General features: G+C 38.5%; 4 protein-coding genes across 7 annotated transcripts; 1 reads left to right on the top strand and 3 right to left on the bottom strand.

Moving 5' to 3' along the window:
* Positions 1-2,722: 2,722 nt before the first annotated feature.
* Positions 2,723-11,214, bottom strand: LOC131997723 (uncharacterized). Of its 2 annotated transcripts, XM_059369137.1 has the most exons (3): positions 10,720-11,214; positions 3,317-4,262; positions 2,723-2,902 (listed from the first exon to the last, which is right to left on the bottom strand). In XM_059369137.1, the coding sequence occupies exon 2, from the start codon at positions 4,257-4,259 to the stop codon at positions 3,321-3,323; it is 939 nt and encodes a 312-aa protein (XP_059225120.1). In that variant the 5' UTR covers positions 4,260-4,262; positions 10,720-11,214; the 3' UTR covers positions 2,723-2,902; positions 3,317-3,320. The 2 variants fall into 2 exon arrangements, with proteins under 2 accessions (XP_059225120.1, XP_059225119.1); XM_059369136.1 differs by lacking the exon at positions 10,720-11,214 and having other exon boundaries at positions 3,317-4,713.
* A 5,473-nt stretch (positions 11,215-16,687) lies between these two features.
* Positions 16,688-19,805, top strand: LOC106082418 (location of vulva defective 1). 2 transcript variants are annotated; one of them, XM_013244915.2, is made up of 3 exons: positions 16,688-16,855; positions 16,926-19,339; positions 19,408-19,497. In XM_013244915.2, the coding sequence occupies exons 1-3, from the start codon at positions 16,828-16,830 to the stop codon at positions 19,411-19,413; spliced, it is 2,448 nt and encodes an 815-aa protein (XP_013100369.2). In that variant the 5' UTR covers positions 16,688-16,827; the 3' UTR covers positions 19,414-19,497. The 2 variants fall into 2 exon arrangements, with proteins under 2 accessions (XP_013100369.2, XP_059225118.1); XM_059369135.1 differs by having other exon boundaries at positions 16,926-19,805.
* A 4,228-nt stretch (positions 19,806-24,033) lies between these two features.
* On the bottom strand, positions 24,034-136,968 carry LOC106082416 (synaptic vesicular amine transporter). 2 transcript variants are annotated; one of them, XM_059369546.1, is made up of 8 exons: positions 136,860-136,968; positions 89,164-89,800; positions 28,806-28,973; positions 28,537-28,675; positions 28,414-28,472; positions 27,956-28,324; positions 24,718-24,944; positions 24,034-24,658 (listed from the first exon to the last, which is right to left on the bottom strand). In XM_059369546.1, exons 2-8 carry the CDS (start codon positions 89,780-89,782, stop codon positions 24,239-24,241), a joined length of 2,001 nt encoding a protein of 666 aa, XP_059225529.1. In that variant the 5' UTR covers positions 89,783-89,800; positions 136,860-136,968; the 3' UTR covers positions 24,034-24,238. The 2 variants fall into 2 exon arrangements, with proteins under 2 accessions (XP_059225529.1, XP_013100367.2); XM_013244913.2 differs by lacking the exon at positions 136,860-136,968 and adding an exon at positions 116,344-116,731.
* LOC106082417 (uncharacterized) lies at positions 56,175-56,860 on the bottom strand. The gene has a single exon (XM_013244914.2). It carries the CDS (start codon positions 56,649-56,651, stop codon positions 56,337-56,339), a length of 315 nt encoding a protein of 104 aa, XP_013100368.2. The 5' UTR covers positions 56,652-56,860; the 3' UTR covers positions 56,175-56,336.
* Positions 136,969-144,179: the final 7,211 nt, after the last annotated feature.

The following is a 144,179-nucleotide window of genomic DNA, read 5'->3' as shown; positions in this document are numbered from 1 at the left end:
AAAAGTTTTTTTTAGCCCATATTGTAGAAAAAGGATCTTCATCCTAACAGGCAATAAAACTTGAAAAGAAAAATCTTTTGTGAAAAAATCGCAACTACGAAAAACTTTTATATTAAAAGCTATAGTTTCAAAGCATTTTTATGTGAAAAGCTTGGTAATGAAGAGCTTTTGTATCAAGTGAAAAGCTTTTTACATCAAAAAGCTTGTTACGAAAAGTTTCATATCAAAAGAGGTAAAATCAAAAGCTTTTTTATATCAAAACTTTGTATTAAAAAGCTTTAAGTATCAAAAATTTCATATTAAAAAGCCTTTTTTCACCAAAATATGAAAAGCTCTTATAAAGAAAAACATTTGAAATGAACAGTTATTAATATCATATGAATATATATACCAAATGAAAAGCTTTTTATGTCAAAAACTTTATAACGAAAATCGTTTTATATTAAAAGATGTGTAATGAAAAGCCTTTTTATCCTTTTTACATCAAAAACATTGTATAGCTTTTAGTAAACATTTTGTAAGCTTTTAGTATTAAACATTTTTTATTAAAAAGCTTTTTTTTCATCAAAATATTAAAAGCTTTTTAAAAAAAAGTTTGAAATGAAAAGTTGCTAATATCAAAAGCTATGTAACGAAAATCTTAAAAAAGGTTTTTCTATAAATGCTTTTTACATCAAAAACATTGTATTAAAAAGCTTTTAGTATCAAACATTTTTTATCAAAAAGCTTTTTATGAAAATATTAAAAGCTTTTTATAAAAATATGTTTGAAATGAAAAGTTGTTAATATCAAAAGCTTTGTAACGAAAATCTTAAAAAAAGTTTTTCTATAAATGCTTTTTACATCAAAAGCTTTGTTATAAAAAGCTTTTACTATCAAACATTTTGTATTAAAAAGCTTTTTTTCATCAATATGAAATATGAAAAGCTTTTTATGAAAAAACATTTGAAATGAAAAGTTGTTAATATCAAAAGCTTTGTAGTGAAACCTTTTGTTTATCAACAGCTTTGCCATGAAAATCTTAGGTACGAAAAGTTTTTCTATTAAAAAGTATAGTTTCAAAGCATTTTTTATGAATAGCTTCTATACCAAATGAAAAGCTTTTTATGTCACAAACTTTATAAAGAAAAACGTTTTTTTTAAAAGATGTTTACTGAAAAGCATTTTTTTATCAAAAACTTTGTACTGAAATGCTTTTTAAATCAAAAACTTTGATATGAAAAGCTTTTTATAAAAAATGAGATGAACAGAGGTTAATACTAAAAACATGGTAGTGAAAACCATTTTTTTATCAAAAGCTTTAAGAAAAGCTTTCCATATCGAAAGCTTAGCGAAGAAAAGCTTTTAAATCAAAGCTTTAGATTTACGTTAAAACCTTTAATATTATAAAGGTTTTCTTTAAAAGTTTTATGTAAAAAAGTTAATGAATTTTTTTAATACTGTCCTATAAAGCCTTTATGAAAACAATTTTTTTTTATTAAAACCTTAAACATGGAAAGCTTTAACATACCAAAGATTTTTCAAAAAATGCTCTTATTTGGACAACAAAAGCTAATGGATTTTTGTAATACCGTCGTTAACAGCTTTTATAAAAATTGGTTATAGATTTAAAAGGTTTTCACAGCAGCTTTTATATTAAGATCTTTTATTCAAAAAGCTTTTGTATCGATATCTTTTAAAAGCCTTTCTTTAAAAGCTACTATATCAAAGGATTTAAAGGTTTTCATTTAAAGCTTTGTTTGCAAAAACTTTAGATTTTTTTCAATACTGTCCTATAAAGCTTTTATGAAAACAAAGCTTTCATACAAACAGCTTTAATATAAACAAGTTTTAATATCAAAGCGCTTATAGTTTTTCTGTTAATTCTAAGTTTCATGATTTTTATAATTTTTTTCACTTTTTTGAAGAAAAAAAATCTTTTAAGAATGTGTAAAAGGCTCCCATTTTCTTCGCTACGAGCAAAATTTTTAAAAGGTCTTGATTTTTAAAGCTTTTTGTAGTAACATCATTTAAAACGAAAGGATGAATAACAAAAGCTTTAGTACAAAATATTTTATAAAAAAAAGTTTTTCATTCAAAAGCTTTTAAATTGAAATATCTCGCACCAAAATGCATTTTGTGCAGAGCTTCTGCATTCCAAAGCTTTTATACAATAAAGTTTATTATACTATATAATATTAAAACAAAAATTATATAATAAAATTAAAATGTTAAATTGCAATTCACAGCCTTTGAAATAATAAAATTTATTATATTATATAATTAAATTAAAAAAAATAATAATATTTAATGTTATAAAAATGGTATGTTTCTTACACGGAATAGGTAGTGTTTGGGGTCAGACTAAGGGTTTTGCCTTTCGGAATAAAAAGAGGGAGAATTAAGTGTTTAAATTCATCGTTGTTGTAATTGTTTATTGTAATTGTTATTTTTCAGTGCTTTTAGATTTCATTAGATATAAGTAGCCAATTGAGTTGAATAATTGATTATAGTTAGCATTAGTTAGAGAATTTTAGAATTAATTATTTGCTTTTAATTAGGGTAAGTAGAGCAATTCATTTTTAGTTTAAGTAGCAAATATTACACTTAGTTTTAGATAGCAAAATTTGTATTGGGAACAAACGATGGAATTAGTTTAGGTTTCACTTAGGGTTTGATTAATAAATTTCATATGTAGATTTAAGTAGACAAATTTAAATCTTAATAGGAAAAGATGCAGCTTTATTTTAATGTTAGGGAATTGTGCAATATAAAGTTATAGTTTTAATTGTGGCCCGAACTTTTGGTTGTGGTTGGTGTTGTTAGTGTCCCGCACTTTTGATTGTTGTTTATTTCTGTACTGAGATTGTGGGTCGCTTTTAGAATTTGGTGCTTGAGTCTGTTGTTGTTGTGTCACTTGTGTCTAAAATGTTAAATATATTAGTTCACTGTTTCAAAGTTTATTGTTGCAATGTTCACTCTAGTTATATATGTTTGTATGTATGTTCACTGTTGGTTCACTTGTTGTTCACTTCGAGGGGGGAAAGAGCACGGTTCGCGGGTTTAAGGTTTCAATCGAGACTGATCTTTTTCTGGTTGTTGCTTGTCACTTGGACCCCGCGAAAACGGTCAACTTTCCAAGCTACAAGCAACAATTCCAGGTAAACAAATATGAAATCAAGGCGGAATCAGCGATTAAGAACTTACTTCAATGTACCGTTATGCACAGTGGGTCATGTGCATACGTGAACGCATGTCTGCACATGGGTGCACATGACTTCATGTTCAAACGTACCTTGAACATTCTCCCCCTCCAAGTGACGAAGTGACATCTTACCTTTTTAATTTTGGTTTCTTGCCTGTGAGGTGACTGGGCCGACGAACACGTATCCCCAATCTGTCTCCTGGGCGAAGACGGCTCCCAATCCGGGTTGCACAACACCACTCCTCCGGAGGTGGGCGTAGGCATCGGCCCCTACCTCTACATCGATTGGTTCGTTGCCCCTAGGGTCAGCATCTGCCAAAGGAAGGGATCTTAGGCTGCTTGTGGGGTCGGGAATGATGGGATCTGAATAGGGTCGTCGCGGCAAATCCCGGGTCACCACTGCCTGGATGGTATACATGGTCCTCCTCGACGCATGCCTTGACCGAAGTCTTATTGTTGCCAGACGGTGCCCTCTGCGCTCTCTCGTTGGTATCCCCAGGCGAGTTACTGTGGCTGCCGCGATTCGGGTGATGGTCGATGCCTGGCACAAAAGTACCCGTACCCCAGCCCACTCGTCCTGCTCCTCGGGTGCCAATTCCACCATCGCCGTGGGTACAAAAACAGTGGCCCGGCTGTAAGGTATCTCGACCGGGGGAGGGCCTTGGACGATGGGCATCTGGTTGGCTGGTTCGATTGCAAGTTGCCGTGGGTTGGCAATCTCCATTGGGGGCGGGCTGTAGCTGCCGTATGTCTCCCTAAGCTGTGGGGCTCCATGCAGCATTGTGTGATGGCGGTAGTCGCATGTCCGGCAGGCAGTGACCACGGGGCAGTCTGGGGCCAGATGGCTGCGCGCCAGACAGTTCCGACAGTAACTCCGTCTCTCAACTGTCTCGTATCTCTGATACGGTGTCATTTGCCGGAACCGCGGGCATGACCGTATGGCGTGGTCCTCCTGGCAGAGGCCACAGGCATACTGCCAAGATGCGGGGCGATACCTGGGTTCCCGTGGGTCGAAGCGAGGGCGTGTGGGTCTGGCGGGTCGTGGGGACTCTGGGCGAGGTAAATATCCGGCCATTATCTGTAACCAAAATCTCGTGAGTACCGTGTTTTGATGTGATTATGAATTGCTAGGGGTGTCTGAGAATAATTTGACAATCTTAGTTATGGGTCGACTGACTATGCCATTGGAAGTTCGAATATCTACAACTCGAGTGTTCTGATCAACACCGGGGTATGTTTTAAAAACTCGTCCTAACTTCCACTCGGTGGGATATCTCTCATCCCTGATGACAACTAAATCATTGACCTGTATGTTATCTTGCTGATACTTCCATTTGTATCTACGGTGAAGCTCATTTAAGTACTCTGACTTCCACCTCTGACAAAAGTTTTGGGATATAATCTTTAATCTCTTCCACCGATTTGCAAGCGTTATGTCCTCCTCTGAGATGTCGGGTTCTGCCGGGGTCAAAAGGGAAGAGCCTATAAGGAAGTGAGCTGGGGTCAAGGGTGCTAAATCGTTAGGGTCTTCAGAAGCTGGACTAAGGGGTCGTGAATTGAGGCAGGCCTCGATACGTGCCAATATGGTTGACAGTTCTTCGAACGTGAAGTTCATTTTGGGCATAGACTTCTTAAGGTGTATCTTGAATGATTTAACTCCTGCCTCCCACAATCCCCCCATATGGGGAGCTCCTGGAGGAATAAATTTCCACTCTAAATTCTGATGAGCATGTTGCTGAATGGCGCTGCTCTGTAAACTTTTCATAAACTCTTTCTGATCTTTCTTGAGCATTTCTGCTGCGCCTATAAAATTCTTTCCATTGTCGGAATATATCTTTTCTGGGCACCCTCTCCTTCCTATGAAACGAGCTAATGCCGCCAGAAATGATTGAGTCGATAAATCACTTGTTGCTTCTAAGTGGATGGCTTTTGTCGCAAAACAAACAAATATGCAGATATAACCCTTGGTTATTAAACACGCTCGTGCTGTTAAGCTTTTGATTCCGAAGGGTCCTGCAAAATCTACCCCTGTATTCGTAAAGGGTCTGGATAAAGTAGTACGCTCGGGTGGAAGAGATGACATAATTTGGGTCTGAGTCTTTAATCGATATAGGGTACAAACTCTGCAATTGTGTATAACTTTCTTGATCAACTGTTTCAATCTGAATATCCAAAACTCCGTACGGATGAGCCGGGTCATAAGTTGATTGCCTCCGTGCATTGAGACTTTATGAACAAATTCCACTAGAAGGAGTGCAAATCGCGAATCATATGGGATTAAGATTGGATGACGTTCGCTGTACGTCAAAGCTGGCGATTGAACTAAACGACCATTGGATCTAATTACTCCTTTTCTATCTATGAAGGGGTTGAATGGTAAAAGACTACTTCTAGGTGAAAGCCTTTTCTTTTGGGTCAAAGAACTGTATTCCTCAACGAAGTAATGTTTCTGAGTTGCCACTATAAGACGCATCTTTGTGTCTATGAGCTCTGGGCTGGTTATTTCTTGCGATGAAATTTTAAGTGAGGATCTAGTTGAACCTGTGTTACGCCAGAACCTAACGGCGTAAGACAAAACACGATATGCTCTAGCTAAAGACGAAAATCGAGTCAAAGGGTCATCAAAAGTGCCTGTTGCGAATACTTTAACTTGTTTTGCTTCAAGATTAGTGTCTGTATTAACTCGGTCTTGCGGCCACTGATCATGCGGCAATTTGAGCCACTGGGGTCCCGTCCACCATAAATTATGAGCTATTAAGTCGTCAGGAGAACAGCCACGACTTGCTACATCTGCAGGATTATATTCTGAGTCAACATGTTTCCAATTCTCACCGCCGACGTTCTCTAATATCTCTGAAACCCTGTTACCAACGAAAGCGCTCCATGAGCATGGTGGCTTTTGTAGCCAGGCTAGAACGATTGTAGAGTCGGTCCAGAAATGGGTCGTAAACTTTGATAATTGAAGCTTAGGCACAATGGCATTTGTTAACTTTGACAACATAACTGCACCGCATAATTCTAACCTTGGCAGAGAGATTTTCTTAACTGGGGCTACTCGGGTCTTGGCTGCTAGAAGAAAAGTGTCTACAGTTTTATCGATGTGTTCAACGCGTATATAAATTGTGGCTGCATATGCGCTTTCTGACGCGTCGCAGAATCCATGTATTTCCACAATACTAGCAGGTGTAAACCGAACCCATCTTGGTATCGATACAGTGTCTATAGAATGGCTACCTCTCACAAAGTTATTCCAGTTCATTTGAGTCACTGGCTTCAACGAGTCGTCCCATTCTACCTTATCTAGCCAAACCTGTTGCATGATTAACTTGGCTACAACTATTACTGGCGCTAACCATCCACATGGGTCGAAAAACTTTGCTATCGTTGATAATACTTCTCGCTTGGTGCTCATTTGCCTTTCTTCAACTGTAGGGGCCGTAAAAGTGAAATTATCACCTGATATATTCCAACGAATTCCTAGGGTCTTTGTCGAAGAAGCTTCGGAAATATTTAACCAATCTATTGGAAGAAGCATGTCTTCATTTAAATCCTTTAACAAACGTGTGTCATTTGACGCCCATTTTCTTAGCTCGAAACCAGCTGATTCTAATGCGGAGGCTAATTCCTTCCTAGCTGCTGTAGCTTCTTCTATGGAGTGTCCGCCCGCTAATACATCATCGACATATAAATTTTCTTTAATAATTCTTGATCCTAACGGATGAGAATCTTTCACGTCTTCTGCTAACTGGAGAAGGGTCCTAATCGCTAAAAATGGGGCGCAATTTATGCCGAAGGTAACAGTTAAGAGTTCGTAATCCTCAATTGGGTGGTTTTCTGATTTACGAAAGAGAATTCTTTGAAAAGCTGTTTGATTGGGGTCTACTAAGATCTGACGATACATTTTTGTCACGTCTGCATTGAAGACGTACTTAAAAAATCTCCATTTCAACACTTGTAGCACAAGGTCTTGCTGAAGTATGGGTCCTGTATGTAAGATATCGTTAAGACTTTTCTTGTTTGATGTTGGGCTAGATGCGTTAAAAACCACTCTAAGTTTTGTGGTAACCCTATCTGGTTTGATAACTGCATGGTGAGGTAAGTAGTAGTGAGGGGTCTTGTATACGCTGTTTGGGTCTACCTTCCTCATGTGTCCTAATTCCAAATACTCTAATATGGCTGCATCATAATGTGCTTTAATATCTGGGGTCTTAGACAACTTTTTCTCCATTCTATGAAACTGTGCCAATGCGATGTTCCTAGATGAACCGATCTCTGAACAGCTTTTAAAAGGTAAAGTTACGATATATCTCCCCGCCTCATTACGTCGTGTTGTATTTTTGTAATTATTTTCGCAATAAATATCTTCTGCTGACCTCAAAACCTTTTTTGGGGTCTCTTCCACCTCCCAAAAGCGAGTGATTATCTTTTCTAATGATGATGCACTATAAAGTGTGATTTGTCTGTCGGATTTAGGGTCTTCCGTAATGGGTCCTCCTATGATCCACCCAAAAACGGTGTCCTGCGCTAAAAGTGATCCACAGGATTTCATAGTACCGCCTTTTGTGTATATAAGGGGTCCAATATCTAATCCGATTAACATGTCCACGGGTCGACTTTCAAAGAATCGAGGGTCCGCGAGACTAAGGTGTGCAAAATCTCCAAATTGATTTTGCCTTAAATTGTGTGTTGGTAAATGAGAAGGTAGGGTCTTTAAGACTGGTGCCCAAACCTCCAGCTCAAAACTAGGATTTACTCGTGAGCAAAGATTGAAGACGCAAGCTTTTGTCGATGTTTCAGAAACTGCGTCGCTTAAACCTGTGACATGAATTAAATTCTTAACTGTTGGAAGTTGTAGTTTGTTTCTAATTTTCTCTGAAATGAAAGTTGATTGTGACCCAGGATCGATGATTGCCCTGGCATCATATCTATGTCCTCTAGATTTGATTTGAACTATTGCTGTGAACAAAAGTGTCTCTTTGGGTTGCGGAGTGGGTCTGATTTCCTGAAGTGTCAAAGTCGTTGAACAAGGTGCTTCTAAACAAGGTGTGGACTGTATATTTGGCGATACCGATGGTTGTAATAGGGTGGTTAAAGCGTCAGCACTGGTACTAGGGCGTGCGTATTCGCTAACCGGTTGAGCTAGGGTGGTAGGATCAGTAGCACTGGTGCTAGGTCGTGCTTCCTGTCTACCGGGTTGAACTAAAGTGTTGAGAGCGGCAGCACTGGTGCTAGGTCGTGCTCCGCCTCGTTGGTGTGTGCCTGTTGTAGGGTACTGGCTCTGGTTGCCTTTATGTATCAAACTGTGGTGTCGTTGACTACATTCCCTACAACTAAAACGACTTTTACACTCCCTGACTCCATGATCCGAAGAAAGGCAGTTATAGCAAAGATGACTGGTCTTAACAATGTTTATTCGATCGTTGATTGACCTTTCTAGAAATTGAGGACATTCTCGCAAAGAATGATTGGATTTACAAAGTTGACAAACCGGTTTGTTATTCTGAGCATTATAGTGTGATTGTGTGTTGTTGCTGGGTCTTGAGCCCGTGTTCTTGAAATTGGGATTTACATTTGTTTGAAAACTATTAACTCGCTTTTCCCGCTTATCGTACTCCGATCTGGGTTGATTATATCTCGAATATTGTGGCTTGATATTGCCGACTGATTCTAGGGTCTTGAATTTATGGGTCAAAAATACATCTAATTGATTCCACGATGGAAGAGACGAACAATCTGCTAGGCTGCTTTCGAATTCTTCTAAAAATATTCTTGGTAGTTTGGTTGACACAAGATAAACTAAGATTGGGTCCCATCCCCCCGTTTCTACTTCAAGGGTCTGTAAAGTTTGGGTACAACTACCTATAGTGCGCTGTAATTTCTGGATTGTTGACGCGTTATCAACGGAAACCGAAGGTAAATTAAAAAGAGCTCGCAATTGCTCATTTACCTGCATGCGTTTATTTTCGTACCTATGAACGAGATTTCTCCACGCTATGTCGAAACCCTCATGGGTCAGTGGAACATTGGAAATTATTTCGCGGGCTTCTCCTGCTGTTTTTTGGGTCAAGTGAAACAACTTCTCGACTTTACTTAATTTTGAATTGTTAATGTAAATTGCTGAAAATAAGTCCCTAAAGGTGGGCCATTCGCGATATCCCCCTTTAAAGACATCTGTGTCACAGGGCGGCAATCTTAGAGCTGGTGAAAAATCATTATTGTCTCGCTGTTGGGTCATCGATATTCTCTCCTGTTTTTCTTGATCTTGTTGCTCGTTAAGGGCCAAAATTTCTCCGTTAAGAGAGCTTAAACACCGTTTATAAGTTTCTAGTGCCTGTTTGTAATTATTTCGAAGTTTAGTTTTATCTATAGGTGTCTCATCCTTTTCCGGAATGCGGTCCCTACAATCTAAGTATGCCTTCTTGATTTGATCCCATAAAGAATTGAGTTCTACCCGCGTGATTTCTAACGAATGTATATTATCATCTGACTTAGCCGCGGAGTAAACGCTTTCAAAATCTACTAAATCATTCACACAGTTTACAAATCTTTCGCGTAAATTCTTATCCATTTTGTAATTGGCTTGTATATGTTTTAAATAGGTTCAAAAACTATAAAACCAAGGAAAAATCTACAACAAAATGTCCAAAAAACCTGGTTATTTGTAGAAATCAAATCTATTTCTAAAAAACCTAATGCGAAAAAAAAATGTGTGTCTTGATGATGGGTCAAATATCTAAGGGTCAAACCTGAAACCTTTTACAAAATTCGTAATAAATGTCCTATCTGGGTCACTAGGAAAAAAAAAAACAGGTTAATATTTCTGATGATATCGATTATACAATAGCCGCAAAAAATTTTAAAAAAAATTTCTTTCAAATCGCAATACACCAGCAATTTAATTCCGCTCGAATTAAAGTTGCAAAAAAAAAAAATTTATTTTTCTCCAAAAAAAAATTAAACTTTCACTTTTCAAAATTTGGCATACAGAACTAGATGATTCTTTACAATAATACTGCTTTGACTCGCTGGGTCAATTTGCTTTCTGTATAAAAAACAACAAAGGATTGCACAAACAACCACAGTCCTTTCCGACCGTTTCCACTTAAATTTGTGCAATAGAATGAAGTTTTTAAAATTTCGAAGACAAATGAGGCCAGCACGCAATATTATTTTCGTTATTCCTCACACAAAAACAATTCTTGATAAAAAAAACTTCTTCTTTTCTAAAAGCACTTCAATTTTTACTAAGACACTTTTTTTTTTCTTTACAAAAATACCACGGTTGTCTGTCCCAAAAATCCTACACACTGCCTTGAAAGTAGGGTCTGCTATATCGGGGTCAAATTCACTTTGGATTAAATTAATTTGGGTCAAAATTTATCAGACAACCGAATTAGCGATTCATAATCAAAAACGATCAAAAACAATATTAAAGTACGCTGGGTTAATGTATGAACTTTTCCTTTTTGAAAAAAAAGGTTATGTATGACGTAATACCCAAGCGCACTTTAATAGAAAAACAAAATGGTACTCACTTTGATTGATGTATGTGTGTATGTATGGGTCTATATTGGTGATGCTGTGTTGCTGTTGTGCTGTTTGCGCGCCTTTTTTGAAGCGTCTATTTTTATTGTTCGCTTTTTGTAGGTTTGTGGATTTTTGTTGTTGGGTTTTTTTGAATTTTGTAGCTTGGAAAATGACCGTTGTAGCGGTTGTTTCGATTGGTCAAGGTCCAAGCGTACAGTTTTTTAAAAAGTTTTTGTTGTATTTTTTATTTGCGCGACCGTCCCGAATTGATTTTTTAAGGCAAAAACAGAAAAATAAAATTATTAATTTTGGGTCAAATTTAACAAATTTGGCGTGCAACTACTGATTTTATTACGCTTTTTATGGGATTTTGCTTTGGAAATGCGTTATTTAACAATTTTGCTAGAAAAATTATCAAAACACACAAACAAAATTTGTGAACAATTTCGGTAGTTGGACGACAAATCGTTGAATTTTTAAATTTTTATGTAATTTTTCCTTTATTTAGAACAAAAACACTTTTGTATATGAATTTAACACTTTTTAAAACTTTTTAAAGTTTTTAATTTTTTTTTTTTTTTTTTTACTTTTTGCCACTTTTGTCCCACTGTGCGGGTCACTTTCAAGTTTTTGGGTCTTTTGCACACTTCTTTTTTGATTTACCACAACTTCTAATGATTTTGGGGTCAATTTTTTGCACATTAAAATTTAATTAATTATTTTTATTTTTACACGGGTCACCCTGTTAATTTAATTAGTTTTTGTTTTATTTGAGTCTTTATGTACTTTAATTGTCACTTTGCAATTTGGTTATTATTTTCTTTTGTTATTTCGTTTTGATCTTCATTTGGTTGGAATATTTTATCAAATTTTCAATAAAATAAATGCCACAACCAAACGAAGAACACTGAGAGCCGCTATATATTTTTGTGATTTGTGATGAATTTGTGATTTGTGTATTATTTTGTGTTTTTAATAAATGGCCAAAACTGATCTTTTATGTGTTTTGATATTTTTGTGTTGGCCGTCCGTCCATACGTGTATGTATGTACGGTTGTGTGTAACCAACCCTTTTTTCGCACTTTTCTCTATTTCTTTTGCTTTTAATTGTTGGGTCACTGCACTTTTGTTGTTGCGAATTTTTTGTGTTTCGGTCACTGGGTCTTTTGAAATGAAAATGAATTATTTTTGGGCAGAAAACAGAAAATTTTTTTGATTTTTGGTTTTTTAATTATTTAAAAAAACCACTTATCCGGTTCGTAATGGACCAAATGTTTGGGGTCAGACTAAGGGTTTTGCCTTTCGGAATAAAAAGAGGGAGAATTAAGTGTTTAAATTCATCGTTGTTGTAATTGTTTATTGTAATTGTTATTTTTCAGTGCTTTTAGATTTCATTAGATATAAGTAGCCAATTGAGTTGAATAATTGATTATAGTTAGCATTAGTTAGAGAATTTTAGAATTAATTATTTGCTTTTAATTAGGGTAAGTAGAGCAATTCATTTTTAGTTTAAGTAGCAAATATTACACTTAGTTTTAGATAGCAAAATTTGTATTGGGAACAAACGATGGAATTAGTTTAGGTTTCACTTAGGGTTTGATTAATAAATTTCATATGTAGATTTAAGTAGACAAATTTAAATCTTAATAGGAAAAGATGCAGCTTTATTTTAATGTTAGGGAATTGTGCAATATAAAGTTATAGTTTTAATTGTGGCCCGAACTTTTGGTTGTGGTTGGTGTTGTTAGTGTCCCGCACTTTTGATTGTTGTTTATTTCTGTACTGAGATTGTGGGTCGCTTTTAGAATTTGGTGCTTGAGTCTGTTGTTGTTGTGTCACTTGTGTCTAAAATGTTAAATATATTAGTTCACTGTTTCAAAGTTTATTGTTGCAATGTTCACTCTAGTTATATATGTTTGTATGTATGTTCACTGTTGGTTCACTTGTTGTTCACTTCGAGGGGGGAAAGAGCACGGTTCGCGGGTTTAAGGTTTCAATCGAGACTGATCTTTTTCTGGTTGTTGCTTGTCACTTGGACCCCGCGAAAACGGTCAACTTTCCAAGCTACAAGCAACAATTCCAGGTAAACAAATATGAAATCAAGGCGGAATCAGCGATTAAGAACTTACTTCAATGTACCGTTATGCACAGTGGGTCATGTGCATACGTGAACGCATGTCTGCACATGGGTGCACATGACTTCATGTTCAAACGTACCTTGAACAGGTAGAAAACCTTTGTTGTTAGAACCTGGTAATATTTTAAATATATAAAATATTTATCTTGCAATTTTTATAAATCAATTTTTAGCCATAAAATTGACTTATAAAAACGTCAAAGAGCATTAGGGAATATCTCTAAAAAAAACTTAAAAAACATAAAAAATATCTTTTTTTTAACTTTTTCAAAACCCATGAAATTTCCCTTCAAAAAGGATTTCACTATATCAGCCAAGAAATGAAGTCTCATTGGAAAGAAAGTTTATGGATTATAAACAAGTTCTTGAATTTATAATAAGAAATAAATTTAAACCAGGGAAAAAACTTTGCTTTTTTATACTGCTCTTAACTAAAGCAAAAATGGAATGAGAAATAACTAAAAGTTTATGATATAATGTTTAGCTCTTATCTTTAATAAAACTGTAAGTAGTCAAACAATACTTAAACTGAAAAGTAAATCTTAACTGTGATATTGCGGTGACACGATTTCTAATTTTAAACAACTCCTAGGAGTAGAATTTGCTTTATACTAAACTTTAAAACGAAATAGAGCTGGTGGTTTTGAACATCTCTGAGCTGTGACAGAATTGTAAGCTGAACACCATATCTGAGATGTAAAACAACCATAAGGTGTCTAATATGTGACAACTCTGAGTTGTGTAACATCTCTGAGCTGTTCGACAATACTGAGCTATTTAATATCCCTGAATTGTGTAACAATTCTGAGATTTGTGACAACGCTGAACTGTAAAACAACTCTGTGCTGTGACACATCTCTGAGCTGTCTTACGACTCTGAGCTGTGTAACCACTCTGAGCTGTCTAACAACTCTGAGCTTTGTAACAACTCTGAGCTGTCTAACAATTGTAAGCTGTCTAACAACTCTGAGCTTTGTAACAACTCTGAGCTATGGAACCACTCTGAGCAGTGTAACAACTCTGAGCTTTGTAACAACTCTGAGCTGTGTAACCACTCTGAGTTGTTTAACATCATTGAATTGTGTAACAATTAACAATGGTTAAAATATTAAAAGAAATTTCTGTTCTATACATTAAAAAAAATTTTTGGCAAGAATTTTGTCTGTGATTTATATTTAAATTTTGGTTTTTTATCCACAAAAACTTTGCAGCCATTCAAAATTTTTGCTTTAAAACCCCATATATAGAAAAATCATTGATGAAAACTTTATAAATATCCTCACACATAACTTCATTTTGATTTTTCTAGTCATTTATGCCTTAAACACTAAACTATTTTATTCCCTTTGTGTGTCAGATAACTTGTGCTGTAATTTTACATAGAGTTTTTTTTTTTGATTTTAATAATTAAGCTTAATTTTATATAGTTTTTCTATACCATAATATATTAGTTTTTGTTTAAGTAAATTTGTAACTATTTAACATTATAATATTTTCGATAAGTTTTGTCTAAGAAAACCGATAATAGAGTATAAGTATCAGTTTTCATGATATAAAATTGATTTGGTTAAAGAAGATTTTTATCGGGGGGTTTTCTCGGAAAATACAAACAAACCCCCTTTGCCATTAGTGCTCCATTCGAATTTGTAAACATAACTCAATAAGTTTCTAGATAAAATGGTTTCGCAATACAGGATTTTTTTACAGACCAAGAAGTATTTCTCAAGACCCTGGTTTTTTTTGGGTTATTAGGGGGTGGAATAATCAAAAACGGTTTGGCACTAAAACCAATAACGGTCTGGTTCTAAAACCAACAACAGATTGGTATTAAACCCAATACCAGTTCGGCAATAAGGCTAGTACCAAACGCTACTAATCATTAAATGTATCATCCATACCATCCGGTATTGTTTTTGTACCATACGGTGTTGCTTTACTATAAATATGAGCACGTTTGGTATCAACTTTTCTCTGGATGTATATTATATTGTAGTGGAGTAAAAGATAAAATGGAATTGATTAAAGAAAATCGGTATTAGCATTTATGACATACAACACTGATTAGAATATTGAAGCAGCATGCAAGCCACAACCTCTGTTAACTCCTCTTTTTTGCAAGCAGCCATCATCAAGTTCACATCATCTCTTGGAAACAAACCCTTCTATGAGTCATAACGTCCTGACTTTCTATTTTGATATTGGGTACGTAAATAAACTTAGATGGGGATATTCTCTGGAAGTAGACCTTAGTTTAGCATATCCATCTCATACTAAGGGAGCCTGATTTCCTAGTTGTAATGTATTCATCACAATATTCACATTATAAGCTGTCATTGTAGGAAGGATGCGAAGTATCTTGGCATAATCCTCGATTCACAGCTTTCCTGGAAGAGGAATACGAAGGAAAGGAGTTGTAAGGCACTGTGCGCTTTTTACTTTTACTGCAGGAGGTTGTAGGGTAGGAAATGGAGAAAATGCTCCTTTGTGGGCTCCATATTAAAATTGACGCCAAACAAACAAATGTAAACAAAATTTCGCGCACTTTTTTTCTAAAGCAAGCTAAAAGTACCAGCTGATAACTGACAGAAGAAAGAATGCAATTACAGAGTCACAAGCCGTTGAAAAAATTTGTCAACGTCGACTATATGAAAAATCCGCAATTACTTTTTGGGCAATCCAAAATATTGCATGACCAGTACTGTGAGACCAGTACTGAGGCACAGGTGTGGTAGAGAACCGTGAATAAGAAGTCTCTTTCGAGAAGGTCCAGAGTTTGGAGTCATAGGGGCACTGAGATTCGCACCGCAGACAGGTCTGGGGGCAATACTGGATATGCAGCCAATTGGTGGTTCTATACGAAACTGCGCCACCAGAGTCGCGATTAAGCTTAATGAGCTCGGCATGTTGAAAAAAAACAGAGAACAGGTGCAGCCATAGTTGCATCATGGCTCCGATACCGATTGGAATAAAACCACGTTTACACTGCTCTTTAAATTCGGATTTAATGGTTCGATCACCTGTTTTCCATTTATAAAATCAGCTGACGAGAGCCTTAAATCCGGTTTTAATCAGCAATGTAAACGGGATTTAATTCGAATTGGTACCGGGCAATGATGTATCCATGTCTCATGCGAACAGCTGTTAACAGCCGGCCAGATATGAAGGTGTTAAGATGACAGATTTTTGTTTGCATTCTCTATGTTGTCATCTTCTTACTCGCATATTCTCCTCTATAAACATTATTCATAATTTCGGAAGAACGTCCATCCCCGCGGTGCATAAATCAATCTTCTGGAAGATTTGTACGCAATTGCTCTTCCGTATGAATCGCGAAACACTTTGCTTAGATGTCATTTGGTAATCCAATGCGTGTGCGGACGTTTTAGCAACTCTTCGTTACGATTATTTTACAACTCATTGTGCTATAATCGCCCGTATTATTCGTCGTGAAGCACTCTTCTAGGTTATCATTGGACAATCTATGGCGTGTGCTGAAGTTTTAGCAACTCTTCGCTACAATTTTCTTACACTTCATTGCGTTATAATCGTCCGTATGAGTCGTAAAACACTCTTCTAGGACATTATGGGGCAAACCCATTGCGTGTGCGGAAGTTCTAGCAACTATTCACAGATTATTTTTATATTGTATTGTATTGTTGTAAAAATGAGCCAAATTTCAAATAATTCAGCCATGGGGGAGGTTTTGAAGACGCGGATCATGTTATGCAGCCATGTTCATTGTGCTTTTGCTTTGGAAGCATGAACATTTTTTTTATTGGGTAGCAATATTCTACTCAACACTTGACAACACCTGAGCTATTTTTGTGGCATATGTTTTACACAGTTTGACAATTGTGAAGTTTTGAAATCTAAATTTTGTTTGATTTTGTGTCAAAAAGTTTGGATTATTGAAATTCTAATACTTTGTAAAGATCTTTATTTATATATTTTCTAAGCATCTAACAAAATTCACAGGACAATGAGTTCAAATAAGGGACGCAGTATTTGTAAGATTTCTTTCAAGAAAAAAAAAAAAAAAAGATTTTAGGACTTGTCTTAATTTTTTTTTTTTTGCAGTTACTTTGGGTGACCCTCCTAGGACCTCCGCTGTAAGCAAGCTAAAGGAACATAAAAAATCGGATCCATTTGCAAAAGATCCCTTCAAAATACAATCCTTCAATTTTCATTATGCCGAGAGACCTCAATTTCCCATGACAACAATGAAACCAAAAACTTCAGAGGCTGCTCAAAAGTCATGTGACTCCTTTTATTACAATCAAAACTTTGCAAAGTCTTCAAATGATGTACGAAGGAGCCATAATCTGGAAAAACCACTATCAAATTTAGCAAAATTCCATCAATATCGTAGAAGGAAATATTTGCAGAATAACTCTGCACAGAGTCAAAGCAGTTTGAGAAGTGAACAAACAGATGTCTTAGCTTCAAGAGATGCATTTTTCTATGGCCGTCCCGCATCTTCTTATAGTCAGATTTTGGCAAGACCATCATCAAATGTTCAAACTTCCCTCCTTAAAAGATCTAATACTGACTATTTTAGGCAAAGTGAGAGCCGTTATGGATTTGAATCCAAAACATCACCTTCTCTGGCCAATGACTCCCTTAGAGTACAAATCTCTATTGACCACTTGAAGCAAGGCAATTCCCTTAATACTCGGAGAAGGTCTTTGCCTGAGAATATACTGGCAGCCAAGAAAAGCTCATTTCATATACCAACAGAGCATGAAAAAAGGGCTAGGGAAGCCATGACTAATTATGAGAAGAAGAAAAAACTTGCAGTATCTTCCAATTGTTCCGGAAGTTTTTGTAACCAAACTTCTTTGAGAAATGGTCCTTCGACTTGCTGGAGCAACACAAATGCGCATTATACAACTAAGGCTTCTGATCTTCGAACTCATGCCCTTTCAATGCAGGGAAGATCTAAAACTCAAACTTCTTTGGGACATGGTACATTAAATTTTCAAGAATCACAAGCCGCCAAAACTCAAGGGCTACCTATGTTGGGAACCTTGGGTAGGTCTAATACTTTTTCTTTGAAAAATGGTTCCTCGACTTCTAAGACAAATGATACCATCTCAATAACTAAAAAGGCATCACAAGCCTCCAATTTCAAAACTAATCTACTAACTAAGCCTGAAACCCTAGGATGGTATGATAATCAATCTTCGTTGAAAAATGGTACTTTTCTAACAAAGTCCAATCCTATAACGCATCTTGAATCCTTCAAAACTCAATCCAACTTGAATGCAACAAATGACTCCCAATCATCTAAGCTCAAAACCCATATGTTATCTAAGGCAGCAACCTTAGAAAGTTCTAACATTCCATCTACATTGAAAAATGGTCCTTCGAGTTGGTGGATAACAAAAACCACTCCCTTAATCCAACCTCAACCTTCATTCGGCAATTTTGAAGCTCACGCTCTTCCAAAGCCAGAAACCCTGGAAAATCTTAAAACCCTATCAACATTGAAAAATGACCCTTTGACTAACTGGACAACCGAGAGCAACCCTATAACCCATGTTCAATCTCCATCATCCAATCTCCAAACCCTTGCGTTATCCAAGCCACAAACCCTAACCAGTTCTTATACTCAAACTTTATTAAATAATGGTCCTTCTACTATCTGGACATCTAAGAGCAACCCTATTACCCATGTTCAATCACCATCATCTAAATTCCAAACCCTTGCTCTATCCAAGCCACAAACCTTAACCAGGTCCAATACTCAAACTTTGTTGAAAAATGGTCCTTCGACTTCTTCTATATGCTCCAAAAAGAAACGTTCTGGCTGTGAAATTAACATAAACATCAAAAGTTTGGATGATGATGCCATATCGGATAATGTTACCATACAAATTCAAAAAGAGCCTTCAATAAATGATTTGAATAGTCCCCATAAAAATCCTTCCAGACATTCGAAAATGTCCTCCAACATAAAATTAAATATAAATTCTTCAACAAAGTCTTTGGAAATTAAAAGAAAACTATCAAATGAGAATAATATGGACGAAAAAGGATTATTCTCTCAGAATTTTAGCCCAACAAAGGGTACGACAATATCTGGCAACAAAGAGCGGAAAAAGCTTTGCTCTTTGACAAGTTCTAATGTTTTTCTGGGGAAAACTTCCAACTACAATTTTCATCAGAGAGATTCTTTAGAGAGTAATTGTAACTGGAAGGATATAAGAAGAGAACGCTTAAACACTCTTAACTCCATTTATGCTCCAACTCAATCCATAGCTGCTGTCAAAAAGAAATCTCCAAGGCCTATAAAAACTTCAAAAGACAAATTGCCTTCTTTTCTAACTTGGAGTGAGGGCAATAACTCACAAGCAAAACAGAGATCAACAAATGAAAGATTATCACCCACTACTACAAATTCCGCACCAACACCTGTTGGCAAAGATCTTAGAACATCTCCTTCTTATTCCATTGAAAATACTTCCAGCTCGCCTCCTAATGGCTCATGGGTAAATACGGTCTTGAATTCTAAACCCAAATTGTCTGTTAAACATTTGATTTTAAAAAAATTTCGTAGTTCTAAACAAGGTTTGAGGCAGAGAAAAGAACACAAAATTCACTTCGAAAAATTATATAAAAAATCAACCTTTCCCCTTCCACCCTACCATCATGGCAAAAATTCTAAAAAACATTATGGAAATTTTAAAAAGCTACCTTTTAAAATCAACATCAATATTTTGGCGGAAAAAGTGCGTTTGCTGCAAGCAGAAGAATGAATTTTAGAGAACTTGTTAAGGATTAAAACAAAAAATATTTCAACAATTTTAAATTAAAATTTTTTTAATATTTTTTAAACAAAAAAGTATTAAATAATTTTTAATTTAATATTTTTTTATATATTTTGTAAATCAAAATAAATTAACATTTGTTAGTTAAAAAATGTTTTTTAATTAAAAAATAAAATAATAAAAAAAATAAATATTTTTCATATTTTTTCATAAAAAACATGTTTTGTAATCAAAAAAAAAATGTTTTTAATATAAAAAAATTACAATAAAAAATATTTTTTTAATATACAAAAGTAAAAAAACTAAATATTTTTTGTTGAAAAAAATTAATTTTTTTCAATAAAAAAAATTTTAATCTTTATTTTAGAATATTTAACATTTTTTATCAAAAAAAGCCAAAGAAGGCTTTAAATTAAAAAAAAATTAAATGTTTTTACTTAAAAAAAAATTATTGATTTTAATTAAAAAAAAAAATCAAATGTTTTTTATTTAAAAATGTTTTCACTTTAAAAAAGTAAAAGTAAGTTTTCACTTTAAAAAAGTAAGTTTTCACTTTAAAAAAGTAACAATATATATTTTTCAAATATTTTTCATTTTTTTTATTTAAAAATTATAATTATAAAAATCATGTTTTTATGTAGGATCCGAGAATCATATTAGCGTGACAACTTGAGGAAAGCTTTTGAATTATTCAGAAAACATATCAAAACGTCGATTTGTAGAAAAATTAAAGCAATTTGATAACTGCAACACCTTTCTCTCTGTTGTTATTATGAAATAATCCATAAGCTTTTCTCTAGATATTGTCTAATTTTTTCTGCTCTTAAGGCGACACCTATGAAAAAGCTTTTGCGTCATTTTCGAAGGATTTAAATTAAAATGACCACAAAATAGATTGATCTGTCGTTATATCTTTGACTTATCTTAAGTCTGAAAATAGTCAACAGTATTTTCAATAATTTCTCCCAATATATTTAATCTTAAGAGGCGACATCTAGAGGCAAGCTTCTAAATTATTACGAAACCTTTTGAATGACTCTTTTTAGAAAAAATGTGTGAGAGTATCTCTAAAGAGTAGTATTAGAGATACTCTCACCCATTTTTTTGTGAAGTAAACCAATTTTGCATAGTCTTGAGGCGACCTCTATAGGCAAGCTTTTGAGTTATATAGATTGATCTGTCGTTATACCTTTCGACTTATCTTAAGTCTATAATAAGTCAACAGTATTTTCAATGATTTCTCCCCATATATATAAAATCTTAAGAGGCAACATCTAGAGGAAAGCTTTTTTTAATTATTTAGAAAACTTTTGAAGGAGTCTTTTAAGGAAAATTGTGTTTATACCACTCTTTAGAGATACTCTCTTTGAACAGTAAAGCAATTTTGCATGGTCTTGAGGCGACATCTATGGGCGAGGTTTGGAATTATATAGATTGATCTGTCGTTATACCTTTCGATTTATCTTAAATCTTAAATTAGTCATCAGAACTTTCAATGATTTTTCTCTCTATACATAAAATCTTAAGAGGCGACATCTAGAGGAAAGCTTTTATCAATTATTTAGAAAACTCTTGAAGGAGTGTTTTTATGAAAATTGTATTTATACGACTCTTTAGAGATACTCTAACTCATTTTTTGCGAGGTAAGCCAATTTTGCATGGTCATGAGGTGACATGTATGGGCAAGCTTTTACTTTTACTTTTTAGGAGATTCTAATAAAGATGATCATAAAATAGAGGTTATATGGTTATATACTGCCTTACTTTTACGGGTTTCCTGGATGCCACCGTAGCTTAGAAGTTAACATGTCCGCCTATGACGCTGAACGCCTGGGTTCGAATCCTGGCGAGAACATCAGAAAAAAACAAAATTTCTGTGGTGGTTATCCCTTCCTAAAGCTGACGACATTTGTAAGGTGCTATGCCAAGATAAAACTTCTCCCGCGATATGTGAGAAGTTTGCCCCAGATCCTTAGTGGAATGTTCTAGAGCAAATTTGCAATAATAAATCTTAAGAGGCGACACCTAGAGGAAAGTTTCTAAATTATTAGGAAACTCTTGAAGGAGTCTTTTCAGGACAATTGATTTTATACGACTGTTTAGAGATATTCTCACTCATTAGTTTGTGAACCAATTTTGCATGGTCTTGAGGCTATGGGCGAGCTTTTGAGTTACTTTTTAGTAGATTCTAACGAATGTGATCATAAAATAGAATGATCTGTGGTTATACTGCCTTACTTTCACGGGTTTCCTAGAAATCTTTCCCAACACGAGCTGTATGACGATGATAGCAAATACAACGGTTGCGTCGGCTAGGTCATGTTGTCGGAATGGATGAAGAAGCTCCAGCAAAGAAGTCTTTTGGAGGCAAACACGGTGGTACACGCAAGTGGTGGGAGACACCTCGAAACTTGGCGTCAGAGATTTTAGAATGAGCGCAGAAGATCGAGGCGCTTTTCTACGCTATTCTACGATCGGCTAGTGGAACAAATATTCTGCCATAGCCAATTAAAGTAAGAAATTAAAGTTTCCCAACATATTAGATCTTGGAAGGCGACATCTGGAGGAAAGCTTTTATATTTTTTAGCACACATTTAAAGTAGTGTAATGTTTGCAAAAGATTGATTTTTTCATTGGTGTTTGGATGCACTTTTTTCAAATGTTTTATAAAAGAATTTAAAAGCTTTCATATAGATGTCGACCACTTTTGCATGATCTGGAAACGACATCTATGGGAAAACTTGTTGATGGATTCCAAAAAAGGTGTCCATAAGATAGATTTATCTATGGTAATACCCTAAGACTTATCTAATGCATGAAATTATTCATGTAGTTTTGAGAAAAATTGGTTTCAAAACCATATTTACAGCCATTCACTTGACTGGCAGTAGGAATTTCCTTAAAGGAAATTCCATTTATTAACTCAAAGACCTTAGAGTGGCAAAATTGGGAGATGCAGTTGTGACAAACAAAAAACAGTTCTGATAAACGAAAAACAGTTCTAAGGATCGGAAACTTATTTAGAGACTATGAAGGTTTCAGGGAATTTCTAGAAGAAAGGACTTTTTGGGAGCCCGAAAATAGTTCTGACAAACAGAAAATAGTTTTGACAACTAAAAAATAGTTCTGACAAATATAACATAGTTCCGGGGATCTGGAAGGTTTTTCAATAGTTTCTGCTCTTTTAAAGAAACGCAATTGTCTTGCGAATGGTTGTGAGAAAAAAAGGTTCTGAGCAACACGAATTGGTTGTAAGAAACAAAAAAAACCTTTATGAGAAACATTTTTTTTAATCTAAAATAAAAATAGGCACAAAAAAAATTTGATTTTCATCATTTCTTTCATTCCTTGTACTATCGAAACAAAAATATTTAGAATCTCATTGATTTATCTCAATTCCAATGGTTACACTGACAGCCATCTTCTTTACTGGGAGTAGGAATTTCCCTTTTGAAGGAAATTCCGTTAATGAACTCAAAAACCTTAGAGCAGCAAGGTAAGGAGTTCCCAAAAATGTTTGTGTTTTTTTTTAGTTTCTAGTGCATAACGTGTAACAAGGTGCTTATAGTTTGGTTATTCATTTTAAGGATTTTTTTTTAAATATTTTCCTAGGAAATAAAATCGAAATTTTATTTGCCTTCATAACACCCGCTTATACGAACATATTTCTTTTATGTTTTTTAATGTGATTATTACATTTTTTTTTTGGTTTGTGTTTTTTTGTATTTTTGTGGCTTTTTTCCTTGGGCCAATTGCTATGTTGTATTTTTTCGATTTTTTTTCTTTGATTTCCTTTCAAAATTTTTTGTAACAAACAACAATAAAAATTTTCTTTAAATATTTTCTTGAATAAATATTTGGTATTGTGTAAATTTTCTTTTTGTATATAAACATTCAAAGCTTTTGAACCAAATTTCGATTTGTTTTCATTTTTGTAAATTTTTTCATATGATATTTCTGATATTGTTGGTTGTTGTATTTTTTTTTATTTGTTTTTTTTTTTTTTTTGTAAAGTTTTCATTTCAAAGTGTTTTTTTTTTGGGAAGTTTTTTTTTTAGCTTTATAGTTTCGTATTCGTTATCGTAGTCATTTTTCCAGAGGGTTTTAGGGGTCCATGATTTTATTCATCATCTTCGTAGTTTTGATATGTGACATAGCGCACCGCAGAACGTTCACCAACAATAAGGGACTGTAATGATAAGGGTTTTTAAAAAATAGAAACAAAATTTTGTATAAATAAAATGTGAGTTGACAATATACAATGTTGCATTAAAGTTGGATTGAAAGCATACATGTCGTCTGAACATGTAACACAACGCCATCTATAGGAGTTTTTTTTTTGTAAATAATTAAAAATAATAACAAAATGATTTTTTTTTAAATATTTACCTTTAAAAATAAAAAAAAAAATAAAAAACATATTTTAAAAGCATTTATTTTCAAAACAAAAAATTCATACATCAAATAAAGATTAAAAGCTTAGCTTTCTATAAAAACTTAAGAAAAAACTGAAAAAAAATAATACAAAATATTATATCATTTACTTAAAGCTTAAAAATACTTGCTTTAAAAAAAAAAAACTTAAAAAATAACTCAAACTTCAAATAAAATCCTCAGTTATCACAGTCTTTCACTTTCAATGAAAGCTGTATTGGTTACACCCTCATTCATAATGGCAGGACTATTAGCTTGTACAGTGGTTACCACCTCTTCAACACCCACCTTCTTCTCTTCACGTGTGGGTGGATTCTTGAGCAGTGTCAGCAATGGGGCATACAGGAAGCATAAAATCGCAATGCCAAACAACATCCATTCGAAACCGATGGTCTTGACCAGGGTACCGCTAAGGGCAGGACCCACAGCAAAACCCAAACAGAAGGCCACATCACCCAAAGCATAAACGCTGCCATAGACCGCTGAATGGCGAATATCCACCAAATAACCCAATTCAGGCATCATCGAAGAGTCCACCATGCCAATGGCAAAGCCCAAACCGGCATTGGGTATAATCAGATGAGTTATGGAGGTAGCCATGGGAATCTAAGGAAACATAGATAATAAAATGAAGGGGATAACTTTGTTGAAGCCAAGTGCCTTACCATTATCAAACAACCACCAATGATGATCAAACCCAAACAGGCAGCAAACCATCTACCAATCTTATGACCCAAAGGGCCAAATAGATTGGTGCCAATTAAGTAACTGATGGATGCAGGTAAAAATGCAACACCTTGTTCCCAGCGACTTGAGCCCATGTTGTCCAACATCCAGAGGGGCAAAGAGGGTTCCAACATGGCAATGCCCATATTGGCAAAGGTAATGGAGCCTTTAAGAAAACAAATAATAAGAATGAAAGTTTATAATTAAGTAAAAATTTTTTGAAATTTTAAATGCTAGAGAAATTTTCTTGGAAAATTTTATCAAAGTTTTTATTTCTAGGGAAATTTTGTTAAATTTTTTATTTCTATGGAAATTTTGCTAAAATTTCATGTTTCTCTCACATCAATGATAAGGGGCCTTTTTTATGCCGAGTCCGAACGGCATGCCGCATAGCAACACCACTTGGTAGAGAAGATTTAATATGGCGGGTTACCTCACAAACGTAGCCAGCCATTAGTAAGGGGATAACCACCGCTGAAATTTTTTCTGATGTTCACGCCGGGATTTGAACCCAGGCGTTCAGTGTCATAGGCAGATATGCTAGGTTAGGTTGACTAGCTAGTTAGGTAGCCCATTCCACTATGGACATACACCTAAGCCATTTAAACGGCTTGTTGTGCGCTCTAAAAAACTATAAAGTAACCTCTAAAAAGAAAATTTTAAGTTAGGAATTCCGTGCTACTCACAAAATCCTTAATTGTTTTCAATACCACTCCCCCAAAGTTTGGTTCATATCTGGTATTGTGTCCCTACCTAAGTGCCGGTATCTGTTTGACGCGAAAGCCGGGCAATGACAAAGGAAATGCTCCAAGGTCTCGATGCGGATTTTGCCATCCTCGGAGAAGGCGTTAATCTCCTTCTTACATTGCAAGACTGTTCGTGACCTTACCGTCCTGGTTGTTATTGCCCTTTTGGCAATTTTACTGTCCGTAAAGAAGCTCAAACTCGACGTTCTCACGTTAGCACCACACCGCATTCCGTGATCGCCCTCACCCTTGATCTGTAACCCTTGATCTGTAATCCTAGTGGGCATGGTCCTCATCACTCCACCTATGCCAGGACAACATGTTCTCTGAACCTGTTGTATGGTCCTTATGTTGGACTTTTTCTCCAATGCATTCCACCAAATTACTGGTATTGGTCTAATCACGCTCCTGTAGAGCCAGTGGACTATCTTCGTACACAGGCCCCCTTTCGAGCCCGTATATATAGTGTCCAACATATGTGTGCCTTCTCAGTACGCCCCTGAATGTGACACTTCCAATTTAGTTTCCTGTTCAAGATCACACCTAGGTATTTGACCTTGTCAGATATCAAAATCGTCTTATTGAGGAAAGGGGGTGCGTTAAATTCGCCCACCTTCGTCTTTCTCGTGAACAGGCATATTTCAGTCTTCTCTGGGTTAACATTGAGACTTCTGGGTCTAGCCCAGTCATATGCCATATGCAAGACCCTTTCGACCCTTCTGCATAGCTCGTTCGGATCTTTTTCCCTTAGAAGTATTATAACATCGTCTGTGTAGCAGACGGATTCAAATCCCTCCTCAGTCAGCATCCGTAATAGGTCATTTATGGCTGTCGCCCATAGGAGTGGCGATGAAATGCCCCCCTGTGTCGCACCTTGTGCCACTTTTTCTCTGATATTTATGTCATGGAACACACAATTTATCTACCTCTTCCTTAGCATATGGTTTATCCAGTCTCTAAGGACCCGGTCCACCCGGTACTGGTCTAAGGATTGGATCAGTGTGTCGGTCTGCACATTGTAAAAGCCCCCTCGATGTCAATGCATACCGCCAGGGTGAACATTTTCGTTGGATGTCCTACCCTTTATCACAGTGTCCACAATACGTTCCATGGTTTTGAGTAGAAAGGACTTAAGGCTTATGGGTCTGTAGGCCTTTGGTGTCGCATAACTTGCCTTGCCAAACTTGGGTATAAACACCACCCTTGCCTCCTGTCAGGCTTTCGGAGTATTTGCAATTCCTACGCACGCTGTGAAAATATTTGCCTGTTGAGGCTCCAGAAAGTCTGCCTCTTTCCGGGTTACTTAAATAGTTTGAAGCTTCTCAAAGATTCCTTCACCATAAATTCCGTAATCATAAACCTTCGATCCACGTCATTATTCCAAGATTGCGGTGTCTCCGTGAGTCCCATATTGCAATGGTCGCTAAACGTGAACCGTTTGGAGGGTGTTTTGGGGCCTGGGGCGGGCACGTTACCCTTAAAATAGTTATCAAATTCGTGCTCAACTCCCAACCTACCATTACACCCGATCTACCATTACTTGAACCTAATTTTATATGACATATTCTAATCTACTCCCGAATACCTATCATTTAAGTCCCATAATGACATGAACGTGCAATATTTTTGTTTAGGGATTTTTGGGGTTGGGGCGCCCGCTGGGTACTTAGACTCATATTTTAATACCATATTCGTATTCTACTCCTCAATACCTTTCATTTGATACCCATATTGTTCCCATCGGTCCACTTTTGATTTTGGCTGGTGTTTTTGGGGTAGGGAGGAGGGTGCGCTTTCCTTCCGATATCGAAAAATTATAAAGCATATGTTTCCTTCCAGATCAACCTACACAATCTGTGAAAATTTTTAAGGTAATCGGTTCAGTCGTTTTTGAGTCTGCATTGTAGGAGTTACGTTTGCATTGTAGGAGTTACCAATGCATCCGGAAAAAGTCGCAGTTTGGCGCGGTTTATGGGCAGGTGGCATCATTGGACCGTACTTCTTCAATGATGATGCGAATTGTATCGTAACTGTGAATGGTGAGCCCTATCGTGAGATGATATCCATCTTTTTTTTGCCAAAATGCAAGAGCTTGACTTGCATGACATTTGGTTTCAACAAGATGGTGCCACATGCCACACAGCACGCTTAACAATGGACTTATTGAGAGGCGAGTTCTGTGAACATTCAGTTTTACGTTCGAGACCGGTCACATGGCCGCCTAAATGGTACGATTTAACGCCGTTAGACTATTCTTTGTGGGGCTATGTTAAAGCTCATGTCTATATAGACATGCCCGCTTTAGCCCCCTTCATAAGATTTTGTCAACTTTTCTTTTTCCTTAGAAATTTTGCCAAAATTTCCATTTCATCGTGAATTTCGATTTGTGTTGATATTTTTAATTATTTTTCTAATAAAAATAACCACTTACCCGCTGCTATTAAAATGTATGGATCCGATATCAAAGCCTTCAGGGTGGGAGGTTCCGTTTCCGCCTTCTCAATGGAAGGTTGCAACATAAACAACTGCAGCAAACCATCGCCCAAAGCCAAGACAGATAAAACCAAGAAAGGAGCAGATTTGCCAACAAATTCATACATAATGCCACCAAAGGGAGGACCAATGAGGACCCCCAAAGCTAAACCGCCCAAGGCAACACCCATGGCATTGCCACGTTCTTTGTCATCGGTGAAACGATCGGCCAACATGCCCATGCCGGAAACAGAACTGCAAGAAGATCCAATGCCTTGAAGAGCGCGAGCTATAAAGAGAACCAAATAGGAACGGCCAAAGGCAAAGACTAAGAAAGAAAAGGGGAGACACGAAAAAGAGTTTAAAACAAATTTAAAAAGAGTAGCAGTGTTGCGTTTTGGTTTGGCAAGGACTTACTTAAGGTCGATACAAACATAATGACAAAACCAGCAAACATGGGTATGCTATAACCAATTCTAGAGGGAAACATTTGAGAATTTTTTATTAAAAATCTTTTTTTTTTAATTCTTGCTTACTCACCTATGAGTCAGAGGCCCCACAATTGGATTAACCAACAGCTGCACAAAGGCCTTGGAGGCAAACAGCAAACCCACTTCCACTGTTTCGCCCACCAATTCATTGTGTCTCTCTTCCAGGCCACGATATAGAGTTTCATTTTCTAAATCATATTAAAAAAGCCATTTAAAATCATCACACTTCTTGGCAGGGAATAAAAGCGCTTTTTTCGCTACTCCTTTCTAAAAGGAGTCTCCAATTTACGGGCTGTTAATTGTCTATTAAATACTTACCCTCTGGACTTAATGTTGAGATCTCAAGGACTTGGTCGTCGCCATCCTTGCTGCATGGTCCTGGCGTCGGTGTGGGTGGCACATAAATACTTAGCGGAGTGCGAGGAAAGCTGTCCAAAGGAGCGTCTGGATGGCGTATGTCGTACAGGAACTCAGGTATAATAGGAACTGCAAGTAGCAAAAAAAAGGAAGCAACACGAATAAGGTAACGTGCAAAACATGAAAAACAAATTGCGGCAATTAAGTTATTTTTCCAAGAGGTTTTGGGAATATTAAACAACAACTCTTTATAACAATTGGCTTTTAAATTGAATGGAAATGGCTGCATAGTAGAAAATATTTGTCAGAAGCGTGGTAAGTTAGAGGGAATCTAAAAAAATTAAGGAAAATTTTAAAAAAATTAAAAAGTTTTAAAAAAATTGAAAAATTGTGAAAAAAGTTCCTTTCAAGTCAAAAACTCAGAAAGTATTTAAGTGGATAGCTTTAGCTTTGTGATAAGTCTCCGTCTCCTTTCTGTAAGTGGTGTAATGTAGGCGATTTCCACTTTCCAGCCATTTAAATCGGCCAGACCGAATGGCATCGGCACTAGTTCAGGAATCCCTTCAAATTGCCCTGCCATGGCTGGTAAGGATTTAAAGGTCAAGCTTGATATGGTTCTTTATCCCCATAGATTGGCCTGCGTCGCAATCACTAGCGTTGGGATTAACACTAATGCTGATAAAGAGTTGCTGCTTATGCAGCCTAGTGAGGTCCTTATTCAGAACTTTGCCACCAAGGTTGTGCTCAGGCTGTGGAAACTGGACATCCTAATGGGCTAGTATGGCTACAGATCCATTCTGGTTTATATAAATGAGAAAGGTCTTAGACTTGTAGGCGGGTCTGGTCTGAGTCTATCAATATCGGAATGTTTCTGAGACTGCCGGACGAGTATGGTCTTTCAGGCAGAGATTTGTGTCACGAAAGCTTTCTGCGATGAGTACTTTGACAGGGGTCATAACCGGATACTGCGTCATTGGCCGCATGGCGGCGCGCATGGGGATACCGCACAATGACTTCTGTAGGTGTTGCCTCGATGAGGATAAGGAGGAGACTATTGAGCACTTGCTGTGTTCCTGTCCGAGTCTACAGAGACGGAGGCTCTCCTTTGTGGGGAGCCGTTTCTCCAGTGATCTGGGTGAACTTGCAAACGTATCTATAGTATCTCTCCTGAGGTTTGTTAGGGGAACAGGATGGTTCCGATAGGGGGGTGCCACAAACTCCGGCGTACGCAGATCCGTGCTTGCCTAGGGATGGGCGGTTCTTCACCCCCCGCTCGGGTTTCTCCACTCCTCCTGTATTTTACTTTTTTTTGTATAACCTCTAGTACGATGTCTCACATTTTCTTTTTCTTCCCTTTCTCTCTCTAGGGTACCACAATGGGCCCAACTGGCCTGCGAGTGAACTCACCTTTGGTGGGCAACCCATTCAACCTAAACTAACCTTCTGCAAATGCAAATTTTCTTATTAACATGCCATTAAGATACAGGGGAAAAATTCTCACATATCAATGAGTGATGTCCGATTCATGTTTTAGCTCAATGATAAGGGAGCTACTTTTCATAGCCGAGTCCGAACAGCGTACCGCAGTGCGACACCTTTAGGGAGTAGTTTTTATATGGCTGCCATACCAAATGGTACAGTACCTCACAAATGTCGCCTGTATTTTTCTGATGTTCTCGCAAGGATTCGAACTCAACCGTTAAGCGTCATAGGCGGATATGCTACACTCTACGCTACGGTGGCCTTTAGGAATGGAGCTTATTGCATTCGAAACTCAGGATTTATGGGGACTTTGGATTCAAGATGCGTGGTCGAATAGCGATTAGCGTATAGCATCCATAATTGACCACACTTGTTATCGAAAACTGTTATCGCAAAGTATGAATAACTGTTTTAATATGATATTGATAGCTTTTACTGCATGATATTGAAAACATCGTTTATTCTGCAAATCTGTACATTAATTTGCATAATATCGATAACTATTATTTCATTACATCGATAGCTACTTTGTGCTTTTATATAGATATATATCTTTTTTTTTATTATATTGATAGCAATTATTTATTGGAAATTTGCATAATTGCTTGCATTTTTTCCATAACGATCACATGCTATCGATAACATTGGAAATGTATTTTGCATGGTTTCTATTACAATGGCCATATGCAATCGTCAATTTTTATCGGATGACATAATTTGCATAATATCGATAACTGTTATTTCATTATATCGATAGCAACTTTGTAAAGGAAATATTTGCAATAGCCGTCATAATATCCATAATAATCACATGATATCGATAATAACTTTGCAATAAAAATCTATCTTGTACACCATATGATATCGATAATTGGTATCTGTTGATTATTAACAACTAAATAAAAAAAGATAATTGGTATCTATAATTATTGTCACATTCAATCGATAATTGCTATCGATAATATCTATAATTATTGTTATCGTTTGATATCGATGCTAACTATGCGTTGAAAATTTCTAGAGTTATCGCATGGCATTCATAACTGTTATTGCATTATATCGATAACTACCATTGCAAAATATAGATAACAGTTATCCCATAATAGCGATAAGAACTTTTAGAGGAAAACCATCGAGTAAATAGAATGGAATCGGTAACTATGTATTATCTTATATTGTCGATATCTGTTATCGCATGATATCGTTAACAGTTTTTCGCAATTTGCATTGAAATTTTACTTCAGTCATTGGATTCTAGGTGCGAATATCGATTAACTTCTATAATTGTTATCGCGTGATATCGAAAACAGTTATCGTAAAATATGAATAACGGTTTTCACATGATAGCTTTTACTGCGTGATGTGGATAATAGCTTTGCCCTGAAAATCTTTACAGTAATTAGTATAATATCGATAGCAATTTTTTGCTGAAAATGTTTACAATAGTTGCATATATCCAAAACGATCACATCATGTCGATAAGATCGTTGTACTGGAAATCCATCATTTACATCCCATGATATCGATATTTGGTATTGCATGATATCTATAATTATGGTCACATGTTAACAATTACTGTTATCACACGATACTTAATCTAAAATTATTTCCACATGATATAGAAAATTTTTATTTTATTATATCGATAACTAATCTCGCCTGGTACCAACGCCAACACTGGAAATCTCTCAAGTCACCGCATGGGATCGATAACTGCTTTACCGGCACGGGATATTTGTTGCACCTGAAACTTTGAGGTCCGATCTGTGTGGGTTTGATTGTTGTCACGATAAGCTAAGCTGCGAGCAACGGGGCACGTTCACAGGTTTCGGATAGTGGAATGCTCTAAGAAGTAGCTGCAACGGTAGTCGCTGACAATCAGTGGTATTGAGCGGAGAGTCTCAGTGAGAGGCTGGGTGGCACCGGCACTTGCTCAAATACTGAGTGCCTATGATGCTCGATACTCCAAGGCGGGTTATTGGGGTCTTTAAATAACCAAAGGCCTGTTCCTGCGGCGATCGGTCCTTTGGGTCGGAACGAGCTTGCTCACCTACAGGAGCTTGACGAGAATCGCCACCTCCACATAAAAATGTGGTTACAACATCATAACTGCTTTCGCATAATATTGATAAATGTTTTCACATAATATCGATTAAAACTTTAAATGTAAATCTGTCGAGTAAATGTCATGGTATCGGTTATTATCTCATATCGCATGCTGTTGATATCTTTTATCGCCTGGCAATTTTTCACAATTTGAATTGGAAGTTTATTCAAGGTGCGTGGTCGAATAGCGAATAATATCCATTATTGTAATACCTTGATATCGAAAACTGTTATCGTATGGATAACTGTTTTCACATCTTATAATATCGATATTAAGTATCGCATGATATCTTTAATTCATTCCAAATAAAATCAATAATGATACTATAATTATTGTCACATGATATCGAAATCGATGACTGTTATCATCGATCCCAACTTCTCTTTCTCGATTCATTGCGTGGTATTGATAACTGTTATCTAAAGATCTCGATAACTGCTATCGCATAGCATAGATAACTCTTATAAAATAATATCGATAAAATGTTTAAAGGACATCTATCAAATAGCATACTATCGGTAATTATGCACTATCGCATTTTGTCGATATCTGTTATCGCATGACATCGATTAGAATTTTCAACAACTTGTATTGAAATTGTATCTAATCATAGGTGATATCGATTACAACTTTGCACTGAAAATTCATCCAGAGCGGAAATAAAACATGTCAAATATGAGACTTAAATTAAATGTATTTAGAAGTAGAGTACGAGTACTAATCGATTAATGTTGTTGCATGATATCGATTAATTTTATCGCTTAATATCAATTAATGTTATGGTGGTATGTCGATAACTGTTATAGCCTGTTATCGTATGGTATCGATAACTTATATCACATGATATGGATAACTGTTAACGCATAAGTATTACATAGCGCCGAACAAAGTAGAGAAGCTGGCCAGTGCAGAGTCCGTGACATGGCCTGACTTCCAAACCACTAAGGCCTACAGACGACCGAAGGAGAATAAAGGAGCTGCTGGCTTTTGATAAGAGTTAACTGGCCTCTATTGCAGGAGTTATAACCAGGCATTGCACAGTGTTTCCAAATTGACAAATCTTGGAAATAATTCTAGAACTTTTGGACGATTAATGATATCAACATGAAACTTACCATAGCCAACGTTGAGGTGTTTTTTCAATAGGTATGTAGAATTTGGTAGGTCTAAGGGCTGATCCATGGGACTTGTAAATTGGTCGCCTCGAGCAGGTATAATTTTAAATTGCTTACAAACTCATTGAAAAAAACCTCAACATTTTCTAAGTTTCGTGTAGATATCTCTATTCGTTCAAAAGTTTTAGAATTATTTCCATATGGAATCACTGTGCACTGTGCGATAAGCCCCTCTTGTCTTAATAACCATTTCTACGCACTTGTTTGCCATCGCTCAACACATACATAGTTAGGCTTTTGCATAATGTTTAGAGTTTGTTGTCACCATATCCGACATCCGGTTGAGCACGGCAGCATGCAAAGTGATTTCCATTTAAAATTAATTGCATTACCAGCAACAACTTGTTGAGGTTGCAAGGCAAAATGTGTAGACAATTAAAATATTTACTTCACTTTTAATTACTTTCAAAACAAGGAGTTAATGGAGTCATTGCAACAAGAATGGAAGTGAAGATTTTGAAAAAAAAAAATCCTCTGTTATCGGTAGCAGGGGAATAAGAAAATAATTGTAGATTGTTAAACTTCACAAACTGTTTGACATTTCAGTAAAATTTTGTAAAATTATTAATTTTTTATCTTCAAAATTCTTATTTTATTATTTAATTTTTTTATGTTTTTTTTTATATTTTTTATTTAGTTTTAATTTAATTTTCTCTCTCCAGTAGATGGCGCTCCTGTATGATGAAAAGTTATACTGCCTATTCGATTTTTTTCTCGATTATTTCTTAGATTGTCGATTTTAACAAGAATATTATGTATGAAGCTCATATCCAATTTTGTGATTTTGAATATTAAAAACCATTTAATATTCATTTTGTGATTCCGTTTGCAATACATCGAAATATCCATTTCCGACCCTAAAAAGTATATTTATTCTTGATCAGCGTAAAAATCGAAGACGATCTAGCCACGTCCGTCCGTCTGTCTGTTGAAATCACGCTACAGTCTTTAAAAATAGAGGTATTGAGCTGAAACTGAAGCACAGATTCTTGTTTTGCCCATAAGCCGGTTAAGTTCGAAAATGGGCTATATAGGACTATTTCTTGATATAGCCCCCATCTAGACAGATCCGCCGATATAGGTCCTAAGGCCCATAAAAGCCACATTTATTATCCGACTTGGCTGAAATTTGGGACAGTGGGTTGTGTTAGGCCCCTCAATATCCTTCTTGAAGATGGCTCAGAACGGTCCAGATTTGGATATAGCTGCCATATAGACCGATCTCTCGAGTGAAGCTTATGAGCCTATAAAAGGCGCATTTATTGTCCGATTTCGCCCTTATTTGAGACAGTTAGTTGCGTTAGGCCCTTCGACATCCCTCTTCAATTTGGCTCACATCGGTTCAGATTTGGATATAGCTGCCATATAAACGGATCTCTTGATTTAAGGTCTTGAGCGCATAAAGGGCGCATTTTTGTTAGATTTTGCCAAACTTTGGGACAGTGAGTTAAGTTAAACCCCTAGCCATACTTCGGCAATTTGGTCAAGATCGGTTTAGATTTGGATATAGCTGTCATACAGACCGATCTTGGGTCTTGACTTGTTGAGCCTTTAGAGTGCGCAATTTTTATCCGATTGGAAAGAAATTTTGTACCACGTGTTTTGTTATGATTTTCAACAACTTTGCCAAGTATGGTTCAAATCGGTCCATAACCTGATATAGCTGCCATATAAACCGATCAGGGGTCTTGACTTCTTGAGCCTCTAGAGTGCGCAATTATTATCCGATTGGAATGAAATTTCGCCCGACGTGTTTTGTTATGATATCCAACAACTGTGCCAAGTATAGTTTAAATCGGTCCATAACCTGATATAGCTGCCAGAGATGCCGGGAGAAGAACTCGGCAAATGCGATCCATGGTGGAGGGTATGTAAGATTTGGCCCGGCCGAACTTAGCACGCTTTTACTTGTTTGTAAATAGGCAGGTTGGTTCGAAAATGGGCTATATCGGACTATATATTGATATAGCCCCCTATATAGACCGATCTGCCGATTTAGGGTCTTGGGCCCTTAAAAGCCATATTCGTTAGTCGATTTTGCTGAAATTTGGGACATTGAGTTGTGTTAGGCCAGTCGACACCCTTCTTTTATTGGCGCAGATCGGTGCAGAGTTGGATATAGGATATAGCTGCCATATAGACCGATCTCTTGATTTAAGGTTTTGGTCCCATAAAAGGCGCATTTATTGTCCGATTTCGCTTAAACTTGGGACAGTGAGTTGTGTTAGGCCCTTCGACATCCCTCGTCGATTTGGCCCAGATCGGTTTAGATTTGGATATAGCTGCCATATAGACCGATATCTCGATTGAAGGTTTTGAGCCCACAAATGGCGCATTTTATGTCCGATGTCGCCGAAATTTGGGACAGTGAGTTGTGTTAGGCCCATTAACATTCTTCTTCAATTTGGCCCAGATCGGTTCAGATTTGGATTTAGCTGCCATATAGATCGATCTCTTGATTTAAGGTCTTGGGCTCATAGAGTGCGCATTTTTGTCAGATTTTGCCAAACTTTGGGACAGTGATTTAAGGTAAACCCGGCAATTTGGTCAAGATCAGTTCGGCAATTTGGTCAAGATCAGTTCAGATTTGGCTATAGCTGCCATATAGACCGATCTCTCGATTTATAGTCTTGGCCCTATAAAAGGCGCATTTAATGTTCGAGTTCGCCGAAATTTGGGACAGTGAGTTGTGTTAGGATAGTCAATATCCCTCTTCAATTTGGCCCAGATCGGTTCTGATTTGGATATAGCTGCCATATAGACCGATCTCTCGATTTAAAGCCTTGGCCCCATAAAAGGCACATTTATAAACTGATTTTGCTGAAATTTGACACAGTGACTTATGTTAGGCTTTTCAACATCCGTGTCGTATATGGTTCAGATCGGTCTATATTTGGATATGGCTAACAAAAAGACCAATATTTTGTACTACAAAATCTCTTCAGAAGATGATAAAAAAGCAAATGGGTGTTTATTGTTTTGTTTTTTCTTTTCATTTTTGCATCTTACAAATTTCTTTATATTTTCTTCCGTTGCAAATTATTTGTATTTGAATCCTTTTACCCGAAATGCAATTTTGCCTCCTAAATCAAAAGAAAAAAAAAATCCACTAAACTCAATTTCCCTAAATCCTTAGCGAGTGTGCCACTTCTCAAGTGACTACATATGTTGCTATTTTTTCTCCACCCAGGACTCAATCACTTTACCATTATCTTATGCTCAAAAGCTTCGAGTTGCGAAGTTAAGTTATCATGTTAACATTGTTGGTAAAATTCAATTTCTGAGCTAGAAACTCAAAAAACAAAGTTTAAAGTGCTTTGGTGGTTCGGTTTGTTGTGTTGCTGCCACATTAAACCAATAGCTGGCAGCCGACAGTCAACACACCGACAGTAAATATTTACAACGACCACAGCTACCAAACACTTACACACACCCATATACATGCCAACAGAATACCTTCCGCATTTAACACTTGCAATGCCAATGCATTGCTTTAAAATAACGTTGCAATGTGGTAACTGGTGTTGGTGTTGTTATTGCATGTCTGTGGCATACTTTTGTGGCACTCTGGCTGCGACTAAATACTACTTCATAATTGTTATACGGCCACAATATTGTGGCCGTATTTAGACATTTATCCTTTTTGGTGTATGGCAAACGGAAATGGTTTTATTAGGCTTATGGTGTTAGGCCTCAAGCCATGAGAGGATAGGGGGTCTTTCATATACCGCCAGCTTGTATTGTGTTTTAGATGGGCATTGTGGTTTGGTGTTTTGTGGTTTTCTGCCATGGCCATGCCATGCTTTCCTAGTAGTCCTTGTAACTCTCCAAAGTGTAATTATTTCCATGTCATAATGTTGGTAATTTGTATGAGAGCCTCTAAGGAGCCTTTGTTTAAGTTTTGCATTAAAGGGGAATGTTTGTTGTTTGTATTGCATAGAGATTTTATTGAAGTGGGTCTATGATAATGACTTTGATTGAATTGCTTGTAAAACTTAATAGTGGTTAAAGGATTGGGGAATACATGAAGGCAAGAGAAATTATGAATTGTAAGGCAATTAAATATGCAATATACATAGTCACATGGAGCGTATTATTGGTATAAATTTGAATATTAAATCAATCATACGTCCAGGTGTTTAATTCAATGATAAATTTGAGAGTTTTTTGTAAAGGCTATACGGTTGCTATGAAATATAGTCGTGTTTAATTTCACAATTTCCAGTGCAAGTCCTACGTATTGGATAAAATTTCAGTGCAAAGTTATGCTGGTCAGTTATCGATATTAGGCGATAACAGACCATAACATGTAATTTGTACTGCATTGTTGTATAATAATAAAGGGTTATAGTATTACACGCTACCCTGCGCTACTGTGGCCTCCAGCACTAAGTAACAATGCCCTGTACCACAGTGGTGGTGTAGGGCATAAACAATATTTACAAAATTATCGATATGTAGAAGAAATTTAATTATGAGAAAACTAACGATAAAATATTAACAAATTTTTCGATAAATATACTTTCTTTACAAAAATTCTTGATTATCGATAAACTATTAACAAACTTTTCGATAAATATACTTTCTTTACAAAAATTCTTGTTTAAATTCTAATTTGGAGGATTTTTTCTATCTGTTATCAATAACAATCAGTTTTTGATCATATTTTCGATAATAATACTATCGATGTTTATCGATAACTACTAATAAGAATCAAATTTAGACCATACTTTCTTTAAAATTCAAAATTTTAAAAAGTTATCGATAAATTTCGAATATTAAAAAATATATCGACAAAAATCGATTTTCGCAAATATTAACTATAATACGTAAATTTTAACAAAATGATCGATTTAATAAAGTTGTTAGCAAAATTATCGTTAAAAAAACTTATCCGGAAAATAATCGATGCATTTTTAATGTTCACTAAATTATCGATAACAATCTAGTTTAAACAAAATTTTCGATAAAAAACGATTTTCGCTAATATTAACCACAATTTGGTAAATTTTAGCAAAACTATCGATATAATGATTGATTGCACAAAAAATTTTTACAAAATTATCGATATATAAAAAAAAATTTAATTATGACAAAATTACCGATAAAATATTGACAAACTTTGCGATAAATATACTTTCTTTATAAAAATTTTTGATAACATTGTAATTTGGAGAATTTTTCTTTCTATTATCAATAACAATCAGTTTTAGATCATATTATAGATGGTTATACTATCGATGTTTATTGATAACTACTAATAATAATCAAATTCAGACCATACTATCAATAAAATTCAACATTTTATCCATAAATTTCGAATATTAAAAAAAATATCGATAAAATCGATATTCGCAAAATAATCGATTTAATAAAGTTGTTGGCAGAATTGTCTGTAAAAAAACATTTTCAGAAAAAAATCGATGCATTTTAAATGTTCACAAAATAATCGATAACAATCTAGTTTAAACAAAATTTTCGATAAAAAACGATTTTCGCTAATATTAACCACAATTTTGAAAATTTCAGCAAAATTTTCGGTATAATGATTGTTGACAAAATTATCAAAAAAACAAGTTCGGCCGGGCCGAATCTTATATACCCTCCACCATGGAGGGTATATAAGATTCGCATTTGTCGAGTTCTTTTCCCGGCATCTCTTCTTAATTAAATTATATGTTGGAGACCTGTGAAAATGTCAGCGAATTCGAATAAGAATTGCGCCCTTGGGGGGCTCAAGAAGTAAAATAGAGAGATCGATTTATATGGGAGCTGTATCGGGCTATAGACCGATTCAGACCATAATAAACACGTATGTTGATGGTCATAAGAGAATCCGTCATACAAAATCGGAAAACAGGCAAATCGGATAATAATTGCGACCTCTAGAGGCTCAAGAAGTCAAGATCCCAAATCTGTTTATATGGCAGCTATATTAGGTTATGAACCGATTTGAACCACACTTGGCACAGCTATTGGATATTACAACAAAACACGTCGTGCAAAATTTCATTCTAATCAGATAAGAATTGCGCACTCTAGAGGCTCAAGAAGTCAAGACCCAAGATTGGTTTATATGAAAGCTATATCAGGTTATAGACCGATTTTAACCATACTCAGCACAATTGTTGGATATCATAACAAAACACGTCGTGCAAAATTTCATTTCAATTGGATAAGAATTGCGCCCTCTAGAGACCGAAGAAGTCAAGACCCAAGATCGGTTTATATGGCAGCTATATCAAAACATGGACCGATATGGCCCATTTACAATACCAACGACCCTAGTGTAGGTAAAAAGTACTTGTGCAAAATTTCAAGCGGCTTGCTTTTCTCCTTTGGAAGTTAGCGTGCTTTCGACAGACAGACGGACGGACAGACGGAAGGACATGGCTAGATCGACATAAAATGTCGCGACAATCAAGAATATATATACTTTATAGGGTCTCAGACGAATATTTCGAGCAGTTACAAACAGAATGACGAAATTAGTATACCCCCCATCCTATGGTGGAGGGTATAATAAACAAATTGAAAAAATTATCGATGCATTGCAAATTTTCACATAACACTCGATAACAATATAATTTAAACTAGGTTAGGTTAGGTTGAAGAGAGGGTGCGGATATTAATATGCCCATGCCACTATGGACATACACCTAAACCAGTAATCGGCTTGTTGTGCGCTCTAAATACTAAAAAGTAGCCTCGAACCTTCTCGATAAATGTCCTTTTTTATAAAAATTCATGATTACATTCCAATATGAAGAAATTTTTTTGTTTAAATTATCAATAACAATTAATTTTAGATCATATTACCAACAGTTATACTATCGATGTTTATCGATAACTATAAAAATCGATTTTCGCAAATATTAATAATAATGTGTAAATTTTAACAAAATTATCGATATAATAAAGTTGTTGTCAGAATTGTCGGTAAAACAAAACATTTTCAGAAAAAATCGATGCATTTTACATTTTCACAAAATTGTCGATAGCAATCTAATTTAAACAAAATTTTCGATAAAAAAACGAATTTTTGCTAACATTAACAAAAATTTGTAAATTCTAACAAAATTATAGTTTTAATGATTGTTGACAAAATCATCGAAAAAGTAAACATTTAGAAAAAATTATCGATGCATTGGAAATACAGTTAAGCCAGTAATCGGCTTGTTGTGCGCTCTAAATACTAAAAAGTAGCCTCGAAAAAGAAAATTTAAGTCAGGGATTCCGTGCCGCTTACAAAATCCCTAATTGTTCTCCATGCCTAGCTCCTTAATTGGTTTATGTCTGGTCCGTCCGTCCGTATGTCGTCCGTTCGTCTGTCGTCCGTCTGTCTGTTGAAAGCACGCTAGCTTTCCAAGGAGTAAAGCTAGTCCCTTCAAATTTTGCACAAATTAGTGTAGGTCGGTTGGGATTGTAAATGCGCCATATCGGTCCATGTTTTGATATAGCTGCCATATAAACCGATCTTGGGTCTTGACTGCTTGAGCCGCTAGAGGGCACAACTCTTATTCGATTTGGCTGAAATTTTGCAAGAGGTGTTTTGTTATGACTTACAACAATTGTGCTGAGTATGGTTTAAATCAGTCCATAACCTGATATAGCTGTCATATAAACCGATCTGGGGTTTTGACTTCTTGAGCCACTAGAGGACGCAATTATTATCCGATTTGGCTGAAATTTTGCATGAGGTATTTTGTTATGACTTTCAACAACTGTTCTTAGAATAGTTCCAATCGGACCATAACATGATATAGCTGCCAAATAAACCGATCTGGGGTCTTGACTTCTTGAGCCGCTAGAGGTCACAATTCTTATTCGATTTGGCTGAAATTTTGCATGAGGTGATTTGTTATGACTTCCAACAACTGCATTAAGAATGGTTCAAATCGGTCTATAACCTGATATAGCTGCCATATAAACCGATGTGGGGTTTTGATTTCTTGAGCCTCTAGAGGACGCAATTATTATCCGATTTGGCCGAAATATTGCATGAGGTGTTTTGTTATGAATTTCAACAACTGTGCTAAGAATAGTTCAAATCGGTCCATAACCTGATATTGCTTCCATATAAACCGATCTGGGGTCTTGACTTCTTGAGCCGCTAGAGGGTACAATTCTTATTCGATTTGGCTGAAATTTTGCAAGAGGTGTTTTGTTATGACTTCCAACAACTGTATTAAGAATGGTCTAAATCGGTCTATAACCTGATATAGCTGCCATATAAACCGATCTGGGGTCTTGACTTCTTGAGCCGCTAGAGGGCACAATTCTTATTTGATTTGACTGAAGATTTGCAAGAGGTGTTTTGTTATGACTTCCAACAACTGTATTACGAATGGTTCAAATCGGTCTATAACCTGATCTTGCTTCCATATAAACCGATCTGGGGTCTTGACTTCTTGAGCCACTAGAGGGCGTAATTATTATCCGATTTAGCTGAAATTTTGTACAACGGCGTCTCTTATAACCTTTAACATACGTGTCGAAAATGGCACGAATCGGTTTATAGCCTAATGCAGCTGCCCTATAAACCGATCTCCCTATTTTACTTCTTCAGCCCTTAAAGTGCGCAATTCTTACTAGATTTGGCTGAAATTTTACACAATGACTTCTACTATGGTCTCCAATATTCAGTTTAATTATGGTCCGAAATGAACCATAACTTGATATTGTTCCAATCCTTTCTTTTATCCTTTGTTTGCCTAAAAAGCGATACCGTGGCAAGAGCTCGACAAATGCGGTTCGGTCCCGTCGAACTAAGCACGCTTTTACTTGTTTCTCATCAATTACCTTTTTGTATTAAACTTTACCTCTGTGTTCCGTACTTTGAGAAGCTATAACTCTTTCGAGGAGTTACAACATCTGTTGTTTGTCAATGTTTTTCTTATTCTCTTTTTAAATGGAGTTGGGGGGAGCATGTTTTCGCAACATATGCCATACATATGTAATAAACACCAAAGCAGTAGTTCTTAAAACTCCAAAAAAGGAATTTAGTGTGTCTATGGGCTAAGGAGAAGGAGGAGGCAGAATGAATTCAAATACTTGGATATCATGTCAGCGAACAATTTTTTTCGGGATTTGTCAACATAACAATGATCAACGAACATAATGTTATCGTTTAGCTATGCTAATGACGACATACATTATTAATAAAACAGAGAGAAAAACATCGAAAACCCCTTTCCCTCCTCCTACTTCCTTACAACAAATCAAGGCTAGGGATGCATGATTTCCCTAGTCTTGCTTTGTTATAAAGAAGCAGGAAAGTAGAGACCACGATATGTAGACCGCCAGAAAATCAAATACAAAACACAAGCCTTCATTCAAAATAACACTAGCGTCGTTTAAACTATGCTAAGGGGGGGGAGCTTTTTCTAACTCTTACCTGTTTGCCAGAGATCTAGTCCCCTTACCCTAAGATATCTTTGTCAAAACAACGCCGCCTATGTGTCAGGCTCGCGTCACGTTAAATTTAACAACTTTTGCGTGTAAAAGACACTTTTCACCACAGCCAAGCGGCTGCAGCAGCAACAGACGAACAGAGCTAAAACGCCACAGGCAGAAGCCAGAGGAGCCGCAAACAATGAAAACTTTGTTTTGGGCTGTTTACCGATTGATTGTTTTCGGTCGCCAGGAGACGGAACCTGCCCGCATTCCCAAGTGCCATCTAAATGCAAAGGAAAACTCATTTGGGATATGCAAACGATTAGAGCAACCGGAAGGCAAAGGATTAAAAAAGCCTGCAAACGCCGGCAGGTTATAGCAGTGAAACTGCCTAAGACCTGCTTAACTAAAAATCGGGCCAAATGTCGAGTGTGTGTGTTTGGCTTAAATAATTCAAAAATTTTACGATTACCAAGGCAAAGGGCGCCCATTTAAAAAAAAAACTGTGGAGGCAGAAGAGCTGGTGGGGGAGCTCTGCCATGAAGACCTCCACCATATGGGAGTCGGCCAGTAGGCCTTTGTTTGTGCGCACTGTTTGGTTGGAGGGTTCCGAGTTAAGACCTGGCTTACAGAGACACTTTTTGCTGGACTACGAGACCAAAAGACCCTTGGAGAGATTAAAGTCGGCCCTAAATCGTACACAGCTAAAGGAGAAGGGTGAGTGTGAGACCCTCTTCCGGCATTTTTTGTTAATCTTAGAGAACTCCTTTCCCCTACAGCTAGCTTGAAACATAGTTTTTCCTATGAGTTTCCCGAGGCCGAAGAGCAATTCGCCAGCGAAGATGATCTCTTCCATATAAATTCTGCCAAAATCACTTTGCATGAGCCCCTCAAACTGGGTACATCTAAGAGTGCAAGTAAAATACCAAGACGCAGATCCTCAGTGCTTTCCCGCAAGTTCCAGAGTTATGACAGCTACTATAACGCCAATCGTGCGACCAATCCCAATCGTCGTGCTTCAGAATTAAGTGATTTTTTCTCCAGACGCAGTTCCTTGCAGGATTTGGCCACCGATAAATTGGTGGCCCCCGATGAGAGATTGGCGGAGAGGGTTCTTAACTGGTTGGACTTGGCTGGCAATGAAGATTTTCTGAAAACTCTCAACGAATTTAAGGACATGGAAGTGAAATTGACCAAAACCACCAAGCTGAGAAGGGATTCGGTGCGCAGGGCCCTATGCAAAAGCACCAATGTAATGAATCAAACTGGCAATAATAACCACAACAAATCAGCAATACCCAAAGTCAAGGTGGCAAAACCGAAAGCCCATCCCCCTAGCACTTTGACCGAGGTGGGTTGTTCCCATGCCAAGGCCGCTGCAGAGGCGGTCAAACACATCACCATTATTTTCAATAAAGAGGGACAGCCCATACGCTTTAATCGTCCTGCCAAAAATATTGATCTCTGCACCCTATCGGCCAGTCCTGGTACCGCACGACGCTTGGCCGGCTCTTTGGCCTCGGCTCGCTTGTATAAAAGTGCCGAAAATTCCCGTTTGAATACAGAACATTCCCGCATTGGCAAATTGAAGGAGATGGGTAATGCCTTATCGGCCCGCCGACGTTTGGACACTGTGGCCGATTTGACCAATTCGAATTTACAAAAACGCCTCAAAGACAATTCGCTGGTGAATAGCTACAGCAGTTTGCACGATTCTAGGAAGCAGTTGCATATCTTCATGCCCACGTTGCCCAAGAAGGGTGTTGGTATGGCCAATGAGGATGGTGTCAGTGAATTGAGCCACAATCTAAGTGAACATTGTAGAGTTTAGCAAATTAGAAAAAATAAAAAAATTACAAAAAATTATAGAAAAAAGTTAACAGTGACAGTAATGTTAAAATTAAATAAACCAAATCTTGCATCTTTCATTTGAATAAAACAAAGACAAAGAATACTTTTAGCCAAGTTCTCGTTGGCTAATATGCAAAATATTTCTTTTTGGATATTGTTTTAAGTGAAAAATGTTAGTGAAGGCCACTACGAGAGCTTAGGTTCAAATCCTGTCGAGAAAAAAATGTTTGATTGAGTTTATATCCCCACCTCAGTAATGGCAACATTTGTGAGTTATCCAGCCTAGTAAAAACTTCACCACCAAGTGGTGTCGCTATGTGCAATGCCAAATATTTTTATTAGGGTTTGCCAATTTGCGGAAAAATAGCGAAAACATTTTTTGGATGTTAGCTTTAAGAAATCTTATTCAAAAATTTGACTTTAGAGACTTTGACTTCCATAAAAATTTTTGTCCAAAGACAAAATTTCCATGAAAACTTCTCTAAAAACAAGGAAGATGACATTTTTATTAAAAAAATGCCTTTAGAGAAAATTTCAAGAAAATTTAACAAAATGTTATCTTAAACAAAATTTTCATTTAGAGAAAATGTCAAGGAAATTTTGTCTTAAGGCAAATTTGTTTTTAGAATAAAAATTTTATCTTTAGAGAAAATGTAATTTCTTCGTCTTTAGTACAGCTTTCATAGATATATTGCCTTAAAGGAAAAATTTCATTAAAATATTGACATTGGTGAACATTTCTTCGAAAATTTCAGGAAAATTTTGTCTAACGAAAAAAAAATCTAAAAAAAAGATGTTTTTGTAAAATTTTTCAAAAACGTTTTTCTCAGAAAAACAAGTAAAAATGCGTTAGGTTTAGCCGGGCCGAACTTAGGATAACCACCGCCTCGGGTATATATGTAAACTACCTTTCATCCCAATCCGATGAAAAATTTATAATGTATGCCCCCATAGCAGCTATATCGAAATATGGTCCGATTTGGACCAAATTCGACACATTGAGTGGTCTAATAACTACAAGTCACTGTTCAATTTTGTAGAACAAAATAATGGTCTTTTTAGTAGCTACTTCCACATATAGACCGATCTGTACCATATACGATACGGATATCGAAAAGCCTAACATATGTCACTGTGTCAAATTTCAGCGAAATTGGATTATAAATGCGCCTTTTATATGGCCAAGACTTTAAATCGAGATATCGGTCTATATGACACATAAATCCGAATCTGGTCCGAGCTGAGCCAAATTGAAGAGGTCCTGTCGATGGTCCTAGGTTAGGTTGAAAAGAGGGTGCAGATGTATGTCCCATGCCGCTATGACACACCTAAGCCAGTAATCGGCTTGTTGTGCGCTCTAAAAACTATAAAGAAACCTCTAACCTCCGTGCTAGTTACAAAATCTTTAATTGTTTTCAATACCATTCCTCTAAGTTAATTCATGTCTGGTATTGTGTCCCCACCTAAGTTAGACGCAAAAGCCGGGTAATGACAAAGGAAATGCTCCAACGTCTCATAATCTTCCCCGTATGCCTGCCCTACACATGCTATCACTTGCCTCACCGATTTTACATAAGTGAGCTCGTAGTCCTAAGTGTCCCGTTATGATACCAATAGCTATACTGACCTCCTTCTGACTTCCTTTCAGTAATAGCCTCGTCTTCACACGATCTGGATTCCCCCATGGGATTTTCACCGTCCTACCGACCGTTTCGATGTTCCACAATGTTGCATGCGCATTCTAGCCCACGCCCTTAACTTGGAGTGCGTCGACCTGAATGGCTTCGGGTTATCCAAGTTTATTGACGGCAGTCCTCTGGCCTTCACCGTCAAATCGTCTGCCCTTCCAATTCCCTTTACTCCTTTAAGGCCCGGTACCCAAACGATGCGGATTTTGCCATCCTCAGAAAAGGCGTTAATCTCCTTCTTACACTGCAAGACTGTTCGTGACCTTATTGTCCTGGTTTTTATTGCTCTTATGGCCATTTTACTGTCGTCAAAAATGTTCACACTCGACGCCCTCGCGTTAGAACCACACCACCTCTTGAATTTCATGATCGCCCGGTTCTCTGCCTGCAAGACCGTATTATGGACCGACAGTCTAACCCAGATCTCAGTCCTTGGGTTCTCTAAGTAGACCCTCAGGCCCGCTCTATCCTCTAGCTTTGATCCATCTGTGTAACATAATCTTCCAGATGGCAATACTAGGGTTTCGTCAATCCAAGACTGTGCCGATGGCAGCAGTGCCTCGCACTCAACCTCAAGTGTCATCTCAGGTATCTGATCGGAAACCACTTCCCTTCCTTCCAGGTTTCCTATCGTCAGCTCGATTATACCGCGATGGTATGAGCTGCTCCCATCCTCAATCCATTCTCCCATCGCAGTGGCTGCCTCACACTTAATCTGTATGCCAATGGGTCGGATGTCTGGAATAGTCTCCAGTACCCTAGTGGACGTGGTCCTCATCGCTCCGCCTATGCCAAGACAACACGTTCGCTGAACCTTTTGCTTGGCCACCTTTTTTCCATAGCAGTCCATCAAACTATTGAAGTGTAAGTAAGTTTTGCCGTTGAGTGGAGCGGACGTGTTTTTATTTCGCTCCTGAAAGAAAAAAAATATCCGTATCTCGGAATAGGTACTACCTATTACGAAAAAATGTTAAAGCCTTTTTTGGGTAGCCTAGAAAATGACTCCAAAGACCCAACAGCTGCGGTGGTGGGGTCAGACCGTAGCGTGTTGTCCTCACCTCCTATAGGTGTGAGTGCCTTGGCTCCTGTAGTGGAGAGTAGTGGTTCAAGCGCACAACCAGTCGTCAGACTAATTATTGAGGAAGAGACGGATAAACCAAAGGGATGCACAGTTCGTCCCCAGCCTGTAAGTAAAGGCAATGTTTCCGACTCAGATTCAGACAGCAACGGTGTCAATGAAACAGTCATCGCAGCCGAATCGAGAGTTGAGGGCATCGGGATGACGGCAGAAGTGAGCGATGGCTTTGCTAAGCTCACAAGCAGACCGAGAAAGCGATCCGGGGCACGACGAAGGTGACAGAGGAGTTTGTACTGGCTGGGAGGGACAGCACTGACATTCCAAGCATTTCCACGGAAGCTGGAAAAAGTATCAGATCTCCCGAAGATCATAACACTGCAAAAATGCTGAAGAAGAAAAAGAGCCTCCGGAACAGGAACGAAGGAAGCTCGGACGGCCTCTGAGTCTTCACGGAGGTCTGTGACCAGGCCATAGGCCAGTAAGAATGGGTCTAATCACGCTCCTGTAGCGCCAGTGGACTATCCTCGCAATCAGGCCCCATTTCGAACCTACGGCCTGTCTACATAGTGCCCAACATCTGTGAACCTTCTCAGTACGCTCCTGAATGTGACACTTCCAATTAAGTTTCCTATCCAAGATTACTCCTAAGTATTTCACCTTGTCAGATATGGAAATCGTTTTATTAACGAAACGTGGCGCGTCAAATTAGCCCACCTTTGTCTTCCTCCTGAACAGGCAGATTTCAGTCTTCTCCGGGTTAACATTGAGACCTCTGGGTCTAGCCCAGTCATATGCCATATGCAAAACCCTTTCGTCCCTTCTGCATAGCTCGTTCGGAGCTTGAGTAGCAGACGGTTTCAAATCCCTCCTCAGTCAGCATCCGTAATAGGTCATTCATGTTGGTCACCCATAGGATTGGCGATAAAATGTCTCCCTGTGGCGTGCCCTGTGCCACTTCTTTATATTTATACCATGGGACACACAATTTATCCACCTGTTCCTTATGGTTTATCCAGTCTCTAAGGACCGGGTCCACCGGATACTGGTCTAAGGATTGGATCAGTGTGTCGGTCCGCATATTGTTAAAAGCCCCCACGATGTCAATGCATACCGCCAGTGTGTGCGTTTTGGCATCGAAGGATTCTTCTATTTTATGCACAACCTCATGCAGGGCAGTCTCCACCGACCTTCCCTTGACAAAGGCATGCTGTTTGTATATGAACAGTTCGCTGGATATCCTACTCTTTACCATGGTATCCACAAGGCATTCTATGGTTTTGAGTAGAAAAGACGTAAGGCTTTTAGGTCTGTAGGCCTTTGGTGTCGCATAACTTGCCTTGCCGGACTTGGGTATAAACACCACCCTTGCCTCCTGCCAGGCTTTCGGAGTATATGCAAGTCCCAGGCACGCTGTGAAAATATTGGCCCGGTGCGGCGTCAGATAGTCTGCTTTTTTCTGTATTAATGCTGGAAATATTCAATCCGGTTCGGGTGACTTAAATGGTTTGAAGCTCCTCAAGGCTTCCTTGACCATAAATTCCGTTATGATAAACCTTCCATCAACATCATTATTTCAAGATTATGGTGTCTCCGTGAATCCCGTCGTATTCTGTGGAAAATGGGTTTTCATCAGAAGCCTTAACATGTATTCCGTTGTCTGTGCTCTCACTCCCATATCGTCTACTAAAGTTTCAGTTAGGACAAGGGTTTTTGAAAGAAACTTTTTCATCTTGGCGGCGTCATTAATGCTATCGATCTGTTCCAAGAGGCACGTTTTGCCGCTGTGGTAATTTTATTGTATTCCTCGAGCCGTGTGTAAAACACATCCCAACAAAATTCGACTTTTTTACGACGTGCTCTGTTAAAAAGTTTGCGGACCTCTTTCTCAATATTTCGAATATCGCCGGTCATCCAGGGTTATTCTCGGGATGATTTCCTTTCCCGATTACCAGTACAGTCGTAATCCTGTTGACATTTTCGTCAATGTCTTCTATGCTTGGACAATCTAAATTATCTTGTTGAAGTCTTCTCCTGAGTAGTCTTCCGAATTTGATCCAGTTGGTTTTCAACGTCGACTACACTTTACAAGACACTGCCGTGCTGTTATATGGTTCTGAAGCATGGGTACTTGTGAAAGCAGATGAAGCAGTGCTTGGAGTATTTGAGAGAAAGATTCTTCGTAAAATATATGGACCAGTTTGCGTTAACGGAGAATATAGGCGACGTATGAACCACGAGCTGTATGACGATATAGTTACACGCATCAAAATACAACGGCTGCGTTGGCTAGGTCATGTTGTCAGAATGGATGAAGAAGCTCCAGCAAAGAAGTCTTTTGAAGGCAAACACGCAAACCGGGAAGACCAAAAGCCCGATGTAAAGATCATGTTGTGGGAGACACCTCGAAACTTGTTGTCAGAGATTTTTGAATGAGCGCAGAAGATCGAGGCGTTTGGAACGCTATTTTACGTTCGGCTAGTGGAACAAATATTCTGTCATAGCCAATTAAAGTAAACTAAAGTTAAGTAAGTTTTCAACTTATTCCGGAAGCTTACCGGATTCGGCGCTGGCCGTGCTATTCTAAACCTAGAATTTTTCTAAGGCAGCACTATTTTAGGGTATTTTTCTACACAATTCGTCGTTAATGGCTTAAGAGCCTACAGAAACCACGCTTGCCCCTATTCCTTATGGAATGTTCATCGCCAAATTTGCATTTAAATCCACGTTTCCGTTTCTTCCGTTTATCAAATAATCGAAAAATGGGGAAAATTATGTTTTTCGATAAGAAACTTGGCCAAAAATGTTTGCGATATGGTTGCCCAAAAAGTAATTGCGGCTTCTTCATATAGTCGGCGTTGACAAATTTTTTCACAGCTTGTGAGTCTGTAATTGCATTCTTTCTTCTGTCAGTTATCAGCTGTTACTTTTAGCTTGCTTTAGAAAAAAAGTATAAAAAATGTATATTTGATTAAAGTTCATTCTAAGTTTTATTAAAAATGCATTTACTTTCTTTTCAAAAATCCCCAATTACTTTTTGGGCAACCCAATAAGTTCCACATTTTTTGTCTTTATTATTTATTAACTTCAAAATATTTCTCAAGGCCAAAAGGCTTTTAAAATTAGAATTTCATCACCTTAATACATATCCATAGACGCTTTTAACCACTTTTTCGATTTCCTTTGATTTTCATAAATTTCCTTATATTTATCTCTCAAATCTGCCAAATAGCTATTCAGTTCCACCGATATGGCATAGACCCCATACAACTGCACACTGGCATAGAAGAGGAACAATAGCTGATAGCCTGTTGACATGGTGGCCACCAAATAGAATTTCAATTCCGGTGGCTTAAGAGTAATGCGTTCATAGAAATAAATCGAATGCCAGGCGGTAAAGGTCAGCAAGATAATCATGGACAAAGTGGCCCAAAAAGTCATTTTGTAGATGCGACGATACATTGCAGCCAAATTCCAGCCCAGTACTTCGAATTCCTTAACCAAATTTATGTAAATATTTATGGTGGACACATCCTTGCAACTGCCCAAGATAAGGGGCATGAAAATCAGAAAAGTCATAGAGATTCCCATTAGACGCATCAGCAAATTGCCCAAGGCCGTCAATGAGGAATGACCAATCATGGGCTGGGAAAAATCACGCCAACTCTCTAAAATTGAGGTAACATTTACATAGCTGTAGATGATGATGTGCAACAGGGAATAGCTAAAACGTTTCCAGGTTATATGGAACCTCTGATGTTCATTGTCAAATTCATAGGGAAATAAACCTCCCATCTTAAGCAGCATAGTGGATAAGCCATAGGATTCTGGCAATGAGCGGGCATTAGGAAGAAATTTCATTTTTGTCCAACTAGGGTATTGAGTTTATTTTTATTGTTGACTAAGTAGAACAACTTCTGATGCCTGTGGCAAATTTTCAACTGAAACTGAAAAATGTGCTTTGGAATATTCCTAGCCAGAAATGTTACATTTTGTATTCAATTAGCCAAGTAGCCCGCTGGGATTTACGGAGAGTAATTAGATTGCTTTTTTGTTAATAAAAAAAGCATGTATTTTTTAATATACAAATGGAAGGTTTTGTGGACACATTAATAAGTTCGCAAAATATTCCATGTATGCTAAAATTTCCATAATTTTTAAATGACTGTTCAGGGGTCGACTTAAAAAAGGACTGAAGCACTAGTTAGGCATCTAGGGTGTGCAAAGCTGTATCTAGGATACCAGCATGTCAAGCTCTCTCAAGGAAGGAGGATACATCCAGGAGACGAACAATGGGATGAGATAAAGAACGACAGTGATGGTCTTAACAAGATGATGTGTACAGATTTGGGTCAACTTACCAGTCTCTTAAAGTTGGTCAACTCAAAAATTTGTTCGGGCTTCCAAATTTTGATTTGTGGTCCAATTTTCGAAAGGCAAAGGCCACAAACTTTAAACGCCTGCCAAAAAGCCGCCTATTCTCTTACCATTCTCAAACGGGTGTTTTTGATGGCATCCCACTGTGCAACGTGCTGATAGGGTCAATAGTCGCCGCCCTGGAGCGCACGTGGGTCACACTGAATATATCCCAACGGACGAGTGATATGCGACTTGAGGGTAACTTCTCAAGGCGATGTTCTCACCGCCTCTTGTAACCCTCATGATAAACGAAGCCCTATTGGGTCCCAATAGTGATGACAAGAAACTAATCGCCTGTGCGGACAACGTCCTATTACTGATCTGAGGCAAGTTTCGGTCGACAATTAGCCGGAAAAGTCACTAAGGAGACTATCGAGATGGGCAATGGGAAATGGATTGAGGAACATGGAGCTGTTGCTCTTCACTCGAAGATACAAAAATTTAAACTCCTGTCCTTGGATTGGGCAACACCGCAAGTGTCGAAGGAGGCGAAATACTCGTATCTAGGCCCAATCCTCGATTCGAAGCTGTCCTGTAGAAAGAATGCAGGAGGTTGGTAGAATGTGAGGAGTAAGACAGACAATGACCGGCGTGTAGATTACGGGAGTAGATTACGAGTATGACATTAAAAATGTGGTCTAAATAATGGGGGAGCCCCCCATCACCTCCGAAAATGTGAATATAAGCCTATCATGTCTATAAGGGGTTGAAATGAAATGTAGTAAGGAGTAGATTATGAATATGGAGTTTAAATTCCCAGTGGGCCATTTGGACGTTCGTATCAATATGGGTCTCAAATGAAAGGTATTCGGGAGTAGATTACGAATATGGAACAAAAAACTAAGACCTTAGTAATAGGGGGACGACCCACCCCCAAAATCCCACCAAATGGGCGTTTGAGCCGATCATGGCTATATGGGGCTCAAATGAAAGGTGTTTGGGAGTAGAGCACAAAATTGAAATTTACTTCCGTGAAACTGTCTCTGGTGGTCCACCCTATCCCAAAAATACCCACCAGTACTATGGGGCTCATATAAAAAGTGTTTGAGAGTAGAGCACGAACTTTATAACTATTTGCTATGAGGGCAAAGAGGCTGGGTTGCCTCCACCCCGAACCGAATATACATATTTACCAGCCATGGCAATATATGACTCAAAAGAAAGGTATTTGGACCACGAATTCGAAATCCACATTCAGAGCGAAATGTGCCCAACTCAAAACTCCCCCCAAAAACAGGACTAATTTACCACCCTTGGTATAAAAGGGATAAAGAAAGCGCAGCGGAGCAGGCCTGGTTCAGTTATCTTATCTTCTTATATATAAAAATCAATTTGTGTTTGTTTGTAGATTTGTTTGTTTGTATGTTTGTGTGTTCCTTATAAACTCAGAAACGGCTGAACCGATTTTCTTGAAATTTTCACAGATGGTGCATAATGACCCCGTTGTGAAAATAGGGTACGACAATTTTTGATATCTGATTGGGGGGCGGACCCTCCCCCTTACCGTATTTTCAGAAACGCCAGATCTCGGAGATGGGTGGTGCGATTTAACCGAAATTTTGTGTGCTCTCTTATAGTATCCCAAAAATAAAATTTGGTAACCAAATTTCGGGTGGGGTACCTAGGGGGGCTGCCCCACCCTAAAACCTACCAAACATATATTTAGGCCAATCACGACAATATGAGACTCAAATGAAAGGTATTTACATAAGAAAACGTATATGATATTCAATTGTCGGATCAAGAGCTAGGGGGACCACCCCAAGCCCCAAAACACACCTAAATCGGACGTATTTACCGACCATGGCAATATGGGAGTCAAATGAAAGGTATTTGCGAGTAGAATACGAATCTGATATCCAAAAATGGTATCACTTTTCTGGGGGTCCACCCCTTCCCCAAAACACCCCCCAAACTGGATTTATTTACTGACCATGGGAATATGGGGCTTAAATAAAAGGTATTTGAACGTAGAATACGAATATGATATCCAAATATGGGACTAAGTGTTTGGGGGGCCGCCTCTCACCAAAAACATCCCCCAAAGGGGACAAATTTACGACCATAGCAATATGGGGCTGAAATAAAAGGTCTTTGGGAGTAAAGCAAGAATTTGATATCAATATTCGGGAAAAATGTCTACGGGGCCATGCCACCCCCACACACTACCCAAATAGGAAGTATTTGCTGACTTTTGCAATATGAGGCCCAAATAAGAGGGTTTTTAAAGTGGAACACGAATCCGACATATATTTTCAAGGCCAACTCAAAGAGTGGCCGCCCATCCCCCAAAGGACCCCCAAGCCTGTCATGTTTGCCGACTATGAAAATATGGGGCTTAAATTAAAGGTATTTGGGAGTAGACCACGTATCTGACATCAACATTAGGGACCAACTGTCTATGGGACGTCCCACCACTATAACAACCCCCAAATAGGACGTATTTGCTCACCAAGACAATTTGGGTCTTAAAAAAAGTGGAACTAAATATTCATAGTTTTTAGGGCCAATACCCCAAATCGGACGTATTTCCGGACTTTTGCAATAAGGAATTTAAATGAGATTAGAAAACGAATTTGTTATCCAATTTTGAGGGCAATGGTAATATGGGGTTCAAATAAATGATATATAGATATATGAGAATAAAGCACGTTGCTGATATATTTAAATCGAGAATAAATCGAGCATATTTACCGACCATGTCAATGTGGAGCTTAAATGAAAGGAATTGGGCGGTAGAGCGAGAATTGATACCCATTTTCGGGACCAATTTTCGGGGGGTCTACCCCTTTCCCAAAATACCCCACAAACAGCAATTTTTTAGTGACCATCGCAATATGGGGCTCAAATAAAGGTATTTGGGAGTAGAATACGAATTTGATAGCCATATGTAGGACCATGTATTTAGGGCATCACCCCTTTCCCAAAACACCTCCAAAGGGAAAATATTTTTCGACCATGCTGAAATGTGGCTCAAATAAAAGGTATTTGAGATTAGAAAACGAATTTAATAACCTTTTTTGGGGCCATGTGTTTGGGGGACGTCTCATCCTATAAACTCCTCTTAAGCCAATGGCAACATGGGGTTTAAATAAATGGTATTTGAGAGAACAGCACGATGCTGATATTTTTTCAGAGCCAAGTATCTGGGGGACCACCTCTCCCCCGAAAACACCACTAAATCAGACATCATGAGAATATCGGGCTGAAATGAAGTATTTTAAGAATGGAGTACACCTTACACCCAAACTTAAATTCGTAGACCAATAAAGATCATATGGGATTCAGATATAGGCACTTATATTGTTAAACTGTTAGTCAAGTTAGCATGGTATTTCACTAAAAGAATTTAAACTGTCGAAAATAAACATTCCAAAGAAAACTTTTCTTCCATATAAAGGAAAAGAAGGCGCAGCGGAGTGGACCCGGGTCAGCTAGTAAAAGGTATAAAAGAGATTAAGAAGGCGCAGCGGAGCTGGCCCGGTTCAGTTAGTTTTTTGTTACCATAGAAATTAAATTTTGACTAACTTTTCTAAAGAAACAAATTTTTGAGAAAAAACTGGACCAACTTGACTATAGAATGTAATTTTAACAAATTTTCTTAAAGAAACAAAATTTTGACAGCGTTGTTTAAAGAAATGAAGTTTTGACAAAATTTTCTACAGAAATGAAGTTTTGACAAAAACTTTCTATAGAATTGAAATTTTGAATAAATATCCTTTAGAAATTAAATTTTGACATATACGAGTATTTCAAAGCAAATAATTTTTGGAAAAATTTCTTACAGAAATGAAGTTTAGGTAAAATTTCATAGAAACGAAATTTCGACACAATTTTCTACAGAATTCAAATTTTGACAAAATTTTCTACAGAAAGGGCTTACAAAACTTCCCATAAATTTTTTATTTTGATAAAATGTCCTGTTAAAAATAATTTTTTTAAATTTCCCATACAAATTAAGTTTTGATAAAATTATGAATAATAATGAAATTTTAAGAGAAATCCCCCTTTTTACACTTTTCGTGATTTACCTTAGCAGACCTTTACAATTTCTTTGGTTACTTTTTTTCACTTATTTTTACAAGAGTTTTCTTTTTAATTTTATTTTTTTTAATAGATAGGAATACAAAAAAAGAATTACAAACTAACTTACTTAGTAAATGGATTTTTGCTTAATTACAAAACTCTAGATGGATGACTTGATACTACATTGAAGCGCTCCTTTTTGGTTATGGTTAATGCCAACCATATGAAAGGAAACGCAATGACTCAACTGTAATTCACATTCTATTGTTTCCTCTACTCAACGGCCCCAGCCTCAGCCTGTTTTTGTTTTTCTACGCTTTCCGTAACCTCTTGCTCTGCATCTTCTTCTTGAATTTGTTTAATTTTACTCCCTTCTGAGCTGTCACTCGAGGAACTGCGTCCAAAGGGAAAGAAAGCATTGGCCTGCCTTTGCAGCACTTCCTTGTTGATGGTAGTCTCCAGTATCTGTTGATTTATGATAGAAGCATAGCGTTGCTCAAAGCTGTGCTGATGCTTCAGTTGATGCATGTGCTGCACTTGAGTTTTGGTCACTGTGCCATCAGATTTGAGGCTATCCTTTGATGTCATATCTTGACTAGAGTCTACTAACTAATTCACAATTTCGTTTCAAATAAGTCCTCTATACAAATATTTGCACTTCTAGTGGTTTTTGGGGTTTCTTTTATTTGTGTTTTTTCTTTGTCTTTTCTTGGGACCAGGACAACCGTTTTTATTGACAGTAAAATTTGAAATGATATTACAATTTAAGTTTTAATAAATACGATAGTTGCTGGTTTTTTTTTGCCATTCAAGCCCCAAAACACACATTTAGTGTGTGTGCGCACTTTGCAAATGAAGCTATTTTTAGGGTATTTTCTTTCGCTTTGTGAGTTTGATGAAAAGGCATTTCCTTGGTTTGGATTTGTTTTTGCCCAAAATACACATAAAGAAATTTATAAAAAATTATGACCAAATTTCCTACAGAAATTAAATTTTGTTAAAATTTTCTATGAAGAAAAGTATTGATAAATATGTGTAAATAAATAGAAATAAAATTTTTAATTTTTTACAGAATTAAAATTTTTACAAAAATTTTTACAGAAATAAAATTTTTACAAAATTTTCTAGAAAATAAAATTTTGCTAAAATTTTCCATGAAAATAAAATTTTGACAAAATTTTCTATGAAAATAACATTTTGGTAAAATTTTCTATGAAAATAAAATTTTTGACAAAATTGGGCGGGCCCTCCCCTTTACCACCATTTGCAAAAACGACAGTTATCGGAGATGGGTGCACCGATTTAAGCGAAATTTTGTATGCCACATTATTGTACCCCAAAAACACGAAATTGGTATAAAATGTTGGGGACAAATAACCTGGGGGGACGCCCCATCCCAAAACCCACCCGAACGGAAATGTTTACCGATTGGGATAATATGGGTATCAAATGAAAGGTATTTAAGAGTACAGTACGAACTAGGTGTACAAATGCCAACCAAAGTGTTCGGGGGGCAGTCCCCCACCCCCAAAAAACTCCCCGCCACCGCTTTTGGCAAAATGGGTATCAAATGAAAGGTGTTTAAAAGTTGAGTACATATCTGACATAACAATTTATTCCTTGGTGTCTGAGACGCCTCCCCACCCCCAAAATCCTCGACAGGACATATTTACCGATTGGGATAATATGGGTATCAAATGAAAGATATTTAAAAGTTAAGTTCACAACTGTTAAAAGAATTTGGGGCCTCCCCAACCTTAAAAATGTTAAACTGTCCAACGTCACAAAATGTGTATCAAGTGAAAGTTGTTTGGGAGCAGACTACGAATCTGGTTCCAAATGTCTGGGTTACGTCTTGCTGTTCAGCAGAACATGTAGATAATAAAGAACCTAAATAAATGGCTCTTTGGGTCTAAGCGTCGTAACAGAGCATGGCATGCAAAATTTCAGCCAAATCCGACAAAAAATGCCGCTTGTAAAGGCTCAAGAAGTCAAATCGGGAAATCGGTTTATATTGTAGCTATATCAGGTTATAGACCGATTTGGACTTTACTTGGCGCACATGTAGGAAGTCATAACAGAACACTATGTGCAAAATTTCAGCCAAATCGGACAAAAATTGCGGCTTGCAAGGGCTCAAGAAGTCAAATCGGGAGATCGGTTTATATTGTAGTTATATCAGGTTATAGACCGATTTGGACCTTACTAGGCGCACATGTAGGAAGTCATAACAGAACACTATGCGCAAAATTTCAGCCAAATCGGACAAAAATTGCGGCTTGTAAGGGCTCAAGAAGACAAATCGGGAGATCGGTTTATATGGGAGCTATATCAGGTTATAGACCGATTTGAACCGTACTTGGCACACATGTTGGAAGTCATAACAGAACACTATGTGCAAAATTTCAGCCAAATCGGACAAAAAACGACGCTTGTAAAGGCTCAAGAAGTCAAATCGGGAAATCGGTTTATATGGGAGCTATATCAGGTTATAGACTGATTTGAACCGTTCTTGGCACAGTTGTCATAACAGAACACCACACGCCAAATTTCAGCCAAATCGTTTCGTCGTCTTTGGCTAGAAGACTTTTTAATCATATTAGGTGTGACGGCTTCAAGGGCCGTGCGTTGTCTGTTAGCTGTACGTTTTCCAATGCATGTATTTTTGTGGAATGGTTTCGAACCTGGGCACAAGGAGCAACAGCTAAAGCCATTGCCGTTGTCTTAGCGTTCGAAGCCATCAATACAACTTCCAACAGATGCACAAAAATCATGTGTAGTACGGAAGAAGTGTAATGTGTTACAGAAAGAATGTCTGTCATTACACAAAAATACATGCACTGGGAAAAGTACAGCAAATAGACAGGGTTGTCGAGTGTGGTTAATGTGGTAATTGTATCATTGAAGCGTTTTCCGCTATTAATACGATTCAAATACAATATACCAATGAACGGCCCTTGAAGCCATCACACCTAATATGGTTGAAAAGTTTTCTAACCAAAGACAAAACGCATCCCATAGTGGTTGGTGTGTGTTGCTATCTTTGGTTTTCCTTTTCCATTTGCATCTTCGATCATTGAGTTCATCTCGAAAGAGAAGCAAACAAAAATTTTAAAATAAAATTTTTACAAAATTTTCTATTAAAATAAAATTTTGACCAAATTTTTTTACGTATACAATTTTAACGAAATGTTCTTTGACAATAAAATTTAGAGACAATTTTTTATAAAAAAAAAATTAAGATAATTTTTTATAAAAAAAAAATTTTTTAAATTTAAAAAAAAAAAATAAAAATAAAAAAATTTTAATTTTTTTAGAAAAAAAATCAGATACATTTTTTTTGAAATTAATTTTCAAAGTTTTTTTAAGAAATAAAATTTAGAAAAAATATTAAAAACTAAAAATTTGATATATTTTTTCTAAGAAAAATGTTGACAGAATTTTCCAAGAAATAAAATTTTGATAAAATTCGGAAAAATTTTGACAAAATTTTCTATTGAAAAAAATTTGATAAAATTTAAAAGGTAATCAAATTTTGATAATTTTTTTTTTAAAAAAAATTGAAAAATTTTTTTAAAAATGAAATGCTGACAAATTTTCTCATGGAAAGTGTTGAAATTTTTTTATAGAAATAATATTTTGGCAAAAATTTTTACAAGAATAAATATTTGACAAAAACCTATAACAATAAAATTTTTACAAAATTTCTAAATAAAATTCAAATTTTGAAAAATTTATAATAAAACTTAATAAAACTAAATTTTTTTTTTCAATAAATCACTACGATTTTTCTTAATTTTTTTGTTTTCTCTGTGTATGACATTTGCAAAGACATTTTCGAAATGTCACGCAACTTTTATACGCCCACAAAATTTCTTTGCTGTATTTGTTTCTCATTTTTTTGCCTTGTCTTCTGGTTACAGTTTCTTTTCTTTATCGTTAAAACTAAAACAATGACTCATGTTATTGTTGTTGTTATTGTTACTATATTTCCAATAGCTTTTCATTTGTCCTGCCACATGAGAGAAACTTGTATCCTCATAGAGAATGAATAAACAAGACAAGAACTTTGTATTCACCCCCAACAAAAAGAAAAAAAGCAAAAAAGGAAAGAAAAGGCCAAAAGGCAGGCCTAAGAACAAAATTTAAGCAAAGTCAACAAAATCAACAAATGTCAAACAATTTTACCACCCGATTCGTTAGCATTTGCATGTCAATTATTTTTTAAACATTTTGACGGCTAGGTTGATTTCCCTTTGCCAGCACACACAGTGGATGGCTATGAAACGAAAAATTGAAAAAAATCATTGAAAAATTAGAGAGAATTTTTTAAAAATTTTATGATTTATAATTTTTTTTTTTTATTTTATTATTCAAATAACTTCACTTAAATTTTATCTTTAAAGAAAATTTTGTCACAATTTTATTTATTGTAAAAATTTAATTTTTTTAAATTTCTTTGCATAGAAAATTTGTTAAAATTATAGTTTTATTGGAAGTTTTTTTGAATGTTGTTTTTAGAAAATTTTTTTCAAAATTTAAATTTATGGAAAACTAGTTGAACAGCTCCCGATCCACAGCGCCTTTTTTTACATTATATTGAACAAAATTATCCTCCGAATATTTATTTTAGACAATAAATATGTCTGTAAATATGTGAATATGAATTTCGTGCTCTTCTCCCAAATACTAAAAATATCAGCACGATTCTCTACTCTCAAATACCATTTTCTTAAACCCCATATTGCCATTGGTCTAAAAGGAGTTATAGGATGAGGCGTCCCCCAAACACTTTGCTTCAAAATTAGTTATCAAATTCATTTTCGACATTTCTACATTTGGGAGTAGAATAGGAATCTGAGCCCCATATGGCTATGGGTTCCAATTGCTGTTTGTGGGGTACTTTGGGATAAGGGAGCAGACCCCCAGAAAACTGGTCCCGAAAGTGGGTATTGATTTCGAGCTCTACTCCCCAATACCTTTAATTTGAGCCCCAAACTGTCATGATCGGTAAATATGCCCGATTTAGGGGTCTTTTGGGGAGTGGGGTGGTCCCCAAACACTTAGCCCTGAAAATAAAGGGTGATTTTTTTGAGGTTAGGATTTTCATGCATTAGTATTTGACAGATCACGTGGGATTTCAGACATGGTGTCAAAGAGAAAGATGCTCAGTATGCTTTGACATTTCATCATGAATAGACTTACTAACGAGCAACGCTTGCAAATCATTGAATTTTATTACCAAAATCAGTGTTCGGTTCGAAATGTGTTCATTCACCGTAACGTTGCGTCCAACAGCATCTTTGAAAAAATACGGTCCAATGATTCCACCAGCGTACAAACCACACCAAACAGTGCATTTTTCGGGATGCATGGGCAGTTCTTGAACGGCTTCTGGTTGCTCTTCACTCCAAATGCGGCAATTTTGCTTATTTACGTACCCATTCAACCAGAAATGAGCCTCATCGCTGAACAAAATTTGTCAAAATTTGAACACATTTCGAACCGAACACTGATTTTGGTAATAAAATTCAATGATTTGCAAGCGTTGCTCGTTAGTAAGTCTATTCATGATGAAATGTCAAAGCATACTGAGCATCTTTCTCTTTGACACCATGTCTGAAATCCCACGTGATCTGTCAAATACTAATGCATGAAAATCCTAACCTCAAAAAAATCACCCTTTATATCAGCATCGTGCTCTATTCTCATATTTCTATATATCATTAATAACCCCATATTGCCATTGGCCTCGAAATTGGATATCAAATTCGTTTTATAATCTCAAACTCCTTATTGCAAAAGTCACCAAATATGTCCGATTTGGGGTATGGGCCCTAAAATCTATAAATATCGAGCTCCACAGTCTTGAAGACCCAAATTGTCTTGCCTATTTGGGGGTTGTTATGGGAATGGGACGTCCCCTAGACAGTTGGTCCCGAATTTTGACATCAGATTAGTGGTCTATTCCCAAATACATTTCATGTGAGCCTCATATTTCCATAGTCGGCAAACATTTCCGGTTTGGGGGTGTTTTGGGAGATGGGGCGGTCACTCAATGACTTGGCCCTGAAAATATATATCAGATTCGTGTTCTACTCTAAAATATCACTTATTTGAGCACCATATTGCAATGGTCAGAAAATACGTCTTATTTTGTTTGTGTTATGGGGGTGGGGTAGACTCATAGACAATTCTTCCTGAATATTTATATCAGATTCGTGCTTTACTCCCAAGATCTTTCATTTTAGCCCCATATTGCTGTGGTCGGAAATTTATCCTTTTTGAGGGCCGTTTTTGAGGAGGGGCGGCCCCCAAACACTTGGCTAACATTTGGATATCAGATTCGTATTCTACGCTCAAATACCTTTTATTTGAGTCCCATATTGCCATGGTCGGTAAATATGTCCGATTTAGGGGTGTTTAGGGATTGGGGTTGTCCCTATAACATATGGTCTGACAATTGGATGTCAGATAAATTTTCAAAACTTAAATACCTTTTATTTAAGTCCCATATTGTCGTGATTGGTCCATATTTGAATTTGGTAGGTTTTGGGGGTTGGGGCGTTCTGTCGTTCCTGAAAATTAGGGTAAGGGTGAGGGTCCGCTATGTGCTTTAAATTTTGCCCAAATACTTCTTATTAGTGTAGGTCGGTTGGGATTGTAAATGGGTCAAATCGGTCCATGCTTTGATATAGCTGCCATTTAAACCGATCTTGGGTCTTGACTTCTTGAGTCTCTAGAGTGTGCAATTTTTATCCGATTTGGCTGCGTTGGGATTGTAAATGGGTCAAATCGGTGCATGTTTTGATATAGCTGCCATTTAAACCGATCTTGGGTCTTGACTTCTTGAGCCTCTAGAGGGTGCAATTTTTATCCGATTTGGCTGAAATTTTGTTGATGGTGTTTTGGTACCACATTCAATAACGGTGCTTAGTACGTTTCAAATCGGTTCATAACCGCATATAGCCGCCATATAAACTGATTTCCCGATTAGACTTCTTGGGCTTCTAGAGGGCGCGATTCTTATCCGATTTGGCTGAAATTTTGCTGATGTCGCTGAGGAATGACTTCCAACAACTTGGCCAAGTATGGTTAAAATCGGTTGATAACTTGATATAGATGCCATATAAACCGATCTCCCGATTAGACTTCTTGAGCTTCTAGAGGGCGCGATTCTTATCCGATTTGGCTGAAATTTTGCTGATGTCGTTGAGGAATGACTACAACATCTGTGCTAAGTACGGTCTACAACCTGATATAGCTGCCATATAAACCGATCTGCCGATTTGACTTTGTTCGATTTGGCTGAAATTTTGCACAAAATGGTCCGTTATGACTCCCAACAATTGTGCCAAATACGGTCCAAATCGGTTTATAACCAGATATAGCTCCCATATTTTAGCAGAATCCATTATGGTGGGTTCCCAAGATTTGGCCCGTCCGAACTTAGCATTTTACCTGTTTATAAATATTTTCTCAAATGCTCTATTCTTGCCCACTGTGTGACTTCCAACAACTGGGCCAAGTATGGTTAAAATCGGTTGATAACTTGATATAGCTGCCATATAAACCGATCTCCCGATTAGACTTCTTGAGCTTCTAGGAGGCGCAATTCTTATCCGATTTGTCTAAAATTTTGCACATGTCGTTGAGGAATGACTTTCAACATCTGTGCTAAGTACGGTCTATAACCTGATATAGCTGCCATATAAACCGATCTGCCGATTTGACTTTGTTCGATTTGGCTGAAATTTTGCACAAAATGGTCCGTTATGACTCCCGACAATTGTGCCAAATACGGTCCAAATCGGTTTATAACCAGATATAGCTCCCATATTTTAGCAGAATCCATGCTGGTGGGTTCCAAAGAATGGGCCCGGCCGAACTTAGCAATCGTTTACCAGTTTATAAATATTTTTCTCAAATGTCCTATTCTTGCCCACTGTGTGCCTTCAAATTGTTGTTGTTGGCATTGGCATTGTTCTGTTGTTAAGTGTCCTTTGATTTACGTTTTTGTTCCCTCACCTTAATCGTAGTTGTGTTACTTACTACTGTTTGTAGTGAGAATTGGTTGGAGGGGGAACTTTGTTTTTCATTTGGAGCTCATGAGATTATATTTCATTGAGTTTTATGATTTTCTAGCTACTATCTTAGTTAGTTCGCCTATCTTCTGCATTGGTGGCGGCGCAAAAATGCCCATGTTTTAATTATGACGAGGATTTATAGTCACGATGACAATGACTTAAGGACTACATGCTAAAAATGTAATGACTTTGTGACATGAACTTTATGCAAATATTGTTGTGGCCTCTTGCAGAGGTTGTTGTTGCTCTGGCATACGCTATACGCTGAAAATCAATATGACGCAGTGGAAGCGCAGTAAATTTTCTTTTGCTTTTTTTTTAGGGGAAATTGTCGTTAATTGGAAAGTTTCGTTGGGGTAATTTTCATTTTGCGCGCTTAATGGCCTAAGTTTTATGAAGAAAGCCAATTTTAAAAATAACAAATAAAAGTTTTGTGTTTTTTAAGTTGCATTTTAAGGTAACTAGTTGTAAAGAAAACAAATCTATGGGCAAGGTACTACGAGGTTCTGCGAGAAAGAAAATCAGCCCAAAACCAAAACCCCCGAATGACCGGGGAGATTCGCAACATTGGGAAAGAAGTCCGCAAACTTTATAACATAGCACATCGTAAAAAAGCGGAAGTATATTGGGATGTGTATTACACACCGCTCAAGGCCAGGAGGCCCGTTTTGCCTCTCTGCCTCCTGGAAGCTCTTCTGCTACCAGGTCGATACCATTAATGACGTCGCCAAGATGAGCAATTTCTCTCAAAAATCCATGTCCAAACTGAAACATTAGTAGACTACATGAGAGTGAGAGCAAAGACAACAGGGGCATGTTAAGGCTTTTGATGAATACCCATTTTCCACAGGATACGACGGAATTCACGGAGACATCGGAATATTGGAATAATGAAGTTGATCGTAGGTAAAGGAATCCTTGAGGAGCTCCAAACCATTAACGTCACCCGGACCTAATAGAATATTTCCTGCGTTACTACAAAAGATGGCCGACTATTTGGCTCCTCATCTGGCCACTATTTTCACAGCGTGCTTAGGACTTGCATATACTCCGAAAGACTGGGAGAAGGCAAGAATGGTATTTATACCCAAGCCCAGTAAGGCAAGTTATGCGACACCAAAAGCCTACAGACCACAAAGCCTTACGTTCTTTCTACTCAAAATCATGGACCGTATTATAATGCCATGATAAAGAGTAGGCCATCTAGGGAACTGCTCAAATACAAACAGCATGCCTATATCAAGGGAAGGCCCGTGGAGACTGCCCTGCACGAGGTTATGCATAAAATAGAAGAATCCTTCGATGTCAAGACTTACACACTGGTGGTATACATTGACATCGAGGGGGGTTTAAACAATGTGCGGACCGATACATTGATCCAAACCTTTGACCAGTACCGGGTGGACCAGCTCTTTAGAGACTGGATAAACCATATGCTAAGGAACAGGTGGATAAATTACACTTCTCATGGCATAAATATAAGGGAGAAAGTGGCACAGGGCACGCCACAGGGGGGCATTTTTTGGCCACTTCTATGGGTGACCACCATAAATGACCTATTACGGATGCTGACTAAGGAGGGATGTGAATCCCTCTGCTATGCAGACGATGTTATAATACATCTTAGAGGAAAGAATCCGAACCAGCTATGCAGATGGGCCGAAAAGGTCTTGCATATGGCATATGACTGGGCTAGACCCAGGGGTCTCAATGTTAACCCAGAGAAGACTGAAATATGCCACTTCACGAGGAAGACGAAGGTGGGCCAATTTGATGCACAACCTTTCCTCAATAAAACGATTTCTGTATCGGACAAGGTCAAATACTTAGGTGCAATCTTGGACAGGAAACTGAATTGGAGGTGTCACATTCTAGAGTGTACTGAGAAGGCTCACAAATGTTGGGCACTATGTAGACGGGCCGTAGGCTCGAAATTGGGCCTGATTCCGAGGATAGTCCACTGGCGCTACGGGAGCGTGATTAGACCAATACTTACTGGCCTATGGCCTGGTCACAGTCCTCCATGAATACTCAGAGGCCGTCCGAGCTTCCTTCGTTTTTGTTCCGACTTTGTCTACCTTCGCAGGACACTGTCTGGAGTCTCGATTGCGGGATGGCTGGCTTGGTTTTCCCAGAGTATTTGAAAACGGGGGCTCTTTTTCTTCTTCAGCATTTTAGCAGTGTTATGCTCTTCGGCAGATCTGATTCTTTTTCCAGCTTCCGTAGAAATGCTTGGAATGTCATTCCTATTCCTTTCAGCATCCTGCACTTTCGACCAATTGCGCTGCCGGTACAAACTCCTCAGTCACTTTCGTTGTGCCCCGGATCGCTTTCTCGGTCTGCTTGTGAGCTTAGCAAAGCCATCGCTCACTTCTGCCGTCATCCCGATGCCCTCAACTTTCGATTCGGCTGCGATTACTGTTTCATTGACACCGTCGCTGTCTGAATCCGAGTCGGAAATACCACCTTTACTTAAAGGCTGGGGACCAACTGTGCATCCCTTCGGTTTATCCGTCTCTTCGTCAATAGATTACAGGAGCCAAAGCACCCACACCTATAAGAGGGGAGGACAACACGCTACGGTCTGACGCCACCACCGCAGCTGTTGGGTCTTTGGAGTGCTTTTCTAGCCTACCCAAAAAAGGCTTTAACATTTAGGTAGGTAGTACCTATTCCGAAATACGGATATTTTTTTTCTTTCAGGAGCGAAATAAAAACACGTCCGCTCCACTCAACGGCAATACTTACTTACACTTCAATAGTTTGATGGACTGCTATGGAAAAAAAGTGGACCACACAACAGGTTCAGAGAACATGTTGTCTTGGCATAGGCGGAGCGATGAGGACCACGCCCACTAGACCACTGGAGATTATTATAGATATCAGACACATTGTAAGGCAGCCACTGCGTCTATGAGACTTAAGGCGATGGGAGAATGGTTTGAGGATGGGAGCAGCTCATATCATCGCGGTATGATCGAGGCGACGATAGGAAACCTGGAAGGAATAGAAGAGGTATCCGATTGGATACCTGAGATGAATCTTGAAATCGAGTGCAAGGCACTGCTGCCATCGGCACAGTCTTGGATTGACGGAACCCTAGTATTGCCATCTGGAAGACCATGTTACACGGATGGAACAAAGCTAGAGGACAGAGTAGGGCCTGGGGGTTTACATTGAGAACCCAGGGACTGAGATCTGTTTTAGACTGCCTGACCATAATACGGTCCTGCAGGCGGAGATCCGGGTGATCACGGAATGCGTGAGGTGGTGTGGTGTTAACGCGAGGACTTCAAGTGTGAACAGTAAAATGGCCATAAGGGCAATAACAACCAGGAAGGTAAGGTCACGAACAGTCTTAGAGTGTAAATACAAATTTTGCCCTTGAAATTTCCACTAAGGAACAGAGGCAAACTTCTCACATATCAATGAGTGCAGTCCGATTCAAGTTTAAGCTCAATGATAAGGGGCCTCCTTTTTATAGCCGAGTCCGAACGGCGTGCCGCAGTGCGACACCTCTTTGCAGAGAAGTTTTACACAATGTTGCCAGCGTTAGGAGGGGAAAACCACCGCTGAAAATTTTTTTTCTGATCGTCCCACCAGGATTCGAACCTAGGCGTTCAGAGTCATAGGTAGACATGCTAACCTCTGCGCTTCGGTTGGAGTGTAAGAAGGAGATTAACACCTTCTCTGAGGATGGCACAATCCGCATGGTTTGGATGCCGGGCCATAACAGTGTAAGGGGGAATGAATGGGGAGATGATTTGGCAGTAAAGGCTGGAGAACTGCTGTCAATAAACATGGTTAACCCGAAGCCTTTCGGGTCGACGCAGTCCAATGAAAGGGCGTGGACGACAAATGCGCATGTAACCATATGGAACAGCGAAACGATCTGTAGGACGGCGAAAGTCCTATGGGGTGACCCGGATCGTGAGAAGACGAGACTATTACTGAAAGAAGGTGGTCAGTATAGCTATTGGTATTATAACGGGACACATAGGACTGCGAGCTCACTTAGGCAAAATCGGTGCGGTAAGTGATATCATGTGTAGGGCATGCGGGGATGATGATGAGACGTTTGAGCAATTCCTTTGTAATTGCTCGGCTTTCGCGTCTAACAGATACCGGCACTTAGGTGGGGACACAATATACCTGAAATGAACCAACTTAGGGGAGTAGCATGGAAAACAATTAAGGATTTTGTAAGTAACACGGAATTCCTAACTTAAAATTTTCTGTTTAGAGATTACTTTATAGTTTTTAGAGCGCACAAAAAGCCGATTACTGGCTTAGGTGTATGTCCATAGTGGCATGGGGTGGATTAATATCTGTACCCTCTTTTCAACCTAACCTAATCAAACCTAGCGCAGTTGTTGGAAGTGATTCCAAAACACCACGTGCAAAATTTCAGTCATACAAACGAGAATTGCGCCCTCTAGAGGCTCAAGATGTCAAGACCCAAGATCGGTTTATATGGAAGCTATATCAAAACATATACCGATTTGGCCCATTTACAATCCCAACCGACCTACTCTTATAAAAAATATTTGTGCAAAATTTCTAGCGGCTAGCTTTACTCCTTCGGAAGTTAACGTGCTTTCGACAGACAGACGGACTTACATGGCTAGATCGACTTAAAATGACATGACGATGAAGAACAATCAAGGGTCTCAGACGCATATTTCGAGATGTTACAAACGGAATGACGAAATTTGTATACCCCCATCCCATGGTGGAGGGTATAAAAAAACTGCCCATTATTCATTATTCTCTCCAAAGAGGTGTCGCACTTTGTCACGCCGCTCGGACTCGGCTATAAAAAGGAGGCCCCTTATCGGACTGCACTCATTGATATGTGAGAAGTTGGCCTCTGTTCCTTAGTGGTATGCCCATGGGCAAAATGTGCAATTTTTGTATTTGCAAATTTTGCAATTACATTATTCAAGCACAGAATTTCTCTTCCCAGGCTTTCCCTTGCTGTTATCGTCATGTCACAGTCCTTTGCCTAAAAGATCATACGCTGTCACAGCGGCTTGCCGATATCGGGTGCATCGAGTCCTTATCTAATATTTTAAACCCATCAGTGAAGACTAAGGGCATTACCTCCTATACAGCATCCAACTCCTGAGTATATTTTTCGGAAAAGCGAATCCTGAAGATCCTATCTCGGATTCATTTCCTTTTCTCCTCAACTCATTTCTCTTAAACCATTTCCACAGTCTTTAAATCGACCGTTCCTAGATCTCGCTGATCGTCAAAAGAATTTTGTTTCGCATCAGCAGCACGTCATCATCCGCAAGTGCCATTAATTCTTCTCATCCGTTTTTATACCCACCACTGTAGGATAGGGGGTATATTCATTTAGTCATTCCGTTTGCAACATATCGAAATATCAATTTCCGACCCTACCAAGTATATATATTTCAGATCGTCGTAAAATTCTAAGACGATTTAACGATGTTCGCGTCTCTGTCCGTCTGTCCGCCCGTCTGTTGTAATCACTCTACAGCCTTCTACAAATGAGATATTGAGCTGAAATGAGATATTGAGCTGAAATTTGTCACAGACACGTCTTTTTGATGCACGCTGGTTAAGTTTTTGAACGGGCCAAATCGGACCATATTTGGATATAGCTGCTATAGGGACCGATCTTCCGATAAAGGGTATAATGCCCATAAAAACTTTATTTATTACCCGATATCTTAGAAATTTAAAACAGTGAGTTCTTGTAAGCCTTCCCGATATCTGAACCAAATATGCATTAGATCGAATAATATTTAGACAGAGATGCCATATAGACCGATCTACCGATTAAGGGTCTGAAGCCCATAAAAGCTTTATTTGTTAACGGATTTTGCTGAAATTTGAAACAATGGATTATTTTGAACCTCCAGATATCCGACCTTAATATGGTTCAGATCGGTTAGCGTATGGATAAAGCTGCCAGCTCAACATAATTGAACAGTAACTTATATTTATTAGACCACTCAATGTCCGTGCCGAATTTGGTTTATGTTTATTTTCGACAATTAAAGAGCTTGTCTGCTACTGAAACCTCAAGTGGTTGAACGGCTAGCCGGCAGACGAAGAGGTTGGAATAACAGAAGGTGCATTGATCTCAGGTTTATTGAGAGGCTTGGTGCGAATGATCCTAAGACTCTCACTGTCAGGGAGAGAGACTCCCTAATTGAGCTCGGCGTTTTGCTGAACAGGCTACCCCAAAGACTACACGTCTAGATTCGAAAACTGCACCGCAGTCAGCCAAAAGGCTGTGGTCTCCTGGAGGGCATCTCATGCCTAAAAAACTAGGGCGAACAATAGTAAGATTGGTCTAAGAACCTTTGCTACAAGGGAGGAGAACAGGTCTGCTTATGTAGGAATATTTCGAGTGGGATAGTCAATGGACTGTCATCAAGGATCTAGTCAATAAGGAAATTATTCCTTCTCGACCAATGGCGCACGCTTGGATTAATCTGCAGATAAATCTCTCACCTGCCCCTGAATGCGTACGGAAGCTAATCGTGAGAAAATTTAACGAATCTTTTGCGGATGAACTCCTGGTGGAATCAGAAGACGAGGCTAACGCAACAGTGGTGGAATTTCCGAATCCTGACTCTGCTTTCTGCAGATAAATCTCCGCCATTGTAAGGCGGCTTCGGCGTAACTAAAGGTCCTCCTGATGGCAGGGGGATTTGATGGCATTCCTATCCGGGAACCATGGATGTGTGAGGGAATGGTTCGTGGACTAAGAATTCCAAAATTAGAACTTCCCCAGGGGACGGGAATGGGAGGCACAGGGAGGCCTGTTTTCTTGCAAAGAGTAGTCTAAATGTTTTCCTTCTTCCGTCGCTAAGCACTGAAGATTCAGTAGAAGCCAGCCTTGGAATAAATAAGTCTCATTACTGGCTGGCTTCCCTATATATGGCAACGATTCAAAGATGCCGCCTTCAAGCCTTAAGGTACTGGTTGAAGCCGCATCTGCAGGGAAAAAGAGCCTCATTGTAGGAAGTGATGCTAATGCACATCGCCAGATATGTGGAAGTTCGGACGGACATGTCAACGAAAGGGGTGAGCTGCTTATCGAATCTTCTATTATATAACAAAGAAATTGTTGCGCTTTGTTTGTCTGTTGCGTATAGACTCGAAAACGGTTGAACCGATTTTCATGAAATTTTCAAAGATGGTAGAGTTTGGTCCCCTGGTCAAAATAGGGTGCTAAATTTTTCGATATACGGAGGGGGACGGACCCTCCCTCATACCCCAATTTTCAAAAACGCCAGGTTTTGGAGATGCGTGCACCGATTTTAAGCGAAATTTTGTGTGCCACCTGCCATGGTACCCCAAAAACTCGAAATTGGTATAAAATTTTTGGGTCAAATAACCTATCTCAAAACCCACCCGGACGGACATGTTTACCGATTAGGACACAATGAGTATCTAATTAAAGGTATTTAAGAGTAGAGTACGAACTTGGTATAACAAATTTCGCCCAATGTGTTGGGGGGCCTCCTCACCCCTAAAAGTACCCCCGCAAGGACATTTTAACGATTGGGACAATATGGGTATGAAACGAAAGGTATTTAAGAGTAGAGTACGAATTTCGTCCCCAGCCCCAAAAAACCCCTCAACGGGACTCTTTCTCCTCTTTGGGCGATATGGGTATCAAATGAAAGATATTTAAAAGTAGAGTACAAATCTGACATAAAAATTTATTCCTTGGTTTCTGAGTGGCCTCACCACTCCCAAAACCCAAAAATCAAAGAAATTCGTGCTCTAGCACCATGCTGATATTATTTCAGGGTCCGACCCTAAACTCCCTTCAAACCGGCCATATTTGCCTACTATGGCAATAAGGGGCTCAAGTAAAAGGTATTTGATAGTAGAAGACGAATTTGATATCCAATTTTGAAGCCGAGTGTTTGGGTTTACATATATAGCGGAGGTGGTGGGTATCCAATGCCTTTCTACTTGTTATTGGGTTGCCCAAAAAGTAACTGCGGATTTTGTAAAATAAAGTAAATGCATTTTTAATAACACTTAGAATGAACTTTAATCAAATATACCTTTTTTACACTTTTTTTCTAAAGCAAGCTAAAAGTAACAGCTGATAACTGACAGAGAAAGAATGCAATTACAGAGTCACAAGCTGTGAAAAAATTTGTCAACGCCGACTATATGAAAAATCCGCAATTACTTTTTGGGCAACCCAATATTTAGAAGGACTTTATTGAACAAGAGGTTCCAGAGAATCGCCTGCGTTGCTCATACTCAGTTGAAAGAGCAGATTATGACCACCAAGCTTAAGTTATGGCAATGGTCTCACGGCCTTCTTCAACCCTTTAATCCTTCTCCATAGCTTTTTTGCTTTGCTAACTTTCTCCCATATGAAGTTTTTAGTTATTACGTTTTGCCAGCATTTACATTCGCCTTGGATGAGTGATACGCGTGTTGTTAATTGATCCCTGCCGCGCACAATTAAAGCGATTCCAAGTCGTCATTTGTATACGAAAAATATTGGGTTGCCCAAAAAGTAATTGCGGATTTTTTAAAAGAAAGTAAATGCATTTTTATAAAGCTTAGAATGAATTTTAATCAAATATACTTTTTTACACTTTTTTTTTCTAAAGCAAGCTAAAAGTAATAGCTGATAACTGACAGAAGAAAGAATGCAATTACAGAATCACAAGCTGTTGAAAAATGTCAACGCCGACTGTATAAAAAATCCGCAATTACTTTTTGGGCAACCCAATATGTGTGTCTTACACATGAATTAAATGAATGTTAATCAATTATGGCCATACGAGCGAGTATGGGAACAGAGAGAGAGAGAGAGAGTCGTCGAGTAAGAAAACAAAAACAAAGTCAAACAAAAAAGTCGTGGGGTCTTTGCCAAGGCAAAAAGGTTAACGCATTTTCGATGTTCTCAATGAACTGCCTACTTGCAAGGATGAAATATTTGCTTTTGCTTTTGGAAAATCCTAGAAAAACTCAAGAACTGGCATATTTTATCAAATTGATAGACGAGTTTGTGTTGTAAATAATTCGATTTATTTACATTTACCTGGTTTTGTTTGCGGAAATACCTCTTGTCTTTACGGCTTTTGCCAAACAATGGAATTTTTTGTTTTGATGTCATTCAGACCAAATTGGAATTGATTTGGAAAAGCAATGAAGGTAATGAATTTAACACCTTAGGCTTTGGCAATAGGTAATAAGAAATAATTCCTGCAGAAATTCGATACCACTTGAAATATGGAGAGGGACAATCCTTAGAACACCTCGGAATGATGAAAGGAAAAGCATGTACGTTCTTTAATTGTTTTCCATTTAACCAAGACAATCGAAGGGTGGTCGAGATCTGGCAATAGGTTAGGTTAGGTTAGGTTGAAAAGAGAGTGCAGATATTAATCCGCCCCATGCCACTATGGACATACACCTAAGCCAGTAATCGGCTTGTTGTGCGCTCTAAAAACTATAAAGTAACCTCTAAAAAAGAAAATTTTAGGTTAGGAATTCCGTGCTACTTACAAAATCCTAAATTGTTTTCAATACCACTCCCCTTGCTTGGTTCATGTCTAATATTGTGTCTCCACCTAAGTACCGGTATCTATTGGACGCGAAAGCCGGGCAATGACAAAGGAAATGCTCCAACGTCTCATTATCTTCCCCGCATGCCCTACACATTCTATAACTTGCCGCACCGATTTAACATAAGTGAGCTCGTAGTACTATGGGTCCCGTTATGGCAATAGGGGATCTATATATAGCTAGTTATAATAGCCTTTACCCACGATCCACGATGTTCGGAAGGAAGTGGGAAGTTAACCCGAATATAATTTTCTGGATGTACTCAGACATTGTGTCAGTGCATAGATATGGGACACTGGACTGCTGGAAAGCTGTAAATAGGAGAACTCGTACTAGAAAGTTGAAGAAGGTGCGAAGACTGTTCTACAATACAATGGGGTCACGGGAGATTTGAGATGTACACCCCATGTAGGCTTGGAGGTAATGTTTGATATACAACCCATTGTGGTCTACAATCCGAACTCTGCCATCAAGTTGCGCTCAGCCTGAAGTAGTCCAGCTTGATGAAGAAGAAGAATGAGACGGTTACTGTTCCATTCTGGATACTTAAGAGTGATTTTTTAGTTATTTTCATTTTGGCAACACTGGTTTAAACAGTTCACGCACGATTTGTGTTTTGTTTCACTGTCAAACATCTTCAGCTTGGTCTTTAATTTAACCATGAATCGTCTTACAAACGAACAACGCTTATAAATTATGCAATTTTATTATCAAAATGCGGGCTTTGTTAAGAAAGTTCATCGCGCGCTTCTTCCATTCAGCGACTAAACTCATTTTTGGCTCAATGGGTACGTAAATTAGCAAAATTGTCGATTTTAGAGTGAATATTAGCCAGAAGCATTGCAGATGTACCAATGTATCCAGAAAAAGTCAAAGTTTGATGCGGTCTATGGGCTGGTAGCATCATTGGACCGTACTTCTTCAAAGGTGATGCGAATCGTAATGGTACTATGAATGACGAGCGCTATCGTGAGATGATATTCAACGTTTTTTTTTTGCTCAAAATGCAAGAGCTTAACTTGCAGGACATGTGATTTCAACAGGAAGGTGCCACATGTTACACAGCACGCGTAACAATGGCCTCATTGAGAGGTGAGTTCGGTGAACATTTTATTTCACGTTCGGGACTGGTCAATGCAATGCCAAAAGCATAGCATGAGCTACCAATGTATACAGAAAAAGTCACAGTTTGGTGCGGTTTATGGGCTGGTGGCATCATTGGACCGTACGTCTTCGAAGATGATGCGAATCGTAATGTAACTATAAATGGTGAGCGCTATCGTGAGATGATATCCAACTGTTTTTTGCCCAAAATGCAAGAGCTTGCCTTGCATGACAGGTGATTTCAACAGGACGGTGCCACATGTCACACAGCACGCGTAACAATGGCCTCATTGAGAGGTGAGTTCGGTGAACATTTTATTTTACGTTCGGGGCCGGACAATTGACCGCTTAGATCGTGCGATTGAACGTCTTAAGATTATTTTTGTGGGGTTATGTTAAAACTCATGTTTATACAGACAAGCCCGCTTCAATTTACGCATTGGAGCATAGCAATGAAGCATTTATTCGTGAGATACCAGCCGAAATGTTGGGAAGTGTATGTCAAAATTGGACTAAGCGGATGGACCATTTGAGGTGCAGTTAAGGTCAAGATTTGCATGAAATTATCTTCACATAATAAATTATATGGACCGTTTTATGGCTCTTAAAAAATCACCCTTTATATTCTTGATAGTCTCTACATTCTAAGTTGATCTAGTCATGTCCATCCGTCTATTGAAATCACGATAGCGGTCGAACGCATAAGGCTGGCCGCTTGAAATTTTGCACAGAGACATATTATTGATATAGGTCCCGGCACGGGAAAGCTGTGAGCACCACACAGGCTGGAACATTGAGGTCCGATCTGAGTGATGGTCATTGCTGTCACGAGAAGCTTACCTGCGAGCTACCGGGCGAGTCCACAGGTTGCGGATTGTAGAATGCTTCATACAGAGTAGCTACAAGGGTAGTCGCGGGAAATCAGCGGTATCGAGCGGTGAGTCTCAGGCAGAGGTCGGGTGGCACGGGATCTTGCACAAATACTGAGTGCCTATGGTGCTCGATATGACAAGGCGAATTATTGGCGCCTTTAAATATCCAATGGTCACCCTGGTACCGCGGCTATCGCTCCTTTGGACCGGAACGATCTTGCTCACCTACAGAAGCTTGACGAGGATCGCCAACTCCACATGAAAATGTGGCTACAACAACAACAACATTGATGTAGGCCATTGGGGATTGCAAATGAGCCATATCGGTTCAAATTTGGATATAGCCCCCATATGAACCGATCTACCGGTTTGACTGCTTGAGCCCCTGAAAGTCGCAAATTTTTGTCCGATTTGGCTAAAATTTTGCAGATGGTGTTCTGTTATTACTTCCAACAATGGAGCCAAGTACGGTCCATATCGGTCTAAAACTTGATGTAGCTCCCATATAAACCAATCTCCCGATTTGACTTCTTAGGCCCTTGGAAGCCGCAAATTTTTACCGATTTGGCTGAAATTTTGCGGATAGTGTTCTGCTATGATTTTCAACAACTGTGACAATTGCGCTTCAAATCAGTCTATAACCTGATATAGCTCCCATATAAACCTGTTCTCCAGATTTGACTTCTTGAGCCCCTGGAAGCCGCAAATGTTGCCCGGTTTGGCTAAAATTTTGCAGATAGTGTTCTGTTACAACTTCCAACAATTGTGACAATTACGGTTCAAATCGGTCTGTAACCTGATACAGCTCCCATATAAACCGATCGCCCGATTTGACTTCTCGAGCCCATAGAAGCCACAATTTTTGTCCGATTTGGTTAAAGTTCGGCCCTTCCGAACTTAAAACGTTTCTACTTGTTTTAATTGATTTTTTTTTCACTAATAGGCAAAAGCATCATTTCCAATTTCTTTCCATCCTTCTCCCCCCCCCCCCCCCCCCACTTGTAGTTGCTGACCACCGACCACAGCTCTACTTGAAACTATTAACCAGCAACATCACTTGTGGCATGTTTGCATGTGGCAGACAAGTGGCACTTAAACTTTGATTAGTTCTGGCTTCATAAGCATTGTGGAAGTTGAATGTGTGTGTGTGTCTTTGTGTGGACAGGACATCCTTCAAGCCATAATGGCTATTGATATGAATAAAGAGTATGTTGTGGACGCTTGGGCGTCCGTCCCTACCACTTGTTAAGTACACAAATGTGAAAAAGAAAGGCAAATAAATTGACAGTTAACAAGCCAAGTAAGTTAATGGGGGCAGAAGTTTATAGTATGATGAAATGGGGGGAAGGATACAATATAAAAACCCCTCTAACAAAGAAGGTGTTTATGGAGAAGGGCAAATTTGCCTTAGCATTTCACTTAAATTGATAAAGGCCATTAATTAATTGAATGGATGGCAATGAATAATGGCTTGCGAATGATTGTTGGAGGAATGGATGAGGAGTAAGGACAACAGATTGGGATAGACTAGAATAAAGGCTTCATCTAGGCTGAGATATATCAGGACCACCATGGTAATCGTGTTTAAGAAGTTCTCTGGACGATTTATTTCCTTTAATACCGGGAGACATTAGAGAACTAAATATGCTAAATATAAGCCAAATCGAATGCGTACAATTTCGTACAACCCCAGTCTTATGGTGAACGTTTAAAAAAAAAAATTAATTATACCCTACATCACTACTGTGGTACAGGGTATTATAACTTAGTGAATTAGTTTGTAACACCCAAAAGGAAGAGAGATAGACCCATTGATAAGTATACCGATCGACTCAGAATCACTTTCTGGTTCGATTTAGGTATGTCTGTCTGTCTGTCCGTCTGTCCGTCTGTCTGTCCGTCCGTCTGTCTGTCTGTCTTTCTGTCCGTCTGTCCGTGTTAATTTGTGTACAAACTACAGGTCGCAATTTTCATCCGATCGTCTTCAAATTTGGTATGGGCGTATCTTTCGGCTTAGAGACGAAGCCTATTGAAATTGGAAAAAATCGGTTCGGAGCTGGATATAGCTCCCATATATATTTTCGCCAGATATGCAGTAATACTACAATAAAATGGTCATTTGTTAACCGATTGTCTCTAAATTTGGTATGGGAGTGTTTTTCAGCCTCGAGACAAAGCCTATTGAAATTGAAAAAAATCAGTTCAGATTTGGATATAGCTTCCATATATATGTTCGTCCGATTTGCAGCAATACTGCAATAAAATGGTCATTAGTTAACCAATTGTCTCGAAATTTGGTATGGGAGTGTTTTTCAGCCTCGAGACGAAGCCTACTGAAATTGGAAAAAATCGGTTCAGAGTTGGATATAGCTCCAATATATATTTTCGCTCGATATGCAGTAATACTGCAATAAAATGGTCATTTGTTAACCGATTGTCTCGAAATTTGGTATGAGAGTGTTTTTCAGCCTCGAGACGAAGCCTATTGAAATTAGAAAAAATCGGTTCAGAGTTGGATATAGCTCCCATATATATTTTCGCCCTATATGCAGTAATACTGCAATAAAATGTTCATTTGTTAACCGATTGTCTCGAAATTTGGTATGGGAGTGTTTTTTTAGTCTCGAGACGAAGCCTACTAAAATTGGAAAAAATCGGTTCAGATTTGGATATAGCTCCCACATATATATATTCATCCGATTCGCAGTAATAATGCAATAAAATGGTCATTTGTTAACCGATTCTCTCGAAATTTGGCAGGATGGATTTTCTAGTGACTCTCAACATTACTGGTGGATTTCATGGAAATCGGTTCAGATTTAGATATAGCTCTCATATATACATATCGCCCAATTTTCACTCCTAGAGCCGAAGCATGCGCATTTATTGACCAATCTTCCCAAAATTTTGTATAACGCTTCATTCGAGGACTTCCACAATATCTATAAAGTTTGCTCGAAATCAGTTTAGATTTAGACATAGCTCTCATATATATATTCTCGTCCGATTTGCAGTAATATTACAAACTAACGGCCATTTGTTAATCGATTCTGTCGAAATATGGCAGGAAGGATTTTCTCTTGCTTCTCGACATTATAGCTGAATTCTATAGAAATCGGTTCAGATTTATATATAGCTGTCATATATGTATATCACCCGATTTTAACTTCTAGAGCCACAGCAAGCTCATTTATTGACCCATCCAAAAATTTAGCATATCGCTTTCCTCGACATCTTTCACATTATCTGAGAAGTTTGCTCGAAATCGGTTCAGAATTAGATCTAGCTCCCATATATATGTTCGCCAGATTTTGGGGGAAATTGCAATAATGTTGTCATTTGTCAACCGTAGTTATTACAGTTTTAACATATTTGCTGACCGAGGTCCATTAAAATTGGTTCAGAATTGGATATAGCTCCCACATTGTACTTAAAGGGTAGGTGAAGTGTACAGTCGGCACCACCCGACTTTTGCCCTTCCTTACTGCTTTTCATTCCCGGCCGATACGGGCTGACTATGAGCACCACACAGGCTGAAACTTTTAGCTCCGACTTGCGTGGTGCCCATCGTTATCACGGAAAAGCTACCGGGCGCGTCCACAGGTTGCGGATGGTGGAAAGCTCCGTTTTTTATGCGGAGTAGTTGCAAATGCGGCCGCGGGCAGTCAGCGATTTTCGAGAGGAGAGTTTCAGTGAGGAGTCAGGTGGCACTGGCTCTTAATTAAATACTGAGTGCCAATGATACTCGAGATGACAAGGCGAGTTATTGGCGCCTTCAAATAACCAATGGCCAACATCAGCCTCTGTTCCCAGGTTAGGGGCGGCTGGAGGCGAGCATCGGATCTTGGAGCAAGCAGCTCGCCACAACGAGGGATACATGTGCAATCCCACAAAACCCATGCGGTGGAGGAATAGTAAAAACGGACCACCCCAACGTTGACGACCCAAGACCAAGGATATTTTCAACGAGCGCCTAGAGAGAGAATATGACCGCTGCCTCGCCCATGATATTAAAATCGCTCTGGGAGATTTTAATACGAAAATAGGGAAGGAAGACATTTTTGGTCCAACAGTCGGAAAGTTTAGCCTCCACGAGATAATGTCCAGTAATGGGTTGAGGCTGATAGATTTCCCCGCGGCAAAAAACATGGTAGTTAGTAGCACCAGATTTCAACATAAAAATATTCATAAAGCCACATGGCTGTCACCCGATCAAAACACGAGAAACCAAATTGATCACGTTGTGATAGATGGAAGGCATTCATCCAGCGTGTTAGATGAATGATCGATCCGTGGAGCGAATATAGATTCGGATCATTACCTTGTTGCAGCAAAGGTTCGCACCCGTATGAACATGGTGAGGAAAGTACGATCTGACACTGCACGGATGCTGGACATTGAAAAGCTGCAAACACAACAAATGGCAGCGGCATACTCCACTCGACTGACCCAACTGCTTGATGAAAGCACTCCTTGTTCCGATGATATAGTGACGCAGTGGTAAACTATTGCCCGCTCCATGGAAAATGCCACGAAATCCGTACTTGGGTACCGAAAGCCTCCTCCAAAAAACCCATGGTACGACCAAAAGTGTCGAGATGCTACTGAAGCCAAGAATGCGGCATATAGAGCAACCCTGCAATCAGGAGCAACGCGCCAGATGAAGGAGAGGTATCGGGAGAAAAGGAGAGAGGAGAAACGTCTATTCCGCAGGAAGAAAAAGGAAATGGAAAGACGTGAGTGTGAGCGAATTGAGATGTACAGAAGTCAGAATATTCCGCAGAAAGAAAAAGAAAATGGAAAGACGTGAGTGTGAGCGAATTGAGATGTACAGGAGTCAGAATGAAGCCTGGCAATTCTATCAAAGAATTAAACACCAGTCGGACGATGGCTTTGGTGCAGGCACATCCTCCTGCAGAGACAAAGAAGGAAATCTGGTAACTGACACAGACAACATGCTGAGGATATGAAAAGAAGATTTTACCCAACTGCTAGTGTCCGATGTTGGCGGCGAAGAGGATACCGCAGAACCAATCCCTGATGATGGTATAGAATGTTTACCTCGTAGTCAGAATGAGGTCCAAGTAGCAGTAACCCGACTAAAGAACAACAAGGCAACAGGAGCCGACGGGTTACCCGCTGAACTATTTAACACCGGAGGCCTATGCATCAGCTTATCTGCGCCATCTGGCTAGAAGAACGCATACATACATACAACTACAGAGGAATAAGTCTCGTCCCCATCGCATACAAGATACTCTCGAGCGTACTGTGTGAAAGATTAAAACCTAGAGTCAATGAGATAATTGGGCCCTATCAATGCGGCTTTAGACCAGGTAAATCCACCCTAGACCAGATATTCACACTGTGCCAAATCCTGGAAAAGACCCGAGAAGGACAAATTAACACCTACCATCTCTTTGTTGACTGCAAAGCCGCCTTCGATACTCCTTTACGTTCAAGGGTATTTCAAGCCATGTCTAAGTTTTGTATCCCTGCAAAATTAATAAGACTCTGCAGGATGCTGATACGCGTTCCTCAGTAAGAAAAGGAAAGAATCTCTCCGAACCATTTAATACCAAACGAGGTTTCAGACAAGGAGACAGCCTATCGTGTGATCTCTTTAATATCCTGCTGGAGAAGATTATACGAGATGCAGAAGTGAATAGATATGGCACACTAATCACAAGAGAGCACATGCTACTTGCCTATGCCGACGATATCGATATCATAGGTAGGTCACCGGAAGTAGCAACTGCAGCCTTTAAAAAGAATCGAAAGAGAGTCAGTGAAAATGGGTCTGGCAGTAAATGGAGATAAGACAAAATGGATGGTTTCAACTCCAAAAAAGCCTTGCACAACCGAGCAGATAAAGAAAATGGAGAAAGTTGGGAACCACAACTTTGAGATAGTCAGTAACTTTATCTACCTCGGCACCGCCGTAACCGAAACGAATGACACCAGTGGTTTTTCATTAACGACTACTACTACTTTAATCATATAAATCACCTGATGGTTTTTCCTGGCCTCATTTTCCCCAAGATTTCTTCAACAGATCGACATATGATATCAAGAGATTTACAACATTCCTTACCTTCCTTTTTAGACAAGAAATATTTATTGCTTTATTATACAAAAAGAATCTCTCTAGGATAACACCACTTTACTATTCACCAAGAAATCATTCAGTGTTAAAAATCAAATGAAATTAATTTCCCCCATTAAGGGAAGTAGTTGGTGTTTGTTTCAAATGCCAACGTAAGGGATAAAAGAAAAAAATCAAATTCACACGTATCATGATGGCATCTCCATAAAAGAAACATGAATAACATTTGCAACATAATGTGGCAAGGAAAAAAGGGAATAAAATATACTTAAAGGACATAGCTTTCAATTTCAAGAAGAAAAAACATTTACGCTGAGATATGGTGAAATGTAAGGTAAACTACCCTTATGCTTGCTATGCTATAAGCAAAGCATTTTTTCCTGTTTCCTTTATCATGAGGTAAGCCATTACCTATTGTCTGTCTGTCGGTCTGTTGCTGCTGTGACAAGAAGAATGCGAAGGTGCATAGGGCCATCAAAGTAAATGTTTAACAAGACATTTCACACTTGAACTTCTATACAATAAAAGTTAGTTCGACTTATTCTCATTCTCCTACTCCTCAAGATTGCCATAGTTGAGTGCAGAAGTCCTGCAGAAATCCTGCAAAAGTCAAAAGAATATCTCAAAATGTTAATGTTAGATTTATCTTTAATGTGGCCACTTAAGGTAAAAGTTTATTTTACTTGGGTGATGGATTTCCCTTAACTAAGTAAATGCGAACATTTTCTTTATTTCGCATAAGGGAAGGGAAAGAGTTTTTTTCTTTGAGAGAAGAATACGGTGGCACGACACATTCTTAGTTTTCCTTAAGGATTTATTGCTAGCCGATTTTTTTTCTTCTCTTTTTTTCTTCCGTTTCCATCTTCCTTTGAAATAGCGTTCAGTTTTCTTTCATAAAACTTTGTAGTGATTTCCGTTTCCTTTTTGTGAATCTTTTTCTATTATTTTTCCAACTACTTAGACGGTGCATTTAAGCTTCAACAAGTTGTTGGTCAAGTAGTTTGGCTTCTTTGTCATCATTTGGAGTTGGTAAAAGACAAGTTTGAGGTATATATTTTTAAATTCCCATACACTTGAGGCCTTTGTGTTAGCTTAAAACAAGTAAAAGCGTGCCAAGTTCGGCCAGGCCGAATCTTGGGAACCCACCACCATGGATTCCGATAAAAATATATACAAATCAGCAAAAATTGAAGCTTCTAGGAATCGAACAAGAATGATCGAGAGACAGGTTTACATGGGAGAAAGATCAGGTCATAGACTGATTTTGGTCGTATTTGGCTCAGTTGTTGGAAGTCGCAACAAAACTTCGCATGCAAAATGTCAGTCTAATCGGATAAAAATTACGGCTTGTGAGGACTCAAGAAGTCAACTCGGGAGATTGGTTTATAGGGGGGCTATATCAGGTTCTTGACCGATTTGGTAGTTGACGCAGTTATTGAAAGTCATAACAGAACACCACGTGCAAAATGTCAGCCAAATCAGACAAAAATTGCGGCTTCCAGGGGCTTAATAAGTCAAATCGGGAAATCGGTTTATAGAGGAGCTATATCAGGCTATAGACCGATTTAAATCATACTAGACACAGTTGTTGCAAGTCATAACAGAAAACTACATGCAAAATTTCAGCCAAATCAGACAAAAATTGCGGCTTCCAGGGGCTCAATAAGTCAAATCGGGAGATCGGTTTATATGGGAGCTATATCAGGTTATAGACCGATTTAGATCATACAATACACAGTTGTTGCAAGTCATAACAGAACACTACATGCAAAATTTCAACCAAATCAGACAAAAATTGCGGCTTCCAGGGGCTTAATAAGTCAAATCGGGAGATCGGTTTATATGGGAGCTATATCAGGTTATAGACCGATTTAGATCATACTAGACACAGTTATTGCAAGTCATAACAGAACACTACATGCAAAATTTCAGCCAAATCGGACAAAAATTGCGGGTTGTTAGGGCTCAAAAATTTAAATCGGGAGATCGGTTTATATGGGAGCTATATCCAAAACTGAACCGATATGGTCCATTTGCAATCCCCAACGACCTAGGTCATTATTAAGTATTCGTGCAAAAGTTCAAGCGGCTAGCTCTACACGTTTGACCGCTGTCGTGATTTCGACAGGCGGACGGATATGGATCGATCGAGTCAGAACGTCGAGACGATGAGAATATGGGGTCTTAGATGACTATTTGGAGGTGTTATCCAGTAGGGAAAGGTCAACTTTGCACACATAGGAGAACGTTGAATAAAACGCTCCATGCCAAATTTTGTAAGGATGGGACTGCTTTATAAGGGCATATCGGATGAAAGATATACATGGGAGCTATATATAAATCTGGACCGATTTCAGTAAAATTTTGCAAGCATTTTGGGTCGTTAAGAAGAAACACTTCGTGCCAAATGTTGTAAGGATCGAACCAAAATTATGGCTTCTAAAAGGGCACGTCGGATGAAAGATATATATTGGAGTTATATCTAAATCCGGACCGATTTTTTCAAAATCAATAGCTTTCGTCCTTGGACCAAACAAGACACTTTGCAAAATTTTGTGAAAATCGGACAACAAATTGGACCTGTACCTTGATTACAAGAATATATGGACAGACATACAGACGAACAGACGGACATAGCTAAATCGAATCAGGAAGGGATACTAAGCCGATCCGTATACTTATCGATGGGTCTAGCTCTTCTCCTTCTTAGCGTTGCAAAAAAAAGCACAAATCTAATACCCTGTACCACCACCACTGTGGCAGGGTATAAAAATGGAATGACTTAATTAGTACGCCCCCATCCTATGGTGGTGGGTATAAAAATAAGGACCAGAACGGCGAAGGGCTGCTGCTTACTAGAGGCTAGATTATGATGACAACTTAGTGAAGAGAGCAACAAACTTGGGGACTTACCCTTCCAGATGCGCCCTCTCTCAACCCCTTTCCCATCGAACTCACCGCTCTGGAGTTGTTTCAACTAAGTAAATTTCTCTGGTGCACCCTTTTTATATCCTTGGTTGTCTCGACATTCTGCCATGTCCGTCGGTCCGTTCGTCTACCCGTATCAAACTTTGCACAGCTATTTCTTATTGATTTAGGTCATTGGAGATTGCCAGTGGGCAATCCATATCGGCTCAAATTTGGATATAGCTCCCATATAAACCGATCCCCAGTTTTGACTTCTTGAGCTCCTAAAAACCTAAGTTTTCATCCGATTTGGCTGAAATTTGACACAAGAACTTGGGTTCTGACTTCCAATGTCAGTGCCGAGTATGATTTAAATCGGTCTATAAACAGATATAGCCCCCATACAAACTGATACCGACATCTGGAGACCCAAGAGATTCAATTTTCATCTATTGGGTTGCCCAAAAAGTAATTGCGGATTTTTTAAAAGAAAGTAAATGCATTTTTTATAAAACTTAGAATGAACTTTAATCAAATATACATTTTTTTACACTTTTTTTTAAAGCAAGCTAAAAGTAACAGCTGATAACTGACAGAAGAAAGAATGCAATTACAGAGTCACAAGCTGTGAAAAAAATTTTTAACGCCGACTATATGAAAAATCCGCAATTACTTTTTGGGCAACCAATAATTTGGCTGAAATTTGGCACAAAGATACCTGCTATAAATTTCAACATCCATGCCAAGTATGATCCGAATCGGCCTATATATTTATATAGCCCCCTTATAAACCGATTACAGGATTTAATTGCTTGTGCTCCCAGAGGCCTCAGTTTTCTCCTGATTTGGCTGAAGTTTGACACAAGGACTTCTGCTTTGACTTCCAGCGTCCATGCCAAGTATGATCCTTATCGGTTAATATACTGATATAGCCTCCGTAGCGCAGAGGTTAGCATGTCCGCCTATGACGCTGAACGCCTGGGTTCGAATCCTGGCGAGACCATCAGAAAAAACAATTTTTCAGCTGTGGTTTTCCCCTCATAATGCTGGCAACATTTGTGAGGTTCTATGCCATGTAAAACTTCTCTCCAAAGAGGAGTCGCACTGCGGCACGCCGTTCGGACTCGACTATAAAAGGGAGGCCCCTTATCATTGAGCTTAAACTTGAATCTGACTGCACTCATTGATATGTAAGAAGTTTGCCCCTGTTCCTTAGTGGAATGTTCATGGGCAAAATTTGCATTTTTTTGCCCCCATATAAACCTATTTCCGGATTTGATTTCTTAAACTCCAAGAGGGCTCAATTTTCATCCAATTTGGCTGAAATTTGGCACGAGGACTTTCGCTACGACTTTAAATAACAGTGAATCGGTCTATAAATTAATGTAGCCCCCATACAAACCGATCACCGGATTTGACTTCTTGGGCCAAGACTTTAAATCGACTTCTAACCATAGACCATACGATGAAATGATTTGGGAGCATATCAGTGATTCTGCAATGACAAGTTTAAACATCTTGGCTAGCAACCCATCAGCTTCTGCTGCCTTCGTATTATTCAGCTAGGTTAACCCATTAACGTCTGACTCTCGATTCCCTAGTCCGATTTTAATGAAATATCATATATTCACTATTTAGAGCATTTATATTAGTGTAGTAGTTTTTTAATACCCTCCACCATAGAATGGAGGTATACTAATGTCGTCATTCTGTTTGTAACTCCTCGAAATATTCATCTAAGACCCCATAAAGTATATATATTCCTGATCGTCATGACATTTTAAGTCGAACTAGCCATGTCCGTCTGCCTGTCGAAAGCACGCTAACTTTCGAAGGAGTTAAGCTAGCCACTTGAAATTTTGCAAAAATACTGTTCATTAGTGTAGGTCGGTTGGGATTGTAAATGGGCTATATCAGTTCACGTTTTGATATAGCTGCCATATAAACCGATCTGGGATCTTGACTTTTTGAGCCGCTAGAGGGCACAATTCTTATCCGATTTGGGTGAAATTTTGTATGAGGTGTTTTATTATGACTTCCAATAACTGTGTTGAGTATGGTGCAAATCGGTCCATAACCTGATATAGCTGCCATATAAAACAATCTGGGGTCTTGACTTTTTGAGCCGCTAGAGGGCACAATTCTTATCCGTTTTGGCTGAAATTTTGTATGAGGTGTTTTGTTATGACTTCCAACAACTGTGTTGAGTATGGTGCAAATCGGTCCATTACCTGATATAGCTGCCATATAAAACGATCTGGGGTCTTGACTTCTTGAGCCACTAGAGGACGCAATTATTATCCGATTTGGCTGAAATTTTGCATGAGGTGTTTTGTTATGACTTCCAACAACTGTGGTAAGAATACTTCAAATCGGTCCATAACCTGATATAGCTGCCATATAAACCGATCTGGGGTCTTGACTTCTTGAACCACTATAGGGCGCAATTATTATCCGATTTGGCTGAAATTTCGCATGAGGTGTTTTGTTATGACTATCAACAACTGTGCTAAGAATAGTTCAAATCGGTCCATAACCTGATATAGCTGCCATATAAACCGATCTGGGGTCTTGACTTCTTGAACCACTATAGGGCGCAATTATTATCCGATTTGGCTGAAATTTCGCATGAGGTGTTTTGTTATGACTATCAACAACTGTGCTAAGAATAGTTCAAATCGGTCCATAACCTGATATAGCTGTCATATAAACCGATCTGGGGTCTTGACTTCTTGAACCACTAGAGGGCGCAATTATTATCCGATTTGGCTGAAATTTCGCATGAGGTGTTTTGTTATGACTATCAACAACTGTGCTAAGAATAGTTCAAATCGGTCCATAACCTGATATAGCTGCCATATAAACCGATCTGGGGTCTTGACTTCTTGAACCACTATAGGGCGCAATTATTATCCGATTTGGCTGAAATTTCGCATGAGGTGTTTTGTTATGACTATCAACAACTGTGCTAAGAATAGTTCAAATCGGTCCATAACCTGATATAGCTGTCATATAAACCGATCTGGGGTCTTGACTTCTTGAACCACTAGAGGGCGCAATTATTATCCGATTTGGCTGAAATTTCGCATGAGGTGTTTTGTTATGACTATCAACAACTGTGCTAAGAATAGTTCAAATCGGTCCATAACCTGATATAGCTGTCATATAAACCGATCTGGGGTCTTGACTTCTTGAACCACTAGAGGGCGCAATTATTATCCGATTTGGCTGAAATTTCGCATGAGGTGTTTTGTTATGACTTTCAACAACTGTGTTGAGTATGGTGCAAATCGGTCCATTACCTGATATAGCTGCCATATAAAACGATCTGTGGTCTTGACTTCTTGAGCCACTAGAGGACGCAATTATTATCCGATTTGGCTGAAATTTTGCATAAGTTGTTTTGTTATGACTTTCAACAACTGTGTTGAGTGTGGTGCAAATCGGTCCATTACCTGATATAGCTGTCATATAAACCGATCTGGGGTCTTGACTTCTTGAACCACTAGAGGGCGCAATTATTATCCGATTTGGCTGAAATTTCGCATGAGGTGTTTTGTTATGACTATCAACAACTGTGCTAAGAATAGTTCAAATCGGTCCATAACCTGATATAGCTGTCATATAAACCGATCTGGGGTCTTGACTTCATGAACCACTAGAGGGCGCAATTATTATACGATTTGGCTGAAATTTTGTACAACGGCTTTTCTTATGACCTTTAACATACGTGTCGAAAATGGCAAGAATCGTTTTATAGACTAATGCAGCTCCCCCATAAACCGATATCCCAATTTTATTTCTTCAGCCCCTAAAGTGCGCAATTCTGCTCCGAAATGAACCATAACTTGATATTGTTCCAATAACATAGCAATTATTTTCTTTTATCCTTTGTTTGCCTAAAAAGAGATACCATGGCAAGAGCTCGACAAATGCGATCCATGGTGGAGGGTATATAAGATTCGGCCCGGCCGAACTCAGCATGCTTTTACTTGTTTTAATATAATTTTTGGAAAAAAAAGTGTTTTCTTATTTCCTGAGCCACTATGACCATTTACCGAAGAAAAGTGGATTTTAATGACTTCGACATGAAATCGGACCAGCTGTCAAAAATAGTAGGATTATCGCCATAAATTAAAAAATGTTGATTGATTTTTTGGATATAAAAAATTGCCGACTTTTGACATGCCAATTGCCCTCCAAAACGTGACCTTATGTGATGGGAAAATTTTTCTTAACAAGTTTCACTCGTCAATTTTACTTCAATCCAAATTTCATAAGCATACCTCTTTCCTAACTTGAGCTGGAATTTTTCTTAAACAGCTTTATTCTTGAGTCTTTTTCTATCCATTCGTCGTCATTGGGTTAATGCAGGTTTAGTATTCAGAAAGGCACTCAAAACCATGTATGCGAATAACTGAGAAATATGGACTTACCCACGGTTGTCAGCAACATATTGTCCAGCAGCAGGGCAATGGCAACAATGATTAGCACCAAGCGACTGGAACCACGCCATCCGATTAGCCAATTCTTAAAGGCGGCCCAGGACCCGGCAGCTCGATAATTTTCTTGTCGATAATGATCTGGCGGTGGTATAGGTGGTCCTGCACCACCGCCCCCAGGCCTTCCTCCCTCTCCACCAGAAGGTGAGGTCATTTTCGCATTAGCCGCCGTTGGATCTGAAGGCGTTGTTGCTCCCACCCCCAATATTCCGCCATAGTTGCTGCCACGTTCGGCTCCATTGAGTGTGTCCGAGGAGTTGGTGCCATTCTGAGATTGTTGTTGCTGCTGCTGTTGCTGTTGCGGCTGAGTATGATGTTGTTGATGGTGCTGCTGCTGTTGCTGTTGTGATTGCTGTATCTGTAGATGTTGTTTGAAGGGATTCTTACTCGGTGTGTCGTTGTTGAGTGCTGTTGAGTTCGGTGTATTGGTAGTGAAGGATGTTGTCGTTTCGTTGAGGCCAGCTTTTGAATTGGAAGATGATTTATGCTGCTGCTGATGATGATGCTGTTGTTGTCTTAGTTCGCCACCACCACCGGCTTCAGTCGATTGCATTGCGTTATGGAATTGTTACTGAGGGTTTGAGAGAGACGCAAAGGGAGTGAGAGAGAGAGAGAGAGAGAGAGAGAGAGAGAGAGAAAAAGATTTAAATTAAGCACTTGACTGCAAAGAAGGAAATCAAGATTTAATTAAACATGAACTTTTTGGGGTCATAACTACAGCAAAATGCGCATATGTTTCTGTGCGGGTGGATTTGTTGCCAAACGTTAATTTGATTACATTTTAATACCCTTAAATAATCCTATTAAGGAAAAGAACCAGCAGCAAAAAAAAAAATAAATCTTAAAATAAGCTTAAACGGAAAGAAAGAAAATGGGAATGGAGAAGATAGGAATGACAAAAAACAAAACGGAGCAAGAGCAGTAAAAAGTAACGGCATAGGAAGCGAAAAATAAAAATTGAATAGATGGAAAAAATCCCATAGCACAAGAAAAGTATTCCAGGGAAATAAAATGTTGAAAAAATTTTCTATAGAAATGGAATTTTGACAAAATTTCCTATAGAAATGGAATTTTAACAAAATTTCCTATGGAAATGGAATTTTGACAAAATTTCCTATAGTAATGGAATTTTGACAAAATTTCCTTTGGAAATGAAATTTTGATAAAAACTTTTATATAAAAATGAAATTATTGCGCTTTGCTTGTTAGTTTGTTTGGCTGTTCCGTATAGACTCAAAAACTGCTGAATCAATTTTCATGAAATTTTCACAGAGGGTAGAGTTTGAGCCCCCGGTGAAAATAGGGTACTACATTTTTTTATATATTAGAAGGGGGACCTTTCCCCGCACCTTCATTTTCAAAAACGCCAGATCTCGGGGATGGGTGCACCGATTTAAGCTTAATTTTGAATGCCACCTCATGGTACGCCCAAAAACACGAAGTGGGTACACAAATATGGGGTCTTAGATGACCTGGGGGGACGCCCCATCTTAAAACCCACCCGAACGGACATGTTTACCGACTGGGACAATATGGGTCTCGAATGAAAGGTATTTAAGAGTAGAGTACGAACTTGGCATTAAAATGTCACAAAAAACGCCAGATCTCGGGGATGGGTGCACCGATTTAAGCTTAATTTTGTATGCCACCTAATGGTACCCCAAAAACACGAAGTGGGTACACAAATTTGGGGTCTTAGATGACCTGGGGGGACGCCCCCTCTCAAAACCCACCCGAACGGACTTGTTTACCGACTGGGACAATATGGGTCTCGGATGAAAGGTATTTAAGAGTAGAGTACGAACTTGGCATTAATATGTCACACTAAGTGTTGGGGGGTCCCCCACCCCCAAAACACCATCCAACAGTACACTTTTATCGCTTTAGACACCAACATGGTTATCAAATTAAAGGTATATAAAATTAAAGTACAAATCAGAGAAAAAAAATATATTTCTTGGTCCTCCCCACCCCCACAAAACCCCACAGCAGAACATATTTACCGATTATGACAATAAGGGACTCAAATGAAAGGTATTTAAGAGTGGAATATGATATTTAAAGTTTGGTTCAAGTATCTAGCGTACCGTCCCAAGCCCAAAACCACCCCAAAAATACCGCCAAAAATCAAGGTGGACCGATCGGGACAATATGGGACTCAACTGAGAGGCTTTCGGGAGTAGAATACGAATGTGGTGTCGAAAATTGGATTCAAATACGTAGGGCGTCCCCCAATAGTGCCGCCAAAAAATAAAAATCGGACCAATCAGGACTATAAACGACACCAATGAAAGGTATTTGAAAGTATAGTATGAAATTGATATTAAAAATTGGATTCAAGTATCTTGGCAGTCGTTCCAAGCCCTAAACCTCCCAAAATCAAAGTGGACCGATCAGGAAAAAAGGCACTCAAATGAAAGGTATGTGGGAGGAGAATATGAATATGACATTTGAAATTGGCGCTGCCTCAAGCCTAAAATCGCATCAAAAGTACCACCCAAAGTCAAAAGTGGAACGAACGGGACCATATGGGACTCCAATGAAAGGTATGCGAGAGTAGAGTACGGATATGATTATCGAATATTAAAAATTGGGTGTAATTGCCAAGGGGGCCGCCCCAAAACCCTTCCATCTGGGCATATTAGACCGTCATGATAGGGGTATGTCAATAGAGTTGCCCTGTTGTCCTGCCGTTTAGCAGGGCGTTTAGATCGCGACAATAAGGGATTCAAATAAAATGTCTTTAGGGTCCGGCCCTCTCTGCCCACACCAAACTGTTATGTAGGATGACAGAGAATGTATTGTACTAAAAAGAAAAGATGTGTCAGGCAACCCCCTCCCCCTATCCTACCCCCAAAAAGGAATTTAAAATAATATATGAAGGCCAATCAGGATAGAATAGAACAGCAATAAAAGGTCTTTGGTATTAGAGCACACTTTCTACCCTTAAATCGGGATAGACACAGGAGCACCCGCGGATCTTTAGAAATGGGGTATCCCAAGTGGTAGTTTTGAAATAGGATTTTGAATGTAGATAACCAATGCAAAAAAAAAATTATAAGTGTGGATCTGAAAGATACCCCTAGCCCTGAATATCTTGATTGCCACCTTCAAAATGCTTGACATATAGGGCACATTTATTGTCCGTTTCGCCTAAATTTGGGGCAGTGGGTTGTGTTAGGCCCTTCGACATCCTTCATCGAGTTGGCCCAGATCGGCTCAGATTTGGATATAGCTCCCATATAGACCGATTTCTCGATTTAAGGTCTTGGGCCCATAAAGGGCGCATTTATTGTTCGATTTCGATTTGAGACTGTGAGTTGTGTTAGGCTCTTCGACAACTTTCTTTGATTTGGCCCATATCGGTCCAGATTTGGATATAGCTGCCATATAGACCGATCTCCCGATATAAGGTTTTGGGGCCCATAAAAGGCGCATATATTGTCCGATATCGCCGAAATTTGGGACAGTGAGTTGCGTTAGGTTCTTCAACATTCTTTTTCAAATTGGCCCAGATCGGTCTAGATTTGGATATAGCTGTCATATAGACGGATCTCTCGATGAACGTTTTAATGCGCATTTATTGTCCGATTTCGCCGAAATTTTGGACAGTGAGTTGCGTTAGGCTCTTCGACATCATTCTTCAATTCGGTCCAGATCGGTCCAGATTTGGATATAGCTGCCATATAGACCGATCTCTCGATTCAAGGGTTTGGGCCCATAAAAGGCGCATTTATTGTCCGATTTCACTGAAATTTGGGACAGTGAGTTGTGTTAGGCCCCTCAAGGTAGCTAAGAACGGTCCAGTTTTGGATATAGCTGCCATATAGACCGATCTCTCGATTTAAGATCTACGCTCCATTAAAAGCGCATTTATTATTCGATTTCGCTGAAATTTGACACAGTGACTTATGTTAGGCTTTTCAACTTCATTGTCCTATATGGTTCAGATCGGTCAATATTTGGATATAGCTGCCAAAGAGACCAATATCGAACCAAAATTAACCAGTGACTTGTTTTTATTAGACCACTCAATGTCCGTGCCAAATTTGGTCCAAATCGGACCATATTTGGATATAGCTGTAAAATAATGCATTTTTCGCGGGATTATGACGAAAGGTGGTTTACGTATATACCCCAAAATTCGACACGACCGAACTTAATGCCTTTTTACTCGTTAAAATTGATTTCTTTAACGAGTAGGGTTTTTAGCAATATATGAGATTGTGTAACGAGTATGACGCACTGGAAGAGTTAATTAGTTTTGCTTGTTGAAATTATTTCCCACAGCTACGTTAGCCAAGCTTTAAACCATAAAATCTCAATTATCACACTGAATAAACAATTTTATTAGCTTTGCTAATTTCTAATAACGAAATTGGGACAGAGAAACAAACAAAACCTAAATTTGTATAAAGCAACGAAACAATGTTTAATTTTATTTGCATGAAATAAATAATTTTATGATATTTATCATAACACACACCGCAGCTGCTATGCCAACAATAGCTCACCAAATCAGGTCTCCTCCTCCTCCCTTCACAGTGAACATAAAAATGCTAATAATAGAATAATTTGAAATTTCAATGATATTAGAAAGCTATAAGGCTGTCAAAAGCAGCTAATTAAATTATTAATGAACACGAATTAGAATTGGAACATTGCAGTTAGGATTTCGTGTGAAGCCTAGTTAATGAATGGCATGGGAAATCTTTTATTACTTTTTTGCAAAGTCTCTATATTGGGAGTAGATAATTGAATTGTTAAAAAAATGGCATTGATATCCACCACCTCGAATATATGTATATACAGTCGAAACCGGATAAGTGAAACACTACAAATACAGCAATTTGGTTTCACTTATCCGTAATTTTCAGTTTAGCACAGTTCGGATAAGTGCAATTAAGTACCAGTTAAGCAATATAAGCGCATAAGTAGAAGTGAATTTTCACTTCAACGCTCTAATTATGTATGAAATAACTTGAGTTGAAAAAAGTCAATGCTCACTAGAACTATTTAAATGTCAGATATAGTCATAAGCGATATATCAAACTATGTTATTGCGAATTTTATTTATGATGCGATTTTATAAAACTGCTGATAGTTTCCCATAGAAATAACTTTTTATTTATGCGATTTTGGTTCGATATAAAAATGGAATTTGGGGTGTATTTTTTATTTATGCGATTTTAGTTCGAAATAAAAACGGAATTTGGGGTGAAAAAAAAATATTTCAGCCAAGAGGTATTTTCAGTTAAGCGGTATTATCAGTTAAGCGGTATTTTCACTTAAGCAGTATTTTCAGTTAAGCGATTTTCACTTAAGCGGATTCAATTGCATTAAAAAACAGAAATAACTTCGGCCGGGCCGAATTTTGGATACCCACCACCTCGGGAATATATGTAAACCACCTTTCATCATAATCCGCTGAAAATTGCATACCTTGAGTCCCATAGCAGTTATGTCGAAATATGTTCCGATTTGGACCAAATTCTAATAAGTAAAACTCATTGTTCGATTATGTATAACAAAATATTGGTCTTTTTAGTAGCTATAGCGAAAAATAAATCGATCTGAACCATATACAACATGGATGTCGAAAATCGGATTATAAATGCGCCTTTTTTGGGACCAAGACTTTTAATCGAGATATCGGTCTATGTGGCATGTATATGCATATCCTGATCGATCTAGACCAAATTGCAGAAATATGTGGAGGGGCTTAACCTAGCTCTCTGTCCCAAATTTCGGCAACATCGGACAATAAATGCGCCTTTTATGGGCCCAAAACATTTAATCGAGAGATCGGTCTATATGGCAGCTATATCTAAATCTGGACCGATCTGAGTCGAATTGAAGAAGGATGTCGAAGGACCTAACACAACTCACTGTCCCAAATTTAGGCGAAATCGGACAATAAATGCGCCTTTTATGGGCCCAAAACCTTAAATTGAGAGAACGGCCTATATGGCAGCTATATCCAATCCTGGACTGATCTGTTCCATATTACAGTAAGATGTCAAGGGGCTTAACTTAATTCACTGTCCCAAATTTCGGCGACATCGGACAATAAATTCGCCTTTTATGGGCCCAAAACCTTAAATTGAGAGATCGGCCTATATGGCAGCTATATCCAATCCTGGACTGATCCGTTCCATATTACAGTAGGATGTCAAGGGGCTTAACTTAACTCACTGTCCCAAATTTCGGCGAGTTTTTACAATAAATGCGCCTTTTATGGGCCCAAGACCTTAAATCGAGAGATCGGTCTATATGGCAGCTATATCCAAATCTGATCCGATCAGGGCCAAATTAAAGTAAGATGTCGAAGGACCTAACATAACTCACTGTCCCAAATTTCTGCAACATCGGACAATAAATGCGCCTTTTATGGGCCCAAAACCTTAAATCAAGAGATCGGTCTATATGGCAGATATATCGAAATCTGATCCGATCATGGATCAGATTTCGATATAAGTTGGGATGTCGAAGGGCCTAACACAACTCATTGTCCTAAATTTCAGCAAAATCGGATAATAAATTTGGCTTTTATGGGCCTAAGACCCTAAATCGGAGGATCAGTCTATATGGCAGCTATAACCAAATCTAGACCGATCTGCACCAAATTGACGAAGAATGTCGAAGGGCCTAACACAACTCACTGTACCAAATTTCGGCAACATCGGATAATAAATATAGCATTTATGGGTCTTAGACCCTAAATCGGAGGTTCAGTCTATATGGGAGCTATATCAAGATATAGTCCGTTATAGCCCATCTTTGAACTCAACCTGCTTATGGACAAAAAAAGAATCTGCGCAAAGTTTTAGCTCAATATCTCTATTTGTAAAGACTGTTGCGTGATTTCAACAGACAGACGGACGGACATGGCTAGGTATTCTTAGATTTTTACGCTGATCAAGAGTATATATACTTTTTAGGGTCGGAAATGGATATTTCGATGTGTTGCAAACGGAATGACGAAATCAGTATACTGGGAGCATTCTATGGTGGAGGGTATAAAAACCCGTACTTATGAATATAAATATCGCCCGATTTCCCCATATAAGGATGTAGTGACCACAATTTTCAGCCAATATGCACAAAATTTCATCCGAAATGTGCTATTACCCGAAAAAATCGGTGCAGATTGAGATATGACTCACATATGAAGATGCTACCAGACGGGCGGACTTTGTCATTAGAAACCGGAAGTTCGAATTTGATTTTAGATCCATTGTTTTTAGGGAAAATTATTTTAGAATTCATCGTACCATCGTAGATTCCAATTTTGTTATCGATTTAGCGATTAAAAACTTGCCCACCCTAATGTACATGATTGTGGGTGAGCCGTTTAGACTTTTGCCCGCCACTTTCTCTTTGTCATTTCTTATTTCCTCTTATGTTTCAAACATTTCCCACTTTTTTCTTTACCTTTTCACCCAAACTTTATAATGCGCCAGAGCGGCCTCTAAGTGAGCTACCCGTTTAAATTAAAACTGGAATCCTTGCACTGGAATAGATTTTTTTTTAAAACATTTTAGGACTTTCTGCTCATTTGGTAGGGTAAAAATCCTTGTTCCAATTTTTTACTTCTTCATTATAATATCTCGGTTCAAGTAAATGATTTTGGGTTGACTTGCTTGCATCCCTTTTTTATGCCCCCTATCTCTCTCCTTGCATTTTTAGCTGAGATTTTCATGCTCTAGTGTTGTAAAACACCCATCATCATCATCAATTGGCTGTCAATGCCATAAAATTTCCTTGAAAAGGAAAACTGTAGAAACACTCAACCAATTTGTAGAAAAGCACTTCGTTTATGCCAATAACGATATTCGTATTGGCTATATAGCCTTCAAACTCCACCACCATCATCACCATCACAAACAACAGTTGGAAAATGTATGTAAACCAAAAGAACTTGATGGGAAAAAATTCAAATATATAGAGCGAGAGAAGAAAAAAAGGGAGGTGAAGTGGGACCAGCAAAAAAGACGGAAAATTGAATTTTTCATAATTTAATTCATTTACATTGACAATGGTAACGATGATGATGATGATTATGACAACGAATAAACGAATAAAACGTTTTCTTTTAGTCACTTCCTTGCCTCCTCCTCTACCCCAAAAAAAAAAGCAATACCCAGCCCAAAGTTTTTCCAAGCAATTTATTTTCTATAGCCTCTAAATTATGGTACAACATCATTTAGCCTTGCCATGAGTTCCTCACCCCCACTCATTTGGGCTTTGATGGATAGATGGATGGGTGGCATATGCATATCATACAAAATTTGCTTTAAAACTTCCAAGTGTAAATCAATTAACATCCACCCTGACGATGACGATGTCAATTCTGTTGATGATGGTCTTTTATGTTGTGAACGCATATTGGGAAAATTTTTGTCGCAAAATTAAATGAAGAAGTTTTTCTTTTAATTGAATCATAACGAACTAAGAACTGAGAAACTAAGACTGAGAGAAATTAGCTTGGCTGCTGCAAGGATTTCAAAAAAGGAAAATAAAACTAGGATTGCCATTTTGATGGATGGCTCATGAGCAACTTGATACACTGAGCTAGCTCTTGAACCCGGTAGTAGGCTTAGAATGAATGGAATTGAACTTACAGCTGCAGTAGCGGTAATAGCAGTGTTATAGCCGATGAAGGACTCCATTGGATCAGTTCGGCATATACAACCGGCTGTCTTGGTGTTATCAGGCAGCAACCTGTTGTCTGCTATTACAAACTCGACTAGTAAAGTGGCAGCGCTTGCCAAAAAACGGCTGGTCTACCGAAGACATCTAGCTCGGGTCATCGGCACATAACCGATGCTATTTCATATTCGATTGTGTACCATTTGTATAGGGCAAAGGCCTTTCTTGACAAGTGTGTCATATATGAAGAGTGAGAGCTACAAGGTATCCTAAGACTATATCCTAAGACAATAAAAATCGAACTCCCTTAACAAGGCTCGCAGACTTATATATAGTCTGGTTAGCAACTTAATGCCTAATTTGGCACCGCTACAGCAGTCATCGAAAAGACTGTGGTCAACGGTTGAACAATGGAGTTTGAACAGTGGTATCCTAAGACTATATCGTAAGACAATAAGAATCGAACTTCCTCAACAAGGCTCAAAGACTTATATCTAGCCTGGCTAGCAACCTAATTCCTAATTCGACAACGGTACAGCAGTCATCGTAAAGACTGTGGTCAATGGTGTTGTGGCTCTAAGAACCTTTGGTAATGTTAGTTAAGACAGCTTAATAATTGCGTTAATTTTCGAGTGAGAAGAAGAGCGCAAGAAAATCAGAAAAAAAGTTCCAGCAGAGGTTATCCCCCTTCTACGGCTGGCGACTGTAGTTTGTTGTAGTGGTTGACATGGAATTGTTCTCTAATATTTACGTTACTTTAAGCAAAATGTAATCGGTATACTCTGACTAGGTCCTTAGGGAACTGCCAGGACCTCCTTCAGATTGTGACGATGCTGGCTAGCATGGTGCTACTGCCTACCAAGTTCTTTTGCAGCGGCGAAGTTTATCAGCCCCAATCCATTATCGGAAATTTTCTGGGTAGAATTTTTCCGACTGTTGGATTATTGCTTCCCTATTTGTAGCCTATAACACCACAGGCTATTTTAACTTTGTGCATTTGTTATCTATGCTATGAAGGAAAAGAGATAGAAACTTTGTTAAGCTTTCTGATCGACATAGAATTACTTCCTGATTCAAAGTAGCTATGTTCGTCTGTCTGTTCCTCTGTCTGTCTGTCTGTCCGTTTGTCTGTCTGTCCGTCTGACTGTCTGTCTGTCCGTCTGTCTGTCCGTCTGTCTGTCCGTCTGTCTGTCCGTCTGTCTGTCCGTCTGTCTGTCCGCCTGTCTGTCCGTCTGTCTGTACGTCTGTCTGTCCGTATGTCTATCTGTCCGTCTGCCCGTCTGTCTGTACATCTGTCTGCCTGTCCGTCTGTCTATCCGCCTGTCTGTCCGTCTGTCTGTCCGTCTGTCTGTCCTTCTGCCTGTCTGTCCGTCTGTCTGTCTGTCTGTCTGTCCGTCTGTCTGTCCGCCTGTCTGTCCTTCTGTCTGTCCGTCTGTCTGTCCGTCTGTCTGTCCGTCTGTCTGTCCGTCTGTCTGTCTGTCCGTCTGTCCGTCTGTCTGTCTGTCCGTCTGTCTGTCCGTCTGTCTGTCTGTCTGCCTGTCCGTCTGTCTGTCCGTCTGTCTGTCCCTCTGTCTGTCCGTCCTTCTGTCTGTTTGTCCATTTGTCTGTCTGTCTCTCCGTCTGTCTGTCCGCCTGTATGTCCGTCTGTCTGTCCGTCTGTCTGTCCGTCTGTCTGTCCGTCTGTCTGTCCGTCTGTCTGTCCGTCTGTCTGTCCGTCTGTCTGTCCGTCTGTCTGTCCGTCTGTCTGTCCGTCTGTCTGTCCGTCTGTCTGTCCGTCTGTCTGTCCGTCTGTCTGTCCGTCTGTCTGCCTGTCCGTCTGTCTGTCCGCCTGTATGTCCGTCTGTCTGCCTGTCCGTCTGTCTGTCCGCCTGTATGTCCGTCTGTCTGTCCGTTTGTCTGTCCCTCTGTCTGTCCGTCTGTCCACCTGTCCGTCTGTCTGTTCGTCTGTCTGTCTGTCTGTCTGTCTGTCTGTCTGTCCGTCTGTCTGTCCGTCTGTCTGTCTGTCCGTCTGTCCGTCCGTCTGACTGTCCTTCTGTCTGTCTGTTCATCTGTCTGTCTGTCTGTCCGTCTGTCTGTCTGTTCATCTGTCTGTCTGTCTGTCCGTCTGTCTGTCCTTCCATGTATTCTTGTATTCAAGGTATAAGCATCATTAAAAGTCAATTTTTTATCAAATTTTGTAGAAGTCACTTTTTTGGCCCAAGGACAAAGGCTATTGAAAAAACAAGTACAATAAATGTGTGCTAAGTTCAGCTGGGCCGAATCTTGGGAACCCGCCACCATTGATCTGCTAAAAATGTATACTAAATAACTTCTGTCAAAACAGCAAAAATTAAAGCTGTTAGGAACAGAACAAGGATAATCGTGAAACCGGTTTATATGGCAGCTATATCAGGTTATAGAACGATTTGGAGCGAACTTGGCGCAGTTGATGAAAGTCATAACAGAATTGGGAGATCGATTTATATGGAAAATATATCAGGTTATAGACTGACTATGTGCAAAGTTCTAGCTAAATTGGACAAAAGTTGCGGATTCCAGGGGCTAAAAATCAAATTAGGACATCGGTTTATATGGAAGCTATATCAGGTTATTGACTGATTTGGACTGTATTAAGCACAGTTGCTAGAAGTCGTAACTGAACACCGCATGCCAAATTTCAGCCGAATAAAACAACAATTGCGGCTTCCAGGGTCTTAAGAAGTCAAGTCGGGAGATCGGTTTATTTGGGAGCTATGTCAGGTTATAGACCGATTTGAACCGTACTTAACACAGTTGATGGAAGTCATAACTGAACACGGCATACCAAATTTCAGTCAAATAGAACAACTATTGCGGCTTCCAGGGTCTTAAGAAGTCAAATCGGGAGATCGGTTTATTTGGGAGCTATGTCAGGTTATAGACCGATTTGGACCGTAAATGGCACAGTCCTGGAAGTCATAACGAAACACATCATGGAAAATTTGAGCCATATCCGACAAATATTGCGGCTGGTAGGGTCTCAAGAGGTTAAATTGGGAGATCGGTTTATATGGGAGCTATATCAGGTTATAGACCGATTTGAACCGTACTTGACACAGTTGTTGGAAGTCATAACAGAACACATCATGAAAAATTTCAGTCAAATCGGATAAAATTTGGAGCTTTCAGGGGCTCAAGAAGTGAAATCGGCAGATCGGTTTATATAGGAGCTACATCCAAATCTCAACCGATATGGCCTATTTGCAATCTCCTACAACCTACGTCAATGGTTAGTATCTGTGCAAAATTTCAAGCGGCTAGCTTTACGCGTTCGATCGCTATAGTGATTTAGACAGAAGGACGGACGAACAGACATGGCTAGATCAACTCGGAATGTTGAGACGATCAAGAATATATATGGGGTCTTAGACGAATATTTCGAGGTGGTACAAGCGTAATGACTAGATTAGTATACTCCCATACTATGGTGGTGGGCAAGAAAAGTAATTAGTCGAAAACGTATGGAGAATAGGTCGTATACGTATTATTATTAAAATAATGTTATTTATACGTCACGTCTCCCTCATAAGTATAGGCTTCATTGTTATACCCTCCACCATAGAATGGGGGTATACTAATTTAGTCATTCAATTTGTAACACCTCGAAATATGCGTCTAAGACCCCATAAAGTATCGTATATATATTCTGGAGCGTCATTTCATTTTAAGCCGATCTAGTCATGTCCGTCCGTCTGCCTGTCAAAAGCACACTAAGGTTCGAAGGGGTAAAGCTAGGCGTTTGAAAATTTGCACAAATGATTCTTAATAGTGTAGGTCGGTTAGGATTGTAAATGGGCCAAATCGGTCAATGTTTGATATAGCTGCCATATAAAACAATCTAGAATCTTGAGCCTCTAGATGGCCTTTCCGATTTTGCTGAATTTTTGTACAATGACTTTACCAATGACCTTCAACTTACTTGTCAAGTATAGTTTAAATCGGCCCAAAACCTGTTACAGCTCCCATATAAACCGACCTCCCGATTTGACTTCTTGAGCCTCTAGAGGGCGCAATTCTTATCGGATTTGGCTGAAATTTTGTACTATGACGTGTTCTATGATATTTAATGGATGTACCAAATATGGTTTGAATCGGTATTAAACCTAATATAGCTCCTATATAAACTGATCACGCTATTTTATTTCTTGAGCCTATAGGGCCTAATTCTTATCGGACTTAGCGGACATTTTGCACAGTTACTTCTTCTGTGCCCTTTAATATACGGTGCCAAATATGATCTGAATCGGTCCATAACCTGATATAGTTCGCATGCAAACCGAACCCCAATTTTCTTCTAAAGTCCGCAATGCTTATCCGATTGAAATTTTGCTCAAATGGGATCTACTGTTGTCGTTAACATCCAAACCAAGTACGGACTGAATCACGAGATAGCGGTCGAACACGTAAAGCTGGCCACTTGAAATTTTGCACAGATACTAAATATTGATGTAGGTCGTTGGGGATCGCAAATGGGCCACATCGGTTCAGATTTGGATATAACTCCCATAAAAACCGATCTACCGAATTTTAATTTTTGAGCCCCTGGAAGGCTCAATTTTCATCTGATTTGGCTGAAATTTTGCACATAGTGTGGTAAGTACGGTCCAAATCGGTCAAGAACCTGATATAGCTTCCATATAAACCGATCTATCGATTTTACTTCTTGAGTCCCCTGGAAGCCGCAATTTTTGTCCGATTTGGCTAAAATTTTGCACATAGTGTTCTGCTATGACTTCCAACAACTGTAGAAAGTACTGTTCAAACCGGACAATATCTTGATAAAGCCCCCATGTAAACCAGTCTCTCGATCACCTTTGTTCGGTTCCTAGAGCTTTAATTTTTGCTAATTCCATGATGATGGGTTCCCAAGATTCGGCACGGCCGAAGCACGCTTTTACTTGATTTTTAATTAAGATGATTTTTATTAAATACTAGTTGACCCGGGCCCGCTCCGCTGCGCATTCTATTTGGTGGTTGTTATGGTGGTGGGACGTCCGCTAGACAGTTGGCCCCTAATGTTGATATCAGATACGTTGTCTACTCCCACATACCTTTAATTTGAGCCCCATATTTCCATAGTCGGCAAACATGACCGGCTTGGAAGGTGTTTTGGGGAATGGGTGGCCACTCAAGGAGTTGGCCTTGAAAATATATATCGGATTCGTGTTCCACTCTAAAAACCCTCTTATTTGAGCCTCATATTGCAATAGTCAGAAAATACTTACTATTTGGTGGGTGGTGTTGTGGGGGTGGGGTGGCCCCATAGACACTTTTCCCGAATATTGATATCAAATTCGTGCTTTACTCCCCAAAAAGACCTTTTATTTGAGCCCCATATAGCTATGGTCGTAAATTTGTCCCCTTTGGGGGATGTTTTTGGTGAGAGGAGCCCCCCAAACACTTGGTCCCATATTTTGATATCAGATTCGTATTCTACATTCAAATACCTTTCATTTAAGCCCCATATTCCCATGGTCAGTAAATAAGTCCTGTTTGGGGGGTGTTTTGGGAAAGGGGTGGACCCCCAGAAACGTGGTCCCATATTTGGATATCAGATTTGTATTCTACTCGCAAATACCTTTCATTTGAGCCCCATATTGTTGTGATTGGTCTAAGTATATGTTTGGTAGGTTTTAGGGTGGGGCGGCCCACCTAGGTACCCCATCGGAAATTTGGATACCAAATTTTTGTTTTTAGGGTACTATATAGTAGAGCACACAAAATTTCGGTTAAATCGCACCAACCATCTCCGAGATCTGGCGTTTCTGAAAATAGCGTCCGCCTCCCCTTCAGATATCAAAAAATGTAGTACCTTATTTTCACCACGCGGTCATTGTGCACCATCTGTGAAAATTTTAAAGAAAATCGGTTCAGCCGTTTCAGAGTCTATAAGGAACACACAAACATATAAACAAACAAACACAAATTGATTTATATATATATAAGATTTGAAAAACTATTTTTTTTTTCTTATTTCAGAATGCAGACATTAAAAAACATCCCAAAACATTATGGTAAGGTAAAGTATCACAAATTAATGTTCGTTGATAAATTTTCCTTCTACATTTTTTATTTATTATATTTTTGTAATTTATTAAATTGGTCCTCTACAGGAGAACCGCCTACAACGGTGATGGTGAATATAATGGTGGCCTTTACGTTAGTTACAAAAAATTGCTTAAACTTCACATTTCTTTCACATACTAATCAAATATTCCTTAATTTTAGTTGTATTTTTTTATCACATTTTTTAATCATTCATATTTTGTCAAAAATACTTTAAAACACCTCACTCACATTTTTTCGTTAATTGAACAATAACTGGGAATTTTTTTCAAAATTTAAAAAAAAAGATTGATGGTAAACAAATTTTCAACAATCCACTACCGACAACCGCTATGTCCACATAAGCCCACTTTCCGTTAGTGATCTTGCGTCTAGTGTCAATGAGCCCGGAAAATAAGCAACAAACTGAAAATGTCATAAATATTTTCACATCTGTTGTCTTTTACTAAGGAAAAATAAGGCCATAATTTCTAGAGTCTCTTTGTTTGTTTTGCAGCTGGATAAATTTTTCTTTGAATTATTTGTTTACAAAGCTGTGTATTTTACGAGGGGTAACTTGGGAATTCATAAACACTTAAACTAAGAAACATGTCACATTTCAGCTTAATATCCCTGCAATAAGAAATAAATTACAAATTAAGTTTTAAGATTTTAATTCAAAGAAAATTCATCGTATGGTCCCCCTTCTCGAATCGAATTTGATTTAATAGCACTTAAATAGACACTAAACCATTTGAACAGGGTGCCGTATACGTATTTTAATTACAATAAAATCACGTATACGCTACATGTACTTTTAAAGTCTTATTAAGGGTCGTGGCGATACTTGGCAAAACATCACCATGGAATCAGTGTTGCCATTTTTGGTAGGTTCCCACCAAAATTGGTAGGTTTTATTCTCTTGGTAGTTTGGTAGGCTGACCTCAAATTTTGGTAGACTTTTATACCCTCCACCATAGGAAGGAGGTATACTAATTTCGTTATTCTGATTGTAACACCTCGAAATATGCGTCTAAGACCTCGATCGTCTTGACATTTTATGTCGAACTAGCCAGGTCCATCCGTCCGTCCGTCTGTCTGTCGAAAGCACGCTAACTTTTGAAGGAGTAAAGCTAGCCGCTTGAAACTTTGCACAAATACTTCTTATTGGTGTAGGTCGGTTGGGATTGTAAATGGACCAAATCGGTCCATGTTTTGATATAGCTGCCATATCAACCGATCTTGGGTCTTGACTTCTTGAGCCTCTAGAGGGCGCAATTCTCATCCAATTTGACTGAAATTTTGCACATAGTGTTTTGATATCTCTTCCAACAACTGTGCTAAGTACGATTCAAATCGTTCTATAACCTGATATAGCTGCCATATAAACCGATCTTGGGTCTTGACTTCTTGAGGGCGCAATTCCTAACCCAATTCGACTGAAATTTTGCACATAGTGTTATGATATCCTTTCCAACAACTGTGCGAAGTACGGTTCAAATCGGTCCATAACCTGGTATAGCTGCCATATAAACCGATCTGGGGTCTTGACTTCTTGAGCCCCTAGAGGGAGCAATTCTTAATATAATTGGACTGAAATTTTGCACGTGGTGTTTTGATATCTCTTCCAACAACTGTGCCAAGTATGGTTCAATTCGGTCCATAACCTGGTATAGCTGCCATATAAACCGGTCTTGGGTCTTGACTTCTTGAGCCTCTAGAGGGCGCAATTCCTATCCGATTTGGCTGTAATTTTGCACGTGGTGTTTTGGTATCCCTTTCAACGTTTATGCGAAATATGGTTCAAATCGCTCTATACCCTGATATAGCTGCCATATAAATCGATCTGGGGTCTTGAGTTCTTGAGCCTCTAGAGAGCTCAATTCTCATCTGATTTGGCACAGATTTTGTACAACGGCTTCTCCCATGACCATCAACATACGATTTCAATTTGATCTGAATCGATCTATAGCTTGACACAGCTCCCATATAAACCGATCTCCCGATTTTGCTTCTTGAGCCCCGAATCGGACTATAACTTGATATAGCTCCACCTCCTCCTCCATCCATATTTATTATTCTTTGTTTGCCTAAAAAGAGATACTGCGCAAAGAACTCGACAGATGCGATCCATGGTGGAGGGTACATAAGATTCGGCCCGGTCGAACTTAGCACGCTCGTACTTGTTCAACATGCGATACATCGTCGCTGGGGAGAACTCTATATTACTTAATTCCTATCGTTTCTGTGTATTCGTTAATAGCGCAGAATACAACCATAGATGTCGAGGGACCAAAAACTGTTATAAGGGGTTAACTGTAAATAGGAAAAAAATGCATAAATTCTGATATTGAGTGTAATTTGCACGAGTGTTAAGGGATCCCTTCCAAATTTCTTAATTTTTGGTTAAGAATTCAGTGTTTTATACGATCAATGCCTTTAATCGGAAAACAGGACTATATGGCAGCTAAAAAAAAATATGGTCAGATCTGGACCATACTAAGATGTTGTCGAAAATTTGTAGTAAAAGCAAAATTCTCGGCTCAAATCCTCAAATCGAAAGATCACTTTATCCAAACTCGACACGATGGTTCATTGAAATCGGCCAAAAATAAGACTTTTGGTAACTCAAGATTTGAAACCTATACATCGTGGAGTTGAAAATGTTTAATTTGGTGCGTTTTAAATGGAGTGGCAAAATGGTCACACCTTAGTGCCGAACTATTGGCTTGAAGCACGATTTTCCCCAAAATTTGGTAGAAAATAATTTTCTTGAGCATGGAATATTCAAATTTTTCAAATTCATAGCTAATTTACAAATTATTTGTTTAAATGAGAATCATATGAATTAAAGATATTAAGCAAACTAATCGCTTGTACAGGATTAAGAAGTTAAATCGAGGTTCGATGTATATGGGGTCTATATAATTATTTATGCAACTATCTTAGCAAAAAAGTTTCTGCCATTGGGTATTTTTATGCCCACCACCATAGGATGGGGGTGTACAAATCTAGTCATTCCATTTGTAACACCTCGAAATATTCGTCAAAGACCCCATAAAGTATATATATTCTTGATCGTCTTGACATTTTAAGTCGATCTAGCCATGTCCGTCCCTCTGTCTAAATCACTATAGCGGTCGAACGGATAAAGGTGGCCGCTTAAAATTTTGCACATACACTTCTTATTGATTTAGGTCGTTGGGGATTGCAAATGGGTCATATCGGTTGAGATTTGGATGTAGTTCCCATATAAACCGATTTCCCGATTTGATTTCTCGAGCCAGTGGAAGCCGCAATTTTTTTCTGATTTGGCTAAAATTTTGCAGATAGTGTTTTGTTATAACTTCCAACTATGTGTAAATGCTGTAAATCAATTTGATCACTCTGCCCTCTCTGTGTTCATTTTAGCTTCTCCAAGTTAGCGCCATCTACTGGTTGCTTTCAATTGAATCAACTAAACCCAATTAAAAACAGCCTGCAGATGGCGCCTTCTTAAATGTTAGTGCTACTCGCTTGGGGTGGCTTAACGCCCCTAACATTGATCATCATGTGGGATGTGTCTATAAATGACTATATGTCTTCCCATTAAATAGACATCCTTTAGTCTTCTTTTAAATCAAATAAAATTGTCATATTAAACGATTTTTTGTGATAAAGAACTAATTTGCCTGTCTAAATATTTGGTACGGTGTCGATGGTTCTTACCGACCATCAATAACTTAGATCACATTTTTTATACCCTCCACCATAGGATGGGGGGTATACTAATTTCGTCATTCTGTTTGTAACTACTCGAAATATTCGTCTGAGACCCCATAAAGTATATATATTCTTGATCGTCGTGAAATTTTATGTCGATCTAGCCATGTCCGTCCGTCTGTCTGTCCGTCCGTCCGTCCGTCTGTCTGTCGAGAGCACGCTAACTTCCGAAGGAGTAAAGCTAGCCGCTTCAAATTTTACACAAATACTTCTTATTAGTGTAGGTCAGTTAGTATTGTAAATGGGCCATAACGTTCCATATTTTGATATAGCTGCCATATAAACCGATCTTGGGTCTTGACTTCTTGAGCCTCTAGAGTGCGCAATTCTTATCCGATTGGAATGAAATTTTGCACGACGTGTTTTGTTGTGATATCCAACAACTGTGCCAAGTATGGTTCAAATCGGTCCATAACCTGATATAGCTGCCATATAAACCGATCTTGGGTCTTGACTTCTTGAGCCTCTAGAGTGCGCAACTCTCATCCGATTGGAATGAAATTTTGCACGTAGTATTTTGTTATGATATCCAACAACTGTGCCAAGTTTGGTTCAAATCAACTTGATATAGCTGTCATATAAACCGATCTGGGATCTTGACTTCTTAAGCCTTTAGAAGTCGCAATTATTATCCGATTTGCCTGTAATTTCGTACGATGGATTCTCTCACGTACGTGTTTATTATGGTTTGAATCGGTCTATAGCCCGATACAGCTCCCATATAAATCGATCTCTCTATTTTACTTCTTGAGCCCCAAAGGGCGCAATTCTTATTCGAATTGGCTGACATTTCACACAGGTCTCCAACATATAATTTAATTGTGGTCCAAACCGGACCAATCTTGATATCGCTCTAATAGCAGAGCAAATCTTTTCTTATATCCTTTTTTGCCTAAGAAGAGATGCCGGGAAAAGAACTCGACAAATGCGATCCATGGTGGATGGTATTTAAGATTCGGCCCGGCCGAACTTAGCACGCTTTTACTTGTTATTTCATAACGTAGTCTACCTTTCATTTGAGTCCTATATCGATATGTACGTCCAATATGTTTGTTTTCAATACCATATTCGTATTCTACTCTCCAAACCCTTTCATTTGATAGCCATATTGTCCCTATCGGTCAATTTTTGGTTTTTGGGTGGGGTTCATGGGGTAACGGGGGAGGGTCCGCCACTTTCAATATCAATAAAATTTTATAGCCTATTGCTTCTTCCAAACCATATTCGTAATTTACTCCCAAATAGCTTTCAGTTGAGTCCCATATTGCTATTATCGTCTAATATGCCTACTTAAAGGGGTTTTGGGGACGGGGCGACCTCCTAGGTACTTGGATCCAACTTTTGATATAAAATTTGTATTCTCCTCCCTAATACCTTCCTTTTGGTACCCATATTGTTCCTATTGGTCCACTTTTGATTGTGGGTGGTGTTTTTGGGGTAACGGAGAGGATCCACCCCCTTCCAATATCAACAAATTATGTAGCCGCTTGCTCCTTCCAGACCATAATCGTAATCTACTCCGGAATACCTTTCATTTGAGTCCCATATTGTCACGATTGTCCAACAAGCCTAGTTTAGAGGGTTTTGGGGTTGGGGCGGACGCCCAGTTACTTGGACCCAATTTTTAATACGAAATTTGTGTTCTACTCCTGAATACCTTTCATTTGAGTCACATATTGTCCCGATCGGTCTACTCTTATTTTTGGGTGGTACTTTTAAGGTAAGGGGGAGGATTCGCCCCCCTTGCGATATCAAAAAATTATATTGCTCCTTTCGGATCACTCACCACAATCGGTGAAAATTTCAAAAAAATCGTTTTAGCCGTTTTTGAGTCTACACAGAAAAAACAAATTCACAAACCCACAAACATACTAACAAACACAAATTCATACGTGTCGATCTGTCTGTACAGACGGTCCGTCCGTCTGTAGAAATCACGATAGCGGTCAAAGGCGTAGAGCTAGCCGCTTGAAATTTTCCAAACATACTAAAATGTAGGTCTTTGGGGATTGCAAATGGGCCATATCGGTTGAGATTTAGATATAGCTTACGTATAAACCGATCTCCCGATTTGACCTATTGAGCCTCTGGAAACCGTAATTTCTGTCCGATTTGGCTGAAGTTTTGTACATAGTGTTCCAACAACTGTGCCAAGTACGGTTCGAATCAGTAAGGAATCTGATGTAGCTCCCATATAAATCAATCTCTCAATTTGACTTCTTGAACCCCTGGGAGTCTCAGTTTTCATCCGATTTGACTAATATTTTGCACATAGTGTTCTGTTATAGCTCCCAACAAATCGGCCAAGAACATGATATAGCTCCCATATAAACCGATCACCCGATTTGACTTTTTGAGCCCTTCCAAGCCGCGATTTTTATCCGATTGGAATGAAATTTTATGTTATTTGTCTCAACAACTATGCCAAGTACGGCCCAAATCGGTCTATAACCAGATATAGCTCCCATATTTCAGCACAATCCATGGTGGTGTGTTCCCAAGATACGGTCCGGCCGAACTTGGCACGCTTTTACATGTTGTCTATTATTTTAGTATATTTTGTTATATTTTTTTTATTAATTTTTTTTACACCATCCCTTTTCCGTTCCTTTAAGTCCAATTTTTCCCTTAAATTTATAAATTTCCCCAGAATTATCACCCCACATTTTCATATCAATTACTTGTATTTTCTTTCGATTGTATTCTAGTTGATCTACATTCTGAATGCAAAAAGTAAAAATAAATGACAATATTTATTTATTTATATTTATCACCTATCATTTATCATAGAAAAAAAATGAAATTGTATTTGACGTGCCTCCTAGAACTGAAGGTAAACATGCAAGCCTTCGCTTTTGTTTCTTTTTCTACCAACCAATTGACACCAATAAATAAAAACAAAAGTTGATTGATTGATTGATTGAGTGATAATGCTCTTGATCGTGATCTTTGTGGGGAGGAAACGATTGATCGAGTTAGCAGCAATCGAGAAATATGAACTCTTTTCAATTGATAATAAAATTAGCAATGACAATAGAGAAAAACTGCACATCTGTGCCTGTTGAGAAAATAGCAGACAACAAATAAATGCGGGCTAAGTTCGGCCGGGACGAATTTTGGGGACCCACCACCACGGATTCTGCCAAAAATTTATACAAAATAAATTTAGTTGAAGGGCATAATCTTATTGCGCCACTGTAGCGCAGAGGTTAGCATGTCCGCCTATGACTCTGAACGCCTGGGTTCGAATCCTGGCGAGACCTTCAGAAAAAATTTTCAGTGGTGGTTTTCCCCTCCCAATGTTGGCAACATTTGTAAGGTACTATGCCATGTAAAACTTCTCTCCAAAGATGTGTCGCATTGCGGTACGCCTCTCGGACTCGGCTATAAAAAGCAGGGCCCTTTATCATTGAGCTTAAAACTTGAATCGGACTGCATTCATTGATATGTGAGAAGTTTGCCCCTGTTCCTTAGTGGAATGTTCATGGGCAAAATTTGCATTTGCAATCTTATTCTACATACCAAACTTCCGTCAAACTAGCAAAATTGAAGCTTCTAGGAACCGAACAAGGATGATTGAGAGACGGTTTTACGTGGGATCAAAATCAGGTTATAGACTGATTTGGACCGTATTTGGCACAGTTGTTGGAAGTCTTAAAAGAACACCGCATGTCCGATTTTCAAAATTTCAAATCGGATAAAAATTGCGGCTTGTAAGCATGTCAAATAGGGAGACCGGTTTATATGGGAGCTATATCAGGTTATAGACCGATTTGGACCGTACTTGGCACAGTTGTTGAAAGTCATAACAAAACACTTCATGCTCAATTTCAGCCAAATCGTTCAAAAATTACGGCTTGTAAGAGCTCAAGAAGTCAAAACGGGTGATCGGTTTATAAGGGAGCTATATCAGGTTCTTGACCGATTCGGACCGTATTTGGCACACTTGTTGAAAGTCATAAAAAAACACTTCATGCTCAATATCAGCCAAATCGTGCAAAAATTGCGGCTTGTAAGGGCTCAAGAGGTCAAAACGGCTGATCGGTTTATATGGGAGCTATATCAGGTTCTTGACCGATTCGGACCGTATTTGGCACAGTTGTTGAAAGTCATAACAGAACACCAGATGCAAAGCTTCAGCCAAATCAGACAACAATTATGGCTTCCAGGGACTCAAGAAGTCAAATCGGCAGATCGGTTTATATGGGAGCTATATCAGGTTACAGACCGATTGGACTGTACAATGCACAGTTGTTGAAAGTCATAACAGAACACCAGATGCAAATCTTCAGCCACAGCGGACAAAAACTGCGGCTTGTAGGGGCTCAAGAAGTCAAATCGGTAAATCGGTTTATATGGAAGCTATATCAGGTTATAGACCGGTTTGGACTGTACTTTGGCCAGTAGTTGAAAGCCATACCGTACACTAAATACGAAATTTCAGCCAAATCAGACAAAATTTATGGCTTCCAGGGACTCAAGAAGTCAAATCAGCAGATCGGTTTATATGGGAGCTATATCAGGTTATAGACCGATTTGAACTATACTTTGCCCAGTTGTTGAAAGTCATAACAGAACACTACATGCAAGGTTTTAGCAAAATCGGACAAAAATTGCGGCTTATAGGGGCTCAAGAAGTCAAATCGGTAAATCGGTTTATATGGAAGCTATATCAGGTTACAGACCGATTTCGATCATACTTGGCACAGTTATTGGAAGTCATAACGAAACGCGACGTGCAAAATTTCAGCCAATTTAGACAACAATAGTGGCTTCCAGGGACTCAAGAAGTCAAATCAGGACATCGGTTTATATGGGAGCTATATGCAAATCTGAACCGAGATGGCGCATTTGCAATCCCCAACGACCTACATCAATATAAAGTACCTGTACAAAATTGCAAGCGGCTTCGACCGCTATCGTGATTTCGACAGGCAGACGGACGGACATGGCTTGATCGAATCAGAATGTCGAGACAATCCAGAATATATATATACTTTATGGGGTCTTGGATGAATATTTCGAGGTGTTACAAATGGAATGACTGGATAAGTATAGGGTTGCCCAAAAAGTAATTGCGGATTTTTTAAAAGAAAGTAAATGCATTTTTTAAAAAAATTTAGAATGAACTTTAATCAAATATATTTTTTTTACACTTTTTTTCTAAAGCAAGCTAAAAGTAACAGCTGATAACTGACAGAAGAAAGAATGCAATTACAGAGTCACAAGCTGTGAAAAAATTTGTCAACGCCGACTATATGAAAAATCCGCAATTACTTTTTGGGCAACCCAATATATCCCCATCCTATGGTGGTATAATAAATTTTCTATAAGAAATGTAATTTGTTTTAAATTTGCTTTTTAGTGAGACCAAATTGTCTTAACTTACCACCATTTTAAAAAGTTACACAAACATCTTAAAGGTGGCAGTCTCTCCCTTATTTAGTTTACCTTTTTAGGTAAATTTTCTAAGCCTAAGCCGTTTGCCATCAATTTAATTATCTGTAATTTTCTTGTTGGATTTTTTCAGTACCGTCCGCCAAACAACAAAACCATATACTTACTGGTTGGTCAGAAAACAAAGCGCAATTATGGTTTGGGGTTTAATAACCAAACGTTAGCCCTTAAAACCCCTAAAGCCTCTTTATACCCATCGCTCAGTTTTGCCACCCACTATACAATAGGCTATTTTTCTTCCATTTGAAGCACATGCCGCCGCATGCTTATGCATATTCATTGCTTTATTTATTTTTGGTTTACTTTCTTTAAACTGGTCATGTGTGCAGTGTCAAGTTTAAGTTTCAGTTTAATTTGTATAAAGAACAATTATCCGCTCTAGCATCGCCATTAGGTAAATAAACGATGTGTGTCAAGCTTTCATTCTGCCCCTACACTGCATTAGGGAAGATGAACGAATCTAAAGCCACAGATTAAGATGCTGATGATGCCTGGTGTGCCGGATGACTGTTGCTTTGAACGCTCTCCGTCGAGTTGGTCTTAACTAAGTGCTTTATCATGATGAGTAAATGACAGTGTGATAAATTTCTAAACATGAAATAGCACCGTTTGGAAATTGTGCACATGTACCACTGTGTTAATGTATGTGAGATTTTTAAATGCAACTGCCGCATTTAGAATAATTTATGAAAACATTTTAATTCTTCCTAAAGCTAGAATTTTCTTATTTATTTCGAATTTTTCACAAAGCAAGGTAGCCATTATGACGGAAGAAAAATAATAGGAAATTTTGCAAAAGTTACATGAAACTGGTATTTGAAATTGGGAAAAAGAACTCTGTGGCAGACATGAAGTAAAATAAAAATAAATTAAATTAAATTAAAATAAAATAAAATAAAATAAAATAAAATAAAATAAAATAAAATAAAATAAAATTAAATAAAATTAAATAAATTTAAATAAATTTAAATAAAATTAAATAAAATAAAATAAAATAAAATAAAATAAAAATAAAATAAAATAAAATAAAATAAAATAAAATAAAATAAAATAAACTAAAATAAAACAAAACAAAATAAAATAAAATAAAATAAAATAAAATAAAATAAAATAAAATAAAATAAAATAAAATAAAATAAAATAAAATAAAATAACATAAAATAAAACAAAATAAAATAACATAAAATAAAATAAAATAAAATAAATTAAAAATAAAATAAGATAAAATAAAATTAAATAAAATAAATAAAAATTAAATAAAATAAAATAAAATAAAATAAAATAAAATAAAATAAAATAAAATAAAATAGAATAAAAAATAAAATAACATAAAATAAAATAAAACAAAATAAAATAAATAAAAAATAAAATAAAATAAAATTAAATAAAATAAATTAAAAATAAAATAAAATAAAACAAATTAAAAATAAAATAAAATAAAATAATATAAAATAAAATAAATTAAAATAAAAAATAAAATGAAAAAAAATAAAATAAAATAATATAAAATAAAATAAATTAAAATAAAAAATAAAATGAAATAAAATAAAATAAAATAAAATAAAATAAAATAAAATAAAATAAAATAATATAAAATAAAATAAAATAAAATAAAATAAAATAAAATATAATTAAATAAAATAAAATAAAATAGAATAAAAAATAAAATAACATAAAATAAAATAAAACAAAATAAAATAAATAAAAAATAAAATAAAATAAAATTAAATAAAATAAATTAAAAATAAAATAAAATAAAACAAATTAAAAATAAAATAAAATAAAATAATATAAAATAAAATAAATTAAAATAAAAAATAAAATGAAAAAAAATAAAATAAAATAATATAAAATAAAATAAATTAAAATAAAAAATAAAATGAAATAAAATAAAATAAAATAAAATAAAATAAAATAAAATAAAATATAATTAAATAAAATAAAAAAAAAAAATAAAAAAAATAATAAAATAAAACAAAATTAAATAAAATAAAATACAATAAAACAAAACAAGTAAAAGCGTGCTAAATTCGGCCGGGACGAATCTTATATACCCTCCACAATGGATCGCATTTGTCGAATTCTTTTCCCGGCATCTCTTCTTAGGCAAAAAAAGGATATAAGAAAAGATTTGCTCTGCTATTAGAGGGATATCAAGATAGAGTCCGGTATGGGCCACAATTAAATTATATGTTGGAGACCTGTGTGAAATGTCAGCCAATTCGAAAAAGAATTGCGCCCTTTGGGGGCTCAAAAAGTAAAATAGAGAGATCGATTTATATGGGAGCTGCATCGGGCTATAGACCGATTCAGACCATAATAAACACGTATGTTGATGGTCATGAGAGGATCCGTTGTACAAAATTTCATTCAAATCGGATAAGAATTGCGGCCTCTAGAGGCTCAAGAAGTCAAGATCCAAGATCGGTTTATATGGCAGCTACATCAGGTTATGAACCGATTTGAACCTTATTTGACACAGTTGTTGAAAGTAAAAATAAAATACGTCCCCAGATCTGTTTATATGACAGCTATATCAGGTTATGAACCGATATGAACCATACTTGGCACAGTTGTTGGATATCATAACAAAACACGTGGTGCAAAATTTTATTCTAATGGGATAAGAATTGCGCACTCTAGAGGCTCAAGAAGTCAAGACCCAAGATCGGTTTATATGACAGCTATACCAGGTAATGGACCGAATTGATCCATACTTAGCACAATTGTTAAAAGTGATACTAAAACATTATGTGCAAAATTTCAGTCAAATCAGATGAGAATTGCGCCCTCTAGAGGCTCAAGAAGTCAAGACCCAAGATCGGTTTATATGGCAGCTATATCAGGTACCTTTTTACTTGTTTTTTTTTTTTTTTTTTTTTTTTTTTGAAAAACTTTCCTATAGCACTTAAAAAATCACCCTTTACAATGCTGAAATTCGTTCGTTTTGTGAAATGGTTCTTTCTTAAAATCATTTTTTTTCTGTGTACGATTACAGACGAACCCAAATAAGTCAGGTGCGGCTAGCGAGGCTGTATGTGAAGAGGGTGACTAGACTTTGTTGCACTTCCTACGCCAATAACCGGCTTTCGCAAGGGAAATCTTTCAACGTTTGGGATCAAATGTTATTGGGGACTTGAATCGACTCAGGGACATAACAATGACAATAAGACTACTTACGATTACAATATGCAGCAGATATTTTTTGTTAATACAAATTACACAAGTCCGGGTAACACAATTTCCTTAAAAAATAATGGAATAGATTCCTTATTATTTTTTAACTGCAAACAGTTTTTTATTTATAAATAAAATGCCTTATTTTTGTTTGCCAAACACACAAAAAAACCGCTCAATCACTTGTCTTGTGGAGATAATTTCTCTCTCTCTCTCTCTCTATCTGAATTGAGAGCTTAAGCTTTAGTTTTTATTGTATTTTCTGGTTTACTCGAATTCCGCGTGTTTGTTTTTTGTTTAATATATATTTTTTTTAATCTAAACTTTGTTTCTCGAGATGTGACGGTAACGATGACGGTGTTGCTCGGGAAGTGACAGCTGAAACGCAACTGAAAAGATTTCATTACATTTCTGCACTTAATAAACAAATAAAGCAATCCAAGTAACTAATATTACAAACCGAATGCACACACACACACACATGAATACATGCAAACGGACTCTTGCCTACACACACACCTACACTTGTAGACATTAAAAGATGTTAGTTGGAACGAAAGGCCATTTTAAGTGTTAGCCGGTGAAGCATTTGCTAATAAATTGAAATTTTTTGTTACAGTCCAATTTTTTTATGGAGCCAATGCCTTTCTTCCCAGTTTTCCCTATAATAATATATTCTCTAATTTTTATAGCCAATGCAAATTGCCTTCGTTTCTAATTCAATTGTTAACTATTGAAAAACAAATAAAAGCGTGCAAAGTTCGGCCGGGCCGAATCTTATATACCCTCCACCATGGATCGCATTTGTCGAGTTCTTTTCCCGGCACCTCTTCTTAGGCAAAAAAGGATATAAGAAAAGATTTCCTCTGCTATTAGAGCGATATCAAGATATGGTCCGGCTTTAAATTATATGTTGGAGACCTGTGTAAAATGTCAGCCAATTCGAATAAGAATTGCGCCCTTTGGGGGCTCAAGAAGTAAAATAGAGAGATCGATTTATTTGGGAGCTGTATCGGGCTATAGACCGATTCAGACCATAATAAACACGTACGTTGATGGTCATGAGAGAATCCGTCGTACAAAATTTCAGGCAAATCGGATAATAATTGCGACCTCTAGAGGCTCAAGAAGTCAAGATCCCAGATCGGCTTATATGACAGCTATATCAGATTTTGAACCGATTTGAACCATACTTGGCACAGTTGTTGGATATCATAACAAAACAAGTCATGCCAAAATTCATTCAAATCGGATAAGAATTGCGACCTCTAGAGGCTCAAGAAGTCAAGACCCAAGATTGGTTTATATGACAGCTATATCAGGTTATAGACCGATTTGAACCATTCTTGGCACAGTTGTTGGATATCATAACAAAACACGTCATGCCAAAATTCATTCAAATCGGATAAGAATTGGGCCCTCTAGAAGCTCAAGAAGTCAAGACCAAACATCGGTTTATATGACAGCTATATCAGGTTATAAACCGATTTGAACCATTCTTAGCACAGTTGTTGGATATTATGACAAAACACGTCGTGCAAAATTACATTCCAATCGGATAAGAATTGCGCCCTCTAGAGGCTCAAGAAGTCAAGACCCTAGATCGGTTTATATGGCACCTATATCAAAACATGGACCGATATGGCCCCAACCGGCCTACACTAACAAGAAATATTTGTGCAAAATTTCAAGCGGCTAGCTTTACTCCTTCGGAAGTTAGCGTGCTTTCGACAGACAGACGGACGGACGGATATGGCTAGATCGACATAAAATGTCACGACGATCAAGAATATAAATACTTTATGGGGTCTCAGTCGAATATTTCGAGTAGTTACAAACAGAATGACGAAATTAGTATACCCCCCATCTTATGGAGGAGGGTATAAAAAAATTGTGTTTTCATAGCCGGTCCATGTTTTGATATACCTGCCATATAAACCGATCTTGGGTCTTGACTTCTTGAGCCACTAGAGGGCACAATTCTAGTCCGATTTAACTGGAATTTTGCACGTGGTGTTTTGATAGCACTTTCAACAACTACGTTAAGTACGGTTTTAATCGGTCCATATTTTGTTATAGCTGCCATATAAACCGATCTTGGGTTTTGACTTCTTGAGCCCCTAGAGGGCGCAATTCTCGTCCGATTTAACTGGAATTTTGCACGTAGTGTTTTGTCGGCACTTGCAACAACTACGCCAGGTATGGTTTTAATCGGTCCATGTTTTGACATAGCTGCCATATAAACCGACCTTGGGTTTTGACTTCTTGAGCCCCTATAGGGCGCAATTCCCATCCGATTTGTCTGAAATTTTGCACGTATTGTTTTGGTATCACTTCCAATAACTGTGCTGAGTGTGATTCAAATCGGTTCATAATCTCGTATAGCTGTCATATAAACCGATCTTGGGTCTTAACTTCTTGAGCCTCTAGAGGGCGCAATTCTCGTCCGATTTGGCTGAAATTTTGTACAACGGCTTCTCTCCTACGTGTCTAATATGATCTGAATCAATCAATAGCTTGATACAGCTCCCATATAAACCTATCTTCCGATATTACTTCTTGAGCCCCTACAAGGCGCAATTCTTATCCGAATGGACTGAAATATTACACAATGACTTCTACAATGTTCAGCATTCATTTATGGTCCGCATCGGACTATAACTTGATATAGCTCCAATAGCATAACAGTTCTTATTCAATATTCTTTGTTTGTCTAAAAAAAGAGAACCGCGTATACAACTCGACAAATGTGATCTATGGTGGAGGGTATATTAGATTCGGCCCAGCCGAACTTAGCACGCTCTTACTGGTTTGTTCTCTTTTTCTATTTGCAATGAAAAGAAAAACATGGCTTATATTGAAGAAAAACATATAATTGTTTGTTAATAACTTTGTGCGGCATTGCTATGTGAAATGAGCCCTAGTTCTCAGCACTTCAAGAACATTATGAGAATGCCAATCAATAGCTGGTCAGCTGGGGGAGGAAAATATGAAAGTTATTCCCATTGTTTGTAAAATAAATATTTTTTTTAATTTTCATTGAATTATACAAAATTATTAGCATTTATCTAATTAGTGCATCTGATCAACATAGAAATAGGAATCAGACAGCATGGTGTGGTGGTGAAAACATTACAGCATTTTCCTTGGTGGTTTGGTGGAGGTTGCCGCCCCCATTATAAATTATTTATAGATTTTAGAAACATCACAGTTGCCAGAGTGTTATACCCTCCACCATTGGATGGGGGTATACTAATTTCGCCATTCTGTTTGTAACTATTCGAAATATTCGTCTGGGACCCCATAAAGTATATATATTCTGGATCGTCATGACATTTTATGTCGATCTAGCCATGTCCGTCCGTCTGTCTGTTGAAATCACGCTAACTTTCGAAGGACTAAAGCTAGCCGCTTGAAATTTTGCACAAATATTTCTTATTAAGGTAGGCCGATTGGGGCCATATCGGTCCATGTTTTGATATAGCTGCCATATAAACCGATCTAGGGTCTTGACTTCTTGAGCCTCTAGCGTGCGCAATTCGTATCCGATTGGAATGAAATTTTGCACGACGTGTTCTGTTATGATACCCAACAATTGTATTAAGTATGGTTTAAATCGGTCCATAACCTGATATAGCTGCCATATAAACCGATCTAGGGTCTTGACTTCTTGAGCCTCTAGCGCGCGCAATTCGTATCCGATTGGAATGAAATTTTGCACGACGTGTTTCGCTATGACTTCCAACAGCTGTGCCAAATAGGGTTCAAATTGGTCAATAACCTGATATAACTGCCATATAAACCGATCAGGGATCTTGACTTCTTGAGCCTCTAGAGGTCGCAATTATTATTCGAATTGCCTGATTTGCCGATTTTGTACAACGGTTCCTCTCATGACCATCAACATGCGTGTTTATTATGGTCTGAATCGGTCTATAGCCTGATACAGCTCCCATATAAATCGATCTCTCTATTTTACTTCTTGAGCCCCCAAAGGTCGCAATTCTTATTGGAATTGGCTGACATTTTACACAGGACTCCAACTTATAATTTAACTGTGGTCCGAACCGGACCATATCTTGATATCGCTCTAATAGCAGAGCAAATCTTTTCTTTTATCCTTTTTTTGACTAAAAAGAGATGCCGGGAAAAGAACTCGACAAACGCACAGGCTACCCCAAAGACTACACGTCTAGATTTGGAACACTTGCCTGAGGAACTATCGACCACATCGCTAAAGTCAGACAGATTGCAGGAGTGTGAAAATCCCCCTGCCACAATTGAGAGAGGAGGGGATGGCATCGAAACAAGACCCGACAAGCCCTTTTCTTTTTTCTTTTCTTTTATCCTTTTTTTGACTAAAAAGAGATGCCGGGAAAAGAACTCGACAAACGCACAGGCTACCCCAAAGACTACACGTCTAGATTCGGAACACTTGCCTGAGGAACTATCGACCACATCGCTAAAGTCAGACAGATTGCAGGAGAGTGAAAATCCCCCTGCCACAATTGAGAGAGGAGGGTATGGCATCGAAACAAGACCCGACAATCCCTGTGTGGGTGGGTCACAAAGTTGGACTGGGCTCAAGGTCTGCGCCAGCGGAGAAGCACATAACTCAAAAGTATTTCGACAGCAGCAGCTAGTGAAGCATCTAAGGAGGAATCGTCCACACCGCAAGTGTCCAGTGTTCTGGGGAAGAGTGGTTCCACAGCTTTCTTACCTGCCCCTGGATGCGTACGGAAGCTCATCATGACAAGATCTAACGAATCTTGTAAGGATGACCTCCTCGCGGAATCAGAAGACGAGGCTTACACAACAGTGGTAGAAGTTTTGAAGCTTGACTAAGGTCCGGTTTCTACAGATAAACCTCCACCATTGTAAGGCCGCTTTGGTGGTACAAACAGTCCTGCTGATGGCAGGGGGATTTGACGTGGTTCTTATCCAGGAATTACGGGTATGGTTCGTGGACTAAGAATTCCGGGATTGAAACAAAGAGGGGGCTGTGAGCATTCCAAAACTATGTGGCCTAATCTAGACTTGAAGAGGTCTACTGCCTTGCTGTCATTGGCTAGAACAGACGTCTCAATCATTGAGTCCGTCATGACAGGTCAAAAGGTTGCCATAACAACTTTTGCAAAAACTGTGAGGACATCGAAGAAGAGGAGACAATAGAACACCTTCTGTGTGTGTTTCCCGTACTGGCAGTCACAAGGTGTTCCACTTAAAGTTCTCATTTCTTTGAGAACCTGTGTGATGTAGAGGATGTGTTCATACATTCGCAAGTTGTTCGGCTTTTTAGAGTCATCTGGAAGGTTCAACGGTAGGAATTAGAAAGCATCTTCCTTCTACTCTTGCTGTGGTATCACAATGGACAAAAACGTCTAAGTGAGTCCGATGGCAAACTGCCACTTAAGCCTAACCTCACCAAGATCTCAATTGGTCTATAAATAGGTGTGCCCCCTTATAAACCCATCCACGAATTTGACTTCTTGAGCCCTATGAAGGCACAATTTTCGTCAAATTTCGTCTCCAGTGCGCCAGTGGGCGTGGTCCTCATCGCTCCGCCTATGCCATGACAACATGTTTTCTGAACCTTGAGCATTATCCTTACGTTGCACTTTTTCTCCCTACCAATCCGCCAAACTACTGAGGCATAAGTAAGTATCGGTCTAATCACTGTCCTGTATAGCCAGTAGATTATCCTCGGATTGAGGACCCATTTCGAACCTACGGCCCATCTACATAGTGTCCAACATCTTGGAAGCGTCTCAGTACGCTCCTGAATGTGACACTTCCAATTCAATTTCCTGTCCAAGATCGCTCTTAAGTATTTGACTTTGTCAGATATCGTAATCACACCTTCGTCTTCCTAGTGAACAAACAGATTTCAGTCTTTTCTACAATAGGTTAATATTGAGACCCCTAGGTCTAGCCCAGTCGTGTGCCATCTGTAGGACCCTTTCGGCTCTTTTGCATAGCTGGTTCGGATTCTTACCCCTTGGAAGTATTATAACATCGTCATAGCAGAGGGATTCAAATTCCTCCTCGGTCAGCATCCGTTATAGATGATTTATGGTGGTCACCCATAGAAGTGGCGTGTACTGTGCAATTTATCAAGCTTTTCCTTAGCATATGCCTTATGCAGTCTTTAAGGACCAGGTCCACCCGGTACTGGTCTAAGGATTAGATCAATGTGTCGGTTCGCACTTTGTTAAAAGCTCCCTCGATGTCAATGCATACCGCCAGGATGTACGTTTTGGCATCGAAGGATTCTTCTTTTTTATGCACAACCTCGTGCAGGTCAGTCTCCACCGACCTCCCCTTGACATAGGCATGCAGTTTGTATTTGAACAGTTCGCTGGATGTCCTACTCTTTATAATGGCGTCCACAATACGTTCCATGGTTTTGAGTAGAAAGGACGTAAGGCTTATGGGTCTGTAGGCCTTTGGTGTCGCACAACTTGCCTTGCCGGGCTTGGGTATAAACACCACCCTTGCCTCCTGCCAGGCTTTCCAAGTATATGCAAGTCCTAGGCAGGCTGTGAAAATTTTGACCAGATAAGGCGCCAGATTGTCTGCCACTTTCTGTAGTAAATCCGCTATAGTTTTCAATTTTCCGACTTTACGCAAAGAAAAAGTAAAAAAAATGGGATTTTGCTTGACTTTTTGGTAATTCTAAAATATGTATGTATGTTCAAAAGATACCAATTTTATTTTTTGCTTTGGTAGACATTAAAATTTCCACAAAAAAGAGATTTCAAATAATTTTGTTATAAGATTTTTACCTACAAAAATCAAAAAACGTCTGGGATTTTCGCAAATTTTTGGGAATTGTTAAATATGTTCTAAGGATCCAAATTTTTGGATTTTTTATAGGCTTTAGAAACCCAAAGTCTTAAAAAAAGTTTTTCAATACCCCAATTTGGGATTTTTACATCAAACACATGGAAAAACAATTCTGGGATTTTTGAAGATTTTTTTGGGAATTTCAAAATATGTTCAAAAAATTCCGAATTTTCATGATTTTCTTGTTTTTGCAAGGATTTTGCACGCTCAAAATTCACAAATTTTTTTCAAATATGCCAGTTCTTCATTTTCGCATAAAAAAATTAAAAAAAAAAATTTCTGGAATTTTTGCAACATTTTTGGAAATTGTAAAATATGTTTAAGAGATCCCAATTTTGAATTTTTTCTTACAGCAAGTAAGCCAGCCAATTGAAATCCGCTTTAGTTTTCATTTTTATGATTTTACACAAAAAGAAAATTAACAACAAAAATTCTGGGATTTTGCATGACTTTTTGGGAATTCTGAAATATGTATGTTTAAAACGTGCCAATATATTTTTTTTTTTTTTGCTTTGTTAGACATTCAATATTCCAAAGAAAATAACATTCAAATAATTTTGTTTTAAAATTTTTACCTACAATAACAAAACAAAAATTCTGGGATTTTCGCAAAATTTTTGGGAATCAAGGGATTTAGGATTTTTTTTATGGAAAGGTTTTAGACACTCGAAATCACCAAATAGTTTTCAAATGCCTCCATTTTTGGATTTTAATGCCAAACAAATTTAAAAAAAAAATTTCTGGGATTTTTGAAGATTTTTGTTGGGAATTTCAAAAAAAAAAATCCTAGATTTTCATGACTTTTTTAATTTTTGTTTGTTTTTGCAATGATTTTGTACACTCATAACCCACAAATTGCTTTCAAATATACCAGTTTATGCATTTGGCAAAAAAAATTAAAAAAAGTAAAAAATTCTGGAATTTTTGCAACATTTTTGGGAATTGTAAAATATATTCAACACATCCGAATTAAAAATTTTTTTCTTCCAGCAAGTATACTAGACAATCGAAATCGGCCATAGTAGAGATTTTCAATAATTTTGTTTTAAGATTTTTACCTAAAAAAACAACAAAACAAAAATTCTGGGATTTTCGAAATTTTTTTGGGAATTGTTAAATATATTCTAAGGATCCCAATTTTTTGATTTTTTTTTTTTTTCTTTTTTTATAGCAAGGTTTTAGACATTCAAAATTCCAAAAAAAAAACGAGATTTCAAAAAAAAAAAAATCTGGGATTTTTGCAAAATTTTTAGGAATCGTAGGATTTAGGATTTTTTCTAAATAGTAAGGCTTTAGACACTCGAAATCTCCAAAGAGGTTTCAAATACCCTAATTTTGGGATTTTTACACCTAACATATGGAAAAAAAATTCTGGGATTTTTGAACATTGTTTTGGGAATTTCAAAATATGTTCAAAAGATCCCGATTTTGGACGTTTTTGCTTTGTTGCAAGGATTGTAAAATCTCAAAATGCACAAATTGTTTTTAAATATAACAATTTTTTGATTCTTATGCATAAAAAAATGGAAAAAATTTTCTGGGATTTTTTGCACCATTTTTGGGAATTATAAGATAACACAAGTTATAATTCCCTTGTATTCAAATTTATCCATCCAGGATGAAGATACCGAAATATTATAACTAATTTTCCCCCCATAAAAATCTAACTTTGATTTTTTTTCATATAAATAGCAAATTTTATACTTCAATTGTTTCAATTGAATAACCCCACCAACATTTTCTTCCGTCTTTAAAGTAATTTTTTAGTACAGCAAATTTGCTTCCCGCATCATCAGCCTTGATACAATTATCAAGTGTAAATGTGTAAGTAATTGTACCATTTATTGATTATAAAAATTACTACAAACCAAATTAGTAGCTAAAACCTTGTTGTAGACATCAGCCATAATTCCCAACACCACACCGACACATGTACGAACGTTCGATCATAATTACAATAAAAATTTATAAAAAAATTTTTGTTCAAATGCGCTATAAAAGTAATGACTTAATTGTGGAAGACTTTTGTACGGGAGGGGGGTTAACGAAGGGGCATTAAAAGATTTTAGCCCTGCAACAAGACAAAAAAAAAACTTTAAACATCTTAGCTATAGGTATTGGAATCTTGGCTGAAAATAATTAACAAGCAGCAGGGGTTCAATGAAGAGTTACTGAAACTTGTACAACAGCAAGAAAATCGAACCTTTAAAATAATTTTGCAAAAATAGGGGGTAATAGGCTTCTCTAAGCAAAAAACAAATCACACCTCAATACAATCAATGTCTAAAAATAATTGTAATAACGATGAATTAATTAATTAAAAATCCCATGGCGGCGAAGGCGGTGATGGCGGCATGCCTATTGATGCTGGCCCAAAGAAATGTTTAGCACATCATATCAGCGATTGAGATTTTATTACTTTGCATGAACACACAGCCAGTCAGATGGATCAACAGATGAGTGTTCAGCAGTCGACCACAAAATTTAATAAAAATTAATTACCCAGTTGTTTAAGCTCGTACATCAAGTAAAAAACTTTAAAACGAAATTAAAATCATGGCGTGATGCTTGATGATACTCTCATATAAAACATACAGTCAAACAGCCATAGGTTTATCAAGTAAAGAGTAATTGCCTTTACAAGTCAATAAAAGTCTAAGCTAAAATGTCACATAAGCCATGACCTTGCAGAAATATGCACTTGGAAAGGCAGGAAAGATAAATAGTTCCAATTGTTAAAATACTCAAGTCTTTAGCTGTAATAATTGAAGGAAAACTATTTGTGGGATTTTCGCAATTTTTTTGGAAATTGTTAAAAATACACAAGAAATTCAAATTTCAGATATTTTACCTCAAATATTAAGAAAATTAATTTTTAAAAATTAATGTGTAAGAACTTATTACAATTCCTATTTGTGTATTTAAAATCGGTTTAAACCAAATTATTGAAAGAAGCTTTTGTTTGGGATTTTTGCAAAATTTTTGGGAATTGTGAAAATTGCAAAAAAAAATACCAATCATGGATTGTTTTTTTTATTTATTTTTTTTTCTTTAAAGCAAATATCCTAGGCTATTACAATTCTAAAATAGATTTTAAACCAAAAAATGTAAGAAAAAAATTTCTGGGATTTTTTACAAAATTTTTGGGAATTGTAAAAAATGGTGAAAAAATCCCAATCATGGATTGTTTTTCTTGCAAAGAAAAGCTCCTAGGCCATTGCAATTATAAAATTGATTTTAAACAAAAAAAATAGAAGAAAAAAATTTTTGGGATTTTTGAAAAATTTTTGGGAATTTTAAAAATTGATCAAAAAAATTCAAATTATGGATTTTAATCACAAAAATTAATTTTTGCAAATTATACAAAATGCTTAAAAAAATCCCAATTAAGAATTTTATCGATGGATTTTTATGCTTAAGCAAAAATACTAGACAATCGAAAACTTAAAATCATTTTTAGACCAACTAATTAAAGATAAAAAATTGTGGGATTCTTGCAAAATCCCTTAGGGAATTGTAAAAAAGCTCAAAAAATCCAATTATGGATTTTAATTATGGATTTTTATGCTTAAGTAAAAATAATAGCCAATCTAAAAGTTTAAAATCGTTTGAAACCAAATTATTAAGGAAATTAAGGAAAGGGATTTTTACAAAATTTTTGGGAATTGTAAAAATGCTAAAAAAAATCCGATCATGGATTGTTTTTTTCCAAAGCAAAGATCCTAGACAATCGTTATTCCAAAATAGACTTTAAACCAAATAATAAAAGAAAAAAAAATTCTGGGATTTTAGCAAAATTTTTGGGAATTTTAAAAAATTTTTCAAAAAATCTAAATTATGGATTTTAATCACAAAATTTAATTTTTGGGAATTGTACAATATGCTAAAAAAAATCCCAATTAAGAATTTTAATAGTGGATTTTTATACTTTAGCAAAAATACTAGACAATCGAAAACTTAAAATCGTTTTTAGACCAACTTAGTAGGGGAAAAAATTTTCTGGGATTATTACACAATTTGTGGGACTTGTCAAATAAATCCCAAGTAGGGATTTCAATGATGGATTTTGCTTAAGCAAAAATGCTAGACAATCGAAAATTTTAATGTCGTTATAAACCAAATTGCTGAAGAAAAAATTTCTGGGATTTTGCCAAAATTTTTGGGAACTATAAAAAATGCTGAAAAGTCCCAATTAAGAAATAGGTTTTTATGCTTAAAAAATTGTATACAATCGAAAATTTTAAAATCGTTTTAAGACCAAATTAGTGAGGAAAAACCGTCTGGGATTTTTGAAAAATTTTTGGGAATTAGAAAAATGCCAAAAAAAATCCCAATTGTGGATTTTAATAATGGATTTTTATGTTTAAGCAAAAATACTAGACAATCGAAAACTTAAAATCGTGTTTTTGACAAAATTAGTGAAGAAAAAAAAATGTCTGGGATTTTTGCAAAATTTTTGGAATTATAAGAAATGCCAAAAAACCCCAAATTTTAACGATGGAAGTTTATGCTGAATCGAAAATTCTAGACAATCGAAAACTTAAAAATGGTTTTAAGACGAAATTATTGAAGAAAATATTTCTGGGATTTTTAGAAAATTTTTGGGAATTGTAGAGAATACATTATAAGAAATGCCCAAAAAAATTCAAATTATGGATTTTTATGCTGAATCGAAAATTCTAAACAATCGAAAACTTAAAAATGGTTTTTAGACCAAATTATTGAAGAAAATATTTCTGGGATTTTTAGAAAATTTTTGGGAATTGTAGAAAATACAAAAAAAAGTCCCAATCATGGATTGTTTTTTTTTCTAAAGCAAAGATCCTAGGCTACAGCAATTCAAAAATAGATTCTAAACCAAATAATGGAAGAAAAAAAATTTCTGGGATTTTTACAAAATTTTTGGGAATTTGAAAAAAAAATTTAAAAAAATACAAATAATTGATTTTAATCCCAAGAATTACAATAAAAGCTACATTTTTATTTTTTTTTAGTTTTTACAAAATATTAAAACTCTTTCTGAGATTTTTGCATTTTTTATTGGGAATCGCACCATTTTTTGGAAATTGGAATTCTTAAAGCAAATTTCATTAACCTCATTTCGTAAAACACCATTTTAGCTGCACAATTTAACCCTTATACAGATTTCTACCAAATCGAAATCCCTTTAACAATATTCCGTATTCGCCATTTCCCCATTAAATGCTGAATCTCAATGTTGTATTGTTTTCATTCTCCCTTATATACATGTATAAGGAATATTTTCTTTGTTTTTCTAAGACAATAACCTTTCAAAATATTCTACTGCGTTTCCCTTAAAGTTCTTATTAAAATTATCTATTATAAAGCAATTAAATTTATTTAAAACAACTATACCAAAGGTGTAATTAAACGCTTGGAGGAAATGCTTCAGGTATTATAGCATTACAGCATTGCACCATGTAAGCCACGTGCAACTTTGTTATTCATTGATACTGAGCGTATAATGAATGAATAGAATTTTAATGGTGAGATAGTTGTAGCCCATCATAATTCGTTGCGTTTTTAAACCACACAATAAAATGTTGGAAAAAAATCAATATTACAATTAAATCAAAGTTTTATTACATGAATAGACAACTGTTGCATTCATACTACTGGGTAAACTTGTATTTAACCCAACAACAGGTAGCCAACACGAAAGTGAGAAGCTTTGTAGCACAAAAAAGAAAGAAGAATAGAAAAACTAACGCCCTAAAGCTGACGATTCCCCGCAAGCGAATTTAGGACGATGATTTGCGAATCCACTCTAGACAGAGAAGGTGCAGTATACTCTTTGAAGGAGGTATTGGAAAAGAACCAGGCCAACATTACCGCCTTATATGTAGTATGTGTCAAGGATTGGAATGTGACCTTTTGTTCTATAGCTACCATAAAATCAGACATGAGTTTGGCAGTGCATTTGAGATTAGTCAGCGACTAGGACACCTTGTCTCCTGATTATCTCTGGTGAATGGAAGGCTAGCCCCAAATCTGTCTAAAAGCCAAATTCTTCTAAAACAGCTGACGCTGTATAAAAACTGGTCGTAGGAAAAGAAGAAACCCATCAAATGGCAACATCATACTCCACTCGTCTCAGTCAATTGCTAGAATAAGGCACTGGCATTGTCTACTCCATGGTATTGCCGCGACATCCGTACTTGGGTACCAAAAGTCTCTACCAAGAAACTATGGTACGACCAGGGGTGCCGATATTCTATTAAAGCCGAGAATGCGGCATTAGTAGTGAATATGCAAAGAACGTTTTTCCCAGCTGGTGTTCTCCAATAGTGACGATTTTCAGGATGCCTCAGAGCGAATCTCTAATGACGATACAAACATTTTGCCGCCTAGTCAGAATAAGATCAACGTTGCAATAACCTGGTTGATGAACAACAAGGCAACAGGAGCCGATAAGTTATCAGCGGAACTATTAAAGGCTTATGATCCAACTGGTCTGCGCAAGAAGCAAAGAAGAACTCATACCCAATGATTGAAACCTCAGCGTACCATGTCCCGTACTCAAGAAGACGATGGTTACGAAGATGATGGATACCTCAGAGCAAATCCCTGATTACGATATACAATTCTTGCCGCCTTATCTGAATTAGATCAACATTGCCATAACCCGGCTGATGAACTACAAGGCAACAGGATCCAATGGTTTGCCAACGGAATCATTTAAGGCTTATACATCATCTAGTCTGCGCAATAAGGGGTAGCAGAATTAGGTCAAAAGGCGGATTCTAGAACAGGTGTTGCAAACTGGACAGGGACCATCCCTGCATATAAAAGCTGCGAGTATAGTGGAGATATCTTGATTATGTGGTATACTACAACATATTGTATTGATAGCCCAAGAAAACATGTTGGACGTATCTCTATTGCCTGGTAGGCGCGAAGCTCAACTTGGTGAAGAAGAGGTGATGATGTCCAGTAAAATAAAGACTTTGAAGTGAAAAAATTATAGGTATTCCTCGGAGAAAAGAAGAAAAAAACCTTTCTACTGATAGGCCTTGATCATGACTAGTTTGCTTAAGGCTTATATCATGACTTGCTGGCTGTTCGACGATTGGCAACTCTTGTATAGGCGATCCTTGGGCAGTGTAGTGGCAGAGAACCCAACGCAGCCTTGCAAAAAGATCCACTTTCCACAGCATATGAATGGGCATTTGTGCTAATCAGCGGTTCATGTCTGGCCAATTCGACGACCAGACGTGGTCCTTTGCCGCCACCCCTTGATGACCCAGGACTCAGCTGAGCCTGAAAGCCTTTCCAATCATTCGAAGAAACATTGTGATCTTCACATGTGTAGACCTCACATTTCTCGTAATGACATCGTCTCCAATGCCTTCAGGACCACAAAGACTTTGTACCCCTCCAAAAGCCTGTATGGTTCCCTGATTTCAAGGAATGCAATGAAGACTTCTGCCCGATGCTCCCATACAATTTAAACCCACCCATTTATACTGAAGGTCTCGGGAAGGCGGAGTATCTCCTGCCAGAGATATCTTTTTGGACACACGACGTTTAACGCCGCATTTCCATAGCGCAGCTGAACATATGAATGGTCTAAATTTAAGAAGCGCCATTTACCTGGATCTCTCTGTATTTTGTATACATGTGCAAGGGGATTAAATTGAAATGGTATTCCGAGGATGTCTCGGGGCACTCCTCCTCGATCCAGATATCAGCACAGAAGCGTACCGGGCTCCCTTAGTTTGGGGGTCATCTCCGCTGCCACACACTCAACATACAGAGACAAGGATCTTAGATCGAATTGATATTCGCCGGCTCTCTCGAGGCACTACTCCTTGCTCCAGATATCAGCACAGAAGTGCCAGGTATCTGACTCCCTTAGTCGTAGGACTATCTTTGTTGCCACACTTCTTGGTCCAGATATCAGCACAGAAGCGCGATGTATCCGACTCCCTCAGTCTTAGGACCATCTTCGTTGCCACACCTTCAACATACAGAGGCAAGGGCCTTAGACCGAATTGATATTCAGCGACTGTCTGGAGGCACTCCTCCTTGCTCCAGATATCAGCACAGAAGTGCCAAGTACCTGACACCTTTAATCGTAGGACTATCTTCGTTGCCACACTTCTTGGTCCAGATATCAGCACAGAAGCGCCAGGTAACCGACTCCCTCAGTCTTAGGGCCATCTTCGTTGCCACACCCTCAACATACACAGGCAAGGACTTTAGACCGAATTGATATCCAGCGACTGTCTCAAGGCACTCCTCCTTGATCCAGATTTTAGCACAGAAGTGCCAAGTACCTGACTCCCTTAGTCGTAGGACTATCTTTGTTGCTACACTTCTTGGTCCAGATATCAGCACAGAAGCGACAGGTACCCGACTCCCTCAGTCTTAGGGCCATCTTCGTTACCACACCTTCAACATACAGAGACGAGGACCTTAGACCAAATTGATTTTCAGCGACTGTCTCGAGGCACTCCTCCTTGCTCCAGATATCAGCACAGAAGTGCCAGGTATCTGACTCCCTTAGTCGCAGGACCATCTTCGTTGTCACACTTCCACACTTCCAAGGGGGCTAAAATCGAAATGGTATTCAGCGGCTGTCTTGGGTCACTCTTCCTTGATCCAGATATCAGCACAGAAGCTTATCGGGGTCCCTTAGTTTGGGGGTCATCTCCGCTGCCACACACTCAACATACAGAGACAAGGATCTTAGATCGAATTGATATTCTTCGGCTCTCTCGGGCACTCCACCTTGCTTCAGATATCAGCACAGAAGCGCCAGGTACCCGACTCCCTCAGTCTTAGGGCCAACTTTGTTGCTACACACCTAACAAAAAGTTGTAGGGGTCAGAGATCTTTCTCCAGATATCCGCACATTCACGATATCTGTACCTTCTTGATCATGCTTCGGAAGACACAGTTGCCCAAACCCCAATACCATAACAGACACCCATGGGTGGGAATTGGCCGAACAACAGCCCTGACATCCAATTTACCATACTCGACATAAGCCCACAACTCCTATCGAGTTGCGACAGGAGAAGAGCACAATCAGTCCCCTTTTGGCCTGTTGCTCGATATTCCTTCTCCAGCTCTAGCCCACTCATGGTGATAAACTCAGTTTTTCTAGAGTTTTTGCCAAACCCGTTGGCTCTCATCCAGATTTTAGCACATTCGCGATAGCTGTACCTTCTCGATCATACTTCGGAGAACACAGTTGTCCAAAGCCCAATGCCGCACTCCACATCCATAGGTGAGTACTCGACCTAAGCCTACAACTCCTTTCTATTGAGTTGCGACAGGAAAAGAGCGCATTCAGTCCCCTTCTGGCCTATTACTCGACATTCCTTCTCCAGCTCTACCCTACTCATGCCAATTAACTCAGTTTTTCTAGGCCAATCCCGTTGGCCCTCACCCATATATCAGCACATTCGCGATATCTGTTGCTTCTCGTTCATCCTTGGGGGAACACAGTTGCCCAAAGCCCGATGCCACCACAGACAACTGTAGATGACAATCGCCCCAACAATCGCCCTAGATATCCAATGTACAGTACCCGACCTAAGCCTTCAACTCGTTCCTATCAAATTGCGAGAAGAGCACATTCAGTCGCTTTTCTTCTCCAGCTTTGCTTGTGGTAAGGAATCACGCTCAAGTACTTAGCGGCAGCTCTACCATATTCATGATGAAAAGATCAGTTTTTCTGTAGTTTTTGCCAAGCCCGTTATCCCTCTCCCAGCTTCCTCAACGCCCCCTCAACGTGGTCCCTAATAGCAGAGAGGAAACGACCACCCACCATTGCATAGGCAACGACATTCATCTTTTTAGCTTCTATTTAACCTAACCTTACCAATGGACTCCGACTTCACGTTATTAAACCCCAAGAAGGCATCCGAAGTAAAGTCGGTCACACCTTAATTCTCTTCGATGGAACCAACTGCAACATGAAGGGCACTGTCATCAGACCGGCCCTTGGTGTAAGCGTGCTGCTAGCAGCATACCGGGGTCGTAATGGCCTGTAACACATGGGGCAATTGGTCAGGTAGCTGACACGGCGATGGGCTCGGGACGATGAGAATTTCTGCAGGATCTATGGGTATAAGGAGGAGTTGGCGACGGTTGAACATACTTCGGCACTAGAGACTATCCAACCCATAGACACACAGATTAAATGTGAGGCAGTTACTGCGGCTATGAGACTTAAGGTGATGGGAAAATGAATAGAGAAAAAGAGCAGATCACATCATCGAGGTACAATCGAGTCGATGATAGGAAACCTGGAAGGAATGGAAAAGGTTTCCGATCGGATACCTAAGACAATACTTGAAGTCGAGTGCGATGCACTGCTGCCAACAGTACAGTCTTGGATTCACAGAACTCTGGCATTGCCATCTGGAAGTTCATGCTACACGGATGGATCGAAGTTGGAAGACAGAGGGGTCTTCATTGAGAAACTAGGGACTCAGATGTATTTTCTACTGCCTGACTAAAATACAGGCGTTCAGTGTCATAGACGCATATGCTAACATGCCGAGCTCAGGCTACTATCAGGGTGAACTATCAGCTGAACGGCCTATAGGTTATCTGGGGAAAATAACCACCCCCAGACCACAAGCGGCGAAGACGGAGGACATGTTATAAGTATCCACCCACAAGGGTACTCTACAAATAGATGTTGCTGAAGACTTTCAGTCTTGTGATTGGCGAATTCTTGGCTGAAATATCGGGATGAGAGAAAACGCTGCTTCAGTTGTTTTGGAGCATGACATCTACAGTGGGTAATGCAAGAGATGCGATAGGAAAGAAATGGGAATTTGCATTAAATGCGGCAAGAGTGCCCGTGGATCCTCCAATCAAGGGTCTGGATTGATGATACCTGAGCAAGGAGGGAGGACATCCGTCACGAAATGGCTTACAGGCTATTGCTGCCTCACGTCCCGCTCAACCCCTAGCAGGGCTTAGAGAACGATCTGTGCCTTGTAACAATTAAGTTGGTAATGTAGGTTCTGTTGTTACGATATCCAGATTAATGCCCGACCTGGCTTTGAACGCAAGTATTTATAAGGTCTTGTGGCAATCCTAGAGCGGACCTCACTGATTGCAAAGACACCCTCGGAGTCAACTTGAAGGGCGACCCAATCAAACTGGAGACACCAACCAACATAGCAGCAGAGGAGATGCAATCGATCTTTGGAAGGAGATTGAAAGTACACCGATCACTGGTGAATGGTCCCCAAACCTACAGGCCCAGTTTCGAGAAAGGAGAGATAGTGAGAAGTGTAGCGTTAGACTGTATTCCAGCAGAGATAACACAGAAGCATGCGAGAACAGCACCAATTCTCCTGCAACTTTCAGAAGAAGAAGCTATTGGAAAATGCTAGAAAGTCCTTCACCAAATGCGATTGGCTTTAGGCAGGCAAAAATATCACAAAAGGTGTCTCATATGGTGTGTCTGAGATTGAAGAACTTCTGGACATCATAGAAAGCTACCACAGAAACTGGAAAACCGCAAAGAGGCAGAAGCAGCAAAGCATGACAAGAAAAGCAGAGACTCCCAAGATATCGAATAACATGCCGACCCCTTCCACGGTGCAGAATAAGAGGAGTGCACCGATTCCACTCGATGTAAGCCCGGCAAGAAGAAGAAAGGCAAAGCATTAGAAATGAGATCCGTATCGAAAACCGCAGAAAGGAAGAAGTCCGACAAAGATGCAATGACGCCAAATAGGACCCCACGGAGCAAACCGCAAGCTCGGAAACTAAGGAAACCTAGGCAGTGACCGGAGTCCGCGATAATAAATCTGAAAAAAAGGCACAGCTACGAAGACGTGCATAGGGACCTTAAGCGAAATGCGACACTGGAGGAAGCCGGATTTGCCATCCTCCCCGTCCAAAAGACAAAAATGGATGCAATTCACCTCTTGATAGGTAGATATGGAAATAAGTAGGTGTTCAGCGTGTCCCTCTAAGGAAGCCTTAGAGAGGCTGCAGTCTAGCAAGACCTAAAATCAAAGACCACAATAGAGATCCGCAACCTGGACTCCCTCTCTGCCACCGAAGAGATCATTGATGTAGTAATCAAGGAAACGGGAACAGCAGGCGCCTCAGCAGTCCGGCAATCATCCGCTGAGTCCCATCTCGCCACCTATCCCACTCTGGCCATCACCTCTACTATATTCAGATGTTCGTCAAATGGCACGTAGGCATGACCGGTGACCCGATGCAGACGAACCTGACGCATTTGCCCTCCTTTTTACTCCACGGAATCCCTTCATGTCCGGGAAGGCATATCGACGTCACGTCGTGAAGCCGGAGCCTACCAGGGGCTCCAATCCGCCACACATCTCGATCTCACCTTCCTCGAACCCAAGGCCTTGAGCGCCGCCATACTGTCCACATAAATTCTGAGTTTTGAGGGCAGTAAATCCCTTACCAGCAATTCTCTTGCGACTACTGTAATAGCACAAACATGGTCCGGTTGTCTCAGAGCCATATCGATGTTCAGAGCGCCTGTGTAGATCCCTAACCAGAATTTCGCTTGCGGCTACTGAAATGGCACAAACCTCTTCCGGTATTCTCAGATACATATCAATGTTGAGTGTGCAGAAGTAAACTCCCCCAAACACCTCGACCTCACCATCCTCGAACCCTAGGCCTTCAGCGCCGCCGTGTTGTTCACATAACTCCTGATATTTGAGGACAGTAGATTCCTTATCAGAATTTCTCTTGCGGCTACTGTAATGCCACTAACCTCGTAGTCTCAGATGCATATCGATGTTGAGTGCATCGAAGTAGGTCCCCCCATTGACTCCATTTTGAAGCCATTAGTGAAGATCGGAGTCTTATCTCCCACAAACATAGCATTCGCCTTTCATTCATGACACCCTGGAAACTATCCTGAATGACCAAATCCCAATCGGTACCCGTGCTAGATAGTTGGAGATCCTCCCCCAGCATCCAGGATGAAACTGTGGCCGCACCTGTCCTCCTTCAACATGTCGAGCTCCCTCAGTCTAAGAGCGACCTTGGCGGCGCAGTTTCGAATAAAGACACCAATGAGCTGCATGTCCATCATCGCCTCCAGTCCTACCTGCGGTGCCGATCCCTGTGCCCCTGTGACTCCAGCTCAGGTTAATCTCTGGATCTTCTCGAACTCACTCGTAAGAGTCTTCTTATGATTTCAGTTGTTTTTCTTACTTTAATAACATAAGGAAATCATTTGCGACTTGTCTAATTAATGTAAAATTAAACATTTGTTCTCCACGATTTCACGCTCTAATTGCAGCCCCATTTTAAATTAATTTCCCCAGGTACCAGTGAAAATTTAAGAAATCCCATGTCTTACTTAAATACGTTTTAATGATTTGACAAATAATCTCCAACCACCTGTAGTTGAGCTAAGTGAAAGACAATCTGACTTATACAGCTCACAAAGCATAGCATACATATAGGCTAAACAATATGTTGCATACCATAGGGCGCAAAAAATATAAAAAAGTTGTTGCCGTCAAGAAGCCAACAATGCTGAACACAAATCCCCCATGGCACAGGTATTACTTATAAAAATTGTAAGGAAGACAAATTTTTAAAGTGTAAGAAAAAAGTTTTGGGTATATAGGTATGGGAACCAAGATGATTGGTGCTTTTGTTGTTTTTTTTCTGAGACTTACCTGTTGTGAGATGTCTGTGATTTTGGTGAAAAGTCTATGCAATATTGGCTTAGGTTTGTAAAAGTCAGTCGACCCAACGACCAGCACAATGAAACACCTATGATATCTGATGCCGATGATGATGATGATGATGACACGCTGTTGACAAATATCTTCTAGTTTGCTGCAGTGGTGGGGGAAGGTATTCGAATGTCTGCTGGAAAAGGTTTCGATTCAGTGTCTGAATGGCGTCTGCACGTTCTTTAGGCAACACAGCAACAAAATATCACACAAACACAAGTGATGACGTTTTCTCGGGGCATGCGACAACAAACGAAGGATAACAAATCCTTGGGAAAGGGGGGGAAGATATTCAACTGGTCTCTGCTGTGAAGCAATGGATGTTTTTATTTGTGTTTTGCTAGGAGGTTGTGTGCAGCTATTGTTGTGGCGCTATTTTTCCGTTTTCCCGTTTGGTTTTTTTCTTTTTTTTGTGTTGGGTGCAATTTTTCAACCGAAGAGAATTCCTGTGGGAGATTACCATCACAAAGGATAAAAAGGGAAGAAAAAGAAATACGCTTGTTATTATTTGCCATTAATAGACATTAAGATGATTGAGCTAGAGCTAGATGAAGCATGTCGCAAAGAGATTAAAATATTTAAATTGTGGTATGGTATTTGGGAATTTGGTATTTAAGAAATAATTACTCTAGACTGTAAAGGGGAATTTGTGGATTTTGAGTGGTAGGGGATTTGAAAGGATGATAAGAATAAATAAATGAAAGTTGACAACTGGTACTAGGAATTGCTGCTGGAGTTATGGATTAAAATGATCGTTTCAAAGTTTTGGACTCTTTTGACTCATTAGGACTAAAAACTTAAAGCGTGGACGGTTAGATTGACTCCTTAGCTTAGGAAGATATACTCCCACGAAGGCGAAAAATTTTCATTCTATCAGTATGTCATCCTTTATGCTTAAAACTCTGAATGTTTGAGTCATATGTCAGAGCAAATATTTTTATACCCACCTCCATCTAAGTGTGAGTATATTAATTTAGTCATTCCGTTTGCAACACATCGAAGTATCCATTCCCGATCCTACATAGTCTGTCTGTATGTCGAAAGGACGCTAACTTTCGAAGGAATAAAGCTAGTCGCTTGAAACTTTACACAATACCCCGGATAGTGTAGGCCCATTGGGATTGTAAATGGGCTATATCGGGCTAAGTTTTGATACAGCTGTCATATAAACCGATCTCGGCTCTTGACTTCTTGAGCCTGTAGACGGCTCTATTCCCATTCTAATTAGTTGAAATTTTTCATTAGATGTTTAGTTTTGATTTCCAACTACTGTGCCAAGAATGATTTAAATCGGTTCATAACCTGATATAGCTGCCGTATAAACCGGTATCGGATCTTAACTTCTTGAGCCTCTAAAGGTCGCAATTGTGCTGAAATTTTGCATGTCGCATTTTATTTTCATTTCAAATAACATTACCAAAAATGGTCCAAATCGATTGATAATCTGATATAACGCCGTATAAATCCAATAGATTTTGACTTCTTTTGCCTCTAGAAAGCGCAATTGCCATCAGACTTTACAAAAAAAATGGTTACCTAAAGTTTTGCCTTGGCTTCCAGCACCCATGCCAATTATGGTGCTAATAGGTTTATAACTTGATATAGCTTCCATATAAGCCGATTGGCAGATTTGACTTCTTGAACCTCAGGTAGGCTTGTCATATGGTCAGGATTGTTTCTATGGAGTAAAGCTAGGCGTTTTATAATTTTCTACAAACTCTTCCTATTAGAGTAGGTTATTTGGGATTGTAAATGGGCCAAATCGGTTCATATTTTGATATAGCTGCCATATTAACCGATCTCGAATCTTGCCTTCTAGCGTCTCTGGAGAGTGCGAATCTTATCCGATACGGCTAAAATTTTGTAGATTGAAGTTTTCTCTATCGTTCTACAGATGGCACATCTGAATCGGTTCATTACCTGATATAGCTCCCATATAAACCGATCTCCGATTATACTTCTTGAGGTTTATTGGGCGCAATTCTCATCCGATTTCGTTGAAATTTTCCACAGTGACTTCTACTATGACCTACAGCATACTCACCAAATATGGATTGAATTAGTCCAAAGCCTGATATATGTCCCATATAAACAGATCTCCCGATTGCACTTCTTGAGTCCTATCCTATGACCTCCAAACCTGCAAGTCCCAAGGGTGAATACAATGCGTCTACCAACGCTCCCCCATGTGAGTTTCAATTTGATCCCACGTTTTGGACGAGTTCACCTCCTTGGTTAGGAGCGGAGCACTACTTAAAACACCATCCGATCTATGGGTCACGGCACCCGGTTAAAAACGCAACTCCACGCCGAGCTTATACTATACCCGCGATTTGGCTCAAAACCACAAGCCAAAACCACTCTGGTGCCTCACCATTGTCCAGGGGCTCCGGTCACCCGTGGTACCAGATTAAAGTCTCCGGTCAGACTTCGTAGCCTTAAAAGACTTCTACCAGTTGAACCCCAAACAGTTCTAGACGGGTCACCTGGAAGAAAGCATTCGCCCTAAGACCCTCTGCTGACCCATCTTTTTAGGTCCACAGATTCCAAGCCTGCCGTAATGCATCATTAGTAGTGTTGATGCGTAGAAACTTCATCTCCTCCGTGATTTATGCCGGTTTTACATTATTGCACGCACCTTCAATGTCAAGAAATGCTAAAGAAATGGTGTGTTCCTTGACAGCAAGAGAACCCACTATGTAGACGACTAGGTTGTTGTTCAGTGGACCTTACCATATGCATGCTGATGCCGAGACAGACGATCTCCAGGGATCTTTGCCTTATGATTTGATTCTATCAACCTCTCAAGAGTCTTCAGCATAAAAAATATATCGCCTTCGTGTGGTAAGGTTTTCCGGCTTTCGGAATGAAAATGACCTTAGTGTCCCTCTATCCCACAGGTATAAACGACATGCTGATACATGCAGAGTATATCTCCCTCAGTCAAGCAGCCAGTCTGTCGGACACAGTTTGTAATACAACAGGTGACAGATTCTCAGGGTTGAGCGACTTAAAAAACTCGAAACTTTTTAATGCCCAAAGGATTTTCCCCAATAGCCTCCGACGAATGCATACCAGCGAAAACCTCTTCTACAGCCACGTTGTTTGTTGAAATGTTTCCCGATAAATGTGAGTTAACGAGTAGTTCTAGTGTTTCCCCACTAGACATTGTCCCTGCATAATCTGACTTCTGAACATATCCCAGCCAGCGTAATAGGTCTCGAAACGGGATAACTATGAGTCTCCCAGAAACCCATGGTACGACCAAGAGTGTCGAGATGTTACTGAAGCCAGAATCAGTCCCTGATGATGGTATAAAATGTTTACCTCCTAGTCAGAATGGGGTCCAAGTAGCAGTGACCCGACTAAAGAACAACAAGGCAGCAGGAGCCGACGGGTTACCCGCTGAACTATTTTAGACCGGAGCCGACACGCTGATAAGGCGTATTCATCAGCTTATCTGCACAATCTGGCTAGAAGAACGCATACCCGATGATTGGAACCTCAGCATACTATGTCCCGTACACAAGAAAGGAGACAAGACGGAATGTGCCAACTACAGAGGAATAAGTCTCCTCCCCATCGCATACAAGATACTCTCCAGCGTACGGTGTGAAAGATTAAAACCAAAAGTCAATGAGATAAATTGGTCCTATCAATGCGGCTTTAGACCTGGTAAATCCACCCTGGACCAGATATTCTCATTGCGCAAAATCCTGAAAAAGACCCGAGAAGGAAAAATCAACATCTACCATATCTTTGTTGACTACAAAGCCACTTTCGACACCACTTTACGTTCAAAGGTATTTCAAGCCATGTCTGAGTTTGGTATCCCTGCAAAATGACTCTGCAGGATGACACTTGCTGTTACGCGTTCCTCAGTAAGAATAGGAAGGAATCTCTCTGAACCATTTAATACCAAAAGAGGTTTCAGAGAAGGAGACAGCCTATTGTGTGATCTTTTTGATATCCTGCAGTAGAAGATTATACGATATTGCAAATTTTGCCCATGAACATACCACTAAGGAACAGGGGCAAACTTCTCACATATCAATGAGTGCAGTCCGATTCAAGTTTAAGCTCAATGATAAGGGGCCTCCTTTTTATAGCCGAGTCCGAACGGCGTGCCGCAGTGCGGCATCTCTGTGTACAGAACTTTTACATGGCGTAGTACCTCACAAATGTTGCCAGCATTAGGAGGGGAAATCACCGCTGAACATTTTTTCTGATGGTCTCGCCAGGATTCGAACCCAGGCGTTCAGCGTCATAGGCTAACCTCTGCGCTACGATGGCCTCCCGATTATACGAGATGCAGATGTGAATAGAGAACACATGCTACTCGCCTATGCCGATGCCATCGACATCATAGTTCGGTCAACGGAAGTAGTAACTGCAGCCTTTGAAAGAATCGAAAGAGAGTCTGTGAAAATGGGTCTGGCAGTAAATGGGATAAAAAGTCGAAATGGATGGTTTCAACTCCTAAAACGCCTTGTACAACCGACCAGGGAAAGAAAGTTGGGAACCACAGCTTTGAGATAGTCAGAAACTTTATTTACCTCGGCACCGCCGTAACCGAAACGAATGACACCAGTTTTGAGATAGACTAAGTAGGCAGCTTAGAAACAAGCCCACCTCTCGATAGACGGAGATTGCACTATACAAGACACTGATACTACCCGTGTTGTTATATGGTTCTGAGGCATGGGTACTTGTGAAAGCAGATGAGACAGTGCTTGGAGTATTTGAGAGAAAGATTCTTCGGAAAATATACGGACCAGTTTGCGTTAATAGAGAAAGAATATAGGCGACGTATGAACCACGAGCTGTATGACGACGATAGCATAGTTACACGTTGCATAAAATACAACGGTTGCGTTGGCTAGGTCATATTGTCAGAATGGATGAAGAAGCTCCAGCACAGAAGTCTTTTAAAGGCAAATCGGGAAGACCAAAAGCCCGATGGAAAGATCAAGCGGTGGGAGAAACCTCTAAACTTGGTGTCAGAGATTTTTGAATGAATGCAGAAGATCGAGACGCTTGGAACGCTATTCTACGTTCGGCTGGTTGAACAAATGTTCTGTCATAGCCAATTAAAGTAAAGTAAGTTATAGGTCTCGAGTATAGGATCTTCTTCAGCCTGCAGGCCTCAGATGTATCTTCCACGAAGTTGCAGAATTTCACCCAGGATTTGTTCTAAGCCTTTTTCAGCTCGGTCTTGTATTTTCTTAGCTCAGCCTTATAGACGTCCCTATCGTGTGGTACCCTTGTGGCTTTCGCTCAGTTGAAGAGTTTTCTCCAATTTTTCCTTAGACCAACCAGTTCTGGGGTCAACCATGGCGGTCGATGTTTGCCCCTTGGCTTTACACTAGGCCATGCTGACACAAGCGAGTCATACAGGGCCTAGGGACACTAGGACATGCTGATACAAGCGATTTATTCAGGGCTTTCGTGATCCATTTGACCATTATATTTATATCCTCCACAGTTTCCACTTCCTTTTCTAGTCTAGAAGCCATAGTCGAGCAGAATGTGTGTCGAAATGTATCCCACTCCTCCTTTCTTCTGTTTAGCCGAGGGACCACTTCTGCAGTATTTTCCCCAAGGGTGTCCACGCTGACACGTCCCAATAGTGTGGTGCCCTTGTGGTTTTTGCCCCGTTTGAAGAGTTTTCTGCATTCCTTCCTTAGACCAACCAGTCTAAGGGTGGGGTCCACCATGGCGGTCGCTGTTTGCCCCTTGACTTTACACTAGGACATGCTGACACAAGCGAGACATACAGGGTCTTTGTGACCCTGTATGGGGTCCACCATGGCGGTCGCTGTTTGCCCCTTGACTTTACACTAGGACATGCTGACACAAGCGAGTCATACAGGGTCTTTGTGATCCGCTTGACCATTATGTCAATATCCTCCGCAGTTCACCAATTCCTTTCCTGGTCTAGAAGGGATAGACGTGCAGAATGTGTGCCGAAATTTACCCCAACCCGCCGAGGGTCCACTTCTGCAGTATTTTCCCCAAGGCTGAAACTAATATAACGATGATCAGGGAAGCTGTGGTCATCAAACACATCCCAGTCACATATTCTTCCGCTCTTCCGATACAAAGATAATATCTCATACCTCCTCCCTGTTCCTGGTAATAAAGGTCGTTTTAACGCCCTTATTACAAATCGCCATATTGCAACTTAGACATAGGTTCTATGTATTACAGCAGTAGGTAGACTTGATGGTGTAGGGTATTATGTTGTCGCCTCCTCCCGTTTTTGTCTTTCCTGAACGGTTTTTAATGAAAACTATATTCTAAACTATTGCTTATCAAATGTTAAAATGTTGAAACCAAAACTATCAGTTTTTAGTCATGTTCATCTTAAACGTCTGTCTGCATGTGTTTGACAGATAATTTCATCTCAAAAATCTCTCATGTAAAGCGTACATGATTGGTGGCCAATGCGTGACTGTATGATGAGGCTTCTTATGACCACAACCAAAACAAACACAACCTAGCGCCAATATATAAAGGAATTATGATGTTAAGCACCCTCATCTGCGGTCATCTTTGGCGTTGCTGTCATGGACAGTACAAAACACTTAAAGGTTGACATATGTTAGCCTGAAGTGGTGTTATGCCATACAAATTTAAATTTAACAACAAAATCACCCTGCTAACAAGGTGACCTTAAGGTCATTTTGAAATTCTACATACCACAAAGTTTCACCCAACCCCCCTCCCCCCCCCCCCCCCCCATTAATTGTATCTATAAATAGAGATTAAAACGGGGTTTGCTGTCTGCCTGCAGCCTGAAATTGTATAGGAAGGGCCCCCGTGCAGTGATTTGCCTCTGTGATACTCTTAATGTGGGCAATTAAAAATCTAAGGATTATTGTTATTATTACTATAGTGTTGCCGCAATGACCAGCCAGTTCCCATGTGTCTCCACAAGTTAGTCATTCAATGACTGCTATTAGCTCATAACCAGTTACCAGTTGCCAGCGGATGCTCGTGTGCCAGTGACATGCATTGTTCCATTGGGTAAACATTTGCCTCAAACATTGCTATTGGTAATAGCGGCATTTATAGTTTGCTTATTTCAATTTTCACCCATTTCATTTAAATAATGCTTAAATTATTTAGCTTTCACTGCTGAGTTGTGAAGGGTGAGTCTGGTTTGTACGTAAAACACCTGTCTTGCAGTGACTATTACAGTTATTAAAATGGCGTGCATCATGATGATCGAGTGCACGAAAAAGCACTCAAAACATT

The sequence above is a fragment of the Stomoxys calcitrans genome, chromosome 5 (genome assembly GCF_963082655.1).
Source record: "Stomoxys calcitrans chromosome 5, idStoCalc2.1, whole genome shotgun sequence".
Taxonomy (NCBI): Eukaryota; Metazoa; Arthropoda; class Insecta; order Diptera; family Muscidae; genus Stomoxys; species Stomoxys calcitrans.
This window is presented reverse-complemented; position numbering and strand designations above follow the sequence as displayed.

What these genes read in the sequence shown, in the direction of transcription:
- LOC131997723 (XM_059369137.1), bottom strand. Translation starts at nt 4,259, where the DNA reads ATGGCCGGATATTTACCTCGCCCAGAGTCCCCACGACCCGCCAGACCC.
- LOC106082418 (XM_059369135.1), top strand. Translation starts at nt 16,828, where the DNA reads ATGAGTTCAAATAAGGGACGCAGTATTT. An exon ending in AAATAAGGGACGCAGTATTT is followed by an intron (nt 16,856 to 16,925) that starts GTAAGATTTCTT and finishes TTTTTTTTGCAG; the next exon opens with TTACTTTGGGTGACCCTCCT.
- LOC106082417 (XM_013244914.2), bottom strand. Translation starts at nt 56,651, where the DNA reads ATGACATCAAAGGATAGCCTCAAATCTGATGGCACAGTGACCAAAACT.
- LOC106082416 (XM_059369546.1), bottom strand. Translation starts at nt 89,782, where the DNA reads ATGCAATCGACTGAAGCCGGTGGTGGTGGCGAACTAAGACAACAACAG. An exon ending in CTCAACATTAAGTCCAGAGG is followed by an intron (nt 28,676 to 28,805) that starts GTAAGTATTTAA and finishes AATATGATTTAG; the next exon opens with AAAATGAAACTCTATATCGT. An exon ending in ATACATTTTAATAGCAGCGG is followed by an intron (nt 24,945 to 27,955) that starts GTAAGTGGTTAT and finishes GTTTTCTTAAAG; the next exon opens with GCTCCATTACCTTTGCCAAT.